The 144,179-nt window shown below is 35.2% G+C and overlaps 3 protein-coding genes and 1 long non-coding RNA gene across 50 annotated transcripts in view; all 4 read right to left on the reverse strand.

Moving 5' to 3' along the window:
- Positions 1-16,347: 16,347 nt before the first annotated feature.
- LOC141376652 (uncharacterized) lies at positions 16,348-103,305 on the reverse strand. 2 transcript variants are annotated; one of them, XR_012387280.1, is made up of 6 exons: positions 103,089-103,305; positions 102,911-103,000; positions 40,771-40,928; positions 19,211-19,415; positions 17,210-17,365; positions 16,348-16,811 (listed from the first exon to the last, which is right to left on the reverse strand). It is a non-coding gene; the product is annotated as an uncharacterized lncRNA (long non-coding RNA). The 2 variants fall into 2 exon arrangements; XR_012387279.1 differs by lacking the exons at positions 16,348-16,811; positions 17,210-17,365; positions 19,211-19,415 and having other exon boundaries at positions 39,547-40,928.
- Positions 103,306-106,728: 3,423 nt separating this feature from the next.
- Positions 106,729-118,575, reverse strand: arl8bb (ADP-ribosylation factor-like 8Bb). The gene is given in 7 exon segments (NM_001326478.1): positions 106,729-107,250; positions 110,300-110,370; positions 112,321-112,388; positions 113,464-113,557; positions 114,907-114,980; positions 115,077-115,157; positions 118,337-118,575. Coding segments are annotated over 7 exon segments (561 nt in total). The 5' UTR covers positions 118,460-118,575; the 3' UTR covers positions 106,729-107,200.
- A 3,113-nt stretch (positions 118,576-121,688) lies between these two features.
- Positions 121,689-125,284, reverse strand: bhlhe40 (basic helix-loop-helix family, member e40). The gene is given in 5 exon segments (NM_212679.2): positions 121,689-123,807; positions 124,032-124,155; positions 124,526-124,633; positions 124,805-124,868; positions 124,967-125,284. Coding segments are annotated over 5 exon segments (1,212 nt in total). The 5' UTR covers positions 125,044-125,284; the 3' UTR covers positions 121,689-122,968.
- Positions 125,285-139,915: 14,631 nt separating this feature from the next.
- itpr1b (inositol 1,4,5-trisphosphate receptor, type 1b) overlaps positions 139,916-144,179 on the reverse strand; it is a 246,804-nt gene continuing 242,540 nt past the window's right edge. For all 46 annotated transcript variants that reach the window (XR_012387289.1, XR_012387286.1, XR_012387284.1 and 43 more), the window contains one exon: positions 139,916-140,477. Coding sequence is in view for 39 of the 46 variants with exons in the window: in XM_068224410.2 (XP_068080511.2) it covers positions 140,391-140,477 (87 nt within the window). In the remaining 7 variants the exon portion in view is untranslated. The remainder of the gene's footprint in view (positions 140,478-144,179) is intronic.

Raw genomic sequence — 144,179 nt, forward strand, 5'->3', positions numbered from 1 at the left:
CTGCAACCCATCTCTGGGAAACATCCACACACACATTCACACACACACTCACTACGGACAATTTAGCCTTCCCAATTAACCTGTACCGCATGTCTTTGGACTGTGGGGGGAAACCGGAGCACCCAGAGGAAACCCACGCGAAGGCAGGGAGAACATGCAAACTCCACACAGAAACGCCAACTGAGCCGAGGTTCAAACCAGCGACCTTCTTGCTGTGAGGCGACAGCACTACCTCAGTCAGTGTGAAATATATTTTTCTCAAATATATAACACTTTACCAACATTCTTTTCCACCTTTTGAGTTTATGGAGAATCTTCAGTTTTAGAATATTTGTTTGTGTGTGTGTGTGTGTTTTTTGTGGCAAAGGCATTGTAAATCTCCAGTAGTCTTAACAAGCCGGTTATGATATGCAGATTAAGGGCTGGTAATATACTATACAATAAGATCCCCTTTATAAATCAGCAGTAACTACTGGGTTGCTCTTTTTTAGGTTGGTACTGATTATTTTCATTCATTCATTTATTTCTTTCGGCTTAGTCCCTTATTTATCAGGGCTCACCTCAGTGGAATAAACCTCCAACTATTCTGGCATATGTTTTACGCAGTGGATACACTTCGAGTCGCAACCCAGTACTAGCAGTATTTTCATGATATGCCGCCTTTAAGTGGTTTACACGTAAAATGACCCCAGAAAGAGAAGAGGGTGTTGACAGGCTGCAAGTAATGACACTGAGGGGTCACGTGTGTGAAAGCAGAGGTTTTGGACATTATGCTTTCTGAAAGCGATTTATAACAGAGAGGGCAAATATTTTAGAGACACTTCCACTACCCCCTGCAGCCTCTTTCACAGCAGCTCCCTGTAATTACACAACATCCAGTGAATGACAGTGCGGACCCTCACACTTTAAAGCATTCACACACACAATCAGCAACTGGAAAACGCAAACATGGAAATCTTGTAAAATTGGAGACTCATTTGTGATTTTTTTTCATCTGAAAATTTTTAAATATGGTCAACTTTCACCTAAAGCTCCTGTCAACAATTTTAAAAACTATTTGAGCACATTTGCATACAGAAGTAAGTTGTAAAGCTTTAATTTCATATAGAAATACATTTTAACCCTTATAATGCATCTGTATTCCAATCAGTATATCATTTTCTCATTATGGGTTCAACTGAAAAGTGTGCTACTGTAAATCAGTCAACTTCTTCTAAAACCATATTGTATCTGAATTGGATACACCCCAAAGTGAAAATTTACTGACCATTAACTAAAAAAGGAAACACTGGAACAACTGGAGACTGAGTAACTGATGACAGAATTTTCATCCATTTAATGAAATGTTCAACATATTACTTTATCAATAAAAAAATTAAACATTTGTTACACAAACTTATATACAGTTGAAATCAGAATTATCCCCCCCCCCCGAATTATTAGCCCTCCTGTTAATTTTTTCCCCCAATTTGTTTAACAAAGAGATATTTTCAACACATTTACATACATAATAGTTTTAATAACTCATTTCTAATAATTGATTTATTTTATCTTTGCCATGATGACAGTACATAATATTTTACTGCATGTTTTTCAAGACACTTCTATTCAGCTTAAAGTGACATTTAAAGGTGTAACTAGGTTAATACGGTTAACAAGGCAAGTTAGTGTAATTAGGCAAGTTATTGTATAACAATGGTTTGTACTGTAGACAATCGAGAAAAATATATAGCTTAAAGAGACTAATAATTTTGTCGAAACAAAACAAATAGGGAAGAAAAAAATATTATCAGACATACTTAGAAAATGTCCTTGCTCTGTTAAACATCATTTAGGAAATATAACTAAAAATAAAAAAATAATAATTAAAGGGGGGCTAATAATTCTGACTTCCATATGTCAAATTACACAAACCAACAATTATATATACAGTGGAGGAAATAATTATTGAACACGTCACCTTTTTTCCTGGGAATAACATTTATAAAGGTGCTGTTGACATGGAAATGAACCAGCTTTTGGTAAAAACCTAATTAATACAAATATTGATAAAAATAAAAAATAAATAAAAAACTGAAATATTTATTATGTGTATTAACAATGACATGGCACAAGGAGAAGGTACTTTTTTAATGATGACAGCTTAAAGACTTAACCTCTCACATGGAGAATGACGTCACATGCATTGCTCAGGTGTGAGTTCTTCACAGACTTTAACAGTCTAAATATCTTGATGGTTCTGTGGGTCTTGTGTGTCAAATATGATCTTTATTTGTATTTCATATTCGATTCAAGTCAGGTGATTGGGTGGGCCATTCTACATCCTTATTCTCTTTCTCTGAAACCATTTGAGAGTTTCCTTGACTGTGTTTTTTATCATAGTCTTTCTAAAATGTCCACTCTGGTTTCATCTTCTCCCTCCTGATAACGTAGATGTTGGACTGAAGCAGTTAATATTCATTTACACTAAGGAAAGGCAAAGGGTTTCTCAACTACCAAGAGACTTCAGTTGCTGTCTGGGCTTTCACTGCCGTTCTACACCTTCATGATTTCAATACTTTTTCCTGCGTCATTTGTGTGCACGCTGTAATTAAAGTCCATGTAATCAGTTCATAACAATCCTCTGGCTGTGTAAAAGTGTAATTAACGAAATGAGGAACCGGTGTGTGTGAGTGGTGCATGACTGGATATGTTGTCCATGTAACGGTGGATTTGTAGTTCTTTAGCAATCTCTGTTTTTACCAGTGATCTGCAAGGATTAGATCACTGGTGATAGTAAAACTTGTAAATTAATTAGATTTATTTTCTTAGCCTATATGGATTTCTTTGGTTGTTACCAACATTCAGGGAAAAGTAAACGCCACCTTTAGAAATATGTTTTCTGAGAAAAATGGTGACGTGTTCAATAATTACTGTCCCCGCTGTAATTCATTATTTTTAATAGAGGTGTCAAAATTAATTGTTTTTTTGGTGCAACGCGATGCAGACGTGGACAATTCGGTATCGGTTAAGTAATTATCACAACTGGTTATTATGTACTAACGTCATTTATCTCCTATGTGCTCTGTCGCGAGGGAGGTGAGCGCGGGTATTTACAACACTCAGGAGCCAACTCGGGGCCGGCCCGTGGCATAGGCAGTATAGGCAAATGCTAAGGGCGCTGTGCATCCAGGGGGCGCCAGAAATTAGCGCGGTTAAGTTGGTTTTGTTTTCGATATTCCTCACGCATTCAGTTATAGCGGTAATAACTCAAAAACCTCTTACCCTAAAAAGATCTAAAGTGTGTTTCCTACAAAAAGACAAAGCTGGTTATGTTTCACAGCTGTCTTTCTTTTTTTTTTCTCGCTCGACATTACGAGCACTGCTCCGTTTCAGCGCTCGCAATATGCGTTTAGCCGGGAGAGCTCGTGTGGAGAGGAGCTCTCAGTAAGGGACCGTCGGAAAAGTGCGTCTATTTTTCTTCGGTTTTTTTTTTTATTATTATTGCTCCGCTCAGCGCAAGATCTCCCGGCTAAACGCATATTGCGAGGGCTTAAGTGTGTGTTTGTGTGTGTGTGTTTGTTTGGTGCTGTCTATGTTTGTGTATGTGAGTGAATGAGAGACAGTGTGGTGCTGTGTGTCTGTGTGTATATACAGACAGCTTGTTATAGCCTCCCCCTTAAAATATAACACTGTGTATGGAAAGCATCGTCAATGCACCGTGATATCGAATTGAACCGAATCGATGGCATGATAATCGTAACCGAACAGTGAGACCACACCCACTTGTTTTTGTGAAAAATGGGGACATTACATAGGTTTCCATTCATTTTTTACTGTCAAAACCGTATATTGTATTGCCCTCACCGCACCCTTCCCCTAAACCCAACCATCACAGGAGACTGTGTGCAGTCTGATTCTGATACTCTCTGATTACACTCATTCTGTAGGATTTATAAGCATTTTGAGAAATGAGGACGCCACCAATGTCCTCAATTTCACCTCCTTTTTGTAATACCTGTGTCATACCCATGTCATTATACAGATTTGTGTCCTGATATGTCACAAAAACACGTACACTATAGGTTCACACCTCTAATTTTTAATGTACATTTTTCAATACTGATGAGAATTTTTAGATTGGTGTATATTCATAATTACCAATGAAATTCAGTACCAAAAGTCTGAGTTATGATGAATTATAAAACATGATCATTTTGTTAATGGATGAATTTATAAATATCCTCTACTTTGCTTTAAGTATAATGTCAAAATATTGTCATTTTGCTGTTTGCTTCGTGCCTTTAACTGTTAAATTTACAACATTTGAGGATTCCTTATTGGAAAAAGTCCTAAAGAACTCTGGAAGAAAATGGGCAGCGACTGTTGGCATGATACACACAAAGTAAGCAAATTCACATACACAGATATCCATACTATTTTCCTTAAGCTCTGTATAGAACAATTGAAGGAAAAACAAACAATTAAAGAATATTTTTGAATTAAAAAGTATCCTGTGGAAACCCAATAAAAGCTTTGTGAAATACTGCATACCTATATAGAGCGTGTGAGTAGTGATGCAGTGGCGTCTCAGCTCTGGTGGAGGGATTTAACAGGTAACAGATGTGCTCTGGCTCTGTTTCCTCCAGTGCCGTGTGTTTATTTGACTGTGTGTGGAGTGTGTCAGGACCCCTGGGTCTCCAGCAAACTCCCAGCCCTAATAAATTTTCATTTATTAAAGTTACACTGACATTACCCCAAATAGTCTGACTGGCTTGTACTTCCGCCAGTATATATGTGGAAATGCACGCCATACACATTTACACACATACTAGACTAATACACACACATACACATGCTAAAATACTGTGAAGCACACCATATTGGCCACTATAAAACCTGACTTGCAATAACAAGGTAAAAATAAATTAGGAACGCTTGAGGGGTCACACCCTATAATGACTGCCAAAGGAAAAATAACCATGTATTCTTTTAAAAATATCAACTATTAGTTGAAAATCAAGACCTAGTGAGGCTTGAAGCAAAAAGAATGCAAAATTATAGACGTAATATTTCCATACACATTCTTTTCAGAGGCTTTGTCCAAAATGTACTGTAAATATGCTTATCTCATGATTGCTGTATTGTTATAAAAATGACTGATAATCTTCACTGCACTTGAAAAGCCAGTTAAAGGTAGTGTTGTCGAACATGTTACTTTAAAAAGGAAATAGTTATGTACTAGTTACTTCTCACAAACCGTAACTGAGTTAGTTACTGAGTTACATATTTATAAAAGTAACTCATTACCAGGGAAAGTAACTATTGCGTTACTTAAAATCTAATTTGTCAAATGACTATAAAATAGATTTAAACATTGTACACTAATCTACACTATTTTAATGTTGTTGTGGGACAATGTGAGAGACAACGGTCATTAGATTAGATTTATTAGAAATAGATGTCTTTTTATTAGATTTAGAAAGGCAATTATTGAGGTCAAATTTAGATAATAAGAACCGCAACAGTTACTTTCCCTGGTAATAGATGTCTATTAGATTGACCTAGACGCAGAAAGACTCCTTTTTCACTACTTGTTTGATTTGCCATCGTTCTGACTTCTGGTCATTGGTGTGTGCTTCGCAGAACACCCGCCCTACACTACCTCTGATTGGCAAATGATGGAAATGTACTCTTAGCCAATCATCACGTTCTCAGTTACACCATGTTCACAGATACACCAATCATCACATGAACAAATGATTCAATTAATCATTCATAAGCAAAGTGACTAGCCACCAACATTGGAAAAATAAAAACTCAAAAAAATTTGTTAACATTGTATATAACCTTTGCAAGACCCACAAAGATCCTTTTAATGATGTAACAATACACTCACCGGCCACTTTATTAGGTACACCTAACTATTACCGGTTTGGACCCTTTTTGCCTTCAGAACTGCCTTAATCCTTTGTGGCATATAAGGTACTGGAAAATTCCTCAGAGATTTTGCACCACATTGACATGACAGAATCACGCAGTTGCTGCAGATTTGACGGCTGCACATCCATGATGTGAATCTTCTGTCCCACCAAATGCCAAAGCTGCTCTATTGCTTTGAGCTTTGGTGACTGTGGAGGCCATTTGAGTACAGTAAACTTATTGTCATGTTCAAGTAACCAGTCTTAGATGATTCACGCTTTATGACATGGCGCGTTTTCCTGCTAGAAGTAGCCATCAGAAGAGGAGTGCACTGTGGTCATAAGGGGATGGGCATGGTCAGCAACAATACTCAGGTAGGCTGTGGCATTGACACGATGCTTAATTGGCACTAAAGGACTTAAAGTCTGTCAAGAAAATATCCCCCACACCATTACACCACCACCATCAGCCTGAGCCATTGATACAAGGCACGATAGATCCATGCTTTCATGGTGTTGACACCAAATTCTGACCCTACCATACGAATATCACAGCAGAATTTAGTTTTTTTCAATCTTCCATTGTCCAGTTTTGGTAAGTCTGTGTGAATGAGAAGCTTGTCTGCGTGCCTCGGTTGTAACAAGTGGTTATTTAAGTTACTGTTGGTGTTATGATTTATGTTTTCTTTCTGCCTTTTTTTTACCCTCCTATCCGTTTGCTCAACCCTTAGATTTCTTATTGGTTTATTATTCTGTCCATCATCATTATAACGTTCTCCGGTTCCACCAATCCCTGGACGAGCCGCAAGGATTTAAAGCTCTGACAGACCAGTGTGTGGGGTGCGCTCTGCCTCGGCGTACCCTTTGTACTCCACGCAATTTGTTTGTGCAAATGCTTCGTCTATTTAGTTATTTTTCTCAGTTACTGTGATAATTCGAGCTTGCTTGGTGAACTTCGTTGGCTTTAAGTAACATAATATGATGGTTGTTGTGTGATTCTAAACTAAGCTTTGATGGACTTATCCGGTTTGTTTTAGTTTCGATTGGTGTTTTGTTACATTAGTTTGAGTGTTTAGTTTGAGCCACCTGTGTATTTTGAGTTTTGTAGTTTAATTAGTTTAGTTCGGGTGTCGTATAGACTGAAGATCTCGGTTTTTATTTTGTTTCTTTTTGATGCCTAGTTTAGACTTTATATTTAAGGATTGTTTTGTTTTGTTAATTTCTTTGATTTGGCTTACACTCGTTGTTTTTGTTTAAAGATAATAATTATAAATGTTTATTTCTTTTTTTTCCCCATTTATTATTGTTACATGTTTTAATTATTGAGGAAAAAGCTTAAATAGGAGTAACTGATCCTTGCCTCATTCTTGATCTGTCACACTCATTACACTTGTCTCACTTAAATGTTACAGCATCCCACTTTAACATCATAAACACATAACAGTTGGCTTTCTATCAGCTGGAACCAGCCTGGCCATTCTCCTCTGACATCAACAAGGCATTTGCGCCCACAGAACTGCCGCTCATTAAATATTTTCTTTTTTTTGGACCATTCTCTGTAAACCCAAAACATGGGCGTGTGTGTGAAAATCTTCCCACACAGTTTGCTGGCACCAACTACCATGCCCCGGACAAATGCTCAGTTTGAACTGCTGCAGATCTTCTTAACCATGTCTACATGCTTAAATACATTGAGTTGCTGCCATGTGATTGGCTGATTAGAAGTTTGTGTTAACAAGCAGTTGGACAAGTGTACCTAATGAAGTGGCTGGTGAATGTATATATTAACCCTTTTGCATTATAAAATGCAATCAATGCTGTCCTTGGAAAGATTCTTTAGGAACTTATAAATGACAATAAAGAACTTTAAAGTCTACAAGTTGAATATGTTTACATGGAACCTGCTTTGAAAGCTTAAATTGTGGTTTAAACTGGAGTTGACTGGTTTATGTTTGAAAAACAATGAGAAATGAGAGAAGACAGCTTTGACAGTGATCACAGAATCTGCCCTTTCTGTCTTGACCCCCAGCCTTTTTTCTTAATGGTTAAAGTGTGGATCATAATCAGATCTTACATGCTTGTAAAACACCTTAGTATGAGCAACAAAAACAGCAAAGCCCACATGCAACAATCCCACTTGAGCTTAAGATGTGTAGTGCAGTTCATAAAAAAAGGGCAAAATAAGCGTGAAGGGAGAAGTGTTATTGCCAAAGCTCAGAGTGGATATTAGAGAAAATGAATCAAAGAGAGAGAATGCGCTTTTGACCATTGAAGAATCGAAGAAACTCCTCTGAGGCTTTAAAAAACCTAAATCCTGCGCAGAGACTCTGTTTACTTTAGAGTATTGCAACAGTATATTGCTTTATATCACCATTCAGAGAATTGAAAAAACATTAGAGTTTGCCCCAGAAAATGGTTTATCACGGTAATAAATTTAGAGAGAGAGACAAAAAGGGGAAAGCACTATTTACGAAACCTTTCCTTGTGGAAACAGCACTGGGAAAAGCTTCCTATATCTAAAAGCACACACATTAAGGCAGAGAAAATGTGATAATACCTTTAAAGGGTTTATTCACCCATAAAATGGAAACTACTTCTGAATGTGAACTCTCTTGATGTGTTATGATTGCGATTACCACTGATTTCTAACCTGATATTAATGGTTTGATTATAGACACAAGTGTTTTTTTCTTATCTTCCAGCATAAATCCTTAAAAAAATCTTAAAGGGAGTGTTCAACCAAAATTGGGTTGTTCATCTATTCACCGTGATATGTTTTTCTGTGATACATAAAATGCAAGTCAATGGCTGCCAGCACTTTGAGAGACAAAAATACATGTACAGGCAACACAAAATGAATATCAGTGGCTCCTGATGATGCTTCAGGGTAGGGCTAAGTGATAAAATCGGTATCAATATTTATTGACTGAACACCTCTGTCAATATCAATAAAAACAATTGTGTTTGTAGTTTTGGTATGAAAGCTATAGTTTTATTAAAATATGGCTGCTGAGCGCACACTTTGAAAGCAGTGCCAATGGAGTGTCAGTTTGTCTCTCCAATAGAGGCGTGCGACCTGCACAACACGCACATTGGATCGACGTACACGTTCTGCAAGTGGCGCACACATAAACATGTGACGCATGCACATTTTCCAGTCGCACCTAGTTGAAAACATACAAACTTTTCTGAATGCCAGAGTGCACCGCAATCCATCTAAGTAGAATCTGCTTCACACTTTGTATGGAATATACACATTTCAGTAATAACAGCAAACTAATTACCTCAGACAAAACACAGCGCACCCAAACACTACTGCGCTTTTTATTTTTCTCCATTAACTTGCATTTAAGCTGCAGCAATGGTTTGTCTATTTGTCATCCTCTGAGAAAACGGTTGATGGTCACCTAGTCACGATAGACGCCAAGGCTGAGCGAGCGCAAAGCTCATGGTCAAGGAAAGCAAGCCCTCGCGCTTGTAAATTCAGGTCAGAAAAACAACACACGCTAACATGAGTGCTGCATAGCAGCAGTGAGGAGGCTGTAAATAAAAAAAAGGATGCAAGGATGTCGCCAGAATGGCTTTTTGGTTTCTTTTCTTGTGCATCTCAGCCACTAGCACCCCATCTGGAAGATTTTTAGCATAGGGAGTGATGCAGTCATTCAACTTTACAATTTGTAATGTTGCAGTATGTATTTAAATAATAATAGTTGATTCCAATGGTTGATGTTTGATACCAAAAGCTCAGATTTGATTATCAGAATTTGTTTTGTTTACAGAGTTATGGGGTTTACTGTATCATTATTATTGACACCTTACAGATTATGATCTACCTTTACCATTGCACACACTCTGTAACATTGCATTTATCAAGTTTAAGAGTCTCTTCAACACTTCTGTTTATTTTATTATAGAAAGATGAGATATTTAGTTTAAATATTTTTGAATGGCCAAACTGGTTTAAGCTAATAGAAAGGCAACAGTAACTCAAGTAACCACTGTTACAATTGAGGTGGATGAGCTACAGCAGCAGAAGACCACACTGGGTGCCACTCCTGTCAGCTAAGAACAGGAAACTGAGGCTACAATTTGCACATGCTCGCCAAAATTGGACAATAGAAGTTTGGAAAAACGTTGTCTAGTCTGATGAGTCTTGGTTTCTGCTCCGACATTTGGATGGTAGGGTCAGAATTTGGCATCAATAACTTGAAAGAATAGATCCATCCTGCCTTGTATCAACAGTTCAAGCTGTTGGTGGTGGTATAATGGTGTGGGCATATTTTCTTTGCACACTTTGGGTCCATTAGTGCCAATTGAGCATCATGTCAATGCCACAGCCTACCTGAGTATTGTTGCTGACCATGCCCCATCCCTTTATGACCACAGTGTACCCACCTTCTGATGACTACTTCCGGCAGGCCAACGGGCCATGTCATAAAGCGCAAATCATCTCACACTGGATTCTTGAACATGACAATGAGTTCACTGTACTCAAATGGTCTCCACAGTCACCAGATCTCAATCAAATAGAGCACTTTTGGGATGTGGTGGAACGAGAGATTCACATCATGGATGTACAGCTAACAAATCTGCATCTGCATGATGCTATCATGTCAATATGGAGTAAAATCTCTGAGGAATATTTCAAGTACCTTGTTGAATCTACGCCACAAAGTATTAAGGCAGTTCTGAAGGCAACCTGGGTCAAACCCTTTACTAGTAAGGTGTACCTAATGAAATAGCTGGTTAGTGTAAATAACACACTTATGAATTCTAAAACATATTTATGGCATATACTGTATGTAGCCCCTGTATACTTAATCTAAATTCAGACATACTCGTTCTATAGAAGACATACACTCAAAAAAAGTAAATGATCACAGGATCATCATAGTCTTTAACTCCATGTGGATTGTGACGTGTCCCCCAAATGTTGCTAAACAAAACACTGTTCAAGAGTTAGTTTCAGTTTGTTGAAAGTTTGGGGCGTCTCTGGGTGTGTGTGTTATTCAGAAGACAGGAACACCATCCCAGCTTCTCGGTTCATTGCTGCTGCTATGAATATATTTTGATTCGCCAAAAATATCTCCCTCCCCTCGCTATTTGAAAACAGAGAGGCTTCCAAAACTCTCAGAAACATTTAAAAGGGAGCTTTGAAAGCATCTTCCCTCCACCTGCACATGGGTTTCACCAAAACAAAGCATCGTGTAAAGATATTTATGCATTAAAAAAAGAAACCCTCCCATATAAGAATTAATCTGCCACACAATTGATTTGTGTTGGGACAACAAGAAGGAATTAAGTTAAATTATTATTCTTTACAAATTTAAGTGGATTGAACATAAAACAATTGTATGGAACAAAATCAATGCCAAATGTATTGAATTAAAAGGCTTGTTGAATAGCACCAACTGAAAAACAATATTACACCGTATAAACAAGTTTCTTTTCGGCTTAGTCCCTTTATTAATCCGGGGTCGCCACAGCGGAATGAACCGCCAACTTATCCAGCACGTTTTTATGCAGCGGATGCCCTTCCAGCCACAATAAATCTCTGAAAAACATCCACACACACTCATTCACACACAAACTCATACACTACGGACAATTTAGCCAACCCAATTCACCTTTGGACTGTGGGGGAAACCAGAGCACCCGATGGAAACCCACGCAAATGCAGGGAGAACATGCAAACTCCACACAAAATGCCAACTGATCCAGCCAAGGCTTGAACCAGCGACCCAGCTACCTTCTCGCTGTGAGGCAACAGCACTACCTACTGCGCCGCCCAGTTTTTGCTTTTTAATGACTTGAATTGCAGGGTTTGTATTTTACGGTCCCGAAATTTAACATTTGTTTATTAAAGCTGTAAATATTTCAACTAAAAATATTTCAAACATATTTTCGTACTTGTAAATTCAATAATTCATATTCAATTTCCAGGTTTCACTTAAAAAATGTTCAATACCCTTTAAAAATACGATGTATAATATTCAAAAGGCAAGTTTCAGTTCATTTTATTTCAGTTCAAATATTCGCTTCCATAAATTCAGTGGCTCAAATTCAACTGTTAAAATTTGACATTACATCTGGGAACTGCAGGAAAAGCAATATATTGCAGCTTAAAGTTCGCCAGCTGCTTTTTCACCAGCAGGTGGAGATGGAATAATTTAAGATTTTTAAAAAAGCTAATAAAGGCACAAAAGTAGCATTTAATATTAATATCAATGTCTTGGACATTATGAGCTATGAGAATATATTATAAATATTGCAGAACGACGTCTGTCGCTGGATCTGAGAAGTGAGGTTTACGCGATCACCAGCTGGCTTCCGTTACATAAGGGCAAATATAAATGACCAAAAAATCGTTTACTTATTTTACTCACTCATTTTATTACTTATGATGTTTTATGACTACTTTTTTGCCTTTATTGGCTTTTTTCTCGCCTATTTACTGGGTTAAAAATCGGAATTTATTCCATCTCCACCTGCTGGTGAAAAAGCAGCTGGAGATCTTTAAGCTGCAATCTATTGCTTTTCCTGCAGTTCCCGGATGTAATGTCAAATTTTAACAGTTGAAATTGACCCACTGAATTCATGAAAGTGAATATTTGAACTGAAATAAACTAAACTGAAAATTGCCTTTTGAATATTATACATCATATCTTTTAAAGGGTATTGAACATTTTGTAAGTGAAACCTGGAAATTGAATATGAATTATTGAATATAGAAGTACGAAAATCTGTTTGAAATATTTAGAGTTGAAATATTTACAGCTTAAATAAAAAGATATGTTAAATTTCAGGAACTACGAATACAAACCCTGGAAGTCATTAAAATGCAAGAACTTGTTAATACTTGTTAATACGGAGTATTATTTTTTTCAGTTTGTGCTTTACAACAAGCTTTTTAATTCTATACTTTTCCCATTGATTTTGTTCCATACCAATAGAGTTGTCCTTAAAAAACCCTCAAGAATTGTGTTGATTCAGCTCATTTTAAATAAGTAGTTTGAACAAATAGCAAATGTCATTTTTTGAGTCCAGTGTACTGATGGAAAAGTGGAACAATCTGGAAAGAGAGATAAGGAGCGATAAAGCCTAAAATTAACACTTGACAAGGGCACAATGCAAGCAAAAATCAAAATGGAGAAGAGAATAAATTAGCTTCTTTCATTAAAGCCGGGCGCATCTTCCCATTTCAAGTTTAACTAATTGTTTTTTACAAAAGTAATTTGATATGGCTGGTAAAAAAAAGTGGATCACAATTAACCTTACCCTTTAAATCTGTCCAATAGAGGAACACTGGTGCTTCTACAGCCAAAGCGAATGAAAACCAGCTGGAAGGAAACAGGCTCACAGTCCAACAACAAAGCTTGAATCTGATTAGGATACAAGGACGAATGACAGAATTAAGCCTGAGGCATATGAATGAACGCTCAGCTCTTTTTGGAGGAGAGAGGAGGAAGGCACATTGTTTGATTTAGTGGAGCTCCTGTCCGAATCAGCGGGCCAGCACTCAAGACTCAGCTCAACTCCTCTAAAAGTCATTCTGAATGGGAGCCAGGTCAGGATTCAGGATGAGGGTTTTGTGGAGAAACAAATGTTAAACAAGGGTGGCATGAACATTTTGAAGGGGGTGAAAGATCTGAGTTTCATTATGAGGCTGAGCTGCAAAAGATGAAGGATCCTGATGAGGATATTCTGATCCGTATGGATGAGCAAATGCATAAAGATCAAGAGTAGAGAATAACAGTGCTGGACAGTAACTCATCACTTTTACAACTTGAGTACATATATTATGTATCTGGACTCTATCAGAGTATATATTTTAGGAAATTTACTATTACTTCACTACATCCCGAAGCAAAATATTGTACTTTTTACTCCAATGGACCCTTTTTTTAACAAGGCAGTGATCCTGCATGTAATGGTCATCATTATCTTAATTCCTTCAAAGTTTTTAATACTTTGACTTTTTAAAATCTATGTACATTTATAAAGCTATATATTGTCTTTGCTTCAAATTACTAAAAAATGGTTCCCGCTAATGCACTCTCAGAAATAATAACAGTATAAAAGGCGTCACTAGGTACACAAGGTACACATTTGTACTTTTTAAGTATTAATATTTACCTTTATCATACAAATATAAGCCTTAATAAGTACAAAAGTGTACCTTAAGAAAAAACTTTAGAAGTTTTGTACCTTTGTTTTTGTGAGTGTGTGACGTGTTTCTATTTCAGTGTCTATGGGTGAGACAGTAAATTTGAGATTGGTCTCTCTTCTGGCTGATGCTATTAGTCTTGCTTTGCATTCACAACGAAAGCGACGAGAGCGTCAAAGTAGCCGGAAGTCATTCATTTTCAATGGGAGCCGGTAGAGATAAGCAGCAAGAAGCGGCAAAGCGGTTCTTCGCTGGTGTAAGAGTCGAGGAGAGTTGAAATCAGGCTAACTTTATGGTAATGAGCTATGATGCGGTTCAGCCATAGATATTTACATTAGATGTCACCTACCTTGTTGTTGTCTATTGGAAGGAATGCGTCAATAAAGCAACCATTTTAATACAGGGTAACTCTTCTTTGAAATGAACGCGAGACCAAGGTGCAGTGGAGGACTGGCCATCTAGAGACAACACATATGCACATATATCTATGATCAGGAGTTTTCCCAGAAGTCAGTATGCAGAGATTTTTTTAAATTAAGAAAATTATAGGGCGAAGCAGTGGCGCAGTAGGCAGTGCTGTTGCCTCAAAGCAAGAAGGTCGCTGGGTCGCTGGTTCGAGCCTCGGCTCAGTTGGCGTTTCTGTGTAGAGTTTGCATGTTCTCCCTGCGTTCGCGTGGGTTTCCTCCGGGTGCTTCGGTTTCCCCCACAGTCTAAAGACATGCGGTACAGGTGAATTGGGTAGGCTAAATTGTCCATAGTGTATGATTTTGTATGTGAATGTGTGTGTGAATGTTTCCCAGAGATCGGTTGCGGCTGGAAGGGCATCTGCTGCATAAAAACTTGCTGGATAGGTTGATGGTTCATTACACTGTGGCAACCCCAGATTAATAAAGGGACTAAGCCGACAAGAAAATGAATGAATGAATGAAGAAAATTATAATTTTACATGATCACTTTTCTACTTATAAGTGACCGCACGGCCATTGCTGACAAAGAGCATGTGTTTATGTGCACAGAATTTTTTTATCCTCCCTCCCTGTTAAATTTGATCTAATCTATGTCCTGAAACAAACCTCCTACACTTTCACTTTTCATTCTATTGAGGGAGATATTTGTTTGTGAATGAATCTCCGTTATGAATGACTTGTTTACTTAGCTGACAAAAATACAAGTTTCTAGCATCTATCAAAAGATCCATTCAGAGTGAGTCTACAGTAAGTGATTCTGATTCAAATGTTCCATTCAGAGTGAGTCTACAGTATGATTCAATGATTCAAATTATCCTACAAATGCACTGCAAAAAATGCTTTCTTACTTAGATTTTTTGTCTTGTCTCTAGTCCAAATATCTAAAAATTCTTAAATAAAAATGCATTTTCTAAACAAGCAAAATGTATTGTCTTGTTTTAAAAAATAATGTCAAATTTTAGTGAGTTTTTCCTTAAAACAAGCAAAATAATCTGCCAATAGAAAACAATCTTGTTGTTTGTTTTGACCATTGGCAGATTATTCTGCTTGTTTCAAGGAAAAACTCACTAAAATTTGACATTATTTTTTAAAACAAGACAATATATTTTGCTTGTCGACAAAATGCTTCTTGATTTAAGAATTGTTGAATATTTTTGAATATTTGGACAAGACAAAGAAAATCCAAGTATGGAAAGCATTTTTTGCTGCTCCATGTTCACAGATACTTATATACTAAAGCACATTCTATTCTTACACTATTAGAGATACCAAATTCTTAAAAGAACCAATTCCCACACTGAGAAAACAGCTTATACTGCAATGAATATTATGACTTATATATATTAATATATAATAATATATATTATTATTATATTATAAGTGTTTTCTGACCTGGAAGAATGCAAACCCATTGTTGGAGACCTCACAACAATATTAGGGTCCTTAAAATATGGGCTTTTTAACAACTGCTATGTTGATAGTTAACTGTCACTCCATCCTCATGGATCTCCCATGAGTCCCTGGAAGATCTTATGATCAGATGCTCATTCCTTGTGTGTCTCCTGCCACACTCCTGATCACCAACCAAAACAAAGGCCCTCTGCGGTGGACCTACGCACGAATATTTTGGAACGCTCTGCATGCGATGTACAGAGTCCCAGATGGCCTGTGGTTGTGCAACTTTTTGTTGGTGTGTGTATGTTTGTGTTTTCATATGCATGTACGTGTGTTTGGATTGCAAATACAATAGTGGGAAAATAAATTCCCATTTAAGGAAACAGCGTCATTTCATCAGCATGACTCCCTCCGGAATAGCAAATACGATAAGCTTAAATTAATGACCAGTAAGTGACCCTTCTGATTACGTTGTCGTTTACTATAGGCTTATCTTATTTTAGCTGTATTGTAGATAATGATGAGATTATTCAGTCAGAAGTCGTTAAAATATGTCTTTAGTTGCGGCCATGTGAAGGGTCTCTGATCTGGTGCCATTGCATGTCAGTCACTCCTCGAAACAAATTCATTTCTATTGGGCTACAATTTAAGACCGAGCGGTCTGTTGCATCATCTTGTGTGGCCGAAACCAAAGCCAAGACATCCAACCATCAAGCCAAGACATCTGGCAAGAGGTCGTTTTCACTTTTAATATTAGACTCGTAACAATGGGAACAGATGTACGTCAGAAGTCTCAGTGGAATTCTGCCTTTTCTTCTATTCTCGTACGCATTTATAAATGGCTGATAGTTTAATTAGGCAGACTTTTGATTATTTGACACCCTGAAAAGAAAATAAACATTATCATATATAAAGAAAAGTAGTGGAACTACAAAAATATTGTCATTATTTGCTATATTCTGTGGCAAAATCTATTTTTCTCATGATTCAGTTTGAGAGGACAAAATATGAGTATGTTTACTTGGACACTAATAATTCTAAATTAATACAAATAAGACAATACTCTGATTAAGAGTCTACCATATAAACAGTGATTTCTGATTCATTTAATCTGATTAAGGTTATAATCGAATTAAACAGAAATCAGATTAAGACGTATGCTGATTTAGGTTGGATAATTGTGTTGTACAGACATGTAAACACTGTCGTGTAGGATTTTTGCCAGATTTTCAGGATAGTCTATACACATACAGCTGTTTGAAACTATTCTCTGCACCTACCGATTCAGTGTAGGACCACATACACCTACATAGTGAAACACAGTTTTTTTTTCCCATTCAGCATGCGGTATCAGATTCCATTAAAACAAAACTTTGCCAGCTGTTCATACTCGCATCCAATGTCCCATTTGTCACGGGAGCATGCATGAAATGTTCCTAAATGAAAGTAAAAGTGGCAAACTGCAGCTAATGACTTAAAAACTAAACACCCGAAATTACATAAAAATTCCGGAGGAAATGTGGACAATGGGGTGACACATTGATGTTAATCGACTTATGTGCTATAACATGTAAAATAGGATCATCAAAGGAACATTCAAAAAGCAACTCATGTAAACACCTCAATCATAATATTGTCTTATTCAGATTAAGGCAAATAATTTGATTACTGATGTCCAGATAAACATAGTCAATGTCAGCTTTTAATAACCTTATAAATGATAAAAAAAAAATGATTAAAGAATCTTTTAGTATAGAGGGCTGAAATTAATTTTAACACAAGGACCAGGCATATACCACAACTTACCAAATATATTGACTATATGTGAAAAATCTGAAAGCTTTATGACTACTCAGAGGTGGCATGGTGGTTCAGTGGTTAGCATAGGTTTCCTATGGGTGCTCCAGTCATAACCACATTCCAAAGACATGTGCTATAGATGAATTGGGTAACCTTCTTTTCTCAATTCTTGTGTCTTTAGAGAATGTCTGGAACCAAGCATCTCTTCACAGTGTTGTAAGATCTGGTTGCTTTTACATATACAGTAATTAGCTGAAAGTAATCAAAATACACATTTCCCTTTTGACCTAATACGTAAACAGAGTTTAGATGAAAGAAACCATTTGTTTTCTATGACCTAAAACATCTACAGTAACAGATGAATTAATTAAGCTAAAATATTTTTTTTCTTTACAATGCAAACTATGAGAAAGTTTTGCAGATGTCCTCTGAATTGGAACACCTGCAAATCACATCCACGAGGCGGTAATAAAGTGTGTAGTCATTTAATTTCTCTTTCAAACTAATTTCAAGCAATAAATCCCTGTGTGTGTTTTTTACTTCAAGCAATCATGACTATCAGGCATTTTTTTAATTACAGACCTCAGTTTAGTCATTTATTGGCGACACAGTGGATTAGTGGTCAGCACTGTCGGCCTTTACAGCAAGAAGGTTGCTGGTTCGAGTCCTGGCTGAGCCAGCTGGTATTTCTGTGTGGAGTTTACATGTTCTCCCTGTATTGGCATGGGTTTCCTCCGGATTCTCCGGTTTCCCCCACAGTCTAAAGATGTGCGCTATAGGTGAATTTAATAAGTGTATGTGTAGTGTATGAGAGTGTGTGGGTGTTTCCCAGTACTGGGTTGCAGCTGGAAGGGTATCCGCTGTGTAAAAAATATGCTGGATAAGCTGGTGGTTCTTTCCGCTGTGGAGACCCCAGATTAATAAAAGGAATAAGCGGAAGGAAAATGAATGAATGAATTAGTTCAGTCATATTTAGTTTTGGAATGGATTCAGGCCCTTAAACTCTTGAGACGTTTCTAAAATTGAAAACCCACACTGAATCCACTGTGAGCAATTCAAGTTTGGAACAAAACGCGCACAAACACTTAGCAAACATATGTTGAGTGTGTGTTTATGTGTGTGTGTGTGTGTGTTTCAGCATATCTATAGGGGCCCTGTGAGATCACTTAACCTTAACCCGAGGTGTAGGCTCCTGTGTCGCGTGTGTGTGTTGATTTGCGTGTGTATGTTGTTTTCTCCAGGGTCACGCGTGTTTATATTTCGGCAGTTCTTCTAATTACCACCATGACTCTGATCATCTTCACTTCTCCCTTGAGATAAATCACATTAGTCATGATATCCCTTTCTACTAATTTATCTTAATCTCACCCTTAATTTCTACCCGCTTTTTCCTCTGTGCACCTTATCTCGTCGTCTTCAAAACCAAAAAAAAAGTCTGAGAAGAAACAATGTGTTGGGGAAAGGAGGGCAGGTTACTGTACCATTTGTCTTTCCTTCGCTTTCTCTTTGGCACGACACTCCACCGTCTCTTGTTTTTCTTGCACGAGAAAGCAAAAGCCTTCTGGGAAGAGGCTTTGTAGTGGTTGCGAGGTGAATAGGGGTATTTGAGTAAGATAGGACGATTGCTCTTCGGCTGTGTCTACAGATGTCATGCAACTATGCTCCACCTGCTTCAGTGGTTATATTCTGAAATCAATAAGAAGGGATCATTATTATCAGTGCAGAGTATCAAATTTATGATGGTCAATCTTCACACAATACATAAAATAAAATCACAACTCACAAACAAATTATTTTAACATGCAAGCTGAATTTAGTCAAAGACTATAGAAAACACAAGACATGTTACTCCTATAGTTTTGAATGGGAAAACTGTAATGATTAATATGGCGAATGAAGCCTTGCCTTTTACTACAGGAGCCAATCATCCATCACTATACACTGAGGATTCTTTGGGGGAGCGGCTTGGACCAGACGGGAGTTTCTGCAGATTTTGGGTGATTAAAAAGTTTGCAAATGAAACTAAAGAGACAGTTGTTTCATTTTATTTGGATTCCAAATATGAAATTGAACTAGAGTTTCAGATTCACAATAAAATCATTCTTGAGCTATTTTTGTGCGTGTGTGAATCTAAAATATACAAAGCAACTGGCCTTTTTTATTTACAGTCAAATGATTTATATGGGCTCCTACTTTGGTGAATCTAATGACCCATTTACACGTGGCATCAGCGTCAACGCTTCCCACTTTGAATAGGTGGCGTCAAGGGTTGCCGAACTGAATTTTGGATCCATCTGTGCCGCTTCAGAAGCATTGCAAACTGCAGAAGTTGGGAATTTCTCAACTTTTCAAGTGTCAATGGAAGCTTCAGCCAATCAGATTGCTTTATGCAAATATACCGCTGCTCAGACAGTAGCCAATTGCTGACTAATTTCATTGGCTGACGATGCTATAACGATTGCGTCAGCTCTAACTTGTTGTGCCCTCCATCAAGTATCAATGGTTGACGCTGAAGAAGCCCTGTGTGAATCGGGCATAAAACACATTTTGATTCACAATAAATAGTTCTTAACTATCAGGTTTTATTTGTGAATCTGAGAGATAAACTGCAACTAGTGAATTTTAATTTTCAGTGAAATAGTTTTTAAGAGCTGGTTCTCATAGCGAATCAAAAACATCTAATGTTAATCAAATGATACTATTGAAGTTCTTTTAATGAATCAAATGAAACTGCATAGTCCTGTATAGCCCATTATATAGGTAAAAACACTAAATTCAAGATTCTAATGATTCAACTTACACACACTGTAAAAAAACAAAAAAAAACTGTCAATTAACAGGTACCTATTTTGTGTTTTCCATTTATTCGGGGTTGTGAATTGCATTATGAGATGTTGATTTCTGCTTTGTCAACTTTTAATGTTGAAAATTCAACTCTACAGTTAAACAAAGTGACTTTTATTGACATTTTAGTTGTTTGAAATAATATAAGGTCTAAGAAATAATACATAAAGAAATTAATCTACTGTCTAAGATAAGAGAATATGTACTGGCAGCTTATTACAAGGTTGTTGTACCATAGTATACCGCACCAAACCTAGACAATATATCACTTTAAACTATTAAAAAAGTAACTTTATCTAACTTTGTAAGGTTAAAATTTGTCAAAAAAATTATCAAGGTCTCACAAATGCATAAATAAATAGGGAAAAATAAAAACATGATCACAAAATATCAAAAAATGCTACTTTATGGATATTTTTAAAATGTGCATTGAATCAAAATACACAACAAAAGTGAAACATCCCCAAAATTAACCACAATCCAATCAAACAACCAATAATTGAATTAGTGTTGAATTAATAGCTTCTGAAACCGAATCAAATCAGAAAATCTGCCGTTTTAACTAAACACTATAGCTGCCGTACATCACCAAGCTGAAAACCATTTAGAAAAAAAAAGTTCAGCGAGAATCAGTGGATTGAGTAAACAACCCAGTAAAAAGCCCATATTTCTGCACAACATAAAATCTGGCTGATTTATATTGTGGAGGTGATTCACTTCTAGGTCAGATGAGCAGCTTCTTTTTTATTCTGTGTAAATGTCACAGTCTACACGACACGTCCTGTATGTGTGTTTAAAATGTAAATGATGGTCATTGGTAGATGTGGATTCGTTTCAGAGGGTCTGGAGAGTGTCAAACCATGATTAGTGTGGATTACAGTCCACCTGATTCAGGTACAGCACTAGATTAATGGTCATCGAACTGAAGACCTTAAGCTTATCTCTGTAGTGTGGGAAAGTGAAGAGAGACAGACAGGATCCTCCCACAGACTTCGTCAGGTTTCGTGTATTATGGTCTAGGCTTTTATCTGAATGAAAGCAGACACACAAAAATAAACGTACTGCCATTTATGGAACATAAGAAATATGGAGTATAACAACAGAAAATGTGTGACATATTATTATGATTCAAAATACACATTTTGTGCATTAATATTTAAAAAGTTTATTAGAGTAAAATAGGCCAATTTTTAAAATGACTTTTCCAAATGAAAGATGTATCACTATGTTATTACTTGCTGCTGTTGATTAACTGTATGTTGTGTTTCTTTTAAATACTATGAGGTATATTTTAGGAACCAAGCACCAATGGTGCGAAATCCCTATTTGAATTGCTCAGTTTCTTCTTCTTCTTGTCTAGAATGAATCGCATTTTTGAGGGTCTAAAAATGATCGAAAAGTCATAAAACTTTGCACACGCCCCAGAAGTGGAAAAAAAATACATTTGTTATAGGTTTTAGAAGTGAGTGAGGTATAATGGCTTGAAATTGCCACCTATACACATTTGATGGAGTGGCCCCCGAGCTACAATTCACGCACATGTACTAAAATTGGCACACACATCAAACGTGCCAAAACCTACAAAAAAGTCTCTTGGATCGAAATCTCAAACCCAACAGGAAGTCAGATATTTTTACTGTTTGCATTTCTTTCTCTTTATAAAGATCTGTACTGTCATCCTTGCTTTGTTATGCAAATATTTTGAAATAAATAAAAAAGAAAATCACAAAAAAAGTATATTTCTATGATGCAATCAGATTTTATTACTCCCGTCTTCAGTGTCATAGTATTTGGGAAATCTTTCTAAAATGGTGGTCATTTAAAAGAGGATTTCAAAACAGTTAACAGGTCTTAATAATTACAAACCTTTTATTTAAGGTCACCAACTTTTATTGTAAGAACAACAAAACAGCAAAAAAAACAGTTGCAAAGAAACACAGAAATGCATACAGGTTAGGAAAAACAAATGCGAGAAACTTGTTATTAAATACAAAAACTTTTACAACAGCTTTAAACTTTAACCTTATAAAATATGTCTCAAACTTTAAACTATTAAAACGTCAAGCTTTTAATACTGCTTCAAACTTTCAGGCGAGCAATTCTGAAGCCAACAATAAAGTTTGTCTTGAACTTTGTCTAGTTTTATGTATCTTTATACTTGGCCAGTATCATTTAAACTATCAATCTGTCAGTTTTTAATCACTTAAAATGCAATAACATTTACAATGCAGTATGCCAAAACGCATCTGAAAGACTCTTAGACCATAAGAAGCAAAATTCTCTGGTTTGATGAGACTAGAATTAAATCCTTGGGGTGAATGTCAGACGTTACGTTTGGAGAAAACCAGACACCGCTCATCACCAGGCTAATACCATCCCTATAGTGAAGCATTGTGGTGGCAGCATCATGCTGTGGGGATGTTTTTAGCAACAGGAACTAGAAGACTAGTCAGGATAGCGGAAAATACAAATGCAGCAATGTAAAGAGACATCCTGAATGAAAACCTGCACCAGAGTGCTCTTGAACTCAGACCAGAGGGATGGTTCATCTTCCAGCAGGACATTGACCCAAAGCAATGGAGTGGCTTCACAACAATGGAGTGGCTTTACAACAACTTAGTGAATGTCACTGAGTGGCCCAGCCAGAGTCCAGACCTAAATCCTATTGAACATCCCTAGAGATATAAAAATGGCTGTACACTGTCGCTTCACATCCAACCTGATAGAGATTAGGAGGTACTGCAAAGAGGAATGGACAAAAATTCCCAAAGACAGGTGTGCCAAGCTTGTGGCGTCATATTCAAAAAGACTTGAGGCTGTAATTTCCGGATGCACTGTGTATAAAGTAGCTTGTTTGTGCTCAGAGAATTTAGAAGAAAATTAAATAAGCATTAAATTAAATATGCACTCAGTGTAGATAAACTCATTTTAGTAAATACAATTCGATGCAGACACCAAAACTGACTATTTACGCATTTTTTAACACAACCTATAGAGATGCCACACATGCCGAACTAACACGAAGGCTCGAATGGCTCATTTTTTAACATAAACAGGATTGCCCTCCGCTTACAGCCCATCATTACTGCTCACATGAGGTCATCAGTGTTTACATTCACTGCATGTATGAGCCAATCCCACTGAAGCAACACAAAGAAATCATATCACACGCTCAGCCCTGTCGAACCTCACCCTATCTAATCACTTGGCCCTCAGCTTGAAGCAACAGCGCTTATAGGACGCGGCTCTATTTAGGGGGAAAAAGCACTCAAGGTCCCACCATTGCTCTTTTGTCCACTGGCAGACGGAGAAGATAAACTCTGACCTGATAAATCCAGCTATGATTGAATCCAGGGAAGGAATATGCAGTCATTTATTTGAGGCTGTCCAGAAAACAGCTTCATTAAGCATTTGTTCTGTGGTTAATTTACTCTTTAAATGGCATGCGGATAATCTTTTACCAATCTTTCACGGAGACACCACTCTTAAATCGAAACAATCCTCTGGATGGAAACCTCAATGGAAATATCTGGCAGTTTTATGAGGTAATGCTCTCGCAATAGTAAAAATCCCTTTCATACCGATTGGAGCTGTCATGCTGGTAAATGTAATGTAGTCATGTTCTCAGACCCTTATTCAGTGTCAGAGCGTCATGATGAATGAAGTCGGAGAAGAGCCCTGAGTTTCGTTTCCAGCTTCAAATACGTTATAAAGAAGCGATCCGGTGCACCAGAAAAAACACTGATCAGACATTAGATTAGGATACTTATGTCAGAATCAGATTTTAATCATACAGTGATGCAATGCCATCTGTCTCTGAGAGCAGGATGTGATGCGGAAAGAGCAGAGGTCAACCCTGCATCTCTGTGATCATCCAAATCAGAAGAAAACAAAGAATCATCAGTCTCATCGTCATAATCAAACCATCCTGTTTTATTATGGAGTGTGTGGGGGTTTCTTTAGCTGTGCAATTTGTGGACAAAATTTACTCCAGAAATCAGCAAGATCTGCTTTCAAGGTCTGTTTTCATTTATAAAAATTACGAAAAGTGAAGAGTTTTTATTTTTCAGTACCATTGTGCACGGTATTGATATTAAAAATAAAATCTAATTTATTTTGATAGTCTATACACTGTAAAAATGTTGTTGTTTCAACTTAAAGTGTTCCTGTTGCCTTAAAATTTAAATTTTTTTTTTTTACTCTTTGGGCCCTATCATACACTCGGCGCAATAAGGCACAAGACGTGGTTGCCCCCATTTGTTGCTATTTTCAGACCAGCGCAACCCTAATTTTCCAGTTTTCCGCCATGTTATTTTAATAGCAAATTGCGCCATTTTGTGGACTCATGGGTGTTCTGGTCTAGAAAACGGGTGTGTTAAGGTGTAATGTTGCCGCGTTGCTATTTTGAGGAACTAGACTGTGCAATAAACCAGCAGGTCTAAAGTCCAGCGCAGAGCACGTCACTTGTGCGCCTCGCTTACAAATTGCTTAAACCACACTGGCTGTACAGTTATACACAAATATCTTTACAAATGAAAATGAAATAAAGGAATAAAATATTACAAACATTATTACTTTCTACATAAATATAAAAACCACTGCCTGCATGCCTTTTCATCTCGGACAGCTTTTTTTAGTTTATTCATGACAATTTGCTTTTGTATAATATTATTATTATTAGAATTATTTATTATATGCTTACTTATATTTGTTTGATTAAAAACAAGCTTAGATTTGTCCACCTGTCAGGTTTTAGCATGTGTTTTGGATATAAGTGTTTTTTTGACCACACTTCGTTATTATTATTCATTTATTGGTTTGCTGGGAATTTGAAACAAATCTTTGCATTTAACAAACAAAATTAATTATGTAGGCTAATTGATGTATTCAGTGGAGTGAGTTTCCATTGTTTTCTTACTCCTCAAAAGAGAGAAAGTGAAAGAGAAAGTAAAAGCAGAGTGGAGGAGACTTATTCTTCATCCTTGAGCTGCAGATGGTCTGTTTAACTGTTTTTTCGCTAGTGAAGCCTTCAGTTTTTCTACCTACAAAGTCCGCCATGTAAATAGCATATGCACCTGGTGTGACGCAACTGACTCTTAAAGGGAATGAGAGATGAGACTCTGATTGGTTTATTTTCAAAACACACCTATAACTAAAAGAATAAGCAAAACCCTGTTAGACCATCCGCCATGGCGCAAAGCATGTTTTTCCATCTTTAAAATAGCAAAAGTGGATTCGGACGCGCCCTTAATGCTTTTGTGCCCTACACTTTAGACTTAGCACCTGGATCGTTAAAATAGAGCCCTTAATTTTTATTTTCATTGAAAAAAAAATCATACTTACAGTACCGCCTATATCCTTACAAGAAAGAGATGGACCATATATCAAAGTTCTCTTGGAAGTACACACAGTGAATTTAGCTTACTACACAAGGAACTTAAAACTAGGGTTTCTCCTCTCTTTCTCTGATAATAACAGGTTGCTTTAGACTCATTCAGCTCTCTACACTAGGTGAACGTGTGTAGTAGGACCAGTGCTTCTGAATGGGTGTCTCTGGGGTATAAGGTTCCTGCAGTGATGGGATGCCCACAAGGACATAGATAAGGGTGGATCCCCGTCGGCCTGCTTTTAGTCCAGGCATTCCCAAAATGCCACTCTTGGAACGCGGTGTAGGATCTCCTTTCTGCTTCGTGCATCTGCCTCACCCTAGAATCACGAGCTGCAGAATTTTGACTCCGCAAAAGAGGAATCAAGAGGACACCCAAAAAACACAGACGGAACGCAAAAGAAGACAGAAATAGAGCGAGCGTCAACGGAATTCAACTGGGCTCATGTCTCTAGGTTGTACCATGTCGGACGAGCGGCTTCTGTCTGTAACAGGATTGAGTTGCACTACAACTTGTTGCGTGATGCTAAATAAATGCTGGCATGTGTGGCCAGAAACATGACTCTTTGGCTGAAAAGGGTCGCTCACCTCATGTCCACAGGGCACAAGTCTGTACATTAATGACAATGTGCACCCTTTATATTGCTCTGCTGTCCTATCAACACCAAGCTTTGCTAACAAGGATATAAGTGAGATAATAAAAGGCCTTTCTCACTTCTTTACAGCTTTGCTCTTACATGCTCTTAATGTGCTATTAATAACTAAATGAGGATAAACAGTGTACGCAGTTACTGTATTGGGTTATTTAACCTTTATCTTTTGATTGCATGTAGTTTTTTTTCTATTAATAAAAAAAATCCAAAAATAAAACTATAGAAATTAATAAATAAAAATATAATAAAATAAATAGCTCATATATGCTCATTATCACTTTAAAGTCACAGGATCTATTAGAGACTATTTTCAAATGATAATTTAGAAACATTTATATTTAAATAACAAACTGTTGAAAATTGTTGTTCAGCTCAAACTTGAAAAAAGTTTGAAAAAAGTCCAAAATAATATCCACATTTCAATCTGTGAAAATAAAGTCTTTCAGTTGCTTTTCAATCAATTTAATATGTCCTTGTTTAAAAAGTAGGGAAAAAACTTAGTATTAGTAAACTTATACATTTACTATTACTAAGACTCTCATATTTTGTTGTTTTTTCTTGCTTTTTTCTTGCCATCTATCCCGAAAGTGTCTTAGTGAAGCTTATAATTGAAATCAAAATTATTAACCCTCATGTAAATTTTGTTTTCTTTTTCCAATATTTCACAAATGATGGTTAACAGAGCAAGAATTTTTCACAGTATTTCCTATAATATTTTTTTCTTCTGGAAAAAGTCTTATTTGTTTTATTTTGGCTAGAATAAAAGCAGTTTTTTAATTTTTTTTATTGCCTACAGAAAAAAAAAACAATTTGCCTAATTACAGTACACTAACTTGCCTAATTAATCTAGTTAAGCCTTTAAATGTCACTTTAAGCTAAATAGTATCTTGAAAAAATACCTAGTAAATACTTTGTACTGTCATCATGGCAAAGATAAAAAAATCAGTTAATATAAATTAGTAATTAAAATTATTATGTTTAGAAATGTGTTTTTCTTTAGACAAGAAATTGGAAAAATATATACAGGGGGGCTATTAATTCAGACTTTAATTGTATGTGTATATTATTACTCCAGGGTCACATGATCTACCAGGAAAACATATTTTAATATAATTTGGAATTATTTATAATTAAATAACCAATTGTTGAAAATTGTTGTATGTAAAGGCATGCATTTTTCCAAAAGTCCTAAACAATCTACAGAATTTTGCTTCTGAAAATAAAATCTTTGTCAATTTTGATTTTATTTGATTGTCAAATTTAAGATTTTCAAATTTAATTTCCCTATTATTTTGACTATACTGTCATATTCTAGCGGTGGCGCAGTGAGTAGTGCTGTCGCCTCACAGCAAGAAGGTTGCTGGTTTAAGCCTCGGCAAAATCAGTTGGCGTTTCTGTGTGGAGTTTGCATGTTCCCCCTGCGTTCGCATGGATTTCCTCTAGGTCAGGGGTGTCAAACTCAATTCCTGGAGGGCTGAAGCCCTGCACAGTTTAGTTCCAACCCTGCTCCAACACCCTTTCCTTTAGGTTTCAAACAAGCCTGAAGGACTAAATTAGTTTGATCAGGTGTGTTTAATTAGGGATGGAACTAAACTGTGCAGAGCTGCAGCCCATTTGGAACTGAGTTTGAAACCTGTGCTCTAGGTGCTCCGGTTTCCCCCACAGTCCAAAGACATGCAGTACAGGTGAATTGGGTAGGCTAAATTGTCCATAGAGTATGAGTGTAAATGAGTGTGTATGAATGTTTCCCAGTGATGGGTTGCAGCTGAAAGGGCATCCGCTGCGTAAAACATATGCTAGATAAATTGGCGGTTCATTCCGCGGTGGTGAACCCAGATTAATAAAGGGACTAAACCGAAAAGAAAATGAATGAATGAATGAATGAATGAATGAATGAATGAATGAATGAATGAATGAATGAATGTCATATTTTATGTCATTGTTTTCTTGTTTGTTCCAAGTTAAACAATTCCAAAAAAATTGACCAAAGATACAAGCTACATAAACAAAACATCATACCATTTATCATTGTATTTCATCTCATAAGCAGCATAAAAAGTCCTTAAAACAGGTCAGTGCCAATAGCCTAGAGGTGACATCTTTGACATATACAGTAGCACCCAGGTGCTTGTGGCGATCCAAGTTAAATTCCCGGCTTGAGATCCTTTGCTGATCCTTCCCCTCTCTCTGCTCCCCACACTGTCCTGTCTGTAACTCTCCACTGTCCTATCATTAAAGGTGAAAACCCCCAAAATGAATGATAAAAAAGTCAAAATATTATAAAAAAAAAAAAACAGTTCCTTAAAGACTCAAACATGAAAACAGACATGAGAATTTGACATAAAAGCATCCCTTTGGAAAATGTCTGTGAAGCCTATAATACATACAGTACACAGTGGGGTAAACATTGAACAAGTCACCATTTTTCTCGAAGAAAAAAAAACTATTTCTAAAGGTGCTGTTGACTTGAATTTTTCAACAGATGTTGGTGAAAACACAATAAATCCATATATGCAAAGAAAACAAAACTAATAAGTTTACAATTTAGGTTATGTGTAACAAAATCAATTGGCAAAGTATCTACATTAGCAGGATGATGAAAATGAAACCAGGGTGGACATTATAGCAAGTCAATGATACAAAACACAGCCAAGGTAACTCTCAAATGCTTCCAAAGAAAGAAAATCAAGCTGTAGAATGGCCCAGCCAAGCCCCTGATCTGAATCCGATATAAATCCCAAATTAAAGATCAGATTTGAAAGACGAGACCCACAGAACCATCAGGATTTTTACACTCTGTTGAAGTCTGTGAAAAACTCACACCTGAGCAAGTCATGTGACTTCATTCTCCATATGAGAGGCGTCTTTAAGCTGCCATCACCAAAATAGCCTTTAATATAAATGATCAAATATGTTTTTTCAGTACTTTCTATCTCTGTCATTCCATTGTTATTACACGCAACTCTTTTTTTCTTTTTCTTTTTTTTATTTTTGTGTTTATTGTTTGTGTTTTTACCAAATCCGGTTCAATTCCATGTCAACAGCTCCTTTATTAATATTATTACCAGGAAAAAACATAGCGAGTTCAATACTTATTTTCCCCACTGTAATTTTTAACATGTAGTGTACTAATATTGTGCCAGATAGTGTTCAGATCCATATGCAATCCTCTCTTGCCTCATTCAGCAGCTCTGTTATTCCATATGGATATATTGACCCGCCATCAGCCCATTAGCCCAGTAACACAAGGTCACAGGGATGCACAATCACCCGTGTGTTTTCTGCTCCAGCTCCGCCAGATCTCCCTCGTGTCATTAGGCCAAGTTCATTAACTCTCGTGTTGGCTGTGATCAATAGCGCCTCTGTAGCGAATCCCCCGCCACTCCGCAGGCGCTGTTATTGACTAGAACAAAGTGAATATATTATACAAACACAACTATGATCAATGACTCAGGATAAGCTAATGGAGGATACTAGCGCTTTTAGAGCGGGATCAAACCCTCTGCTAGACTTCATTAAGCAGAAATTTCGATTAGCTGTGAGAAAGGCATCCAGCAGTGAACGGAAACGTGGCTGAAGATCTGTGATAATGATGGACGTTCATTATCATTCAGTACACAAGAGCTCATCTCCAGTACTGATAGATGAGGGGAAATCAAAGACACATCAAATACTGTGACTGGACTGACTGTGGCCAATTAAAGATGCACCATGGACAAGTAGTGAAATTTAAAAAATGGAAGTGATGGATGAACTAAAGTGCTTTAATACAGTTTAATATAATACCAAGTCAGAAATGCATTTTAATTTAGAATAGCTGTTCATATCGATTATAGTAAAAGTGTATTTACAAATGAAAGCAATACAACTGTTAGAAAACTTGAATATTTATGGAAAATGTTTTTTGAGCAGCAAATCATAACTGAATTAAATTAAGTTAAATTAAATTAAATTAAATTAAATTAAAAAATAATAATAAATGCAAACTTGGAACTTTTTAAAAATAAAATAAAATAAATGCAATATTAGGGAAAAATATAAAATGCAATAAAATAAAAAAATCTTGGGTAAAAGAGCTAAAATAAAAAAAATCTATTTAATAATTTTTTTTAAAATAATGAATGCAATTTCGGGAATAAAATAAAATAAAAATGCATTATTTTATATTACTAAACTAAATTAAACTAAATGAAAAATAAGAATAAAATTAAATTGAAATTTTAATTAAATTAAAATTTTAAAATAATAAATGCAATCTTGGAATTAAAATAAATTATTTAATTAAATTATATTAAAAATCTAATTTAATTAAAATGTATTTAAATTAAAGAAAATTACAATCTTGAGAAAAAAATCTTTAAAAATTCAAATAAAATAAATTTTTAAATTAAATAAAAATAATAATAAATGCAATCATGGGAGGAAAATAAAAATAATAAAATTAAATAAAAAATGTATTAAATTAAAATTTAAAATTAATAAATCCAATCTTGGGATTAAAATAAAATTAAAAATAAAAATAAAAAAGTAACAAATGCAATCTTGGGGAAACAAATTCGAATAAAAATAAAACTAATAAAAACAATTTTTTAAAATTAAATTAAGTTTTGAAAATAATACATGCAATTATGGGGAAAAAATAAGATAAAATGCAATAATGGGGAAAAACTATAGAATGAAATAAAAAAATGCAACCTTGGGGAAAAATTTAATAAAATTTAATTAATTAAATAAAATAATAATAAATGCAAACTTGGGGGAAATAATACTAATAATAACAAAAGAAACTCAATTTAATTAAATTAAAAAATTTGAATAATAAAAGCAATACTGGGAATAAAAAAATAAATAAATAAATAAAATAAAATACAATAAATGCAATATATTGTGGAAAAAACTATAAAATGAAAAATAAATATGCAACCTTGGGGGAAGCAAACTAAAATAAACAAAAATTTAATAAATGCAAAAAAAAAAAAAAATACAAAAAATACATTGGGAAAAATACATAAAAATATAAATTAATTACCAACCCCAAACCCTACATTATAATCCATTTATAGAACATTACTGTCTAGAGGCATTTAAATGAACAGACTTATATGAATTAAAACCAACAATTCATGAAGTTTAATTTCATCAGCCACTAAAAGTTACAACATCAAGTCTCGTAAATCAGGACAGTTTTCTTGAGCTGCAGCTGCTGATTTTATGATCATCACTGAACTTCTATAATGCCTCTCAGTGCTTCTTATTGCAGATAAAGCATAATTCTGCAGTCGGTTCCAACATCACAGTGGTGATATTGTCTTAACAGATTTCGTGGTTGTAATTATGCCTGGTGGATTGATGAGAAATGTGTACTCTGGCTTGAACAACAAAAAAAAAATGGCTGCTACCATAGTGTGAAGTTTGGCCTCGTCCTCTCTCTATCACTCCATAAACACACATTAGACACAGAGCAGCGCAGAAAAGAGGTAGTCTCTCAGGCAATGCTGTCATTGGCATGCAAACAGGTGTGTGTGTGTGCGCTCCAGGGCCACACACCAAACACAGCTGATGATCCTGAGACTGCAACTGTTCCTGCATCTGTCTGCACCTCTGCTTCTAGTGTGTGTGTGTGTGTGTGTGTCTGTTTATGTGCATGGGCAAATCTCAAAAGTCCACATGGAAACAGCTAGCTTGCGTATATCACTCCACAGACAGCAGGAGACGTGTAAATCCAGACTGTGTTGGCTATAACTTGCCTGGTAGTCCTACTTTAATCTTGACACAATTGTGTCTTTCACTCTGAGCTCAGATTTTCCATGTCTCCGACAGTTTAAAGGTGAAAAACGATAGGTAGATGATCCCAGCAATTCAACATTCATAGGTAGGATGATGGAACTATTATATGACACAGAGACAAATGGATAGAGTTATTGAAGGATGGATAAAACAAATGAAAACACAATGAATAGGACCGTCGAAAGATAAATGGATAGATCTTTCAAGTGATAAAAATATAAAGGACATATAAAATTAATGTGGAATGATGGAATAAGTCAATGATTAAAGAGATGGATAGAACAAACAAACAGTGTAAGATGTGACAAATGAATGGATGGAAGATGAAAAACGACAGATTGAAAAAAATAAAATAAAATAAATGCAACGCAAGCTTATTCTGAAAACGTAGCACTATATGCATTTCTGGAGTGCGCCAAATACATCCCGGGCCGTACGTTTTTTTTTGCAGAATTTGTTTTTGTGAATCCACCAGAGACCGCTGTGTATGCTTGAGATCTCTAATTTCTCAAGTACCATTTGTGCCTGCTGTTCTTGCGTAAATCCACCAAAGGCCACTGTCAACTGACTGACTGACTGACTGACTGACTGACTGAATGAGTGATCAACTGACCTACCCTCCTCCTTCCCTAAACCCAACCAATAGTGTTCTCAAAAGCACAGATTGACCCGATGGATGGATTGAAGGATGGAAAATGAGGAAAGGATGGATGGATAGAAGGATAAATGGATGGATGGATGGATGGATGGATGGATGGATGGAAAAAATGAGCAAAGGTTGGATGGATGTATGGACGGATGGATGGATGGATAGAAGGATAAATGGATGAATGGATGGATGGATGGATGGATGGATGGATGGATGGATTGTAAAAACGAGGAAAGGTTGGATGGATGAATGAATGGATGGATGGGAAAAATTATGAAAGGTTGGATAAATGGATGGATGGATGGATGGATGGATGGATGGATGGAAAAAAATAGGAAAGGTTGGATGAATGGAAGGATGAATAAAAAATTAGGAAAGGTTGCATGAATGGAAGGATGAATAAAAATGAGCAAAGGTTGGATGGATGGATAGATGGATGGATGGATAGATGGATGGAAAAAAGGATGGAAAAAATAAGGAAAGGTTGTATGAATGGAAGGATGAATAAAAAATGAGGAAAGGTAGGATGGATGGATGGATGGAAAAAATTAAGAAAGGTTGGATGGATGGATGGATGGATGGATGGATGGATGGATGGATGGAAAAAATGAGCAAAGGTTGGATGGATGGATGGATGGATGGATGGATGGATGGATGGATGGATGGATGGATGGACGGATGGATGGATGAATGGATAGAAGGATAAATGGATGGATGGATGGATGGATGGATGGATGGAAAAAAATAGGAAAGGTTGGATGAATGGAAGGATGAATAAAAAATTAGGAAAGGTTGCATGAATGGAAGGATGAATAAAAATGAGGAAAGGTTGGATGGATGGATGGATGGATGGATGGATGGATGGATGGATGGATAGATGGATGGAAAAAAGGATGGAAAAAATAAGGAAAGGTTGGATGAATGGAAGGATGAATAAAAAATTAGGAAAGGTAGGATGGATGGATGGATGGATGGATGGATGGAAAAAATTAAGAAAGGTTGGATGGATGGATGGATGGATGGAAAAAATAAGAAAATGTCAGACGAATGGAAGAATGAATAAAAAATGAGAAAAGGTTGGATGGATGGATGGATGGATAGATGGATGGATGGATGGATGGATGGATGGATGGATGGATGGAAAAAAAATGAGGAAAGGTTGGATGAAAGGATGGATGAAAAACGAGAAAAAATTAGATGGATGGATGGATAAAGGATTTGATGGAGGAATGGATGAATGGAGGGAGGAATGGAGAAAAGGAGGGTTGGTTGGCTGGATAGATAGATGGGACGATGGACAGATGGATAAATGGCTAAATGGATACTATAGCACTAAGTACAAATAGGCAAACTGGGATTTAGCCACAGACTGAAAAATTTTGCATGTGCAAACTCTAAGACAACATGGCTTACAAAAGCATACGCAACAATGGAAAGTTGAGTAAAGACTTTGACAAAATATGCACATGTTGCTGTTGGGAATGTTTTGAAAGTCTTAAAAAATCCACTCCAAAAAGCTTTGAGAACTTTTTCAATTTAGCGTAACAGTGCTAAATGATAACATGCTACAAAAAACACTTCATACAAGCGCAGAATGACATGCTGAAATATATTAGGAAGAACCGTGTGGAAACAAATCATTTGTCCAATCATGTGCTGCTTCACAAGCTGTCTAAACTAGCCAAACCAAACCATTTAATACTGTAGGAGAACTGTGTGGTTTCAAATTAGCCTCTTTTGACTGGAGAAAAGAGAGATTTTCAGTAGCATCCACCAAAAATGTTCAGTCAAAGGATACATAATCCTTCTCTCCCCACCATTGACAAATCACAGAAGCCACATGATTGCTAACACAATATTTGGTTAAATCGAGGAGAAGAGCTTTGCCGTGGAATGGAGAGATGGACTCTTGTTTTCAATCATCCGCATAATCAAGGCTTTGTTTCTGCCTGGACAGTTGTAATTATTGATGGTTGCCATAGAAATCAACTTGCAAGATAATGTAAGGCAACTTTTATCATGTTCAGGCTGTCGTGCTAATTGTTCGTTTTTTGTGTAGACTTAAACCTACGGTAGTTGGCATTAGTAGAAATAAATATTGCACAAGAGCAATTCCAGCGTTATGGTTGTGAGATTTGCAGTAAAAACTCCAAAGATAAATTTACAGATAAAGTATATGTTAACCTTATATTGAAACATCTGTTTATATTTTCCAAAACAACTAACCACAGAGTTAAAACTATCTTTTCATGTAAACATTTTTTAGATTTCAAATGAGGGAAATAAACATGGATGTGACCAAAAAAGTCAGTGAGTTTGCAGTATACAACATACTTTGTGAAGTTTATCTATAAACTAATTTCGAGAGGATCACATGCTTATGATTGTCCACAGCCGGTCCCGCTTTAGCTTAAGATCGATTCACCAATTAGATGATTCCCAACTTACTATAAACAACCAGTTTCTTATCTCAGTATCTTCATCTTGAAGAATCTCTTCCACTCACCCCTACTCCCCCTCCTTTCTAGAGAGGCGATATGGTGGCCCAGTGATTAGCACTGTTGCTTCACAGCAAAAGTGACTCTAATCGTTTAAAGTCCCCAATAAACCAGTCAACATTTCTCTGTGGAGTTTGCTCATTCTCCCTGTGCTCGCGTGGGTTTTCCCCCGGGTTCTCCAGTTTCCTCCCACAGTCCAAAAACATGCAACCTAAGTAAATTGAACATACCAAATTGGCATCATAGTCAAGCTCTTAGCAAGCAGTGTATCTTTTCTTAGACATCCCTATATCTGCCATTAGCCAGTAGTAAGTCGGGGAAGTTCATCAAGACCTACCTGAGCTTAAACACACCTCCCACCCTGCTAATGAGAGGGAGCCCTGGGCTCAAGGATCTTATGAGCTCAGGGCTCTCTCCCAGGACAGCATGCCAAACAAGTGTATTACCAATCATCAGCTAAGTGTGAACACTTGAAAGTAGAAATTCTGTGAATTAAACTGCACAACCCAAAAGAAATGATCAAAAGGATAAGAGTTGCTCACTATAAAGCAAAAATGGCTGATTTTATTTTATTTTACATTTTTGCAGTTATGAGGGAAAAGCTTGGTTATGGATGTAAAGTATGTGAAATTGGCACTTGTGTAACTTTGGTAAATCAAACATAATTGTTTAAAAAAACAGACAGACACAATTCTGAGTATTTTTTAAGTACTGTTCAATACCTGCTTACATAAAAAAAAAACTTAGAAACGGTTTTGCTATTTTGGTGAAAACTTTTTTTGTCAAAAAAATTTTTGTCATGGCAAATTTGACATTTGCATGAAATGGCTTATAACCCTAGTTTTGTTCTGTTCCCTGGCCAGCACAATAATTGTTTTCATTTAAATTTCTGTTTTTTTGTTTGTTTAATGTTTGTTTTTTAATCAATGCATTTCATTAATGTTAAGGTTGCTTGGGTTGGTTAATGGGCCCTACTAACCTCTCAAAACCAGGTCTTTATTGTTGGTTATAGGTTCAACAACATTTGAGCTGGTTTCCATTTTTTGTTTTTTTTATTTTCATTTTATGTAAATTTTATATTTTTTACTTGTCTGTTAATTAAATCCTGTTTTGTTATTTAACTTATTATTTTTATTCAACAGTGAAGCTGCATGTCAATTTGATATGTAAATAAAAGGAAATCAATTATGTATTTATGTGAAACCATGAATATGTCTACAGTTGAAGTCAGAATTATTAGCCCCGCTGTTTATTTTTTTTGCCAATTTCTGTTTAATGGAGAGATTTTTTTCAGCACATTTCTAAACATTATAGGTTTAATAACTCATTTCTAATAACTGATTTGTTTAATCTTTGTCATGATGAGAGTAAAAATGTTTTATTACATATTTTTAAGACACTTCTATACAGCTTAAAATGACATTTAAAGGCTTAACAAGGTTACTTAGGTTAACTAGGCAGGTTAGGATAATTAGGCAAGTTATTGTATAATGATGGTTTATTCATTAGACTATCGAAAAAGTATATAGCTTAAAGGGGCTAATAATTTTGACCTTAAATTGGTTTAAAAACAAATTTAAATTGCTTTTATTCTAGCCAAAATAAAACAAAAGACTTTCTTCAGAAGAAAAAAATATCAGACATACTGTGAAAACTTCCTTGCTCTGTTAAACATCATTTGGGAAATATTTAAGAAAGAAAAAAATTTAAGGGGGCTAATGATTCTGACTTCAACTGTATATAATCACCTAGCAATTTAGAAATTATTGCTTTTTTTCAAATTGAGGAAGAGGCTATTCAGTTCATCAGATCAGTTCAAATGTTTATGAAGTTTTTAAAATAAAATCAGTTGTTTAATGTATACAAATTTAACATTTTGAAATATTTATATTTATCAGCTATAGTATATCGGCTATCGGCATGCAAATCTATCAGTTATCGGTTATCAATATCGCCAAAAAAATCCATATCGGTGCATCCCTAATTAAAGATTAAAAGTTTGCATACTTAATCAAAAATAAGATACATATCTATCTTCTTTTGCTCACAATTACACATGACATACATTTGCATGCCAAGTTCACAATGAAATATTCACATATGCAAATGTATGACAAAGGAACTACGAGCTTGCGTATAAATAGAGGTCAATAGAATAAAAAGTGTGGTGTGTCTGCCCATTTCTTCTAACAAAATGCAGAACAATAAGCATTGAGGCAATTAAACTGCTCCAAAATAAGCTCTTATCTTTTTAAACCATAATTATAATCCTGATGTATCTGAGATCACACCAGGTCCCTACACTACACTTATACCTACCTGTATAATGTTTGAGAACCAGATCGAGAGATACTCTAACCAAGCCAGGTTTGAACGAGGTCCACTTTAATGACCAAATCAACTCAGGTTACAAATGAGAAGGGGCCTCCTGGGGCCCAGTGCTCGCCACCTCATGCTCCCCTCAACAATGCATTGTTAAAAACCCCACCGCGGCCTGACGACTGCTCCTCTTTCCCACGGTGAAGAGTGCCTGGCCTCGTGCCCCCCTCTACGGCATATAAAACAGCCAAACTTGAGAGGAGGCCAGCTCCGGAGAAAGATGGGGCGCCATGCCGAAACGTACATCATAAATTATGGGCTCCCAAACACACACACACACACACACACACACACATACAGAAGAGCCATGCCCTCTTATAGCTAACGAAGGGCTTCCCATCATTATACTCAGGTAAGGGTGGGAACACTTTGTCTTAATTACGTAGGTGAAGGGAGGCGTTAAGTTGCAGGTCTGTTAAACTTATTAATGGTGATGTATAGCTTTGTCCAGGCTCAGATGGATTTTTGGGCCGTCTAGAGTTTATGCTGCATCAGAGAGCATGGTGAAAATATTGATTTCAATGGAGATGGTGGAATGCAAAGATATGAAGGGAAAACAAGAGTTTGCAAATGCGATGCTCTATTAGGCAAGAAAAATCAAAACTTTATCTGCAATGCATATCAGCTGACAAATGAGAATTTTAGAGAGGTGTGAATTCCAATCAAAATGTAACATCCCATGATGTTGGGGTACAACATCAAACGCCATGTTGACGTCCTATGCTTGCTGGGTTCAAACTTTAAATGGAATATACATATTTCAGTAATAAGGGTAGACAAATTACCTCAGAGCACCCAAACACTGCAGTGCTCTTTCCTTTTCTCCATAAATAAAACTTGTATCAAACCTGTAGAAATAGTTTGTCAGTTTGTCATGCTCTGAGAAAATGGTTAATGAAAATCTAGCAACGACAGTCGTGACATGGGCGTTGAAAATGGGGAACGAAGCAAGGCACCTTGCACTTTTCACATGCTTTTTTAGACGCAATATATAAACAGCCCCTTACTCTTCCACAGCTGAAGCTGCAATCTATTCAATTGACTTTTATTCATTTGCATGTTTATCTGGAATGCAAAACTGTATTGTGTGACCGTTAGAAGACTAATACATCCAAAGTGTAATCATTTGACCTAAAATTTTTAAATAAAAAAAATGATCGTAGAATTGTAAGACTGCAATTAAGGAGTAGATGGCATATTTTCACATTTTTATGCGTTAAATGTTGAAATATATTTTTTAAAAGATTTAGCAAAATGCAATCTCATATTGAGACAGAATAAATACATATTATGAAAAAAAATTATCTAAATAGAATAAAAGCATTCTTTATCACAACGCATGCTTTAGAGTGCATTTACAATGGAAAAGACATATTTAAGATGCATTTTAAAGTTTGACGTAATCTCAACCGAAACATGAAGAGGGTGGGACAGAGTAGCTCCTCCCCTTTAAAAAAAAACAGCCAATAATATTTAGTTTTTATTACAGCTCTGCCAGTGAAAGTGGTTGAGCTCAAGCACATCAAATGTAAATCAAATGAGGAGCGTCTTGAAGAGGGCGAGGCATGTCGGAGACTTAAAAGCATTTGATTGGTCAAGATTTGATGAGAAACAGAAGTTTAAGGTGGTGTGAATAAAACCCTTGATTTATTTAGGTGGAAGTGACAAACTACAAGCTTAACATGTTTATATTGGTATTACATCTTATAAACACAAATATTGTCACTGTTTTGGTGAGCACTAACTTATATTGATAATAACATCTAAAAAACTTCATGCAACCCTAATCTAGAAACAAAGATAAACAGCCACTCTTGTAAAGTCACATGGATGTAATCTATCACACTATCAAATTGAACTGACAACAAATAATAAATAAATAAATAAATAAATTTATTAGCCGTGCAGTGTATAAAAGTCATTGTTAGCATGCCCTGGTGTGTTTCGTACATGCAATTTAGTACATCAATTTGTGAGGGTACTGAGGAAATGCATACACCCAGCTGTTAGCCAACACAAACTTTAACTCTATAGCTGTATGGGACTCAAATCGTCCTTTGCTTCTATAAAAACCACACAAGCATGGCAAACGTTCTCAAAAGACTGAATCAGGTTACATGCCTACAATTGAAAGTCGTCTTTCTCTGCTTTAACCCATTACACATGTTTCAACTGAACAGTTTCACACACAAACCCCCCAATAACACAATTTTTTCCTCCGTAATTGAAGACCATTAGCGATACTACAACAACAAATGACTTCAGATAATGCTGACTCGGGTCAAACGGGTTCAATTCAATAAACTACTAATTACTCCACTTACTGTTTGAGCGAATTTATACCTGGCTGCTTTGCTTCATGAAAATGTGGCTTTTTAAAAATACCACTCAAGAATCTCAGAGCATTTCTGAACGTCCAGATGTTGTAGATTCGAAGCGACGTTTGTTTAACCTGCCTCAACAAACTCTCCAATACAGTAACCGCAGGTTGTTTACTTCTACCCAAAGGTTCATTTGCTTGATTGCGTATGTATATTTCTCATTCCTGCAGCCTGTATATCCCACAGAAGTCTTGGTTTTGTCAATGTTGCCTCTGTGAATGTGGGAAATCAGTCAATAGTGTGGTGCACTGGGATTTTTCAGTGTCACGAAAGCTTCTCGATGACAGATGCCAGCCTTTTCACGATAAACCACATCACTCGGCATCAATGCAAATGATCGTTGCTTTATTAACATCCATAGGCAGACCCTTTTCTGGCAGGTTAAGTGATCTCTAGGCCAAACCTGCTTGGTGAATGTCAGAGGTAACAGTCTTGGCGGTTTTAGAAAAGGTTGTGCCCCTTACCTTCGATTATTTCCTGCCTCCTGATCTCTCCTGGACTTTCATGCCTCTCAAGTGACTCTTTATGCAGGCTGACAGGGAACAGGGTATAGAGCGTTGACACAGAACGGCATTGATCCGTCACCAGCCTGGCTCTCTTCAGATGTGGATAACTTGGAAACCTGCAGATGAATGGAGATGATGTTTCAGCCATCCGAATCACAGCTTTGTGTTGATGGACTGTGAAATGCGGAAGATGTCCAGTGCGGACTGATAAAAATATCAATGAGATGCTCAGAAAGCATTCAGAAACAAAAATCTAAAACGTTCCTTTGAATGGATTAAATTAACAGGCCATATGAATATGAAAATATGATTTATGCAAGTATGTTAAAGAGATAGTTTACTCAGAAATTAAAATTGATGCTATTCACCCCCCCCCCCGCCCCCTCCACCCCCCATGTGGTTCCTAACATTTAAAAGTTTTTCTTTTGTTGAACAAAAATATATATTTTGAAGAAAGCTGAAAACATGTAACCATTTACTTCTATAGATGGAAAAACTAATACAGACGACAATGCTTACAGTGCTTTACAATGCTTGCAATGCTTAAAATGCTAACAATTTTCTAAATATCTTCTCAAAAAAAGTAAAAAAAAAAAAAAAAAAAAACTCAAAGATTTAAAACAAGGGTGAGTAAATGATCACAAAAATTTTATATTTGAGTCAGGTCAAAAATAAATGCATCCATTTTAAATCTTAAAATATTTGTTGTAAAGTTTTGTTTGATTAAAGAAATAGTACACTGTAAAATATTATATGATCAATTAATCCTGACAGCATATGTTTTTAGGTCACTGTAACTTATTAAACTAAGTTAATCATGTTCTAACTTAATTTTATAAGTTACTCAAGCCAGTTTAACATAATAAAAGTTCAATGGACTTATAAGGTTAATTTGATTCAACTTAAAAATTTAAGGGAACCAGGATCTTTTACAGTGTAGAAATCAAATCATAGGTAGAAAAAGTAGAAGTACAGATGAAAAAGAAAAGTATGCTTTTTAAGCTTGATATCATGGTAATATCTGTTATGAAGCGAAAATTATATTAGAAATCATTTAGTTTGCGAATTTCAACTTTAGTTTTGCTCAACTTTTTTTACATACATTTTAAAAAGTTTAATATCACAAAAACTAAAACTCATATCTGACATAATCTGATATAATATAATATAATAAAATACAATATATTATAATATAATATAATATATTATAATATAATATAATGTAATATAATATAATATAATATAATATAATATAATATAATATAACATAATCTGATAATATAATATAATATAATATAATATAAGATAATATAATATAATCTGATAATATAATATAATCTGATAATATAATATAATATAATATAATATAATATAATATAATATAATATAATATAATATAATATAATATAATATAATATAATATAATATAATATAATATAATATAATCATCAGGGGTCACCACAGTGGAATGAACCACCAACTTATCCAACAAATGTTTTACTCAGCGGATGCCCTTCCAGCCACAACCCAACACTGGAAACACCCATAAGCTCTTGCATTCAGACAAATACACTACACCCAATTTAGCTTACCCAATTCACCTATAGCGCATGTATTTGGATGGGGAGAAAACCTGAGCACCTGGAGGAAATCCACACCAACAAAGGGAAAACATGCAAAATCCACACAGAAATGCCAACTGACCTCACATTTCTGCGATGGAAGTATTCTCATTATTTTGAACGCATCTATAACATTAGGATGCTGGACAATGGAGTTGAGGATCCACGTGCAGTACTTTAATAAACAGGGTATAGGTCATGGAGGAAATGGTCAACACCGAACCATACAGGAAATCCAAAGTCGTAGTCTAAACAGGCAAATAGTCAGGCTAGGCAGCTAGGAATAAAGACATGTAAAACAGGGTAAGGATTGATACAGCGAAAGACTAGACTGGATAAATGCTTAAAAATTATACCGGAGATAAACACCAACAAGACTGTGTTGTGTGTGTGTGTGAGCTGTATAACTAGTCCTAGAATGCGTCCGTGATGAGCTTCCATCTGTGTGTGTGCAATCAGTGGGTGCAGTCAGCTGAGGCCCTTAATAATGCAAACTTAATATAACCTAATATAACATAAAGGAAACAAGAGTTATAAAAAATTCACCCCCTCACAGTTGTCATTAAGAGTAATATTAGCTATATGAACCAAAATCATTTGTTGTACCAAGCTGTAAATACCTTTTTCTGTTGTAAAGTTGGCAATTCTAACAGTGGGCTCAATTGAAATTTGCTCCAAATGGAACCAGGACTAGCTGAATTTCGATGAATTGCAGTTACAGTTATTTCCGTATGGGCTTCCTGAGGGAGAGCAGGGAGTTGTCGCTTTGTGTGAACAGATAATATGGGATTTGCAGTTCTTTTGGAGGCAGATTTGTGGTTCTCCAGTAATCTGTATGGACTAGATTGCAGTTGATTGTGACACCATCGAAGAAAAGGTAGCAAACAAATTGCTTTAAACTTTCATTAATCTGTAAATAAGGCATGGGGAGCTCTGAGGTCAGGATGTTCTACAAAGATTATATTGTCCAACATTATTATTTTTTATATGTGTGTTTTAAGTAAATAAAGGTTATACAGTGTGACATCCCAGAGGTATCCTGTTAAAAATAGAAGAACTACCCCCACTGCAAGTTCTGAAAGAGATCAAGCCTCAGCCAGGTCAGAAAAATTAAAGCAAAAGTAACTCAAAAGTAGGCGAGGCAGTGGCGCAGTAGGTAGTGCTGTTGCCTCACAGCAAGATGGTAGCTGGGACGCTGGTTCAACCTCGGCTCAGTTGGCGTTTCTGTGTGGAGTTTGCATGTTCTCCCTGCCTTCGCGTGGGTTTCCTCCGGGTGGTCCGGTTTCCCCCACAGTCCAAAGACATGTGGTACAGGTGAATTGGGGTAAGCTAAATTGTCCGTAGTGTATGAGTGTGTGTGTGTGTGTAAATGTTTCCCAGAGATAGGTTGCGGCAAGAAGGGCATCCGCTGCGCAAACACTTGCTGGATAAGTTGGCGGTTCATTCCGCTGTGGCAAACCCGGATTAATAAAGGAACTAAGCCGACTAGAAAATGAAAGAATAACTCAAAAGTACAGTAAAAAAATTACTTATCATTAAAAGTAGCACAACTAGTTACATTTTTGGGAAGTAACTCATTATTGTAATGCATTACTTTCTAAAGTAACTTTTCCCAACACTGTATATAGATAGATTCCATATTTTTAAGAAGAAAAAACATATCAAACACAAGAGCCTCAAGTTCTTCTTTTCTCACGTCTCAGATTACCATGTTCAGTAACTCTTCAGCTGGATTCTACTTCCTGTAACAAGAGCTAGATTTGGTCGATTTTTATCATGCAAGACGATGGATATTCTGTCTACTTTTACACAAAGGCACCTTCTTTCACTCTCTCTCTCCTCCCGTTTCTCCCTCTTTAGCAGCTCTCATTCTCCATCTCCTGTTCTCTGATTTGACGTCAGAGCAAAGGGGCGATAAAAAAGGTGAACCAAGTATTTGTTTGGGGGTCAAGGGGATGGGTTAACTGGCTGCGGAGACAGGTGGGTCTGGTGAAGTGAATCATTTGACCTATAGGAAATCAGTCAACCTGCTGAAATCTAGTATCTAAAATTCCCTTTTCTAGAAGTCTCAGCTGGATCAACTGTAAAAAACAACGAGTTCACATTTTTGATGGATGTGCCTCAGAAAGCAGTTGACAAATGAAGATGTCATATTATACGGTAGCTAGAGCTGCACAGTATATCATTTCAGTATCAATATGCTGCAATGTGATCATTCAAATTCAAGGATGTGCAATGTTGAGTCTGGATTATAACTTATCATTTGCAGATGCACCTCCCTACAAAATCATCACAATCAATCTACAATTATGAATTATTTCCAAACAGAGATATTCAAGTCATCTGGTGAAATGTATCACAATATAAATCGCAGATTAACAAAACATCGAATTGTTACATTTTTCCAATACCATTCAGCCCTACACTGAAATAAAATATTAAGATGATGAGATATGAAGATGATTCCTTATACATCTACTCATTTTTTTAAAAAAGGTTCAGGACACCCTGGAGTACTACAAATTTTAATAGATTTGTGTGTGTTGAGCATCAGTTAAGACAAAGTTAGCACCTGTCGGCTTTAAATGTGGAAAAAAATGGGTAATTTTGAGCTTTTGTAAGCTAATTTCATCTTCCATTTTTAAAATAATTTTTAAAATCTTTGACGTAGTGTGAATCTGCTAGTGGAGTGATGATGCGTCGGTTTCTCATTATTATTCATAGCAGAGTGATCTTTTCCTATGAGAAGACCCTGCTTCTAGATTATTCATACACGTACTTTCTGAAAGCAAGGCAGACCTGCCAAGCTGTGAGACTCGATGAATGGGTGAGACCATGCACAGCATGTGTCGTATGTGTTTGTTTCCATGATCCACGGGGTTTGTTCCAGCCGCAGCCGTATGTGATCTTTAGCTGAATAACCATGTGGATGGATGATAACAGCCTTCTAAACCTACTAGTAGGCGCAGAAGTCCCCTACTGGCCCATATCTATCAGCTGATAACCACTGATAACACCCATTCAATCGAGTGATAACATTCGAACTGACTGGTTAAAGTGTTAATGAATGTTAACAAGCATGCATTTAGATTACAATAATGCATTAGTAAATGTTGAGCCGTGATCACAAAAAAAAGACTTTTGCTAATGTTTAAACTAAATATTTTGTTAAAACTTAAATGAGGGAATGAGTTAAATCAACAAGTTTGATTCTTTTTGGGGCAACAACTTAAATATTTTTGTATAAGTCACTAAAAGTTGTAAAAAAAAAAGAAAAGATTTAGTTACCTTAATTGATTTGTGTTGGGACAACAGAGGGATTGTTTGGAGGCCAGCCTTTTTTACAGTGATTATTAAATGCTGTACTGGTATTGTTCTTTTTAGTTCATGTTAGTAACAAATATTAACTAATGAAACCTTATTGTAAAGTGATCATTCATTTTTTTATATTATTTTGTACACTTTTTTTTAACTTTTAGGAACTTTAGCATTACAATCTTTTGCATCTTCACCATTTAGAATCATCATTCTGCTAAAACAATCATAAGTATTAATAAAAATTTGGCATTGCAATCTTAACATTCTGAATCTTCAGCATTCATATCTTTTGAGTCTTTACATTTTAGATTAATCAGAATTCATGATCTTAATGATCTTGTAATGTAATTTTTAAAAAACATTTAGAATCATTAGCATTCAATTATTTAGATTTTTATCCATTAAAATATTTAACATTAGAGTTCTTTGAATTTTATATTTTGAACGTTCACCATTTTTCAAATAATCACAACATTCAAGCTTTAGTATTTAAAATCTTTAACTTTAATCTTTAACCAATAACTTTAACAGAAAACATGCGCCTGCACTCACTATAAAAAAAATACTGGGTTCCACACAACCCCTTCATGTCCTCCCAACGCAAATCAATAAAGTTAACTTAATTGTTTTACAAATTTAAGTTGATTGAACATAAAACTATTAATATTTCCCAAAAGCAAACTCAAGAATTCTGTTGTTTAAGCTCATTTTTAATAGGTAGTTAGAACAAGTAGAAAAAATATTATTTTGAGTGTGTGATATGTTCATCTCATCTACACATTACTTGACTCCAGTTCTTCCGAGTACTGTCTAGACCAAAAGGAACTCTACTGTTTGAATCCCACCAGCATCCCAATCTCGTCCGATTCCTATAGTTCCCCAAACCTCCAGTGGCCAAACAGCACAATCTCAGCAAGACACAAAACAACAACCCCTGCTTTCTTCACATGCTTCCTTGAGCCCATGATGAAAGACTGCAGCATCTACAGATCTCCTCTCCCTCTGTAGTCTGGATATGATTTTTTTCCCTTTATTTTACTTCTTTCTAAAAAGGCGAGCATCTCTGAAGGCTGTGGAAGAGATCAGAGGTGCGTTCTTAAGAGTGGAAAACCCCGAAGTGCGTTCTTGCTGCTAGAGACATCCGACTTCTCCACTGAACAAGCATCTTGGGAAATAAGATGAAAACACCTGGCCCAGCGTGATGTGCCGAGCTTGAGAGGTTAGATGTCTAAAGTAGGGCTCAGATGCACTTTCTATCAACGAATCATCTTCATCAAGTGAACTACCAGATCTCCCCACTCATACAAAGATCCGCATAAATGAGTACACGGCCTTTTGAAAACAAACATTTTGTGAATTAAACAGACATATCTATTTAAAAAATAAGAGTTTAACAATGAACATTTTGGAAATAGAAAGATAATACATTTAAATTCAAACTATAGCAATAAAAATACAGATTTCATGTTTTTTAATGTTTTTTTCGGATTTTTAATGCTTTTAAAATTTAATTTAATATTTTTCCACAACATAAAAAGTTTGGTGTATTCATTTTTGGACTCTTATCTTAAGTTTTTTCTTTGTTACACTAAAAAAAATGATTCACTGGATTTACCATTGTTTTAAAAGGAAAGTGGTAGGAAACATGATGTGAGCCGAATTTAATTTCAATAATGTACAACTTTAAACAAACAAATATGTTTGTTTAAATTCAACCCATATAAATTGTTTGCAACCAGTTACCTTTAGTAAATCCAATGAATATCTTTTTTCCGAGTAGATTAGTTCCAGTTTTGGCTTCGGTATTATATAATGTAGAGTATATGTACAAATATATTCATGTAAAGCATTGTATAGACAACATTCTTTTAAAAAAGTGATCGGCTTCTAGTAGTAGTAGTCGTCATCATTGGTGTATAGTATCAGTAGTAGTAGTAGATGTTGTAGTAGTAGTAGATGTTGTGGTAGGAGTATCAGTTGTAGTAGACCTTGTTTTAGCAGTAGTAGTAGTCGTTGTAGTTGAATAGGAGACATTCTAGTAATAGTCATTGTTATGGCTGTAGTAGTAGCAGTAGCAGCAGAAGTAGTATTAGTAGCATTAGTAATTTCTGTAGTAGTATATAGTAGTAGTAGCTTTAATATTTGTTGTAATTATTATTATTGCTGTTGTCAGTGTTATTACTGTTGTCCTTTTTTCTTTTTACTGTCATTATTACTATCAATACATTGCTTTCATTGTTGTCACTCCTCACCACTGATTGGTCTCTCTCTATCAATGTTTTATTTATATCTGATTTGCTTTATTTTTTGACTGTTATATATATTATATATCTTTTTTTCTCTTTTTCTCTTATGTATGTACTCTGACAAGTCCACTTATGCCGAGTTCAGACTGCATGATTTTCAAAGTTGTCATGTCACAGATGCTTTCACACTGCATGACTATCTGGGCTAGCATTTCGTCGCTGATTTGTTTACACTGCAAGATGGATCGGCGAAAGGGGCTTTTACTTTGCATGACATTACAATAGGATGAATCGCCGACAACTTTGTCCAAACTACATCCAAAAACACAGATCCAGAAACACGTAGTATATCTTTTGTTAATAACTGCAAAACAAGAAAGAAGCCTTTAATGGGGTAGAAAATGTACATATTTGCTCACCTGGGTTTAAAGGGAATTAGCGATTTCTCCTCAACTTTCTTTTTTTTTTTTTACTTTCTGTATGAAACGTCAAACAGACATGGGTGCTCCTGTCAAACCTCCACTATTTTTCCTTAATTTCTCATTTAAACTGAAAATAACGCTTTTAACTTCTCCCTCAACCTCCCGCTGGCCTGCAAGTACACACACACACACACACACACAAGCGAATGCCTCTCTCATTGGCTGTAGATGATCGCCAATGTTATTTTCAGTCAAAACTCATTTCACACGACAGTTCCAGATATTTAGCATGCCAAATATCTCACAGGCATCGAAGACTCATCGGCGATTGTCTCAGATTCATACTATGTGATTGTCACTCACGTTCACGAGCACCGATTTGCCTGTTATTTCAGGCATTTGTCAGCCATTTCTCAAAACTGTCGCTGAGTCAAATTCGGAGCAAAAATCATGCAGTCTGAACTCTGCATTAGTTACCTTTATATACACACACACACACAAACATGTCTGTACCTGACTGTATTTTTATGGTGGTTTTGTTTTTTCATCAGTTTTTAGTTGTTTTGTTCTCTTTGTATGTGATCCCAATTTGTGCATATTTGATGCCCTCTTGCATATTCTAATAAAAAAAGAGAGATCTGTGAAGGGTGTACTCATTTATGCTGAGTGAGCACTGTATCGGATTGAGAATCCTTAATCTTTATAGCAATTCAAAACACTTTGCAATATGGTTGTATAAATTAATCTTAGCTATTGCATCCACTAGCATGGACAAAAAAATGAACAACACATTACAATGTTTGTTCATTTTAGTTAACATTATTAATAAAAATAAAGCTGTTTATTGTTAGTTCATGCTAACTCACAGTAGATTAAAGTTAACAAGCATGACTTTGGATGTTAATAATGCATTAGTTAATGTTGAACTATGATTAATAACTGCTGTACAACAATTGTTCATAATTAGTTAATGTTAGCAAATACATTAACTGACATTAACTAAAGAAAGTTTACTGTAAAGTGTGACCAAAATTGTTTTAACCACCTGAAATATTTATAATCGCCACATACAATCTTTAGCATTCAGAACTCCCTGAATTTCAACAAAATTTATCAAAGAATATTTAGTGTCTGAACACAGAATCTTCAGCATTCAGATTTTTTTAAATAATGAACAGAATATTTACCAGAATTTTTTACATTTAAAAACTTGAGAATAAAAAACTTTCATTGTTAAAACCATTAGCACTTAAAAATAAATGAACCCGGGCTCATTGTGGAAACGTAGCCCCGCGGACGTTTCTGCGGACCGCGAGATACGTCCCGGGAGGTACGTATTAGAGCGGTTTTTGTTTTTGCAGATCCGCGAGAGGCCGCTGTGTGCGCTTTTTTGCGTCTCGGACGCCTCTCGGGAGCGCGCGCCGATTGCGCCCGCGCCGTTCTCGCGCGCAAAGCCGCTGGATCGGCCTACCCGGCCCCCCTTCTCTTCCTCCTCCTCCTTCCCTAAACCCGAGCGACGGTTTGCAAAAGCCGCCTAGAAAAAAAAAAAAAAAAGCAAAAGCCCTTGTCTGTGATTTTGACCGCGTTTTCGGATCCCGCCGTGTTCTCGCCCTTATTTTTCAGATTCTGTTTTTCATCTTACCTGATTTCTGCAACCGCTGTTCCCCGGACTCGATCCCGGTCGTCGTCCCCGCGGCCGGCTCCTCCTCCGGGGCCTCCGCTCCGCCGATGCAACGCTGTGAGCTAAGCGGACAAACTGGTTGCATCGGGAAAGCCCTCCACTCGGAGGTGAGCCGTCGGCCGGCGAGTGCGAAGAGGAGGAGCGGAGCGGCGCCACACCGCCCCGCAGCGTTCGCTCAAAAATAAATAAACGCGGCCATACGTACCTCCGGCCACGTAAATCGCGGTCTCCAGAAACGTCCGCGCGGCTACGTTTCCAGAATGAGCTTGGGTTGAAATAAATTAATAAAAATACAATTTTTACATAAACTTTTTTGCTCCGGTTTCCGCCACAGTCCAATGACATGCACTATTGGTGAATTGGATGAACTAAATTGGCCATAGTGTATGAGTGCGTGTGTGAATGTGAAAGTGTATGGGAGTTTCCCAGTACTGGGTTGCGCTGTAAGGCCATCCGCTGCGTTAAACATGTCGTAATAGTTGGCGGTTCATTCCACTTTGGAGACCCCTGATAAATATGGGACTAAGCTGAAGGAAAATGAATGAATGATTAAAATGGTTTTCATTTTATACAACCATGTTAGACCGCATACACATTATGTATCTGATGCCATCTTTAACAATGCACAAACTAAATCTAAATAAACAAATCCTAAATGGCAACTCACTGTGGTTTGGAGCAGTGCCTGTGCATTTCCATCTGTGCTGAAGAGTGAGTGAACTTCCCTACAGCTGCCCTTCAGAGATACTTACAACATGACCACAAGAAAACCACAGCCATCCTAATCCTACAAGACACTACTGGAAACCAAGCGGAACAAGCGGACATAAAAAACAGTGATGTGAGGAATCTGGCATTAACCACAACTCTCAACCCAGAAGATGATAGTGCTTCATTTGGCTTAAAGAAGGATAGGAATAAAAGACAAAAATAAGATTACTTTAGATTATGGTCAAAAGTAGACTCTCAAATACTTGGAAAGATTGTGCATTGCAGTCTAATTTTGTGCAGAGTGTGGTCATCAAAAGACTATCTGCTGACCTCAGTCCGAAACCAAACCAAAGCTGATTCTTTACGTAATGAAACATTGTTTGTTGCTCAAAAATGAACAACGGGGGTCTATACTTAGATTAGCTGGCTAAACAGTTACACTTTAAAGATTTCACCAATTCTGGGTTTTAAGGAATCATAAAGGAAGCTTCACATTAATCACATTATATCATTACACTACACGGCCAACCAAGATTACACTCTGCTTTAAAAAAAACAAAATTCAAACCAATTAATTTTGAGTAAAGTGGCACATCTCTAATGAAATAAAGACAATCTCCCAGGATCTTTTGTTACTATAGTGAAACACGTATCATAGCTATCACCTTTCCTTCTTCATGTTTGAAAATTGTGAAAAGAAGAACTTCCCAAAATATTTATTTTACAAATTAAACATGGGCATTTTTGGGCATTTTAATGTATCCCAAATGCTGCATGAGTTGTCATCCACTATACTGTACAAAAAAAAAAGTTCATCACACATGCACAAGTACAAAGCAACAAAATGCAGTTTATGTCTAACCAGGAGTGCAATAGCAGCAAGTATATAGGTATACGTTATAAAGTGCAGTTACAGAAAAATGATGGTGATATTTACAGATGGAGATACTATGAAAATTAGATTCAGGTTGTAATAGCTATGAGCAGATTTATAATAGATGAATATATGTACAGGTTGCTATTACTAATCAGAAGTATGCATATTTATGAACAATTACAAATGTACAGTGGGTGTGTACATATCAAGATGAATTTAACGTAGTGCTATGAATATGAGCAATTTTTAAATGTGCAAATATAAAATAGTGCAATGATTATGGGAAGTATAGGTTATGAGGGTGTGAGTGTGGGAGTGTAGGAGGCAAAGAGTTTTATAAAAAGACCAAAATGTTTAGTCTTTGCCGTCTATTCAGGTTTTAGGAACAACAAATAATAACTTGACTTGTAGTTGATCATTTGGTCTCAGAAGTGGCTTATAAAAGGCAAAGACCTCTAGATTATGCTTATTTTACCAAAATAAAATATGATCATACCTTGATTTTAATTCTTTAATTAGTACGGTAAGGTCTGACTTTGCTTAGATGAAAGTCTTGTCACCTAACAGAAATAATGTCCAGTATAGAATATAAAGTCATGGTGCAGTGGAAAATGAATAATATTATGTATGACTCCCATGAGCTTGGAGGACTGCATCCATACATCTCTGCAATGACTCAAATAACTTATTAATAAAGTCATCTGGAATGGTAAAGAAAATGTTCTTGCAGGACTCCCATGAGTTCATCAAGATTCTTTGGATTCATCTTCAATGCATTGTCATTCATCTTCCCACAGACATGCTCAATAATGTTTACACCTGGTGACTGGGCTGGCCAATACTGGAGCACCTTGACCTTCTTTGCTTTCAGGAACTTTGCTGTGGAGGCGAAAGTATGAGAAGGAGTGCTATCCTGCTGAAGAATTTGCCCTCTCCTTTGGTTTGTGATGTAAAGGGCTTCACAATTGTCTTGATACCTCAGGCTGTTGATGTTGCCATCCACTCTGTTCTCTCTCAGATCTCTCGCATGCCCCCTATACTGAATCTAACCCATAACTTTACTTTCACCAAACTTGACTGATTTCTATGAGAATCTTGAATCCGTGCGAGTACAAATAGACCTTCTGCTGTATTTGTTATGATTGGGATGAAGTTTAACATGATTCATCAGAGAAATCCACATTCAGCCATTTTTCCAAATGATCAACTAGAAGTTGATCAATAATAACTTGATCAAATGGTCAAGTTATTATTTGTTGCTACAACTGGGATAGATGACAAGACTTTTGTCAGGTAGTGTATATTTAGAGACTCAAGGAAAGCTGTCATTATATGGGTTTTTGAGGCATGTATGCTTGTCAGGCCACACCAGGCCTCACCGGTGCATCTGGAAGCCACATGTAAAGTAGGGCGTATCAGACAAAACCACAGCAACCCGGTACAGACCCCTCTGGGAAAGTTTAGCTTGAGCATGTCTGTGCCGCTTGACACAACACATGCCTTCTGGAGTTATGATTATCGGGGAGGTGTCATCTTTATGATTAACTACACTCTGAATTATAGACCTGCACAATAAATGTGTTATAATCTTCCAAAGCACTGCATATTAACTTTTACAACATTTACAATTGAGGAGGGATTTTTTTAATTCAACAAGAAGAGGCAATACACACAAGAAGTGCTAGTTATTTAAAGGAACTGGTTTTTGCTCAGAGAATAGAGTTCTAGAGTAAGAGTGCTAATTTTTTTTTTGAGAGAGAGAGAGAGAGAGAGAGAGACTGACAGTTTCTACAGGTGGTTTGTCAAGCCCACTCACCTGTATGAAGCACACTTCATAAATGTTTTTATGTACTAAACAAATCTATTTAGCCAAAAAAGGAAAGAAGAAGAAGATAGAAGTATTTTTTTTCCATTTGGGAATTAATGGGTTTGTAAAATGTCTGAGCAGACTTCTAGACTGGAATTTGGGATGTAGGCCTGTCACAATATTTATTTTTGTATGATAAATTGCACCAAAATATATTGCGATAGACAATATTATTGTCATTTTAAGACCATTTTCTGACACTCATCATTGTTTATTGCAAAAATGACAGTAAAATATCATAATGCAAGTACACTCTTCCAAAGAACACATCATATTGAAAATTTTTATTCAATTATAGTCATTTTAACAATTTAATAATCAGGCATTTGAATCAGAATGTAAAATGCTTAAATAAATAATAATAAAAGTTAAAATAAAAAGTGGAAGATAAAAAGTACCAGAGGCTGCGGTATTTGTACCAGATCTATTTCAGTTGTCAGACAACCACATGAAAACATACCATAGTAATAAAGTGTTTTTTGACACCTCCAATAGAGATAGATATGTTGCGTAATCAGCTACAATGTTGCTAGAATTGGTTTTTATGTATGGGCAATATACGTATATTGCATCACCAAAAATTATTGAGATCATGTCCACGCGTTGTGTAATAAATCGATTTATTGATTATTGTGACAGGCCTATTGGGATATGAAATGCAATTATAAATCTTAACTTACAAAGGTAATTTTATATACACAGAAGTTTATTAAATACAAGTAAAGAATCTTCACATGGACTGTGGCAAAATTGAGATGACAGTGAGTAATCTACTGAGCATAAAACATATGTATAGTACCATCTTATTCTGCTTTTTAATGGATCAAAAAAAAAGAATAAAAAAAGAAACAAATAATAATTTGGGAATTGAACAGCTTGTAAAAAGTGACTGTTTCATATCAAAATAAATACTGTACAAAAATGCTGGGTTCCACACAATTCATTCATGATAACAATTTTAAGTGGATTGAACAAAAAACAATTAAGTTGTCCCAAAATAATCGTAAGAATTGTGTTGTTTGAGCTCATTTTAAAGAAGTACTTTGAACAAGCAGCTATTTTTTTTTTTTAAATAAAGCATTAAGTCAAATTTGCTTTTGGTAAGCATCAACACAAAACAATACAAAGGTGGCAAACTTGACAGACCTTATTGTGACCTCTTACGAAAAAAATATTTCCTGCAAAGCTCAAACACTAAACATCATTCATATACACCTGGCTCAACAAAATGACCTCTGACAGGAAGCTCACGGTGATAGATGACCTGTGTGAATTGTGCAAGGCGGCGCAAAAAAAAAACTGATAATGGTCTTACTTCTCCAACAAGTTGTAAAGACTTAAACGCCTCGCTACAGTATTTTACTATGACATAAGTCCCTTTGTGTGCGAGCCACGGTGAGGTAACCAGATCATTTCACGGCACCTTCGGGATGCAGCTGCTCCTGCCAACCCAGGAATTGCAAATCTGTCTTTTTTCTCCTTCATTCGCTCCTCTGTCTCAGGATGTCCCACAACGACAGACGCTTCCCAGAGAGCAGGGTTCCTGGAATATTTTGCATCCACCTATTTTTATGAGCATTTTGGATTATTCTCATAAAAAAATGCTAGATGGAAAGGGTAGGATAAACGTTTTATTCGATAAGAAAAAATGTGGATGAACTATGGTGGAAACACATTTACTGAATGCATTCCAGTATGGAAAAGCATTAAAATGACGAACCAGCAGTCCGACCACATTGTAAAACATCTGAAAAATTGTTTTGGTCATTTTATAATGCATCAGCCAAAGTCGTCATCACAGTGGGTCAGTATTATCAATATATTATTATACCTAGAACTGTCCCAAAAAGTGTCTCGCATTTCCGATAGCCATTGCACATTGCAATTTATAAAATAAGAAATAGACTCAGCATCTCTAATGTAGCAAATCCCGCCTGTCTTTTTGATATTTGGCACCAGTTCATCAGGAACGATTTTAGTTCTCTTTGACTCATTGAATTCAAACGCTGTGTTTTTTGTAAGCCTTTTATGCAATATTCCAGGTTTGCGCATAAATTTAATTGCCACCTTTGCTACATAGCTACAGTCTGAAAACAATTCATTATTAATAAATTCAATTTATTAATTTAATTAATAAAATCAATTTAATCAATTTATTTATACATTTAATTCTTTTTTTTTTCTCCTGACAAAATTGTGATTCGAGACACTGCCTAAATCTAGAATTGATTCACTTAATCTCCATTTATTCCTACTGATTTCTTAGATGCTGCTGAAAAAAAATATCACAAGACATTAAATTATATTAAAACGTAATTAAAAGGGAAAAAAGGTCTTAAAATGTAATATAATTGCAATTAAAAAATGCTTGTTTTAAACTGCAATAAAAATGAAATCATTGACACCATTTTGCGCAATATATGTTCTTATTTACGCTTCTTTCAAATTACTTCACCATAACAATCTGCAATTATTTTATTTAATTTTTGGTCCAAAGGATTGACAAATGCACAGAAATCTGGATCAGAAAAAGAGACCTTATAAGGGACACATGTAAGAATTTACCAGAAACCACAGCAGCCAAAACCTGTGAGCACACACACAGACAACACAGACCTATTTGGAAATTACATCTATAACAAATCTCCAAAACAGAGCAATTTGTTTTTCTATGACATTTCCAGACTTCTATGATGTTATGAGTTATACTGTCATAGAGAGGACAGTATATTTACAGTAGCGCTTGAATTTACTGCCGCTCTCACATTTTTCAGAGCATGTGTCAGCACATGGGATTTCTTTACAAGCTCACTTGTAAAGCTCAAAGTACAAATAATGAAAATAAAATTAAAAAATTAAAAAAAAGAAACAAAAAAGGCTCATTTATCGATGTTTGCTTTCTAAAGTTGTTTAAAAATTAATAAATGATACATCTAAGTTTCCTTCAAATTAAACTAAATTTAATTTAATTAAAAATGTTAAAAAATAAAATGGTTGATACACCAATTTCCTTTCTAAAGTTGTTCAAAAAGTAATAAATGCTACATACAAATTTCGTTAAAAGAAAAGGGTTGATATATTGATTACCTTTCTATTTCTTAAACAAATGCTAAGGAAAGAAAATGGTTAATATATTGTTTTTTAATAAATGCTACTTCTAATTTTCAACCCAGGCTCATTCTAAAAACGTACCACTATATACATTTCTGGAGAGCGCCAAATATGTCCCAGGAGGCACTTTTTTTTTTTTGCAGTTTTTGTTTTTGCGAATCCACCAGAGGCCACTGTATACGCTTTTAAGATCTCAAATTTCTCTCGCAAGTGCCATTCGGTGCCTACTGTTCTCGCGTAAATCCACCAGAGGCTGCTGGCGACTGACTGACTGACTGACCGATGGACTGACCCACCCTCCGCCTTTCCTAAACCCAACAAACAGTGTTTTTAAAAGCACTAATTCTTCCACCCACCCACTTCCCTGAACCCAACCGATAGTGTTTCCAAAAGCACCGTTTAACCCGTCAAACTGCCTTCCTAAACCCAACCGATAGTGTTTTTAAAAGCACCGACTGACCTGCCCACTGCCTTCCCTAAACCTAACTGTTCTTCACCGGATGTTTTTCTGTGACACTTCCAGAGATCTGTGAGGTTACTTTATGGGATCTGTTCTATCATAGAGGACAGTATATTACAGTAGCGCTCCCACACATTTTTCTCTGTATGTGTCAGCAGCACAACCACAGAATTTCTTTACAAGCTCACTTGACTCAAAAGTGCTCAGAAAAGGAGATGATATCTGATACTTTTGCTTTTCTTAAGTCTTAATGAAGGAAAATTGCAGCACTCTTGAAGAAAAAAGGTCTTTTAAAGTCTTTACTCTTAAAAACATCAATTTAAAGCTTGTCAGGTCGTATCAATTATTACACAGATGTAGGTTTGTGGTTTTAGAGTAAGACAGGAAGAGGAATCCTTGTAAAAATGCAGGTCAGTTGTACACAAGTCATGAAACTTGAACTCTTGAGGTCGGTCACGACTGGCCAAAGTTCTACCGCATTTGACCCTCCAAAGACTGTAATACACACCGAGTAAACAGAGGGAAGACACAGGGGTGTATTATTTACACTCTCTTACATACACACACTCTCACAGTCTGATGAAATGCATGTGAAATTACTGCACAATATTTAAAATAAAATAAAATAAAATACTAAATTTTCATTTATACTGCAATTTTCTAAGCATGGTACAAAATACTATTCAATAAAATAAAACATCAATTATTAAATAAGAACAATAAATAAAATTTAAAAAACTTTCCTAAAACAGTAGCAGTAAAAGGAAGTGCTTTCCACGTTTTTTTTACAGAGACAGCTCATTTTTTCATAGTTAATCAATTGTTTTAATATTGTTTAAAAAAAATTTGTTTAAATCCATTTTTTAATAAAATAACAAAAAGACAAACAGAAAGAGGGTGTATTTGTTACCACTTTCTTCTAAACAAAAAACAAGACAAAAATTAAAAACACAACCCAAAACAAAACACAACACAAAAGAAGACAAAAAAACAATACAAAAAACAGCACAAAAACAAAACAAACCAAAAAAACAACCCAAAACAAATCACAATACACAAAAAGACAAAAAAATACAAAAAAACAACACAAAAACAAAACACAAAAAAAACAAGACCAAACAAAAACAAGCCAAAAAACAAAACAAAAAAACAAACAAAGCAAAAACAGGACAAAAAACAAAAACAAACCAAAAATAGGACAAAAAAAACTAAATAACAAAAACAAAAAAACAACAACAAAAAACAAGACAAAAACAAAACAAAAAAATCCAGACAAAACTAAACAAAACTAGGGCAGAGTGATATGGGCAAAAAAATATCTCTGTATTTTTTGAGGGAATGACTTGCGATATATATCCGGTATTTTCCCATAAATAGTTACTTCAGATTCAAAGCCTTTTTACTTTTTTTTTTTAAATAATCGTTTAAACCACCAACCGTTTGTATAGGCACACACACACAAATCAAATCTTCCAGTTAAGAGGTTAAAATAAATAAATCAATTAAACAGAATAAATAGATAAATAAATATAATGATTAAAATATAATCAGAATTTTGGTCAATATGCAATAACAGGCCAGATCGCAGAACTAAATGTGCTATAAATCCCAAAACCATGTAAACATGACTATGACATGATTGTGTGAACATGAATTTGTGCCCAAAATGCATAAGCAGACAGAATGAAAGAGTTTGTCTCTGACCCGGTCAGGATTTGAACATCACTGAGTAAAAACTGATCATATTACAGAGTGTGATTTATGAACAGGCAGCTGCAGAGCGCAAAACAAAGAGTAACTCACACACACTAATGCTAAACTGTAATACTACTCACAGCAAACTAATTACTGATACGCTTTCTGTATCTTTACACTGTAAATCAAGGTGAGGAAGCCAGTATGAGACTCAAAACACAGGTTGGAAATAGATTTGTCTTTGGTAATAAAGGGATCTGATGTGCGGATACACACTGTCTGGAGTTGTTTTTCTGAATCGGTGAAGATGATCAAAATTAGTAGCTTTTATATGATTTTTTCAACTCATTATTAACATAATTTCTTTAATTTTTGCCATAGTGACAGTAAATCATATTTTACTAGTTTACTTGCAGGGGCAGCACGGCAGCTTAGTAGTTAGAACTGTCGCCTCACAGCAAGAAAGTCGCTGGTTCGAGCCCGAGCTTGGTAAGGTTACATTTCTGTGTGGAGTTTGCATGCTCTCGCCGTGTTGGCCGTGTAGGTGTTCCGGTTTCCCCCACAGTCCAAAGTCCGAATTAAATAAGCTAAATTGGCCATAGTATATGGATGTTTCCCAGTTCTGGGTTGCAGCTGGAGGGGCATCTACTGCGTAAAACATATTCTTGATAAGTTGCTGATTCATTCCGCTGTGGTGATCCCTGATTAATTAAGGGACTAAGACAAAGGAAAAAGAATGAATGAATGAATAAATGAATAGTTACTGTATTTTGCAAGATATGGATATAGTATTCAGCTTTAAGTGTGATTTAAAGACGTAACTATGATGTTATGTTAAGTATGCAAGTTAAAATAATTAGGCATACTATTGGGTAACAGTGATTTGTTCTATAGCCTATTGAAAAAAAAAAGTTTCTTAAAGGATCTGATAATATTTATCTTAATTTATTTTTAATTAAAAACGGATTTTATTCCAGTCAACCTAAAAAAAAAGACTTTTTACAGAAGTAAAAATGTTAGAAGAAACACTTTTCTTAAACATGTCATGTTAGCAACCAAGAAACTCAAAACAACTTATAAATTATATTTCAGTGTATATAAAATTACACTTAAACTATAGTTTAAGACTGTAAAACATTTTTAAAAATTAAATATTGGCTAAAATTTCCCCTTTATACTATATTTTTGTTTAAAATAGATTCAAATGAAAAGAAAAATACAGAAAAGTTAAATAAATAAATGTATAAAATATTTGTAACAATTAATATTTATAATAAAATGACACCAACATTTAAAAATAGTTTTTAAAAAAATGTAATGAATATGCACTCTAATAATATATAAACAAGTGAATTGCATAATGCTTTTTTAAACCAGTTTATGCATGCCCTGGGAATCAAAACCACAAGGGAACACACTCCTACTTTTTTCACTTTACAAAATTTATATAATGTGCATAATTATAAATGTAATAATCCTCATGATTATATATTAATTATCCACAATGAGCAGCAAAAAAAAAAATGTTCTAATAGTGAATGAAATTAATTAATAGTGTCAAATAGATTTGGAATAAAAAGAGAGTGGATAAACAACTGATGTTCAATGGAGCGAGCTTTCCTTTGACTAAACTAAACAGATGCATTTTCATTTATACTGCAGTTTTCTGAGCTTAGTATAAAATACATCTATTAAATATATAAAACATCAATTATAAAGGAACAATAAATAAATAAACAAATAATTTAACAAATGTTTAAAAAAAGTTAACTGTAAAAAAAGTAAATTCAACTAAATTAAGGCAACAAAACTCAGGACATTTTTAAGTTTACTCAACTTAAATAGAGTCAAATGAAGTTACTGGGTTGAAAGTTGAGTAAACTCAAAACTCTTTCCACACTTTATAATTTTATTTACAGAGACAGCTCATTTTAGCTACAAAAACAAAAAATCATCACAATTGTTTCAACATTGTTTAAAAATTGTTTAAATGTATTTTTAAATAAAATAAAATAAATGAAGACAAAACAGGAAAAAAGGGTAATTTGTGAACACTTTTTGCTTAAAAAAAAAAAACTAAACTAAACAAAAAAAACAATACAAATTATGTAATAAAAAACTTTTTATAAAATAAAATAAATATTCAAACTAAGATAATAATAATAATAATAATAATAATAATAATAATAATGCAGTTTATTTATACTGCAGGTTTATAAGCACTAAGCAGTGCAAAATGCATCTAATAAATAAAATAAAACAGTAATTATTTAACAGTATTAAAAAAATCATTGTAAAAAAATCAAAACAATAAATAAATAAAAGTTAAGATGAAAACACTTTCCTAAAACAGTAATAGTACTTTCATCATTTTTGTATTTTATTTACAGAGACAGCTCTTTTTTCTAGTTGCAAGGGGAAAAAAAATCATCACAATTGTTTCAACACTGTTTCAAAAATGCATTTTTAAATAAAATAAAATTAATGAATTTGTCTCTTATTTTATTTATACTGCAATTTTAAAAGCACTAAACATAGTACAAAATACATCTAATAAATAAAACATCAATTATAAAACTGTATCAATTGTAAAATAAATAAATTCAAATAAAAATAAACAAATAAATAAATAAATAAAAAGTTTTATGTTATGGAGGGTTGGGTGACACTAAAGAGATTTTTTTCATAGCTTTTAATCTCCAATAGTAAAAACAACGGTTTCAATATTGTTTTAATTTATTTCTGATTAAAATAAAAAAATTAAAAAAAATAAATAAAAAAATAGAAGAACTAGTTAATGTTGAAGAGCAACTATTTTACCCACATATATCCACGTAGAGGTTTACAGAAATAAAGTCAACAAGTAGTTTTCACCTACTCTTGTTATGATCCTCATGCATTTCATGTGTTTTACAATCAGATCAAAGCCTCTGAAAGCCTACAGTGACAAAAACAAATCTCTCATCCATCATGTGTGTCTATCTCAGTCCAATGGCTCTTTTCCAGCTAGACTGAAAACAGCTTCAACAAGCCTGGCAACATCTCTTTTGTCTGAAACTACTTAACTAGATTTACTAACCTGCTCATTGGGAGCTGTTTTACAAGCGGTAAATAAAGTCATAGAAGCCCGCCGATGTGTTACAGCGACCCATCATGTCACTACGAAGGCCAAAAAGGTGCAAAAATGTTAACATGTGCTAAAGACTGTGATTAATCTACACATAAACTCCAGTCCCATGTTCACGAGATCCTCTTAATGACACACCACACATTCCCTGTCCCAAACAAACGGCAAAGGGCGAGCAACTGCACTACTTAACATTATAAATACACCCTTCGGCCCCCAAGGGGACACTTACTCTCACTTCAGCCTGGCTCTGGTTTCACACAAACCCCGCTGAGAGATCCACAACTCTGCCTCTATTGTTGCTTGAGGCTTCATTTACACTGGTGCTTTTTCCTTACACTTACGCCAGGTATCCAATATTCTCATCCAAGGCTGATTAGAAAAATGTGCCTGTGTGATATGGAAGGCTGAAAATGACTTGTTTGGAGAAGTTTCTGGGACAATTAGATCCTTAAGATGTGTACCCAGCTTGGTGAGTTTCACAAACTCCTCCAGGAGCTGCACCTAGATCCTTATTGGTTAATGTGATGAAAACTTTCACCAAAGATCACGTGTTACACGCATCAAACACCCAAAACACACAATTTGCATCATGTCATTCCCGTGAATCATGTCATTCATGCTGCCTCATTCACACAAACCACACTGCAGGATGTCTATCACGTCTTGCATAGACTTAACATGTAAATGCGCTCGATTAATATTGGCATTGATTTGCCGTCATATAAATCCCTCATGCTTAAAGGGTTATGAACCCCCAACCCCCCACTTTCGGTTGAAGTCTACCTCAGAATAAAAAAAAAAAACTGCATCATAATGGGCGTGGAGCTCTGCGATCGGAGGCAGGAGCGGGCGTGGCCAGCAGAGCAGGGGAGAAGGAGGAAAGCGAACAACTGTTGCCAGTCAGCTCACAAAATGAGACAAACCGTGAGGAGACCCCTGATTTTATAGTTTACAAAATTAAAATTCGAAGAAATAAACAGTACTTTAAAGCCCTGCTACATTTGTTATTTGTAATTTCATATACACACAACCACAATTTCTACCACTAGACGGCACTGTGTACATTTTTGCTAATCTGAAATATGTACCTTAAAGGGATTGACGACTCAAAATTTAACATTTCCTCTTATTTTAATTAATGTTAAATTGCACAAAATCACGCACATCACTTTAAATGGGTGCACAACTAAAAAGCAAAACATATTCAGAAAGGCGGCAACAACAAAGCTAAAAAAAAATGCCAATTTAGCCCTTGTATCAGCCTTTTTACTTTAATAAATTGCCATTTTTGGAGCTTTGGTGTTGCCGCTTTTCTGAATATACAGTTAAGGTCAGAATTTTTTGCCCCACTGAATTATTTGCCCCCTGTTTATTTTTTCCAAATAATATTTTATTTAATATTTTTCAAGACACTTCTATCCAGGCTAAAGTGACATTTAAAGGCTCAACTAGGTTAATTAGGTTAACTAGGCAGGTTAGGGTAGTTAGGCAAGTTATTTTATAATGGTGAATTGTTCTATAGAATATTGAAAAAATATATAGCTAAAAGGGGCTAATAATTTTGACCTTAAAATGGTGTTTAAAAAATTTAAAACTGCTTTTATTCTAGCTGAAATAAAACAAAGAAGACTTTCTCCAGAAGAAAAAATATTATCAAACATAATGTGAAAATGTCCTTGCTGTGATAAACCTCATTTGGGAAATATTAAAAAAGAAAAGAAATTCAAAATAGGGCTAATAATTCCGATTCAACTGTATATTTTTACACTGTTAACTCCCCCACAGGTCATCCAAAATGTGTGAATTTCTTTCTTCAGTAGAACATTAAAAAATATTTTTAGCTGAATTTGCGGTTCTTGGTGTTTTTTTTTTACAATGGCTATGGACTGTCTTTTGACATTAAAAATAAACCCATACAAACGAGTTCAAATCAACCGCCATGACTCCTGATGACACACTGAGGTCTGGTGAAGTGAAACGATTAGTAAGAAATTAAACATTATTTAATTTGTTGATTAATCGTAAAGTCTTCAACACCGCGTTTCTGCATGCAACAAAACTGCAGCAGATAAACAAAGTTATGCCAACTGTGCGCTAGTTTGTACACAGACAAATAACCACGCACACAGGATTAACTATGAGGCTAATAAATAAGGTGAATTTGTGCACGTTTGTTATTTCCAATGGAGGGATGCACACACAACCCAAAATGCTCTCGTTTTCCACGTGCACTTGAGATGACAGGGAGCTTTTGTGACCGTGGGAAATGCAAATGGATGAAGTTTGAGGAAGACACAATGAAAAGTACACGTTTGCAAACCCACCTAAAGTTACAAATAATGGAGCTGATGAGACCGACCATGTGGCATTGCATTCACTGCATGTTCAGCGTAAATGGCCGCTAAATGTAAAATCTAAAACTGTATCGCCAAAGAAGCTCGCCTTTCCTACATTTAATCTGATACTGCAGCGCATGACAAAGAACAATGTTGTGCTGCTGGTCATCATAAAAATCCTCCTCTGCCCCACTCATATTGGCTGACTCAACTGCTTTTTTCCACAAACACAGAAAATCCAAATTGATGCATAATGAGACTAAAATTATTACTTATTTTTTATTGTCAAAAATGTCACTTATTTTAAAGCACAAAAAAAGAGTAATGGGCTATTGTTTGTTTTGTGCTGTATTAACTGGTTATTAATGATTTAAATTTATTTGGTATTTATTTGGTGTTGAACAAAGAACTGCACAAAAGTATGAAAGTTATTTGTCAATGAAATGTATCATACTACCCTGTAGTGTTCATTTTAGCTAGAAACCATAGTTAAATGTATGTTAAAGCACACATTCAAAAAAAATTGTACACTGCATATCAGCAGGGACAGACCACAATGTTGAATTTTAGAAAATACTGAAGAGATTTAGTTTGAAAACTCACGTTTGTGTTTTAATTGTAGAAGGATAAAAACACAAACTAGCAAATTAAGAAGAGCCTTTTTTAGTTTACAATCTATGGATTGTGTTTCAGCATATACGAATGGAAACACACTTTTGAAAACACTGATTAGCCCATTTTAGAGTGGATAGACCAAAAACTCAGACTTATGAAATGCCTGCAGACCCCTTTTTGGTTTGAAAACTTTTTGGGCCCTATCATACACCCGGCGCAGTGTGGCGCAATAGTTTTATGGTAGTTTCAGCTAGCGCAAGAGTCGTTTTGAGGCGTTGCTCTACGCTCTTTAAATAGCAAATGCATTAGCGCTCATTTGTGCGCCCATAGGCGTTCTGGTCTAAAAAGGAAGGCGTTCTGAGGCGGACCGCTGGCGCGTTGCTATTTTGAGAATCTATAATAGATTTTTCATTAGACCAAAACTAACCCAGTCTAAACTCCGGCGCAAAGTTGCGCCTCGCTTACGCACTGCTTAATACGCACAAGAGAGCAATAGGCAAATATCTTTACATATGAAAAAATGTAAATATTAAGGATATATATAGGATATAATAAGAATAGATATAGAATATAAATATAAAGGATTAAAATATTACAAAACATTACTTTCTAGCCTACATAAATATGAAAAACCACTGCTTTTATGTCTTCTTCATCTCGGGAGGCTTTTTCAGTTCATTCATAACAATTTGCTTTTGTATAATGTTATTATTATTAGCAGCATTATTTATTATATCCATATTTATATTTGTTTTATTAAAAACAAGCTTAGATTTGCCCACCTGTCAGGTTTTAGACCATATGGGGCACAGCATGTGTTTTAGGATATAACTCAGGTTTTAGAGCACATTTTGCTATTATTATTCATTTATTCGTTTGCTGGAAATTAGAACTGAATTTAAAAATAGTTTTGAAATGAATATTTGCGCTTAACAAACAAAAGTATTTATTTATAGACTAATTGATGTCTGTGCGTAAAGGTTTCCCTATCCAAGAGCGAAAGTGAAAGTGATCCATTATCTCTCATTCTCACACAGTAGATGCTATGTTTAATAGTTTTCTGTTAAAAAACTGTTAACTGTTAACTCAACCCTTTTAGAACATGCGCCGCGGCGCAAGGCAGATTTCCCATCCTTAAATTAGCAAAAACGCATCCTGACACGCCCTGAAAGCGTTTGCGCCCTGCGTTTTGCACTCTGCGCATGGACCGTCAAAATAGAGCCCTTTATCTTTTTCTGAGAAGTATAGAAAACATAAGTATGGACAAGGATACAATTTCATATTCAAAAACTGTGTTAAAACTAAAGCTCACTAATGTAAACATAGCCTGAGCTTCTCAATGCCTGCTGCTTAAACAGGCCTCAGCGGACGTCTTGATCCAGATGTCCAGCTGTATACTGTACATCTACGAGGGTCTCCACTAAAATCAGGCTGTTGTTGACCTCTGGGTAATTTACTGCTAGCACAGATTGGAGAACGTGTGGCCATTTGCTGGAAACCGCAGACAAGGGCAGAAGGCTTTAATGGGAATATAAAGCATGCAGGACAGAACACTGACAAAACAGTTCATAAAACGTCACCATCTATGTAAGTGATACAAGAGAAGGCAGCGGGTGACGGCGCTCTGTATTGTTAGGATTGCTAATGAAATCGTGCAGAAGATGTTGAAGGCCTCACTAGTCATGTTTTTATAGACAGAGCTGAAAAACTGTAAATGTTGAGTAAAACCTGGTGAACCACTTAAGTTTTGAATGTCTCAATAACATTAGACTGATAAAAATGGATGCTACACTACAATTATGTTAGTTAAGAGCTGTCTGTAGGCCATGATTTACAATGCAGAACTGCATTATGGTGGCACAGTGGGTAGTTGTCACCTCAGAGCAAGTAGGTCACTGATTCGAGCCTCGGTTGGGTCAGTTGGCATTTCTGTGTGGAGTTTGCATGTTTCTTCCTGTGTTCATGTGAGTTTCCTCCGGGTTCCCCCACAAGTCCAAAGACATGCACTAGAGGTGAATTGGGTAAGCTTAATAGTCTGTAGTGTATGTGTATGAATGAGAGTGTATGGGTGTTTCCCAGTGATAGGTTGCAGCTGGAAGGACATCCTCTGCATAAAACCTGCTGAATAAGTTGGCTGCTCATTCCATGTGGCGACCCCTGATTAATAAAAGGACTAAGCTGAAAAGAAAAAGAATGAATGAATATATATTTATATTTTATTTTTAATTAAATGTTTTTAGTGCAAAAACATTAGAATTTACATAGAGTAATAAGATAATATCCATCATTTATAGAATTCGAATCCTGACCCAACATGACAAATTATATGATAAAAAGTTAAAGTAAAATTTGAGAGTCAATAACAAAGTCTCCAAGCAGCTCAAAAAGGCAACTTCTACACGAATGCTTGATTTAGCTCCTCTGTCCAGCCATATGGGCAGGCATAAACAGACCTGATATTTTCATAACCCGGCGTGCGTGAGGTAAGGAGCTATAAGCGACAGACACATAGAGATACAAGTTCTCGACAGCTGCCTCCGATATGACATCTTTCCTGGACCTTGATCTTGTAACAGCAGGACGGTTCCCAAAATAGAGCCAGCAGCCTCTCCAACAGCGCCGTTCAGAAAGGTGAAGAGCGCCAACTTGTGAATGTTCAAGTGCTTCTGTTTATTCTGCGAAAACACTGAGGTGGACCTGCAGTTCTGCATCATCTGCTTTTACAGCCAGATGGCCAGTGGATGTATGAGACTGTCTACACTCTCCATCTGACGTCTGACCAAAGTTTAGTGTAGAAATTGATTGACTGGGGGGCCAAACTGGGGCCACTTGCACTTTTAGGGCCCACGCTAAAAAACATTGTTTTATTCAACATTCATTTCTGTGCTATTTTATTTATGCCCCTGTATTGCTCAGAAGTACACTGCTCTCTACGTTTACCCAACTATGACAACTTGCACTGCTGAGAAACATGGAAATGTAAAACAGGTCCTACTTTTATAAAAAAGAATTTGACTTTAATACAATTTAGTATGAACTTGTTCTTTGCTTGCTGTTTTTTATTTTACACAAAGATCTGGCAACACGAATGAGTCAAGTACAGAGGATATGCGAGAACGCCAGACTTCTTTCAGCAAAGCAACATGCATTCTTTGCTGATTAAATATCAGCCTTGGCCATCAGATCAATTAGTCATTAAGACAGCAAATTACGAGAAATCGCTGTTGTACAAAGTCAAGGGCGACTTAATGAAAGCACTTATCATTAGAGGTTGTTCTGAACCTTATTAAAAAGTATTAAACTTAGGTGAGGAACTCGTCTTGCTCTGTTTGTACTTTTGACATGAATGATAGCTCAAGTCATACGGCAAATTTACCTTTGCTTTTTTAGGCAAAGTAAATGTTTTTTTGTCATGGACAATAAAACAATAAAGGAGGAACAGAAAAGCATTTTTTTACTTAAACTAAAAAAGTACCATCCAGAAAGCATACACTCAAGCATTTAAAAAAAAAAAATATTAATAATGAATTACTGTAATAAATGTATGTGGTTATTACTATTACAAATAATTAAAAAATATATAATATAAAATGTTAAAGAATTTTTAACTTAAATAAATTTACATAAACATAATATAATACAATATAATGACAAACAATAACTAAAAAGCCAAACAAAATAATATAAAATGTATATCAATAGTAGTAGCAGTAATAATAATAATAATAAAAATAAATGAAACATTAACAAACTAAATTAACAAATGAAACAAAATAAAATTAAGTAGCCAAATAATCAACTGCACATGTATACATTAATAGTAGTAATACATTTAACAATAATCAATATTTAAATAAATAAACAAAAAATGAATAAAATAATAACCAAAATATTTAAACCTAAAAATAACATTTAAAAGCATTACTATAATATGTTAAATTAATAATATCACTTGTTATCACATTAACACATAAGCATTATATAATACATTATAATGACAAAGTAACAAAACGGCAAAACAAAATAATATCAAATGTCTATCAATAAAGTAGTGGTTGTAATAAATATTTAATAAATTAAAATAAAGTTAAACAGCCAAATAATCTACTGCACAAATAATAATAATAATAATAATAATAATAATAATAATAATAATGCATTTAATAATAATACATTTAATAATAACAAAATTTAAATGAATAAACAACAAATGAATAAAACAAACTGAAATATAAAAACCTAAATAAAAAAATGTATTAATTCATAAAAACATTCAATTAATAATATTGCTTAAATGTATTATAGTTCATTCATTTTCTTTTCGGCTTAGTCCCTTTATAAATCAGGGGTCGCCACAGTGGAATGAACCGCCAACTTATCCAGCACGTTTTACGCAGCGGATACCCTTCCAGCTGTAACACATCACTGGGAAACACCCATAAACTCATTCACACACTATACGGACAATTTAACTTACCCAATTCACCTATATCGTATTTCTTTGGACTATGGGGGAAACTGGAGCACCCAAAGGAAACCCACGCCAACACAGGAAGAACATGCAAACTCCACACAGAAATAGCAACTGAGGCTCGAACCAGCGACCTTCTTCCTGTGAGGCGACAGCGCTACCCACTGTGCCGCCCCATGTATTATCATATAAACATAATATAATACAAATACATTACAATGACAAAAAAATAACTAAAAAGTAAATAAAAATTATATCAAATGTAAATCAATAGTAGTAGCAGTAATAAAATTAATATTAATAATTAATAAATTTATATAAATAAAACTAATTCAAACAGCCAAAAACAAAGAGCCAAATAATCAATTGCACCTAAAATAATAACAACAACAACAATAATATTGAAATAATATTGAAACTCAAATAAACCAATGACTATACAGCAAGTCTAAATGAATAACAAGTCTGTTTTACATAGATATTATGGCTAGATGTGCATAGTCAAAAACAGCAAACAAACAAACAAAAAACCAAACAAATAAAATAAAATAATTGAACAATATGCTTTGTCAGACTCATGTGCAACAGTAATATTCTGTCTGTAGCTGACAAATCAAATGCAGGGCTAATGCAGAAACAGGTGCTCATGCCAGTACTTCTGCTGGATCTCTGTGGCTCTGCCAGTCTGCCAGCGGGCAAAGTGCAAACACATTTAACACTCTCCTGGGCAACATTACACTGCTAGAGAAGCCTTGTCAAAGCCTGTGGTGACAGTTAACCTTGGCAGAGATGGGCATTGAGCCGAACTGAGACACAAGAGGACTAAATGAGCTCTGTCTGTGAGCCAGCAGGAGAACAAAGTCAGGTGTCTGACCTCTAAACATATACAGCATACTGGACATCCAGAAATGCCAGAGACCTGCAGTCATGCACGCCAGAATATTATGAATATAATTGGTATTGAATAATAAATTTGCAAAAATGTTTAAAAGTGTAAAGTGTTTCACAAATTATTTTGAAATATCTAAACTAGACAGATATTTAATAATATTAATACAACCAATGGAAAGCAACAGTGACCTTTAACTTGGTTACAACACTCAAAAAATAACTCATTGGATGAACTCAAATTAATTGAGTGCAGAATTTCCATCCAATAATTTTGTTTAGCACCAACATGAAAAAAAAACTATTTACACAATTAATTCAATTGAGTTGGTCCAACATGATTTTATCAAGTAAAAGTTTAACTGAATTTGTATTTTTACTTACTCAAAGGTCTGATAATATCAAGTATGTCCATTATGTGTCATACATTTTGAAGTCTCTACACTGTAAAAAATGGCTGTGATTTCAACAGTAAAAAACTGTAAAAATGCTACAGTACAAATCCGTAACCTGGTTAACTGTATGTTTCCTTAATATATACGGCGAATAACCATAAATTTACTTTCCCAGAATTCCCTGCATGGCACATCACTTTTTATGCATTTTTTTTACATTAATATGGATCTTTTTAGTTGTTTCCCCATCAGTTATGTACATTAGAGATTTATGTTACATCTAATGTTGATATACAATGTTTATTTCATGACTTTAATTTTATGCGTGTTACCACACTGGTGTTTAGTAGCTGTGTGAATGACACTGAGCACCTTCTCTAAGCTGATACTCTTTTCTGCTTGTGGGAGAAGTTGATTGTGATAATCATTGGCTCATTATGTAACTTTCTCATCACCACCTGCATGTGGGTGTGCTAACGTGTCTAACTGTGCAACAAAAGATGTGTAGATGTTGGTCATTCAAAATACAGACATATTGCCTCTATAAATTAATAAAATATGGTAGTTTACCGTAAAATGAAAAATTACTTATGGTTTGTACCGTGTTTTTAACTGTAAAGTACTGGCAACTACAGCTGCTATTTTTTTACCGTAAATTTTACGTTATCCTAAATGAACTAAAGAGCTATTTAAGCATATTTCATGAGTTATATACAGTATACAGCTGATTAAGACTGATCTCAGAACTCATTAGGACAGTTTTTACTCACTAAGCAAAGCAACAAACTACATTTTTGTTAATTAGGCTGCCAACACCCAAAACATCGGTGCTTCTCCAAGGTGGTAATCGCATAACAAAGCAATACATGAAACTCTAAGAATTAAACACTAACAAGTCTTTCTATTCACTTTAGATACCTAACATTTCTTTTCTTGTCAACATTTCCCTCAATTCAATCCCACACAAAGCATGATGGGAATTACAGATCCCTTAACCGGGCAGTTGGACCAACTTAATTCCATCATGTTATCTTCATATATATATATATATATATATATATATATATATATATATATATATATATATATATATATATATATATATATATATATATATATATACACACACACACACAAATACATATTTACCAGTATTTTTTTGTAAATGGATAGATATATAAATTAGATATTAGATATAGATTATATATATATATATAAACCAAAAAAATAAAAAATATTTGTACAATTATTTTACTTTAAATAAGCAGTAACTGAAATAAACATTTAAATATTACAAAACATTAAAATTAAATTAAGAGACAAAGAAAAAATTAAAATAAAAAAATTATACAAACACTATATCTTATATTAAGCTCAAAAAGCAGTCAAACAAAAATAAACACATAAATTAAAAAATAAATAGATATTATGCTTTGTCAATTGCATTTGCTAATAAGAATGATAATAAATGATAATAAGAGAAATTAAAAAATTAAAATTTAAAAAAATTCAAAGAGCATTTGTTATATTATATTATATTATATTATATTATATTATATTATATTATATTATATTATATTATATTATATTATATTATATTATATTATATTATATTATAAATCACAATGATTAACTAATCACACACCATTAATTGCCAACCTCCCAATCAACACATCAGAAATTTAGCATTCAAAGTTAATCCATTTAACCACATCAATCTACACACATCTGTCTACTTTTATCCTTGAATTACTTCCTACTGAGTGAAAGCTGGACTCTCTCGAACCCATCACAATCCACACTCCGTCCACAGCACGCTTTAGCAGAAAAGCCGATGAGAGACATTATATATCAGCAGCGTGTATTAGCTATTAATAAGGCTCATACGCGAGCGTGGCTGCCAGGTTTCATTTAGCGCAGTGTTTCGTTCCACTTAATCCGTATGGTAATGATATCAGGTTCACATCAGCACAATGGCCCTATTGAGTGTCCAAACAAGTGCTGACGCTGAGCCAAAATGACCACATCTGTTCTCTGTTTTCACCTGCGGACACACATCTGAGCCCAGACAGCATTGTAAAATACTACAGTAAGTTCACCTCATACTTAATTTGTTACTGTAACATAATAATATTACTATCGGGGATTTCTACTTGAATTTACAATTTAAACTGACTCACACTTTTAGTTGGGATTATTTTTTAAGAAAAAAAAAAATTTACTAGGGCTGGGCGATATTACAAAAAACAAAATTTAAAATCACGGCATCATGTTTCATATCATTCGATATTGATAATTCTTGAATATTTTTTAACAATCTATGTAGGAACATTAGGCTTTTTAACCACTTTATTTTAATTTACCAACATTACAAAGGCAAATAGTTTTAATAGTCGAAAATTTAGCGAAAACCTCAGACACAGTTGTTCGGTTTCTGTTAGTTGTGCACATTTTCTACCAACCAAGTTTGTCGACGCCATTATAAAAACACTGATCACTCCATTCATGCCAGAGTCCCACGGAAACAAAAGTGATTGTCATGTGATAATTCGTGACTTATCTTTATTTATTTATGATTTTGTTATGGGTAAAACAAAAACCATGCGGGTGAGGTAGTTGAAACGGTAGGCTACAAATAATGAATTTGTTATGAAATAATTATTCATTAATTATCAATTCACCACCGCCTATGACAACGATGCCATTGTCCATCGGGATGTTAGACATTAGACAACGTATGATGCCAAATTGGCCGACATTGTCCAACCCTAATACGAATGGCCCCTAAAAGGCTTCCGTCATTTCCAGCAGTTGATCTTCTTTCACAGACATCCTGGATTCACCTCATTTGTTGACAGATAGGTTGCGGATCTATTCCTTGGCAGTTTGCGGGTCCCTCACTAGGCCTTTTCCCCTTGGCAAAGAAACTTTCCAAAGATGTCTGTTTCTTTATCATTTTGCTAGCATATCAGTTAAATTTGGGCGCTGAAGTGACTGAGATGTAACCAAGAGAATACGGTCATTTTTCAAAATAAAAGTTTTTTTAAATAATAAATCGTTCAGATAATAAAACGGAAATAATTAATGCTTTCTAGTGCTGCCCGGTGGCTGAGGACCACTGATTTAAAAGCTAGATTTGTGAGGGGTGAGCTCATTTACACTGAGCACTGTATGCCATAGTTTATATGTTGTGTGCACTTGTTTTTCCCTTTAACCAAACATTTGTCAGTCTGACAAATTATCTTATGATTTTTTTGTCTGCATAAGAGGATGATTCAATAAATACAACAAGAAATTTCTCTCTCATTTACATTTTTGCTAGACTAAGTCTATTTTTTATACTTATTGTATTATTAATTTATTTAAAAAATAATAATAATAAAATAAAGGCTGTATATTGAATATAGGGTCCATTGGGACTGTTTAACAGTAGGAAACGAGATCAAAAAGTCAAGAAGACAAATCAAAAACAACAGGGTTTGAGGTGAGAAAGGAGCAGCAAGAGTACAGAAACACCGAACCACGTCCTGTGTGCATACATTTAACTAACCCTTCAATGAAACCAGCCTCAGTCGCCTCAAATTAATTTGGGACTTTGGGAATAAGCCACTATGGGTCTACAAAAGGAAAACGAACAACCCTGTTTTTCTTTAGTCACACAATATTAGTTTTATACTAATATAGAGAGCTGTTGAAAAAGACTCTTGTGAATGCTGAGTAAGTCTATTAAAAATTCCTCCATTGTAATAGAGTATGTTTTGGCAGAGGTTTCCATTGACCAGAGCCAATACAGAGAAACCGGCCGACACAAAATCCCAAAGAGAATACAGAAGTCAACAGAGCAAAGCCATAAACATTTACTGCTGGAGCTCATCCTGATGACCCGATGCTTTTAAGCCAGAACTAGAACATTTCTGACAAAAAAGGGCACCTATTATGCAGAACTCACTTTCACATGTCTATACATGCAGTTGAAGTCAAAAATATTAGCCCTCTTGTGATTTTTGTGATTTTTTTTAAATATTTCCCAAATGATGTTTAAAAGAGCAAGGAATTTTTCAAAGTATTTCCTTTTTTCTGGGGAAAGTCTGATTTGTTTTATTTTGGCTAGAAGCAAGTTTTAATTTTTTAAAGCCATTTTAAAGTCAATGTTATTTTTTTGGATTGTCTACAGAACAAACCATCAATATACAATGACTTGCCTAACTAACCTAGTTAAGCCTTTAAATGTCACTTTAAGCTGAATATTAGTATCTTGAAAAATATCTAGCAAAATATTATGTACTGTCATCATGGCAAAGATAAAAGAAATCAGTCATTAGCAATTATTTATATAAATATATATATATATATATATATATATATATATATATATATATATATATATATATATATATATAAATATATGAGTTTTTTTATGGGTATTTTGTTTTTTCTAAAAGCTACAAGTAGCTAAAACTCACTCACTCAGAGAAAGGAACTGGCGGACACGCAACAATATTAAATTAAAAGGTAAACAAAAAACAAAAATGTTTCCATCACAGGACATGACACTTGTAGACAACAGCCCCATCGGGCTCACAGCTCTCAGCACTGCCCACCCTCGTCACCGGCACCAAGTATACTGCTTAACTCATTTTATCATGGTAAAATAACACAGAAATCGAATAACTTCCATCCTCCCCACCCCCCACCCCCCTAATGGTCGGTAATATATTTTAAAATTATTATTAACAAAAGAAAAATAAATATATACATTAGCAGAAAATACATTAGCAAACAGTTCAGCTTATTAAAATTAATAGCTATTATAATGAAATGGAATCAAGCTATCAATCTCATTAGCCGTTTACCACAGTATAAATTACACAATCTGATTAAAGAGCAACGAATGAATCTCTCATTAATTTTTTATTTATTACATTAAATAAGAGGTGTCACTTTGAAAATGCACACATCTAACGTTATAATGAAAGCATTCGACTGCTTCCTTACTTTTTATGCTCATTAAAGACAAAATTAGTTGTGTTTGGAGACTGGTCGTGCCGAACTAAGTCTGGTTCTCTCAAGGTTTTTTTTCTTCACTCCTATCAGGTGAAGTTTTTTTTTCCCTCTCCGCTGTCGCCACTGGCTCGCATGGTTCAGGATTGGTAGAGCTACGCATCGATGAATTCGCTCTTCAGTCTTTGAACTCTCAGTAATGATTTTAAATCACACTGAACTGAGCTAAACTGAACTGAACTGAACTTAAACACTAAAAACTGAACCACACTGTTCCAGTTACTATGACCATTTATGTGAAGCTGCTTTGACACGATCTACATTGTAAAAGCGCTATACAAATAAAGCTGAATTGAATTGAATTGGAAAAAAAAACTACCAAGATTGACATCCTTATTTGTTAATATTATTAATTATGTTTGTAAGTCTGTTTAAACACGCACTCAAAAGCCAGACTTTCTCTCCGCTTCAAATCGCGTGTACACAATCCGTTTGGGAAACAGCGTCTGTTTATCACTATGGAGCGCGTCAGCTGACAGTCATGCACCATTATATGACTGTTTTGAGGATTGTATAGGCAACTGTAATCAAAAAGAAATAAAATTGCACCGTTTTTAATATTTATTTATAAGTGTTTTCATTCCTAAACAAAGCGAAAGCACAGAAGACTCACGTTTTAATGCAAGGGGCGACCCCTGGTGGTTCGGCGGTATGGGTTGCGTATAGGGAGGCTTGGCTGTTCAGAGAAAGACTGAAAATACGGGAGAAATACCTTTACGGGATGATAGCGGGATAAAACAGTAAAATATGGGAGAATCCCGGGAAAAACAGGAGGGTTGACAGGTATGCATGAGGGGTGATCTAACGGCCGAGAGCTTCACTCAAAAGCAGGCGTGCAGCACACTTGACCTACAGTCTTGTCTAAACAGCTTACAAAAGATGATTTTCATCATAGGTGCCATTTAATAATAAAACCAATAAGAAAAAACCCTGCGGTCATTTGAAGTGTCACGCGAATTGCATCATCAGATTCGTCGCTCATATTGGTTCTTGGAATGATGCTCATTGCAGCTGTTGTTACATTGCAGGAAAGCGTCTAAAATCTTCTGACACTGCCAGAACTTCAGATAAAAAAATCTGATCGCAACAGACATTAAGAGGCTGTCTGTGAGCATTTTTCCTAAATTTGTCTCAGATGACAAAATTGAGGCTGAAATCTCACAATGTGAGCAGGGCTTTAGTGGCCTGTGAATTAAAAGCAATTAAATGATCAGTATACCTTCCACATAACAGCATCTCTTATGAAACCAGTGTTAACATCTATTAAAAGCACTACAGACGCTGAACTGAAAAGCTGAGAACAACAACTGGTTCAGCGCTGAACTCACGGGGTCAGAAAGCAGGGTGTTCCCAAATGTTTGGCAAACACTACAAAAGGAAACTGCATTCCTCTTTCAGCATTTATTCATATGAGGACAAAGCACAAAGCACATTCCATGACAACTGCAAAAAAAACGCACGCAATTATGTTGTGTTTGATCCGGATGCTACCCTCCATAAAGTATGTTTTGGAAAATGGAAACACTATTTTGCTCTCACCTTAAAGGAAGTTCACTGTCACTTGAGGTGTGGCTGAGAGTAATTATATCAGGAAAATATATTAGCAATGTTTCTGAAGAAATAAATAGAAAGGAATGTTTATAACAAAGGAATAAGAGCTTTCCCGCAGGCAACTTCCTATTTAAAGCTTGGCTCAAAAGCATCGGATGCGAAAGAGCGTTTATTAATCCATGCTATTATACAAATGTCAAACCACCAAAACAAAAGACACAAACACTTAAGTGAGGTTTCCATGGCATTATACAAATATTACACTGATCACATTTGCAGTTTGATTGGGCTGACTGCAGAATTTATTTGCATTGGATCTACAAATGACATACTTTCTGACAGATGTAATTCTGCGTGTAAACTAGATGGACATTGTTTACAATTCAACAGCGCTGTCAAACTCAATTAGTTCGACAGTGCTCAAGTTAAATGTAATGTCAAAATACAGAGTTACTGATGATCTATTACGGGTCAGAAGTTAATAACATGCAATACAAGAAATCCAGCAAAGAATAAATAGATAATTAAACTTGGAGTATCTACAGACAAAGTTTCCTGATTTAGAAGTTTTCATAAACACAATCTCACAACGCTTATCAGTACAAATTTGCACAAAATCATACTAATTAGCCACTAATTTGGCAAAACACAAAATGGGGTTCTTCTGAAATTGGGTTGGTTTTCCTCTACAGTTAATGAATAATAAATGAATAATGAATAGTCATTTGGGAGTAGCACATTGTTTCCAAACCACAAAAACAAAATTGTTAGTTTCTGGGAAACACTTTCTCGAGTGCTAATTACTATTTATTTAATAATAAATAAAAAGGAACCTGCTAAAAATAGAGAAACCACAATATAGTCATTTTTCCCTACATAACAAATATAATATGTTAGCTTGCTTGATTAGGAACAATTGTGTGAGTCAATGACAAAAGATCATTCATTCAGTTTCCTTTGCCTTAGTCCCTTATTTATCTGGGGTCGCCACAGCAGAATGAACCACCTCACACAATACGGCCAATTTAGTTTATAGTTTATTCAATTCACTTATAGCACATGTCTTTGGACTGTGGGGAAAAGCGGAGCATGCAGAGGAAGCCCACACCAACACATGCAAACTCTACACAGAAATGCCAACTGGTCCAGCCTAGACTCGAACACGGCTTTCTTGTTGTATACTAAATATATAAATATTTTGACATGTATTTCAGTGGTTAAAACCTTCCTGACATTGACTAAAGCCTAGTTGTTTAAGTATAAAGATTTAAAATGGAAGATTGGGAAGTGTTCTTTGAATAGTTAGTTAAGTCTTAAAGCGATAGCATTGATTGCATCAATGTTGCATAATATTTGTGATACTGTACAACTAAATTTAGATTTTTACATTACTATGAGGGTTAGGTTTAGGGGTGGGGGTAGATGTTAATAAAACCAGGGACCTTTTTACTGTGAGTCAACAGTGCCAACCACTGAGCCAATTGTCGTATTTCTTACTGTATGTAAGTGTTTGCCTCATTTGACGACCATCCATACCACAGGTGTCAAACTCAGTTCCAAAAGGGCTGCAGCTCTGCAGTTTAGTTCCAACCCTAATTAAACACACCTGATCAAACTAATTGAGTCCTTCAGGCTTGTTTGAAACCTACAGGTAGGTGTGTTGGAGCAGGGTTGGAACTAAACTGTGCAGGGCTGCGGCCCTCCAGGAATTGAGTTTGACACCCCTGATCTACACCATGGGGTTTCTATTAGAGATGCACCAAAATTTCAGCCACCAAAAATTTTCAACCAACAGAAAAAAATAGGCAAAATATGAACCAAAAAAAAAGAAGAGTTATGATGCACTGTTTTCACTATCTATCTAGCAGTAGACACTGCGTACCGGATGCAGAAAGGATGCTATATTTTCCAATAAGTTCAATACAGTATGCAAATGTCAGGTTTTTTTGCTGACACCTCTCAACTTGTTCACTGTTAATAAAATGTGACCCAAGACCACCAGTCATTCATTCATTCATTTTCCTTTGGCTCAGTCTCTGATACATCAGAGGTCAACACAGAGGAATGAACCACCACTTACTCCAGCACATGTTCCACACAACGAATGCCCTTCCAGCTGCAACCCAGCACTAGGAAAACCAAAAGTAATAAGTGTCAATTTTTGAAAATTGAGATTTATACATCGCAATAAATCTGAATAAATAATATGGTGAATTAACTGATGTATGGTTTGTTAGGGTATGGCAAATTTTGACAAGAGATAAAACTATGAGCAAACACACTGTAAAAAGCAATTAGTCGACAAAAAAAAAAGAGGGTAAACTTGTTGCCCTTTAAGTATTAGGTAAACAATTTAAGTGCATAATTATTTAAAGTTAACGGGTTTACTTTTTTAAAGTAACTAATTGCAATATAAGGGTTAAAATAAATCTACATTTTGAGAAACATTTGCCTGAAAAATTGTTTAGCAATGCATTTTACTGATCAAAATGTTTTGATACATTTACCTGATTAATAAAGGGGGTAAGTCGAAAGGAAAATGAATGAATAAATGAATGAATGAATGAATGAATGAATATTTACAGTAGAACATTTACTAAATATATTCATGGAACAAGATCTTCTTCATATAACATTCTAATGATTTTTGGCATAAAATTTTTTTTAATTTTGTCCCATCCCTATTGACTGGTTTTGTGGTCCAGGGTCACAAATGTGGTTATTTTAACGGCTTGTGTTAAATCAGTAGTTAAATTGGAGTAAAATTTTAAAAGTTTTACAATGTAACATTATTTAGTACTCATTCATTCATTTTCTTTTGGCTTAGTCACTTATTTATCAGGGGTTGCCACAGCGGAACGAACCACCAACTATTATAAGTAACATCGATCAGTTTACAGTAACACAGTCCAAATAGTTAATCTCCAGAAAGACACACCATTTTCAGTCTAAAGTTTAAGTAGGGGAGAGTTGCAACAAGACTTATTCCTCCATTCAGTGATGCTAGTGATGATATTCATACTACATATACTCAGTTAGATCCTCCTTTAATTTGAGTAAGCTCAGCCATATGTGATCATTCCTTCAGTATAAAACTCAATTTTTGGAATAAAAGTAATTTTTTTAATGTTCAGAAAATTTCTCATGCTGTGTAATCTGTTTTTGTGAAACATTACTCATTCATATGATTTAAATCCCAGTTTTCTTCACAGTTTATAAGGCCTTCCAACTCTAACCCAGTACTAGTAATCATTATTAAATAATATAATCATTATATAATATTATGAAAATCCAATAACAATACTACTAATAATAATAATAACAATAATAATATTAATAACAATAATAATAACAATATTTTTTTTCAGCCAAGTCCATCCAGAAATTTTTGGTTTTGTTGCATGCCTAGTTGCAGTCCAGCATTTATAAACTGCATTAAAAAAAATAATAAATCGCATAACTAAGTAAATGGAGACATTGCTATTGTCATGAAGAGCAACTCAAACGAAAAGGCCAAGGTCTCTGTGTTGGGAATTGACAAATGACAGCTCAATATGTCGTGACGTGATGAAACCAGAGCAGTGGACGTTGCGTGAAAAACCAGAATAGACTCTAACCTGTCCAAATTAATACAACAGGCCATCCATCAGAGCAGAGAGAGTGGTTTGAATAGACAGACACTCCAAGAATGCAGCAACTGAAGAGCCGGTTAGTATGGAGCAGGGTGAGGGGTCGACAGGGGGCATGAGAGGGTGAAGAGGGGGACAGGACACCAACAATGAGGGGAAGAAGGAGGTCTTAAGAGTGAAGGACAAGGATGAGAAAACACAATGAAGCAGAGGAGGGACAGTCCGACCACCGAGGACGTGGCTATCATAAGGACATTCCTCAGCGACACCCACAGGGGTGAGCGGAGGCCGAACGCAGCACTTTTTTCAGTTTGCACAACCTGATGCAGGAATTTTCATTTGCATCTCTGTCAATGTCCTTGTAAGCATTCCTGAAATGGTGATTTTAAGTGCTTCCTTTATCCTCATTTGTAATTCACTTAGGAAAAAAGCGTTGCTAAATGAAAAAATGTAAATGTTTTGCACAAACGTGACAAGCTTTTTCTATTTCGCAAGAGCAGTCTGATTTATGCACTTAAATCTATACTACGTATTTTCATGCAAATGAAACAAAGCATTTCTAAAAAGCAACTTAAAGTACAATGAAATTATTTGATTTAAACGATTAATCAATTTAATAAAAAATTTTACTGCATTTTGACAAGAACAAGCATTTTACTGCTTTACATGGAGAAAATCTATTAACATATTATGTAGAAACAGAAAATAGAAGAAAATAAAGAGTAAAGGAGAAAAAGAGTAAAACTAATACCATGAAAACACCTAGAAAATCTAGAAAATGAAAAACGAATTTCGGTAAAATATGGACATACAGCCAACTTTGGTTACATTTAAAAAAAATTATTAACAAGCGAGTTTATCCATATTTTACTTAAATTTGATATTAAACAATACAACTTTTTTTAGCGTAGCAAAACGTGTGAGATCAAAATTCAAAACAGTTCAAAATAGATAAGACAAATAGAATAGAATTAAATAGACATATTCTGACCTGTAATTATTAAAATCTTTGAAAGAGATTAAGAGGTTTATGGAATAATAAAAAGTATAAAGATTGAAAATGACAATTAATTACTATAATATGAGTTCTCTGTATTCCTTAAACTTTTGCTCAGAAAAAAAACTAGACAAGAGCACATTTTAATACACAAATAAATTATCAATTTATAAATGTGAATAGTATAGAATAGAACAGTTGTGAGAATGTGTTTGTGTCTATGAATGTGTCTATGAAGAGACATGCATACCACAAACACATTTTTACCTCTTTTACACACCCTTTATTATTTCAGGATGCCTACAGTAAAACCACATTTCTGTGGATGTGTCAATCAACACAATCTCATATCATTAATAACAAAGCTGTATCTTATGGAAAGCTTCAGGGAAAGATTAAAACAACTCCTGTGCTATTTTTAAAACAAGACACTTTCTGCTGTGGTAATTGACAATTCCTTGGGATAGTTCTTAAATGAGTTTTATTTTCCATTCATGGTGAAATATTTTGCTAATTATAAAGCCAACATGGTGATCTTTCCTCCAGCGCTCTGACAGAAATTATGGCATAACAGAAAAAGGCTCAACTCCTGTCAGAGCGAACTGGCTGGGTGGAAACTTGCACTATAAAAAGCGATTAATCGATTTACATAAAATAAAAAAAGTGAGTAAACTTAATGCCTTAAACGGACAAGTAGAACAAACTAGGGCTGCTTGACATTGAAAAAAAAATCTGAGATTACGATATTTTGTTTTTCTGCAATAAATATTGTGATATATATACAATTTCACCAGATGATGCTACATATATATATATATATATATATATATATATATATATATATATATATATATATATATATATATATATATATATATATATATATATATATATATATATATATATATATGTATGTATATATATATATATATATATATATATATATATATATATGTGTGTATATATATATATATATATAGTATTCAAAATTATTTACACTATTGTGAATTTTTATTTTTTCAAATATTTCCCAAAAGACGTTTAGCAAAGTAAGGAATTTTTCACAGTAATTCTGATAATATTTTTTCTTATTTGTTTTATTTCGGCTAGAATGAAAGTAGTTTTAATTTTATTAAAAAACATTTTAAGGTCAATATTATTAGCCCCCTTAAGTAATATTTTTTGATTGTCTACAGAACAAAGCTTCATAATACAATGACTTGCCTAATTACCCTAACTTGCCTAATTAACCAAATTATGCAGTACAGACATGTAAACACTAATCAAACTATTAACATCAGGTAGGACTTTTCACTGCATTTTTGCGAGAGGATGTTCCACACACACACACACACTGTTTGACACTATTCTTTGGACATACCGTGTCAGTGAAGGACCAGACACATACACAGAAAAATGCTTAGTTTTATTTTTTTTTGTCATCCAGCGTGTGGTATGAACATCTTCCAATAGTTCATACTCGCATCCAATATCTCGTTTGTGACGTGGGACATGCATGAAAAGTTCCCAAATTAAAGTGCAAGTGAAAAATTAAAAATGAAACACCCGAAATTCCATGAAACTCTGGAGGAAACGTGAATAGCGTAGTGACGCAATGACATTAATCAAATTATGTGCTATAACATGTATACGGGATCATGAAAAGAACATTCAAAAAGCAACTCATGAAAACACCTTAATCATATTATTGTCTTATTCAGATTAAGGTAAATGATTCTATTACTGATGTTCATGTAAATGTAAAAAATAAAACAAATTACAAACTACAAAGATAAAAGTGAAATAAGCTGTGTTTTATGGTTCAAATAGTCAAATAGTATTCAGGTACAGAATTAATGAAATGTAATATCACATTGCAAAGTCTTTACAATATATATAATCAAATACAATTCTTTTTTTATTAAAGTTACATATGGTAAAATTGCTTGTGACTGAGTACTAATATGTGTAAATAAAACAATGCTCTTCATTTGGGTTAAAATCCGCAATAACAGCACAATTCTCATGTGTTCTGAACTGTTTCTGCTGGTCAACTTTAATCATAACACAATATTGCACATCATGCGATATGGCTATTGCAGATATGCACATTGCAATATCGATGCTGAAACACTATATCGTTGCAACTGGGATTTCTCAAAAATTTACCTTGAAAAATCCAAAGCAAAGCAAACACTGCATCAACACAAAATACAAAAGAGAGAGATTGAAATGTCCCTTACCTGTTCTATAATTTGTTAAACTGTAGTTTCAAATTCAGGCTAAGAAAAACTTTTTTCTCCTCCAGCTTATTATACGGCCATCCTCTTGTCGCAACATCAACCATCAATTTGCTCAATATAACAGGCTGATGGTCGCCGACGCACTGGAAGTCTCATCTCTAAAATGATGCAAACATATTTTCAAATAGACACTATCCTTATAATTAAACCGCATAGGTGCAATCTAAACTATATTCTGCATTACAGCTGCAATATTTGTCAAGATGTAGTGAATTTAGTACTTTGGCACTCATGTACACTGTAAAAAAAATCTTGGTTGCCTTAAATTTTTAAGCTAAATCAAATTAACTTCATGAGTTAATTGAACTTATAATATGTTAAACTGACTTAAAACAGCTTGAGTAACTTACGCAAATAAGTTAGAACATGATTAATTTAGTTTAATAAGTTCCATGATGCAAAAACATATGCTGTCAGGACTAATTGATCATATCACTTTTTACAGTGTGAGCAGAGTAATACCTTGTGTGAAGATATAAAAGTGATGATATTAGTAGAATATTGCACGGTTATCAGCCAATCCCGATTCGAGAACCAGACAGAGCTATTGTATAAAACAATATATTGTGCAGCCCTAAAATATACCTATTGTAACTTAGAATTGTTAAATCAACTTCACTTAATTTTTATAATTATGCACAGTTAATTTACTTAAGTAAACCTTTTGCCTTAAAGTTAAGTCAACTAATCACTTTAAAAGCAATGGGTTTGCTAACATTTTTAAAGTAAAGTCTAGAAATCTCTTTTTATAGTGTGCTGAAACTTACAAATGGTCAATTAAAAAATCTCTGAAATTGACATGAAAGAATATTAACAGAGGAAAAAAGGTACATTGTGCATTATTAACTCTGAAAACGATGAACAGCCATATGCATTCAATCCACATACGTTCCCCTCATTCTCAAAACAGCGTGTCATGTTGAACAGTGAATGTTGAACAGCAGTCAGGTGGCTGCAATGCAAGGCAAATGTATATTTTCTTTCTTCACTGTGGTCTCCGGCAGCAGGGACGTTGCGGTGACTGCTGCATCTGTTACCAATCCAGATAATTAACCATTATTTCAATTTGCAAAAAGCGCTTTTATGCCACACGGCTGCTGAAGTGAAGCAGCGTAGAGGTATTTACTGAAAAAGCAGAGAGCTGTCCTGGGTAATGTTTGATCAGCAGAGAACAGCACTTTGAGGGAAAGTTTGCCAACTGTAACAACAGTCCAACAAGCGCTCGACCTAGATTTAATTGTTTAACAGGAATTAAACAAACAACTTGTGTTTCAGTGTTGATGATTAAAGCAGAATGTCTGGAAAATGTCATACAGAGAATTCCTTAATATGGATAATGTGTTGAAATATTTATTAATTACAAGATTTTGTTGATTATTTTTTTAAATATGTGCTTGGTTAGTTCAGTTTTGTTTCATAAGTTATACATACACACAAATATACAAAGCAATTTAAAATGCAAGTGCGTACTTTAAAGGTAAAACTAACTTTTCTGAAAACTAAATGTCAATGCATTGATAATATAAAATTACACCATCATCAAGTTATATTATGACCTGTAAATGTACACTACCTGACAATAGTCTTGTCGCTTATCCAAGTTTTAGAAACAACAAATAATAATTTTAGTTTTGGTATCAAAAGTGGCTTTTATAAAGGGCCTCCTCCATCTTACTCCAGACATGCTCAATAATGTTCATGCCCAGTGACTGGGCTGGCCAATCCTGGAGCACATTGACCATCTTTGCTTTCAGGAACTTTGATGTGGAGGCTGAAGTATGAGGAGCGCCATCATGCTGAAGAGTTTCCTCTCTCCTGTGGTTTGTAATGTAATGGGCAGCACAAATGTCTTGACCTCAGGCTGTTGATGTTACATCCACTCTGCAGATCTCTCACACGCCCCCATACTAAATGTAACCCCAAACCATGATTTTTTCTTCACCTAGTTGTTTGATCGATATAGGCAAAGTATAAAGATTTGAAATGGAATATTTGGGGGAGGTGCTCTGTGAATATTCAGTAAAGTCTTGAAGGGATACAGCGGTGAATATTCGCATCATTCATTCATTCATTCATTCATTCATTCATTCTTTTATTTCTTTTCAGCTTAGCCCCTTTATTAATCTGGGGTAGCCACAGCAGAATGAACCACCAACTTATCCAGTATATGTTTTACACAGCAGATGCCCTTCCAGATGCAATTCATCACTGGGAAACATCCATACACACTTATACGCTACGGACAATTTAGCTTACCCAATTCACCTATTCCACATGCTTTTGGAGTTGTCAGGGAAACCAAAGCACCCGGAGGAAACCCACGCGAACACGTGGAGAGATATTTACATCAATGTAGCATAATTTTTGTGATATTGAACAAAACATAAATTTATATTTTCACATTACTGTGAGGGTTGGGTTTAGGGTTGGGGTAGAGATAGACATTAATAAACTACAATTAATGGGTAATTTAATAAATAATATAAATAATTATTGTTAACTTCCAGCCACAGCTGTATCACTTCTAGCAACAACCAACAACATTTTGCTTAGAAAAACTTATAAAATTGGAAAAAGGACACATTTTAAATGGACAAAACGTAATTAAAAATTACAAATTTAAATAAGAAATATTGTAAAATAAATATTTTCTTTTAAAAAAAAAGATTAATTAATTATAATCATATTTATAAAATTATTATTATATTTTACTTTCATTGTTTGGGCGCCTAAAAACTCTCATCTTTGACCCCTCATATTTATGTATACATATTTTGCAAAATGTCAGAGCTACCTTCATCCGGTCGTAGTTCTTCCTGCTTCACCTTTACAAACTACAGAACCAAAAAATGCAGCTATTGTCATTTTGTAGCTATAGCAAGACAACATAAAGAAGTCTGGACTTTTTTCAAATTCCTCAGATGCCTCAAACACCTGATAAATCACCAAAACAAAGACTGAAGAATTCCAGAACAGAACCACAGATGGTTTTCTTTGTCCTTACTTTCTAAAACTCTACAAACATAGGGGTCATTTATGCACAAATAAAGTCTCTAAAAACAACTCCCCATGACCCAGTACTGGTATAGAGAGAGCAGGTTGAAAACACTTGATCAATGCAGTCTGCTGATGGCACAGCGAGTTTAAATGAAAGATAAAACAGAATAAAGTGAACAAATGGGAGAACCATAAATGATAATGAGCCCTGTTAATGGATTTGGTGATAAACGTATAACAAACCACAAATAGTCAAAAACTAAGTGTATAGTAGAAGTCCAAACCTTCACAAACCTTTGTAACACGTTCATATAATGTAGACATCCAGTTCAAATAATTACAACTGCACACTCAACATCTTCAATCCATTAAAAAAAAACATAAATCCAACAAAGCCTCAGAAAATGAACTACAAGAGAATCTGCCCTCACTGCAGCTTTGCCGATAAATACTCAATCTATATGTAAATATAAGGTACTTCTGAAATATCTGCAAGGAATGAAAATGTATTTCCTTTTCCCATTTGATCAGTGCCCCAAAGCCAAACCTATGACTTTTAATATAAAGTGTTGGGCAGATAGAAAGAGTGAAGCAGGAGTGATAGTAAGGCATGAACGCACACTCTACAGAACGAACGGAAATGGCTACAGGTCGTGAAATGACCTTGAAAAGAAAAAAAGTTATCAATTCCAATCCCAAATGGGTTTGTTGAATATATATGGATTAGCAGCTTTCCTACAAAACTTGGAACAAAAAAAATGAACTGTTTGGTAAACACTGTCAGCGTTCAAAGCCAAGACACGTTTAAGAAAAGCAAGCTTAGAAAGGTTTTCTGACTTCACATCAGTAGCAACCCATCTAAAGTCCTTCAGGAAATGCACGACTTAAAAACAAGCCTTAAATCCTCAAGAAAAGCTGCACAATCTGAATAAAAATATGAAAAGTGTAGCCAATAATTCATGCATATATTCATGCTTTTGTTAGTTCTCACGTTCACATCATTTAAGTCATGACTCGGTTGGAAGGAAACTTTTCCCATTGTCTCTGCTCCAGGCCAGATGTTTCTTGATGACTTTCGCAGTGGCAAGATGAACAGACACGCTATTGAGTCCCAAATCAAATCCCTGCAACAGACCTGATGAGTTATTTACTGCTGTCTGTTGAGGATAAAAATCAAAGCCTGTAATCCTGAAACTACGTATATTGTCACAATGCAACAATTTGGGTTCCCTCTGTGAAGACGCATTTGGAAAATGTTTACAATTAGGGATGCTTAATGATACATTCAATAATCTCAGAGGAGTGTCCTAGAACGAGACAGAAAATGTGGGTTAAAATTGGCAAATAGCAGGAAATAAGCTTACCAGTTTTATTAATTAGGCATATTTCCAAGTGAAACAGCATATCATATTCTTAAACAAAAATTAAAACTAAACATTAGTACTGTATGATCAATTGAAAAAAATCTAATCACAATCACTAAGTTACACATCACATCCACCACTGAACAAGACTACACATCCCAGAATCATCAGCACCTCACACCTGATGTTATTTAATTACACACACAGCTGCAGATTGTTTACACTGATTACACACACTATATAAGCACCACTTTTACAAATATCTTTGCTCAGTCTTGTTTCATTGTAGTAAGCATTACAACACGGTTTCTAGTCTAGTCTAGTCGTTTTGACCCTTGTTTGTTTTATTGTTTATGTTTGTACCACCTGCCTTGACTATTTGCCTGTTACACAACTACTCTTTAAGATTAGCTGTATGCTACCGTCTCCACCTGTTTTGAATCTTGTCTGCCCGATTACTTTTAATAAAAGCTGTGCTTGGATCCAACCCTTGTTGTCATAGCCTGAATCATTACAAAATCAAACTTTCGATTTAGCAAAATCTGTGTTGGCTGTGCACATTATGTTAGGCCAGAGGGCACTTTTGCGAGTCACACAGAACTTTTTTTTTTTGAAATTTTTTTTGCACCGCTTGTCTATATATTGTTATTAAAAAAATATGGTTTTATATATATTTTTCCCCTTTAATTGACAGGAGAGTAGGAGCATAGGCATAGGACATAATGTAGGACCTCGGAATCAAATCGAACTCAGGTCACCGTAGACATCGAAGAGCCCTGTGTCGATGCACTAACTACTAGGTTTCTACATTTAAAAAAAAAAAAAAAAAAAAACATATTAAATATTTTTTTGCAAACATTTTTGCAGTTTCACAGAAAAATATAAGCTGAAGCATGTATTTTTATTCATATATGTACACGTATATAAATTTACTACTGATTACATGAACTGAACAAAAAAAGTAGCTCAAAACCAGCAGTATTAAACAGTGTCCTTGTACAATCTGATGATAAGATGCCCTTCATTCCCTTATGAACCCCGAACTCCTTCCTTGTGTAATTTCCCTATAAAATGAGCCTCTTTGGTTTGTAATTTACTTGGGAAGAGTATACAATGTCACTGCCGTAATGCTCTTAAGACAAAGTTTGGAGTTCATTGCAAAACAACAGCCCAAAATCCCACACTAATGCTTTCATGCTATTCCAATTAGTGTATTTGACTAGTTTAAACAGTTTATTCTTTACTCATGGAAGGGTCTGAGAAATAAAACAAAGTCTGACAAACAAACCAAACTAAGAACACACAGAAGGCATTGCTATTTTTACAAGAACTACAGTATAATCATGCAGTCTGTGGTGCATTGCTGTCATTTTCACTTTATAAGTACACATTGACTATTAGCTAGGTTTATATATTACAAAAACATTTTGTGTACAATACTAAAAACACTTTTTAAATTAAGTTATCAAAGATCTATCAATTAATCTATTCAACTAATCAAATCGGATAAAAAAAATTTTACAATTGTGATTGTTTCAGTCTCCTATACTTCACCAACAACACTAGCTTTTCATGGCTGACGACACACTAACTGGTTCACACAATAACAGAAGATTCAAGTGCTTACAGTTTTCAATCATCCGTCTTTGTTTTTTGGAGTGTAAAAGATGATTGGTGACTCACCGCAACCTGGTCTGACAGGAGAAAATAGTAAGACAGGACTGGTTGCTTTGTCAATAGATAATCCCATGTCACTAGGCAGCCCTCTTGAAAACACCCATATTTATAGATATGATGCCACATATGTTCAAATAAGCAAAAAAAGTACTGTTAGTTAATCAGCAATACAATAATATCACAAATGGTGATGCATTCACTTTAAACACGGTAAAAACAGTTTAGGTTAAAGGCAATTTAGTAAAAAAAAAAAAGTGCTTGAGAAAATGTCACTTTACACAATAAAATGTTTAACTTTGTGCATTTTGGCCCAGTTGGGAGCCTGAAAACAGGTTACTAAGTGCATGTTGTTGTGAAATACCAAAATATTTGCTGCATTTGAAATTGTATACTTCACTGTTGTATAGTAGGAAAGTATGCAAGCCAAGACAGTATGCAAGCCAAGTTGTACGTATAAATTGGTGTTTCCCATTACTAGGTTGCAGCTAAAAGGGCATTCTAATCAGTTGCCGGAACAGTTAGCGGTTCATTCCGCTGTGGCGACCCCTGATAAATCAGAGCCCAAGCTGAAGGAAAATGAATAAATAAATGAATGAAAAACAGTAGGCGAGAACAGGGGCGATTTTAGAATTTTCATTTTAGGGGGCTCAGCTCCTTATAAGGTAAAATATATATATATATATATATATATATATATATATATATATATATATATATATATATATATATATATATATGGATACAGCTGTGACTAAAAGTAAAAAAAAATTACTTAGATTATCTATTAAGTTACCCATTAATAGTATTTTATTAACATCTACCCCTACCCCAAATCCTAAACCCAACTACCACAGTAATGTAAAAAAATATTCATATTCATATTAATCATTAAATTACCCATTAAATAGTATTTTTATTAACGCCCACCCCCAGCGCAACCCTAAACCTACCTCTCATAGTAATGTAAAAATAATAATTGTTGTTGTGTCACAAGAATTAAGCTAAATTGATGTGAGTATCCACACTGTATCCCTTCTAGACTTTACGAAGTGACACAACTGATGTGGGTAGGTCATGTGATAACAACAAATGGTGAAAGTACTATCTATGAATACCCTGTATACTACTCAAATTTATGACATACTTTTCTAATGATCTAATAGTGAATTTAAATTCATTTTGAATGCAGCCATTGTCCATGAATACATAAGCAAATATTTGACAAATAAAACAACAATGCAGGACCACATTGCTGGACTACTACTAGACTGGCATGAATAACAGAGTGTTATCAACTGTTTTTGCAGATTTGTGTGAATTGCGATTATTTTGGCATCTTTATTTTATGTACTTTAACAATTGCGGCATTTTGGTGACTGTCGCTTTAAATTCAAATGAGATTGTGCTTTTTTCTAAAGAGGGCGGAGTTACAAATGCCTATGTGTCAGCATGGCATATTCAAAAACAAGACTAAAGCTGCGGTCACACTAGATTTTGTGTCGTACGGCGCTGTGAAAAGGGACGGGATCAAACAAGATGATTGTCCAGAGAGGTCCTGTTTTGCTATTCGATTGGTCTCACTCAATTATGTGATGTGATTTCGCAGGTCAGAGTTCACCAAGCTTCAATTTTCCAACGCAGCGACCTGAGAAACTTGACACATGAGCTTGCCTTTCCAGTCTGACGCATTCGCGCACGTAAGAATAGAAGTCTATGGGGAGAATAGACCAGTGTGACCACAGCTTAATGTCCTATGCTAATGAGTCACTAATAGGCGGGGCTTTCCCCCTCTGATGACACAACAGGAGAATGTCAATCAGTGTTTCTGCAGACTGTTTTTATCAAGTGTGATTATAAAAAAATAATAGAAAAAACACATTTTTACCATTAAATGCTGGCTATATTAAGGAGGAAAGGGGGAAGATTGGGTGGATTCTTCAAAAACAAAGATAGGGAAGTAAGGTGAAGATGGGATATTCATTGTAGGCTTGGATTGATGTGATTGGTTTATCGATGATTGCGGATAAGAGACCTGCCTATCAATCATATCATGTGCTCCTCTCAAAATTAGTTTATAAACCTTCTTAAATTATTTAAAATGTCCTCAAAAAAAGTTCACTAAATATTCATTCAATTAAATGATCCTCAAGAACTGTGTTGCATAAGCATAACTAACTAGATCAAACAACGATAGCAAAAATTTACTTAGCAAGAAATAAAGCTAAATTATACAATAAAAATAGTTGCATAACATGTCAAAACAAGCTCAAAATCTTCAGAGAATAGAAACAGCTCCTGACGGATGGATAAGAATGTATCACAGCTCCATTTGGAGGGCTCTGAAGAGGAACATCATGTCCGTGTTAACAGGCGACATGAGAGATACGGAGGGCTTTTCTCCCTGAGCAGATAAACGAGAGGATGAGAGACAATTTGCAGGGACTCTGAGCACTTCAAGATCTGGCAGCAGAGGTGAGAGCTTTCAGCTTCGCCGCGCTGCTCAGGCAAAGAGTGAGAAATCACAGCGCCGAATAAAAAGGTGTGATTCATTTGCTCATTACGTTGTCTGGAAGTTAAGATGAAATCATTTTTTTTTTCCTAGAGAGATGTGGAGGGGGATGAGCATAAAAGGTGCAAAAATTATAACACTTATTTTGAGGATACACCATCATAAACTGCAGCCCACAAGATTTAAACAAGTCACAATGAGATGCATTTGAATCTAATAAGCTATACTTGGAAAAAAATTTAAGTTGTCACAACATAAAATTAGAGAAAATATGGACAAACACAATCATTGACGTAATTTTTAAGAATTATTTAAAGTAACAACCAACCTATGGCACGATGGCTCAATGGTTAGCACTGTCGCCTCACAGCAAGATGGTCGCTGCTTTGAGTCCTAGCTGGGCCAGTTGCCATTTTGGAATGGAGTTTACATGTTCTCCCCATGTTGACATGGGTTTCCTCTGGGTGTTCCGGTTTCCCCCACAGTCAAAAGATATGCGGTATAAGTGAATTGGATAAACTAAATTGGCCAAAGTGTTTATGTGTGTGTGCATGTGAGTGTATGGGTGTTTCCCAGTACTGGGTTGTAAATGGAAGGTCAACTGCATAAAACATATGCTGAATAAGTTGGCAGTTTATTCTGTTGTAGCGACTCCTGATAAATAAGGGACTAAGCTGAAGCAAAATGAATGACAATAGTGTTTGTAGCAATGCGCCACAAAGGGGCAATGTGCATTAACAAACATGGTTGTTAAATTAAGTTGAATTTTACTAAATTAAATTTGTTTAAATTCAACCCATATAAACAGTTTGAAACCACTAACCACACTAAATCCAATGAATCATTTTATTCAGTGTACTTGGGCTTTAAACTTCAGCAAACTCTTTAAAACAGACCTGCAGCACTGATGCTTCTAATTGGTCAGGCCACGCATGCACTCACCGCTTCCAGGGGAAACGCTCTATAATCTGTCACCCCAAGCGGTCAGCACTGTCTTATTATGACAGGCTGCAGGCATGGTGACAAGCCTGGGGCGTGAGAGCACCTCTCCCATTTACTCCTATCACCATCAGCTTCCTGTCAGAGAGCTGTCAGTCTTCCTGCAGAGTCCTGTTGCAGCACTGATAAACTACACTTTAACGTGCACTTAAAGTGTGGGAGATTAAGAAGGGTAGCTAGTTGGAAATGAGTCTGAAGTTTCTACAAACATGTGTTCTGATATTTTAAGTTTGTGAGGAATAAAGTGCACAGCCAATCAAAGATTAGTATCAGCGAATCTGTTTTTGGAATGGGGATATTTGGCAGCAGATATTAATTGTTCAGAACAGAATTGTCACATATGGACTGCACACAGTTAAAGCCTTCCTGAATTATGCAACCTATATTTTTCCCCCAACACATTTCTAAACATATTAGTTTTAATAACTAATTTCTGATTTCTTTTATATTTGCCATGATGACAGTACATCATATTTTACTAGGTATTTTTCAAGACACTAATATTCAGCTTAAAACTAGGTTAATTAGGCAAGTTAATGTAATTAAGCAAATCATTGTATAATGAGGGTTTGTTCTGACAATTAAAAAAAATAGTGCTTAAGGGGGCAAATAATATTGAACTTAAAATAAATAAGTAAAAAATGTTCAATTGCTTTTATTCTAGCTGAAATAAAACAAATAAGACTTTTTCCAGAAGAAAAAATATTATAGGAAATACTGTGGAAAATGTCCGACTCTGTTAAACATAATTTAGGAAATATTTAAAAAAGAAAAATTCACAGGAGGGTGAATAATATTGACTTCAACTGTATATCGTAGTGTTTTCATGTGATGTTACAGTGTATTTCTAATTCAGCAAGTGTTGTGAAGTTGTGATAAAAGTTTTTTTTTATATATATTTGTAACACATTTTGTATTTCTGTTTTGAAAAAAAAAAAACACTTGTGAATGTGTATGCCTAATTAAACAGACATTGCAATCTCACAATTCGTAATTTTTTGATTCAGTGGCTAATTTGTATAAATTTGTACGATATAACCCATACAATTTAGCACGATTTGCTTGGATGAATGACACTTGGGATTGAATTAGCCACTAAACTTTCAAAACCTACAATACTTACATGTTCTCTTGAGTTCAGGCTGAAACAGAAAAAGACTAAAACAAGAATAATGGAATAAAATAATAGTGTTAAAACAAAACACTACGATAAAACAAAACAAATGAAACTAGAATATTAGAATAACAATAGTATTTAACCTAAAATACAAGCATTCAAAAAGTAAAAGTAAAATATAGAATAAATATAGGAAACTATTATAAATATTGTAATCAAATAAAAAGATAAAACTATAATAGATAAATAAATAAATAAAATAGAACACTAGAATGTGTAAGTATTTGACAGCAGATATAATGTATTGTTCAGAACAGAATTGTCACATATGGAGTGTATGGTATAAAGTTGAGGTCAGAATTATTAGCTCTCCTGTTAAATTAGAATTTTTATAATATAATTAACAAATTTCTGTTTAACGGAAATATTTTTTTCAACATATTTCTAAACATATTAGTTTTAATAACTCATTTCTAATAGCTGATTTATTTTATCTTTGCCATGATGACAGTACATAATATTTTATTAGATTTTTTTCAAGATACTAATATTCAGCATAAAGTGCAATTTAAAGACTTAACTAGGTTAATTAAGTTAATTAGGCAAATCATTGCATAACAATGATTTGTTCTGTAGAGAATATTGTTTAAGGGGGCTAATAATATTAACCTTAAAATGTTTATATTTTAATTTTATTTGGGTTTTTTTATTAAAAACTGCTTTGATTCTAGTGGAAATAAAACAAAGTATTTTTCCAGAAGAAAAAAAATATAGGAAATACTGTGGAAAATGGCTTACTCTGTTAAACATCATTTAGGAAATATTTAAAAAAGAAAAATTTACAGGAGGGTGAATAATATTGACTTCAACTGTATATCATAGTGTTTTCACGTGATATTACAGTGTATTTCTAATTCAGCAAGTGTTGTGAAGTTGTGACAAGTTTTTTATATTTTTAATACATTTTGTAGTTTGATTTTGTAAAAAAAACTCTTGTAAATGTGAATCTCACAGCAATTCGTAACTTTTTGATTTACTGGCTAATTTGTATGAATTTGTACGATATAACTCATACAATTTAGTACGATTTGCTTGGATGAATGATGGTTGGGTTTAGGGGTGGGGTTGGGTGCCACGCCTTCTTTTTAAAATTGTACATTTTCATACAACTGAATTAGCCACTAAACTTACAAAACGTAAAATACTTACATTTTCTTGTTCAGGCTGAAACAGAAAAAGATTTTAAAAAGTATAAATATAATAAAATGATAGTGTTAAAACAAAACACCAGGATAAAACAAAACAAATGAAACTAGAATATTAGAATAACAATAGTATTAAACCTAAAATACAAGCATTCAAAAAGTTAAATTAAAATCTAGTTTAAATATAGGAAACTATTATAAATATTATAATCAAATAAAAAGATAAAACTATGATAGATAATAAATAAATAAATAAATAAAAAATAAATAAATAGAACACTAAAATAAAATTTAAAAAAATAAAAAGGACAAAAAACTAAAACACTAGTGTAAAATAAAACCATAATTTAGAACACAAACAGAAACAATAATAGGATAAAACTAGACTGAAGCTACATCCCAAATGGCACACTATACACAATCAGCAGCATAGTATATAAATTTAGTGTCGTCCCAAATGTTTTTTTTTTACTAAGCAGAAGTTCAAATCATTTCCCTGATGCATTTGATGGTTGTCAAATTAGCAAAATGATTGACTAAACTACCAAATAATACCTGCCATGAGTATAACCACATTTACCATCGGAAGGTGGCATGATCACTCTTGTAGGAGAATTTTGCTTTCACAATCCAAAATAAAGAAAATAATAAAACATCGGTGCCTGCAAGCTCAGCCCCTTCCACTACGTGAGCAATGCAGCAGATGTTGGGTGTGCAAAATGTCCAACATAACACACTTAATTTATTTATTTATTAAAGTATTTAATGTGAATGCATTATTTACACTATCTATACTACAAAATGGCATAGAAAAGTGCGCAAGTATGCGATTTGGAACGCACCTTAAGACTAAGATTTTAAAAAATGCAACTAGAATACTGCAATAAAATAAAAAATAAAAACAAAATACCAAAATTAAAGTTAAAATATAGAAATTAAATATCTAGAATAAAATGTAAGCGATATTAAACAAAATGCTTAGATAAAAACAGATTTAAAAAATAAATACTGCAATTAAGTGAACTGCATTATAAGAAACAGTACACATAGGGCACTGTGTATGGTTATATATTGCATATTACAATAAATACAGCATGTGTTTTAGCTCTTATAATAAACACATTGTCCATGCTATTGCAGAAATAAGAATAGTCGCAGTCCTTTAGTAAGGCAAACAAACACCAACTGACTTACTGAAGATCACCAAGAAGTGCCAGAAAAAACAAATGTCTACCTCAGCAACCCTGGCATGAATTTAGTATCCCAAATCATCCAAATTCAAGCCTTAATTCCGCAAATAGATGGCTGTCATTGATAACAATTTGAGCTGATTGTTAATAACAACCTCTGTGCATCTGTTTCTGACTAAAGGCCAAATGTATGACCCCATATAAACTCATACAGGACTAAACGTGTAATCATTCCTCTTACTAAACACACACGCGCACACATACACACACGCACACCTCATCAGCAAACACCTGGACCCATCCACAGCTTTACTACCGCACCGCCACAACAGAAATCCCACCAGCTGGTCATTAGTACTCAACTAAATGGGATTAATTAGAGTGGGATTTATTTTAATGTTCCTTGTTGCTCTCCAAGGGCTGATAAAAGTCCAGCTGTGCAAAAAAAAAAAAAAAAAATGCTTCTCTTCAGTGCATGTTTGCTTTACCTGATTTAGGTAAAGACCAGTTTTGACGGTTTATCTAACAATATAACTATCAAAGATACCACCTCCACCTCATTTTGAGCCAGGAAAAAAATCCCTGTATGTCTGATTCTGTGCTTTACAGTTCAATTATTATTATTTTAATTCAAGTCATGAAGGATTCTGAAAATATGACAGCAGACAGTGTTGAGTCGGGCTGAAACTTATAATCGAATTATTCAATTTAATCAATTACAAAAAAAAAATTATGAGCCATTAAATTTGTAGTAATCGACACTTTGCTTAGATTAATTTACCACATCACTTCCTGACAGTATAACATTTATTTGATTTGCTCATTATAATTATTTTAACAGGCAATATGCAGCTTGTTTTTATTTCATCCTGTGATTATTCATTTTCCTTTGGCTTGGTTCCTTTATTCATTAGGAGTCGCTACGGCAAAATGAACCACTAACTTATTCAGCTTATGTTTTACACAGCCTATGCTCTTCCAGCAGCATCACAGTACAGGGAAACATCCATAAACGCTCACTCACATACACTATAGACAATTTAGCTTATCCAATTCACCTATAGCGCATGTCTTTGGACTGTGGGGGAAACCGAAGCACCCAGAGGAACCCCCGCAAACACGAGGAGAAATTGGTCGTAGTGTATGTGTGTGAATGAGTGTGTATAAAGTGTGTTCATTCCGCTGTGGAAACCCCTGGTGAATAAAGGGACCAAGTTGAAGGAAAATAAATATTTACAGGATGATATAAAAGCAAGCTGCATATTACTTTATTAAAATAAACATAACGAGCAAATCAAATAAATGTTATGCTGTTTGGAAGTGATGTGGTAAATGATTTTTTTTTAAATGAAGTGTTGATTGCTACAAATTAAATGGATTATCATTATTTTGTAATTGATTAAATTGAATAATTCAATTATAAGTTTCAGCCCGACTCAACACTGCCTGCTGTCATATTTTCAGAATCCTTCATGACTTGAATTAAAATAATAATAATTGTAAAGCACAGAATCAGACACCAAGAGATTTATCCTGGCTCAAAATGAGGTGGAGGTGGTATCCTCATATTTATCTTTTGTGTGTGAATGAGAGTGTATGGGTGTTTCTCAGTGATGGGTTGCAGCTGTGAAGGGATTCGCTGCATAAAACATATGCTGGATAAGTTGGTGGTTCATTTCACTGTGGCAATCCCGGATTAATAAAGGGACTAACCCGAAAAGAAAATGAATGAATGAATGAATGAAAAGAAAAAGATAAAGATAACTAGAAAACTGCAATAAAATAAAAAGTAAAAACAACATATTAAACTAAAAAAAGATACAAATGAAATTTCTAGAATAAAACGTAAAAATGTTTTAAAAATGTTATCAATTTTTTACTGCTCTGTTGTATTTCAGACATAAGTTCTTAAAAAATAATGAAAAAAGCTTAACCCATTAATTGACCAATTACAGTGGCAGATCAATCTGCAGCCCTAGAGTTGAGTATTAAAGAATTTTTTTAATGAATAACATATGAAATCATAGTTTGCTTTGAATTTTAAAAACTACCCAAAAAGCAATATAATGTATTAATTCATTCTCCTTCGCCTTAGTCCCTTTATTTATTAGGGGTCGCCACAGCAGAATGAACCGCCAATTTATCCAGCATATATTTAACAGAGTATCCCCTTTCTGCTGCAACCCAGTCCTGTGAAACATCCGCTCAGATAAAATGGTATGGGGTAAAAGTGTCCCAACATTTAACCCAACTATTATAGCACCTTCTCAACTATAGGTTATTTTAACCCAATGCATTGGGTTATTTTGATTTAATGTTATTTTGTCTCTTCTGGTAACTTTATAATTGTGGCTGTGTAAATAAATACCATACAGGTTACAAAAATATTGAAAATGCTTTACTTCTGTTACATTTTGACAGCCGAATATCTCAAATATGTGTATCATTTCCGCAAAAAAAAAAAAAAAAAATTGTGGAGATGAACACAGGAGGTAGAGAAAGCTTTTTTTATTTTGTTTAATATAACGTTAGATCGGCTATGAAGCACTCGTTTTCATCATCAATAATTAAAAATGCTTGTGAAACAGATATAAAAAGCATGACATCCAGAGGTAAAAAAAAATAACAAAAATATTATTGCGTTAGAGCTTAAATAAACTTTATAGTACAAAACAACATTTCGTACGCATAATACAGCGGTTCTGTGTCAGTTAAATCAGTTGACTTGAACTTTACAATTTTTAACCCAATTTTTTGGGGTTAAAAAATAACCCAACAAAGCACCAAATATTTAACCCATCTGGTTGAGTTATTAATAAATAACCCAATTAGGGTTAAAAAATAATCCAACAAAGCACCAAATACTTTTAACTCAATCCTTGGGTTAAATAAATAACTCAACGTTTTTTAGAGTGCATACACACTCATCCACACACATTCACTACGGTCAATTCAGTGTATTCAATTCACCCACTGTATAGCACATGTCTTTGGACTGTGTGGGAAACCGAAGCACCCAGAGGAAACCCACACAAACACAAAGAGAATATGCAAACTCCACACAGAAACGCCAACTGGCCAGCGACCTTCTTGCAATGAATTGGCAGTGCTAACCAATGAGCCACCATGTCATCTGAAATATAATAAGTTGAATTAATACATCGAAATAATTACACAATAGTAACACTTTAAATAGGGCAACTTGTAGTCTGTAACCTATTATAATTTCCGAAGTAACCTTCCCAAGACTGCATGTTACATCTCCAGAGATGCTTCTCCAACAAAACATCACCTATTTTACAAATCCGACACTTTGTTTTAAAAACCCTCAGGGGTTTGTGATGTTGACCGTGGTCAGGAGGCCGGTGTCTGTATTTGACTTTCATTAGATTTGACATAATAAATGGACGAAATATTTTGTTTGGTGTCAAGAGACCACAGCAATACAGCCAGGTATTAATGCCTCCGGACCCAAAACAACCTTTTTGGTTTATAAAAACTGATGCATGAAATTCATGTTCTTTCAAATGATATATTGTGTTGAATGAAAGGCAGAATTTGATTTGGCAGAGGTCATGTGAAAGCCTGTTGTTTTATATTCCTACACTAAAGTCTGGCATGACACACTGAGGCGGATTTAAATAAGACCAGCTGTAGATCTGATTTAAGATACAAATGTTAATATGACACATGAACATTATGCAGCTCATTGCTAACACTCATGGCCAGTACAGAGTATTTGTGGTTGGGCCAGAGCAAGGGGTCAAGTGTTAGCTGGACGGTCCGTACTGGTAGATGTAGTTGTATGAGAAAAATAATAATGTAAACAATGCAGCTTTTTTACCAAAAAGTGATACAAAGCAGTGGATGGGGGAAAAAAAGATTGAGTCATTTGCATCCCCGGTCATTACTTCATAACTGGAGACCGTTTAAGAGTCTCTATTATGTTTTTTTTTTTTTTTCATAATCTTCCATGCAGTGTGTAACAGCTCAAAGTATATAAAAACATTCAGCTGAGGTTTATAAAGCTACGGTTTCTCTCTCAAAAAAAAAAGAAAAAAATGATGACTCCGAGTCATTTTTATGAGTCTCCATTCATTCAAATCTTAAGCTGTTTCATCATGATGTCTGAACAGAACAATTGGCCTGCCCACTTCTTGCGTGCACAGATCCTGGAAAACTTGTACTTGATACTTGTACCTTATCTTTTCCATTAACTGGATATGGGACCATTCACATAATGCATAGCAAACCCTGCAGATGATATATATAAGCAATGTGTGCCACATCCTTTACCAAAATCAATGTGCTCCTGACCTTACGCTCTCATTGCATCTGTCATGGCTAGGACACCATCACCTGACCTTCACACCAGACACGGAAAGCACTGCCACATGAACCCATTCGCTTTCATTTCAATGGTTTGGGCCATACTGACCAGAACACATTTCCGACAAACTTCAGACTAGTTAATATTAGTTAAACCTTTGCCGCTGTGTTGATTAATAATGACTCTATGGCACTGTTTTCACTTGGAGTTAAAGAATCGAGCAACAAGCTGGTGTAACTGCATTGGTTTATCAATGCATTCATGGATTGGGCTCACACATCTGTATTATGGCTGCTTGTGGAGGCCATTTCGTTTCTGAATCTACTGCACACAGTACACCAAACTTAACGGACTGACACTACTCATAGAAAGCAGGGGTTTAAAGAAAAAAAAATCACAAATCATATTTTAGTTAAGGGCATAATTAGGTGAAAAATAAATGCATTTTGATTTTTAATGAAATTGTTTTTAACCTTGTATGGATATCAGCCGGTTGTTGGGGACCACAAAAACAAACCATGACCCTTATATAATGCATAATAGTGGCACTTTAAGAGCAGAAATTACAGTTCATAAATACTGTGAATGTTTCAGTCGATTCTCAAATAAAAATGACAAAACATGACAAAAAAGTTGTGTAGAGTGCATCACTTGATATCACAGGTGAAATGAATATTTAGTTACTTGGTTACTTAGACAAAATTCTTACCTCACATTTTAAACTGAAGCGCCATGAATTATATGAGACATGAGTTTCTGGCTATTTTCAAATTAATAAAAAAAAATTATATCAGGGTTTCTGCAGGTTTCATCAAGTCAAATTTAAGACTTTTAAGGCCCTTTTAAGACCATTAAAATTACATTTTAGACTTATATATGGGGTTAAAACACAGGATTTTTTAATCCAGGTATTATCATGATGAATCATATAATTGTCTTTAGTTATCTTTCCCTGGCTAGGGAATTTGATGGGAAATTTGCTGTGAAAAATGTCTAACTGCTGTCGTGAATTGTATCTCTTTGCAATAAAAACTTAAATATTAAAAAATATTTAAAAATTAGGGTTTTATTGAGATGTATTGTTAGTGATTAGATGAATGTTGGCCCGACTGAGTCGGTTTTAGTTGTACAAAAGCAAAATTAAGACATGTTTAAAATTATTTAAAACAATTTTTCAGTGAATTAAGTTTGTAAGGCCTAAAATTTAGTTTTTGAAACTTAAGACATTTTAAGACCCCGTGGACACCCTGTATTTTGAGAGAGAAAAAAACTTGGGTTTGCCACAACTAATGTTCTTCGAAGGGTAATCATTTCTTTAACCAACCTCACTCCTTTTTCTCAGCTTTCATTTCGGCCACCTTTGTCGTTAGCACCATGCAGTCGTTAGTACTGCATTTCGGCTCACTGCGTTTACCTAAATACAAAACGTACACGGACCCAGATTAATAGCTTCGGATGTGTTTTTATGTTCTGTGTAATTTTAGTGGGTGTAGACTACTTACCTGAACGACTAGGCAGTTGGGCCTTACAGCTCGATAGAGTGACTTTACACAAAAGAACCACCCAACACATATACTTTGATTAATTACTAGAGTTATTATAATAAATGCGCTCAAATATTAAATATGACACGGTTTTTAGGCTTAAATCATTTTCAAAACCTGACACACACACTTACACCTGGTTTCAAACAAACTCAAAGCTTCACTTTCACTCTACGGCGCTTTGTTGCCACCATGTGTCCTTTTGACATACTGCACTTCATGATTTTTATTTGTTTTAGTTACTTTATCCATATTTATTCGTTTTTGTAGGGTTTTCTTTTTAGCCAACAATAAATCTTTATAGTTTGCATCTATTTTGCAGCTAAAATGTTGGTCAAAATTTTGGAAACGCTTCACAAAACTTACATTAAACAGCAGATTTATGGGTCAAGGTCGACTGCATCAAACAATAAATAGTTCATTAAACTACATCATTTGCATTTCTGTGCATTATAATGTGTCATTGAACCTAAAAAAAATGACCATAATCATACATTTTTTTACCCTAAACACCCCATAAAATTGTATTCACTTCATATGAATGTAACACTGTCAAATGTAACAGTCAAGACAAAACAAACTGACAGTCATCCTAAAAAAATTTATTGAGCGATCACGAAACAAAATAATGCAAGAGAGACAAATAAGAGCACTCTTTCACGTTTTTTTTTCAAACGCTTCACATTTGCTTATTTACAAAGTCTGCCACAGATCCACTGACTTTTTCATGTGTGGAGAGTCACATGAAGGAGAGAAAACCATTTTGTATGTATAGAGTTTAAAGGCTGCACAGAGAGAATCACATGAGGACACAAGCGTTGCCCAAAGACCTGCAGCTTTTAGAAGAGAGCAGAACCAACAGCACACATTATGTCTGAGGGAATGAACAATGAACAATGTAAAAAAAAAAAAAAAAAAAAAAAAAGGGCTTAGTCTTGTGTTTAAAGGTTGCAGGAATGATGATTACATAAAATATCAAGGCCATTGATGTGCTCCGTAGGAATTAAAAAGTAATTAAATACAATCTGTGATACCAAGATTATTTGAAATGGAAAAAGAAAATGCATGTGTCATATTATATAGCCCTTTATAAACTTTCAATCATGAACAATCAAGTACAGTTTCATAAAACAATAATTCATTTCAAGATTTATTTCTGCATATTCTATAAAACTTAACAAAGCTACAAAATACACAACTGAAAAAAACAACACAATATTTTAATTAACAATAGCATGATTGTGTTAGCACCCAACACTTGAATCATAATAAAAACAACAACAATAACCATAATAATAATTAAAAAGCACAAACCGTACAGCTTAATTGGGCAAAAACATGTTAACGGGACTCATTTAGACTATTTAACTATTTAATTATTTTTAGGAAAATTAATAATCAAAGCTTGGGTTGAAATAACAATTACTGTATACTTATTCTGACCTGTACTTATAAAAATATATGAGCAAATTAGTGACCTCCTCAATTGAGTTACATTTTAACTGCGAGTCTTTAAAAACGTCATCTAATGATTCTTGTTTAACATATTCAATACATTATTTTAGGGTGTGCATCCTACTGACATTACAAACATTAAAGCTGTATTACATTTTAAATATTATCACAATTTTTCATCTTTGACCCATAAACACTTATTTTTGGAATATTTTCCCTTAGTGGTTCACATTCAGGGAAATGCAGTTTTAGCGCGTCACCTACTGTGACAGATATTCTTCAACTAATATTTGCATTTAATGCTAAACACTTTGTACTCAATGCATCTGCCAGACCTTTTTGGCAGCACAACTAACGCTTCTCAGTAATTGCAATTACGTTTTAGAAATATTTTTATTAGATGCTTTTCATATCACCTCAGAGGTAGATTAGAAGTCTTTTTTGAAGCAGAAGGTCTGTGCATCTTCAAGCAAACAAAAAAAAATTAATCATAAACTTAGTCCGTTGTTTACTGAAGCTCATTTTAAAGTAAATTTATAGAAGCGAGTGAGAAAAACTTTGCAGCATTTAGGGGCTTGATAAGGATAAGGAAAAGTAAAGAAAAAAAGGAAGGGAAGAGAAGGGAAAATAGGAAGGGGGAAGAAAAAGGAAAGGGAAAAGGAAATAAAAGGGAAAGGGAAAGAAAGGAAAGGAAAATGAAAAGGCAAAGGAATGGAAATGTAAAAGTAAAAGGAAAGAAAAGAGGAGGAGGAAAAGGAAAGGGAACGGAAAGGGAAAGGTGAAAGGAAAAGGAAGGGGAAGAGAAAAGGAAACAGGAAAAGTGAAGGGAACGGAAAGGGAAGGAAAGAGAAAGGGAAAAGGAAAGGGAACGTAAATGGAAGGAAAGAGAAAGGGAAAAGGGAAGGGAAAGGGAAAAAGTAAAAGGGAAGAGGAAAGGGAAAAGAAAACAGAACGGAAAGGGAAAGGTAAAAGGAAGGGAAGGGGAAGAGGAAAGGGAATAGGGAAGGGTAAAGGGAAAGAAAAGGCTAAAGGAAATGAAAGGGAAAAGAAAGCAAAACGAAAATGAAAAGGAAAGTAAAAGGAAATGTAATTAAAGGGAAAAGAAAAGGAAACAAAATTGAAAAGGCAAGGAAAAGGAAATGAAAGGAAAAGCTCTTAATAAACTAACTACACATTCATTTTTGTTTTTTGTTTTTTTGTTTTTTACCTAAATTGGATCACAAAACAGTCTTTGTTTTCAATTATGTAATAATAGGGGTCATAACACTTATTATGCAAAAGCATAATCAAAGGATGGGTGTAAATGAATCCTAAATACAATAATAATAACACAACAAGCAGTGCTAAAGGTAATAATGGCACCTACAATAATTTTAGACTATAGCTGATATACAACCATATTCATTTTGGGTTTCCAAACTGCAGAAGGCACTTAACATAATGCTCTGTAATTATTGTAAATGCCACAATGTCCATCAAACCGCACTAGATCATATTTAAGAATAGATTACAGAATTTAGATGCTTTATGTTGAAGGCTACTGTCTATGACGCCCGTCCATGAGCTTGAGGTCATGAATATTAATGAGCTGGGCTTTGTTATTGTAATGACACCCAAATGGGGACAGATATAAACAGTGTCATAATAGAGATTATTCCAAATTCTATATTACTTAAAGAAAACCTTATTAACTTATTTTTTAAAGAAAAAGGAAAAACACCTTTTTGTGCTCAAAGCATCTGCTCACTGCCTGGAGCTCAGACGTGCGCATATGCTGCAGCGCATGCCAGAGTGTGTGTGTGTGTGTGTGTGTGTGTGTGTGTGTGTGTGTGTGTGTGTGTGTGGTCACGTCATGTACATTCAGCGGTATAGTGAGGATGGAGATTTTTACAGAAATGCTAGATGAAACATGAGTGTGGACGTGGATAATTTTCATTCTAAAATGGAATTTTACAACTAAGACGTATCAGTGTAAACAGAGCAGTATTTTTTGCAGGCAGGCTTCTGCTGTGACGGGGGAGGGCGGAGGATCAAAATGCTGGCTCAGCATTGTGATGTCTATTGGCAATCAGCAATGGATGATGGCATCGTCTATCAACCCAACCCTAATTTACACCTGCCTATAAATTGACCCAAAACAGAATTTGCATAATGTTGCAAAAATGGCATTTTCGTAGTTTACAGGGAGACATAATGATACCATTTTTTTTAAAGAACTTGCATTTTAAAATCAGTATTCAGAGCTTGTTTTTGTGTAAAAGAATAGGCAAATAACATACAAGGTTTTTAGTGGCAAACTGTGTCATATGTCAACACCCCCTGACACTCAAAGCTTTGTCAATGGTCAAAAGAGGTTCAGCTTAAACTTGAAAAAATAAAATACTACAACAACAACAAAGAAGTTGAATGATAATACATCATGAGTTGATTCTGAGGCCCACCAGTGAAGGTGTTTTACTGAAAGTCTGTGTGTGATAGAGAATGAATAGGACAGACAGATGCGGCTGGGAGGAACTGCGTCACAGGAAGGGTTGGCTGGTCTGAGGAGCACGGAACAGAGTCGGGATCTGGAACTGGAGCAGGATTGGACTGAACAGGTGGGACGAGATCTGTTCTCAACTTCTCCGAGATTTTGAATGTTGGATCAACCACTGCAATGTGATATCTGCAGGAAGAAAATGGACAGAGGAACAGATAAAAAATTATATTCTCATAGATAGGAATGCACCAAAATGAAAATTCTCGATGCACTTGCCCGAAAAACCAAAATCGAAAACCAAAATTCTTGTAACTATTCTTTATTATTTTACTGAATATTATGAAGAAATTTTGTAACACCTTTTACATTTATCTAAATTAAATAATTTTATATGACAGTGAATGTGAGAAGAGGCTTCATTTTACCAGTGTTGCCATGACAGCAGAGTAGTGCTATCTCAGGCAACAGGAACAACTACAGTATACTATATAGAATTGTCCTGTGGGCTGTTATGGTTTGTGCAGACACAAACCACCTTTACATGATACAAGCCGTTGAAATAAATGGGTTTCATAGCGCATTGCTTTCCATGTCTGATGTGAAAGAATACAGCTGAACTGAGAGTGAAACCAGTGCACTGAATACTGCTGTTCAGTGTGGTGCAGCATAGACTTTTTCTCTTTCTGCCAAACACTACTAAATTTTGTTGACTAAAAATTCTATGCATCTTTAATATTTTTTTTTATTGACTTCAGTAACAAACATACAAAATTCGAACCTACATTAAAAAAGACAATGATAGTAACAATGATAATAGCTTAACAAATCAGGTTAAATAATATTACAAACACCCATAAAACAGTAAAAAAAAGAAAAAAGGAAAAATAAAGACATACATAACACAAATACAGCAAGAGAAAAGAAAGACTGCTGTATCTGTGATATTTCCAAAAAATTGATCATAATAATCTAAGTATCTATTAATTTTCTTGTTTTAAGCAGCCTAAGAGATTTAATAAAAACACATATTTCCGAATTTGAGAAATTTTTTTTGTGAATAAAATATATCTCATACAAAATAAAAAAAGTTAACAATGTAGTTCTCTGGTATATCGGTTTTACTTTTGAAGTAACAAATAAAATCCTGTCATTGAAAGGGGATGGAAGAAGCAATTGAATTACCTATATGAAGATATAAGCTATTCCAAAAGCTTTTTGTGCTTTCACACTGAAAAAAATATGTAAATCAGGGTTTCGTCTTCAGTTTTACAAAATGAGCATGAACTAACTATCAACCTGCATATACTTTGCCACAGTACTATTCACTGGATATATTTTATGAGGAATTTTAATACTATTGTCAATAGTAATTGTAATTGTAATCTAATTACTATTGGGAATGCAATACTTATGAGATAATAGCCAGGCTTTTTTTCCAGTCTATAAAGTCAATGAAGGATGCCCAGTAAAGTTTGCCCTTAGTAACATTATAACTTTTATTTTGGAGTATTAAATTGTTTTAGCTATTTAAATTCTATGCTGCTTTACTCATAATATCTTCTGAATGCATGTCATCACAAACTCCAGCTTTACAATATTATAAGAACAATTCATGTAGGTTTCCTTTAGCTTATGACCTAATTTCAGGAATTCAGACAAAAGAAACAAACAAACAATGACTAGAAGTAAAAAAAACTAATTCTTGGAGCTATAGCTTGAATAAAACAGTCAATGTATCATTATGCAAGCATGCAAATTAACTTGATGCAGCTATCTGACATCAGAAGAACTGTGAAATAACTGATAAACTATCTATGATGACTGTAACTTAAAAATGATGTCATTGTTATTGTGTGCCATTACAATTTTTTTTTTTCTGCAAAAGTGGTTTGTGTATGTGACATAGCTAGGGAGCTGATGCTTTACATTAATACCCATGATTAATACAAATAGTCTTTTCTTTATAGTGTAATAAATGCAAACTGATGGCTTCTCGGATCAATAGAAATTAAAAAAAAAAAACACAAACAAAAAGTAGCATAACAAATCAGTGGCTGCAGCGCGATTGAGCCACAGCGTGGTGATCAAGGAGTCATTTAATTGTCAGCCACTGAAGTGAATATCCTTGACCTCCAGTAGGACTCCACCAGTCATTTGTGAACACAAAAAATGTTCACTGCACCAGATTCACTCTCATTTTTTCCCAAGTGTTTTCAGCAGATTTCTACAATTTCCTAAAAACTTGACTGCTGTTGTCTACTACAATGTATATGTATGTATTGTACTCGACTGCCAGCAGGGAGCTGCTATTCTGTTTCAATGGTATTTTTTTTTTAATTCATCAAACATCAGTTTAAAAATAAAAGCTGATATAGCTGCAAGAAGCAATTAATTGGCCAAGCAGTTCAGACTAATAATGAGCAAAGCCGTTCAGACCTATAACGAGCAAAGCAGTCAGAAGGCAGAATGAGAAAAGCTGTCCAGAGGCAGAATGATCAAAGCAGTCCAAAAACAACAAAGTTAGTAGCAACAGACCAATGAAACAATGAGTTTTAAAATATATTTGAAGTATGTTTCACTTAAAATATAAAAAAAAACATGAAAAGATTTAACATATGATTTATTGGTCTGGAACAGGTATGTCCAAACTCGGTTATGGAGGGCCGGTGTCCTGCAAAAGTTTAGTTCCATCCCTAATCAGACACAACTGTGCTAGCTAATCAAACTCTTGCTAGGCTTTCTAGAAACATCCTTGCAGGCATGTTGAGACAAGTTGAAGTTAAAGTTTGCAGGACACCGGCCCTCCAGGACCGAGTTTGGACACCCCTGGTCTAGAACTTTTGACCAATAGGTGACAGAGTTGCAATTTTGATGTGTTGTGGTAAGTGTTAGGTGACAATAAAGAACCTAAAGTTTGGCGTCAATATATCTAAAGCATTGCAAAGAGACAAACTTGATTTAGTTTTGTATTATACCAGCACATTTGACGGTGCCTTAATTAAAAAACACTTAGCTTTTGACACGGATTTCACAACACTTGGTCATCATGGTCTGACGAGGACCCAAGTCAAATTTGTTGATTTCTTTTTTAACAAAATCAATATGGCGGACAGGAAGTTTAGCCAAATATGGCATATTTAGTATTAATGTTCTTGGCATGACCAAAGGAATAAGTTGAGATCAATTTTAACACAATAAACATGTGCAAAGCTATTATAATAAAATAAAAACTCACCTATATTGTCTTGCTCTTTGCATGAAATAGAGTAGCAGCAGATTTCTCTGTCTTGAATGGCAGACAAGTTTCTGCAGGGAAAAAATACGTTAGCTATTTTTGAGAGTAGCCTCCCAAAACAGTTCTAAAGATACAGGAATGGTCAAGGGTTTCCACTCTTAGCCAAATGTCAAATCCCTTGACTTTTACTGATTAAAAGGCTGAATTTCCCTAGCCTATAAGGGACGGAAAAACAAGGCGCTGTTGTGTTTTTTACATAATATTAAAATTGTTGGATCTTGAATATCATTTTTGTATTAATTTAATAACAATTATGAGAGCAACAATCAATAATGTATCTCGGATTTTGAAAATAAATGAATGGAAACAACTGCATCCAGTCTTTAAAGTTGCCATTTTGTAGCCAAAGCTCTTGAAATGTACATATTTGTCTTAGTTAAAGGTGCTGTATGTAAGTTTTTGACTCTTGTAAAGCATAAAAATACCATATTGTTTGCAGATATTTAAGAAGCATGCTGTGTGAACGTTTTTGTTTATCTGAAAAACAATGCTGAAGTCAGATATTCTGCTTTGAAAATGAATGTTGCGTGCCAGAACGGCTGTCTTTGTTTTGGTCCCTTTTACCCACCCAGTGCCACTTTAGCCAATTATATTTCAGCACTTTGAGTTGCCTTGTTGGAAAACCATGCGTTTCATCCATTCATTCAGAAAGGCTCTCAAAGAATGCGTCTTTTACCGAAATGCGACCTGCGATGGACAGTAGCACACTCAGAAATGAGATTCAAAGCTCCATATGAGGTTATTAATTAGCAAATATTATAAATATTAAGCGCGTAAACATTGGGTGAGCAGGTTACATTGTAACCTTATGTCCTAACAACAAGACAGTGACAAGCAATTTGGCTGTTTGCACCAGATGAAACACAACAGAAATTTTAAATACAGCCATTCAGAAGCACAGAAGTGCAGTCACTCATGAAATAGTAAGGTTTATAATCTAATTAATACATATTAAACCTCTTTAATATTATTAAATGCACATGCTGAATCACTGATATGTGTTGGTGTTGAGTCTAAAGTTCAATTTTAAACGGTTTATTTCATTTTCAAAATCTGAGATCTGCTGCTGCTGGTTGGTCTTTAGTCTGGCAAACTGCGCTTGTGTTTGTTTTGATCCAGGAATGCAATACCTAGTTCAACCACGGGGTATCAAACTTACATACCGCACCTTTATGCTGTGTTCAAACCAGACATGGCAAGCCTGGATAAATCGCGATATTCGCACATTAATAGACACGCTAACATTTTAAGTTTACTCGCTTCATTAGCGCATCAAATCCGCTTCATTCACTCGTCAAATTTACTTAACAACAGACGTGGATTTTCGTGATGGGCAGGGCTTCTGTCTGCCCAGTGACTGTAGCTTCGTTGCCAACATGGATTTTATTAAGAAAATCTTTATGTGCTTTATGAAGGCTGAAAAACAGTGTAGATTCATTTGGAGCTATGTCTGAGTCCACTAGATTCTTTCAGAGGTGCACCCAGCTCGGTGAGCTCAGAAACTCCTGCAGAAACCTAACCTGGATGAGTGTGCTTTCAGGGGCTGATGAACTGTTGTCCAGTTTCAGCAGGAGGATTTTCCCCTGCCCCACAAAAGCAAGCTACAGATTGGTTAACGCAGCGTGAACATCCTCTAAAATTCAGATTTTCGAACTTGAGCAATTTGCGCGAAACACACAATATGTGCATTAAGTGCGTCAATCGTGCTAAAAACTCTACACGTGATGCTTCATTCGTGCAAATCACCTCATTCGCAGGTAACGCGCTGCAGGATGTCTGTTCGCATCTATGCATTGATTAACATGCAAATCACTCGCGTTTGATGCTATAAAATTTTATAATATCAAAAACATGCAGAAATTATTTATATGACTACAATATGAAACAGAAAATGTTATAAAAGTCTCTCTCACGGCCCCATACATATTCAAAGCTCAAATAATGGCAAACAAAAATCTTACAGCTTTTCAATGAGTTGTTTCTCATCTAGTGCGCTGGCGAGGTCTCTCTTGTTGCCAAGGACAAGTACCTGTGGAGGATAAGTTGACAATAAATCACCCACAATGCACCTCTTAAATCTCTTTAGCTTTAAACTGCATGTTTCACACTGGCACGTTTGCTTCCAATCCTGAAAGATTTATGTATCTGGGTGTTGGTTTTACATCAGAGTGTGCTAAAGCTGTCTTTTTATATTGGTGGATTTAGCAAACATTGAACGCCGCTGGCAGAATTCCCATCACTCTTTACAGACAGATAATCAATGAGTGATCTGTTTCCTCTGCGTTGATTTCTCTGCTGAAGATAAGACCTTTAATGACCCCCCAGTGAGGACATCTCGGACCTCAGGAGCTGACGCTACAGATGCTTAGTCATGCTCCTTAAAATACGACACAGCAGCTCTGGAAAGATCTGGGAAAGGTGTGGTACGATAGCTGGGCTTGTTGATTATCAGTGGGTTTTGTCAATTCAGTGCAAATAAAACAACACAAACTATTATTAAGAGATTAAGGGTGCAGATCCTCTATTAACATCAATTATTAGGAAATTATTCTCTACATTAAAGGGTGTAAAAGATATGAAATAAGTCTCTGATGTCTCTAGAGCATGTGTGTGTGTGACATTTCAACTCAAAATAGTGCAAAGATAATCTTTTAGAATTCTCTGAATCTCCCCATTTTAGGCTTTGATCCTAATTGCGGCGTTTTGCTGACTGTCGCTTTAAATTCCCATTAGATTGTGCTCCAAGCCTTTTCAAAAAGGGGGTGGAGCCATAAACACCTATGTGTCAGCATAGTGACAGATTCAAAACTTTAATAGCAGAGGGCTGCTTCTCACTTAGAGCTGTTTATGCTAATGAGGGAGGCATCATCACTAATGGGCAGCGCTTTCCCACTTTGATGACACGTATAAAATGAGAATATTAATCAAATTATTTATGCAGCCTTTTTTTATGAAGTGTGATTATACAAAATATAATTCATTTATTTTTTACCATAAGAGGCTGGCTATATTCCTAAAGTGTTGCCACACAACGGGGTTTAAACCCCTTATAAAAGTGATTTTTGCATAAAAGGTCCCCTTTATTATGGCAGAAATCCTCTTACAGGAATGCCTTGCAGCTGTGGTTTGTCTAACAAGTTGTGTAGTTCATTTCTTGAGGCTTCCACCTTTTCACGATCTGCGGCATCCACCATATACCTGAAAATAACCACAGAGGTTTTAATTCATTAATAAACATTAATAAATTAAATAAATGTGATGCTAAAACTAATACTGTATGTAAGAATAAATACAAAATAAGCCAGATCTTATTGTACTAATAAATGCTCATATGGTGATCCTCAACACACTTCAAAAGGTTTATTTTGTAATGATGTTCAGACGACAGAACTTGAGCCCACTAATTACTCAAGTAAGTAAGTAAATAGGAATAAAATATTGATTTGAGGGAAATTATTCTGTTCTCTAATATAAGTTCATGAAATAATCGTCCATTACAGAACAAAAAAAAGCAATAAGATGAAACTTTAATTATTTATTTGGGATAAGTGACAAAATTAAACTTCTATTTGTAATATTGAATTAACTTCAAAAGTGACCATAAATACATTTATAGTGTTATAAAATATAATGATTGCTATTTACAATGAAAATGATCTATTCTGAAAAATTCTGAAAATCATAATCAAGCATAACAACTGTTTCTGAATTCAGCTTTTCCATCACACAATATTACAAAACAAAATTACATCACATCACATTGAAATAGAAATCTGATTTTATAATAATGTTGTCATTTCTCACAATTTTTTCACATTTATTTATTACTGAACCCAATGTTTTGAAGCAGTGCATATTTAATTATTATTATTATTATTATTATTAATCTGCTTTTTTCTATTGACTTGCTAGAAAAAAAAAAAAAAAAATATATATATATATATATATATATATATATATATATATATATATATATATATATATATATATGCAGGCCTGTAGCCAGGGGGTGTTCGGAAGACCCACCCCTCACTGACAAAGGTCCAGAATTTGCCCCATACATAAGCTCATTTGTCCTATTTTGACTGCTGTTTCATCATAAATAGTAAAAACAATCCATTGAAAAAGGCTTTAAGACCAAGTGGAATCCTCTGGTCGCTGTCATGACTGTAAAGCTAATCAATTTTAGCTAATGCTAACAAATAATTTTCATGAGTTCAATCTGACGTAAGAGAAGTCATCTTTCGCTACTGTTTTTTTTTTTTTTTTTCTAAATCTTGGACCTTAATCTTAAAACAAAAAATGACCAATAACAAGGTGTGAAGCACCATACTAAAAAAAAAGTAAAAAGAACCACCCATTTCATGATGCTGGCTCAGGCCTGATATGGCTCCAGTGTAATATGCCTACTTTACTTTTAAGTTCTTACAGTATACTACTGTCATTATATATTAAGACATATATTAAACCACCACTGACCAATCACAGAGGGCAAAAGAATAAACCATTTTTAAAGTCTCCAAAATGATGAACAGCAGATCACTCACACAATGGCGTTGACGCCACGACAATATCGTTCCCACATGCTCCTAAACCGCGGCTGCCCACCTATATCCCAAATCTATATTAAAAACAAGATGACATGATATCAGGTATTGATGATTTATTCATAATCCATTCATGATGCAGCAGAATAATCAGTGCAGATAACACTTACTTTTATTGTTACATTCCCTTTGGTGACTTTCCTCATGTTGAAGCCGACTGTAGGGATCATGTCTTCATTGAACTGACCAGACTAGTGGAAAAGAAAGACATGTAGACTGTGGTTGTGCAATATGATGATACATATACGGTTGAAGTCAGAATTCTTAGCCCCCCTTTGGATTTTGTTTTCTTTTTTAAATATTTCCCAAATGATGTTTAGCAGAGCAAGGACATTTTCACAGTATGTCTGATAATGTTTTTTCTTCTGGAGAAAGTCTTATTTGTTTTATTTCGGCTAAAATAAAAAGCAGTTTTTAATTTTTTAAACACCATTTTAAGGAAAAAATTAGCCCCTTTAAGCTATATTTTTTTTCGATAGTCAACAGAACAAACCACCATTATACAATAACTTGCCTAATTACCCTAACCTGCCTAGTTAAACTAATTAACCTAGTTAAGCCTTTAAATGTCACTTTAAGCTGTATAGAAGTGTCTTGAAAAATGTCTTGTAAAATATTATTCACTGTCATCATGGCAAAGATAAAATAAATCAGTTATTAGAAATGATTTATTAAAACTATTATGTTTAGACGTGTTGAAAAAATCTTCTCTCCGTTAAACAGAAATTGGGCAAAAATTAAACAGGGGGGCTAATAAATTAGGGGGGCTAATAATTCTGACTTCAACTGTATATAGCGCATGGATGAAAATAATAAGTCTATCAGTTCACATTATGCTCCATCGTTTATTTTGTGGTGTCACAAAATACATTATTTATAGTAGGGCTGCATAACATATTGTTTCAGCATCACAATGTGCACATGCGCACTAGTCACATCACAGGATCTGCAATGTTGAATATAGATTCCAGTTGAGTACGAGTTAAAAACACACAGGACTGTGGAGTAACTGCAAAGTTTAACCCTAACGTGACCAAAACAATGACTAGGCAAGGCATGTCTAGCTCAATGTGCTAACCAGTGCTAAGAACTAATATGTTGTCAATTTTACAAGTTATATTGTTATTTTTACATGTTATCAAAGCTTTTAGACTCTCATGGCGAATTTTTATACTTTACAATGTCATATCAGCTCTCACCGTATCACATTGTAAAATCATCCAGTCACATGGTTGCAAAGGTTTAAAAATAACGGCACGCATAAGAGGAAGTCAACAATAATGTGCAGTCAAAGCTTTCAACTTTCGCCTAAAACACTCGCACAAGCAAGTCTTGGAGATTTCTAGCTGCAGTAATGCGAATTTTTGTTCAAACAGGCCAGAAAGTCTCATGACCGACTACAATAGTAAAACTGTGCAAGAGTAAAATATTAAAACAAGCAGATCACTTTTGAGTGGAAAATGTAAAACAAGAAGTTCCCTTAATAATTATACTCCAAACGCCTCATGACTGAAAAGAGTTTAGGCACATACTGTATACGCTCATAATGCAAAACACCTGAGTGGTGAAAGCTTGTATTTTTATCATTTCCTCTTGTGGTGCTTCTCCATTTCTTGCTGTGTGCAATACCACCGGATCATCGTCATCATATTACAGTGTATCTGCTTTTAATTAATCTTAAATCTTATAGGATCACATTTATCAGTGGTCATACGAAGCGGGAATTGTTTTTATTAGTGACACCCGAAGGAGCAGTTTCTTTTCCTCATAAAAATAAAACCAACATGTTTTGATGAGCAAAAGGGTGTTTTTGGTTTATAAACCCACTGTGCTGCATTGCAGAAGCAAATTTGGGAAGCAAAAGGACAAGTTTTCAAAATCCCCTAAGTGGGATAGTCACTGGTACTCAGTCAAGCATGTTGCCCAGTGATAAAATCAGGTTTGAGTAAATGAGATGGAGCGTATTACAGAAAAAATATTGTTCATGACAATGCCTTTTTTTATGTCATTACTGATAGATCAGTCAAAATCATGATTTTTGTGCTGACAATTAATTGGCATTAATTGTAACTATAGTTTAAAATTTTATTTAAATAATTTAGTTCTGTTTTGTTTCCCAGTGATGGGTTGCGGCTGAAAAGGCATCCACTGCGTAAAAATGTGCAGGATAAGTTGGCAGTTCATTCCGCTGTAGCAACCCCGGATTAATGAAGGGATTCAGCCAACAAGAAAATGAATAAATAAATGATAATATCTTAGAAGGAGATAATAATCACAATTTTTTTTTTTTAAAAATCACAATAATCCTAAAGCTTAAATGTTTAACTTTGCAGTGAATTTATCTAGTTACATAGATTCTGTATATTAAACTATTTTATATTACATTTATTGTATTTATATTATATTAACCCTTTGATGCACAAGCTATAAAATAGATATAGAAAAAATAAACAGACGGGTCAATTTAGACCCATGAAGTGCATTAAAGGGTTAAACTTATATAAACTACAAAACGCCAGTGGCCACATAATATAATATAATATAATATAATATAATATAATATAATATAATATAATATAATATAATATAATATTTTTCCCAGTGATGGGTTGCGGCTGGAAGGCCATTCAGCATAAAAACGTGCTGGATAAGTTGGCGGTTCATTCCGCTGTAGCGACCTTGGATTAACAAAGGGATTAAGCCGAAAAGAAAATGAATGAATAAATGAATGAATGAATGAATATAATATAATGTAATGTAATGTAATATAATATTATATAATTCGAACTATATAATTTATTAAAAATATTTATACATATTTTAAACGCTTTATATAAAAGAAAACAGCCCCATTCCTTATTTTAATGCTTTGAAACGAATAATATAATACAATAAATATAATATAATATAATATAATATAATACAATATAAGATAAGATAAGATAATAAAATATAATATAACATCTTAGAAGGAAATAATAATCTAGAATTTAGAAGTTAGAATTTAACTAGTCATATAGATTCTGTATATTAAATTATGATATTTTACATTATATGCATATTACATTAAGCTCTTAGAAACTATAAAACGCTAGTGACCATCTCATAAACCCTAAAAGTCATATTATTGACAAAATACAATCATTAAACTCTACATGGTTTGTAAATAAATAACATATCATATGCAAACTTGACCCTATGTGAAACATCCCAACCAAACTCTTCACAGCACATGACTAATATAAACAGGTTTTAAAGCTGTCCTCCGCCTCTGTCTGGCCTTGAGTCATCAGCATGACAGCATGACATCATTTACACATGACAGCAGTACATTATCAACAACTCAGACAAGCACTGAATGCAGACTTACAGCAATCACGTTGACGAAAGTGGTTTTCCCGGAGTACTGAAGGCCCACCAGCGTGAGCTCCATCTCCTCCTTCCAGAAGAGCGACCTGATCCAGTCGAGGAGCCGGTGGAAGAGGGACAACATCTCTGCGCTGCTGCGGGACAAATCCGACGGTCAGGATGATGAGTCTGTGTTCCTGCTGGAGATAGGAAAAAAAGTCTGAAAGAGGAAGCGGCTCGAGTCATGTGACATCAGCTGACGCGCATCAAACGTGCCGCTCAACCTTGACGCTAACTTTCAGAATAAAAGTCCGATAGAACAAAAGTCCTATAGTATTTGTTTATTTATTTTTATTTTTGTATTTATTTTTTATGATTATGCTTTAAACAACAGATACATGAAACAACAATGCCCGCGTGATAGAAGGTAAATAATAATAAAAAAATATTTAAAAATAAGGAAACAAAACAAACACAAAAAACAAGAGTATAAATAATCAAACCCAATACTTACAATTACAAACAAGCAGGACCTTTACATTAATCAAAAATTATGAAAATAGAGCACAAATGGCAGTTTTAATGTTGAATAATACAAAAGTAATTTTTCAGTTCCTTATAAAACGTAAATCAGGGTTTTTGTTGAAAATTGTACACTTATGAATATGAAACTTAATCAACAAAATAAATAGATTATTAACAAAACTTCATTATTCAGATTATTATAATTAACATATCTTGATAGTGTTATGTTTATTGTAATGTCTCCCCCCCCCCCCCCCCCCCAAAAAAAAATTAATTATGTCATCATTTACTCTCCCTGTGGTTGTAATCCTATTTGAGTTTCTTTCTTCTGCTGAACATAAAGAAGATATTTAGAAAAATGCTGGTTGTTGGGATCGATTGACTTCCATAGTATTTTTTGGAAGTAGATGTGTAACAATCTTAAAATTAAAATATATAATTTTGTGTTTAACAGAAAAAGAAACTCAAATATTGTGAATAAGTGAATGGTGAGTAAATGATGACAAAACTTTTCTTTTTGGGTGTACTTGAACTTCAATGGACATACATTTCATAATACTGAGGATATATATAAGAATATATAATTTCTACACTCTAAGAAACAAAAAGTACATGCGCTGTCACTGGGGTGGTACCTTTTCAAAAGGTACAAATTTGTACCTAAAATGTCCACATTAATACCTCAAGGGTTCATATTAGTACCTAAAAAGTACAAAAGTGTTCCACTTAAAATGTTTAGGTACTAATGTATACTTTAAGGTACCAGTGTGTACCCTTTAGGTACAAACGTGTACCTTTTGAGAAGGTACCACCCCAGTGACAGCTCGTGTATTTATTTCTGAGAGAGTATATACAGTATATTTTTTACTTTTATTAAAACGCCATTTTCAGAAAGGAAGCAGGTTAAACTGACTTCTGAAATAAATATGTGCTATATTTGCTGTGAAATGTCTTTGTATGTTTTAATTTTCATAGTTAAAAGAAGGAAAGAAACATAAAAACGTAGCCAAATAAATAACGTTCTAGAAAAAAACAACGCTTTTTTAATGAAATAAAAATAAAATGAACAAGCAAGAAATCAAAAGAAGATTTGGAAATCTGTGTATCCTTGCAAAAACAATATTTGCATAAGGTAAGTTAACAAGGTAACTCAAACCATTTGAGAAAACCGATTGCATCGTGTAAAATATGTATATTAATTTATTTTTACATTTTTATGTAACATATCTGTATTTTAAAATTGATTAAATAAGTAGATTACTGTTAATATTTATAAAACATGCATGACTAGTCGCACTATTTTATCCTAAACAATGCAAGCATTTTATATACATTTTATTTGTTTGAATAATACATTTTCATTGCTTGCTTTTTAATTAAAATTATTTTGTCAATAAACAAACTTTTTTTTTTGTTATGCAAACAAAGCGATACACAGATTTTCCAAATCTATTTATCAAATGAAATGATTTCTTTACGTTTTTGTTTCTTTCCTTCTTTCAACTGTGAACTTAAACGATACAAAGACATTTTACAATAATTAGCCACATATTTTTTCAGAAGTCAGTTTAACCTAAATATTTTCAAATGGCATTTTGTAAAATAAAACAAAACATAGGAATGCTCAACCAACATTCTTAGCATTATGAAAATTATATATTGCCATGATAATAAATACATTATACAATAAACGTGTAAATGCAAAGTGTCATTGATGTTATACTTTAAATGATCAAAAACTTCTTGCTGACAAACGGGTAAAAGCATATGGTTTAAACGATATTGGTAATGGTTAAGTTTAATTACTTAAAAAATACACAATTGAGTATTTGGGGATTTGCTGCAGTTGATTAAAACGACACACGATGGCGCTACAAGCTTTAAGATGACAGATGGATGAGCTATTCATGTCGCAGCAGGAGGATCTGACACTTGTTGCTGCAAGCAGTTTTAAATTGTGCTGAATACAAATGCACATCTTAACTTTTGCACTTCTATACTGCCTTATTTTTTATGTCAGGCTATTTGATATATCTGATTGCTTTGTTGTTGCTGTTTTACCCTGGAATGTACGTCTATTCTTTATTTCTTTATTTGTTAATTTACGTATTTATATATTTATTTATTTATCTATTATTATTATTTTTTTTTGTATCAACCTGTTTTGTTTCTGTGCATATTTAATACTTTTTTATTTGTAAAAAAAAACACGATACCTAAGGATCACTTTAACTTAATATAATTTGCTTTATTATATAATTGACCTTTCAAATCTATTAATAACAAATGACACTGTTAATATAGCGCTTATTAATCATCATGGACTGCTGTCGTGTGTTTATTCTGGAGCTGGCCGGACTGCGCTGGATATGTGCATGTGTCTGGCGGTCTGCCGTGTGCCTCTACATGTGCGTGATTATTACACCGCTGCCTGCTCACTTCCCAGCGGGCGGAGGAGTGAAGCTGCGCTGAATCCAGCACACAGCCAAACACGCGGGGAGAGATAGACTTAACCTAATTCAGGAGCTAACTGCATTAGAAAGGGACGTGATGCATTTCGGACATGTAAAGCAGTTTTGAAGACTAATAATACGAATAGTGGCTTGACCTGCGTCACAAAACCTGACACTTTTTATTACGGCCAAGTAGACTTTAGTTAGGAGGCTGGTTGGAATATTTGTAACCTGACTCTTATCATATTGTGTGTCTAAAGGATTTGCATGGTCGGAGCAAGTTTTATGGGTTATGTAAGTGTTACATAAGGACGAACTGTGATGGGAAAAACACAGCGATGTTTTTGCTGCTAAACATGGTTTGGAGCTTTCCAAGGCACATACACAGACAATATCCACAGGGAAAAAAGACTTTATTAATACTTTTACTTTAATGTATGTCAACAATACCTTTAGACAAAATATATACATCAAGCAACCTTCTCTTAGGTCCCAAAATAAAAAGTAAGTACCTCTTCCTATACAAAACTAATTGTTTTTTTGAACATTACATTCACTTTCTTTTGCTTCTATGAAGAATCCAGGATCAAAAATGTAGATATCCGCCATCATGTTTACTGCTTTAAACAGGTAAAGGCAACAGCATGAACAAAGATCTGTCCTAATTTGACCAGAAATGAACACAGAACATGATGCTATGTACACAATCTCATGGCATACAGCGCTCGGCTGTCTAGAAACTTAAAGGTGTGGGTCACGTATCAAAAATACAGATGTACAAGAAGTATAAACAAAATAATTACACAACGCGGATACCTCACAACAGCTTCAGCTACGTGCACGAATGGATGACAAACTCAAGAAGCTACAGCATGATTACATCACTCCCGTATTTACACGAGCGTCACGTCTCAAGAGTCCGTGGCGTCCTCGTTTATGCAAGAAAACTCAGATGAGCGCGAGATGGGAAACGTGCACGCAGTCGACCAATGCAAAGACGTTTATTTGGTAGCCTTCTAGTCTAAAAGGACGACTCTTATTGGTTAAAGCAGTCACAGAAGCAGAAGAGAGTGGAGCTTCCTGATCAAGCGTCCACGGCACAGAGAAATGTCCAAAAAGCAGCATCTACAGGGGTGATGTTTTATTATAAAAGGACTTTTCGTTTACATTCAACAAATGAAAAGGTGCTTGTGCAAAGGGCAAAGTCCTTATCAATGGGGGACCATCTGCACGTCACATTCTGGGTTTAGTTTTGTTTACGACTTAAACATTCGGCATAAGTGCAGAGAGCAGCCGTTCACCCTCCCCAGATACTTTTACTCAGAGAACAGCTCTCACTGTCCTCTTTTTGACCTTCTTCACAGTGTCTCACAGTGCTTTGCACGGGGCCTCCTTTACCCGTCTGGGACAGTTCTGTCTCTGGATGCGTGTCTGCTGGTTGCGGAGGGAGCTGATAAGAGAGAGTGTGTTTGTGTGTGTTGGAGGGAGGCCGGCGTACTTCTGAGAGGAATCAGAACAGCTGTTCGCTGTGCTTGAGGGCGCTGCTTCGCTGCTTTGAACTTTGCCTTTGCGCCCTCTTCAACCGAACCCTCTTCGGGAGCTTATTCAGCAGGGAAGTCCACTCTCGAGACCAAAACATTCAGAGAGCGGCTGGTGGTGGACCCCAGATGGAGTCCTCAGTCTTTGGTTTCCAGGTTTAATGGAGGAACTTGTTTGAGGGCCTGCAGGAGTGCAGGAGAGTCCATGGAGGTGGGAGTGGAGACAGGAGAGCCCACTCGTGAGGACATGACCATGGATGAGGGGAGTTTCTCAGGAGAGAGGCTTGCAGGGGAGCTACCGAGACCTGGGTACAATACGGGCATAGCCCCTGGGTACCAACACTTCTCCAGCATAGGCAAGTATGCGGCAGCCGCGCCAGGCGGAAAGAGGTAGAAGGGCATGCACAGGGGCTGTGGTGGCGAAAAGCTCACGTAGGGGCTGTGCCCGCCCACTACATCATGCCCTGACAGAGACTCATCTTCTGAGGAGTCTGACCTCGGCCGTTTGCTTGGTGGCTCATCCTGCTCCTCTTTAATGCTGCTGCTGTACTTGAGAGCCCCGCTTTCTTTTACGTAGCAGTCCGGCCGCTGAGCTTTCTGGTCACGCTTCTCGTACTCACCCCCATAGCCACTGTCGGTGTCCGTATCACTCCCGCTTTGCTCACTGCTGTGGGGATAAGTCCTTTGAATGACAGGCACACAGTTTTTAGCATGACCTTCTGCAGCCTTTGGCTGTAGGCCTGATGGTTTCTCCCGACTCTCTTGAGCTTTGGGAGCGGGCTCGTCCAGACGAGGACTCGGTGGGCTCTGAATGAGCTCAGATGCCACTTTTTGAAGGTGCTCGATTATGTGAGCAGTGGTCAGGTCACGCATGGTCTCTTGATTGGCCAGGAACTGAAGAACCTCCTTGGCGCACAAGTGGAACCCGGAACGAAACATCTCTTCACTGTTTTCTGAGGGCCCATTTCCCTGTTCGCCTGCAAACAACAAAACAATTAGAACAAGTCCAAGTTTTCCTTCACAACACTCCCTGAGGCCAGATCATTCTTTGTGTTGCGCAAGCATGTCTCAATTTCTTTATTTTGTAATGCACTCGAAAACAACTGAAAGGGGAGGGGAGGTGAAAAGTTCAGCGGGGCCACTTCCTGCAACATGGTCACACATTTGATGTGCCGACCTTTTGGTATTATCAAAAACTCACCGATTTGCAATCCATTCTGCAAGGAAATGATCTTCTGTTGTTGCTGTTCCAGCAGGTTGTTAAGAGCCTTCACATGCTTGAGTGTGAGTTCCAAGACAACAGCCTTCTCCAAGTGTCCCAGAGTCTAAAACAGGAAGAACCCAGATAAGCATGTTGATCTTTCTTATGTAACGCTCTCCGCAGCAGCTCAGAGAGGACAAACCTGCACTGAGCAGGAATGAAGACACTCCTCTCTGCTCACCAGTGCATGCACATGTGCGTGTTAGAAATATTCAAATTCTCCGAATGACAATCTAACACGCCTTGTTTAACATGCCAGATACAGAATGCCAAAGGTGAAGGTTTTATATAATAAAATATAAATCAAGCACATTGTAGGAGCGTGACTAATCCAAAAGCAGGACAAACATGATTTATTCATGATCAACAAGCAGGTGGCGCTTTACACTACAACATAGTGAGGAGGTGAGCCCATCCACTCCCATATTACTTACAGTGAGTTTAAGGTGTTCGGGCAGCAAATCCTTCAACTGCGCGATGCACTCGTTTATTCGGTCTCTTCTTTTCTTCTCGATCAATCGATGAGGCAGTTTGTACGTATCCTGGGGGTCAGCAGATAAAACTATATATTAACTTCGATGCATAAAAACAAGCAAAAAATAATAAAAGGCAAATTGCGCACTTGTTTAGAACATCAAAATACATTTAAATAAGAGAAAGGTCATAAGTAAAAGCGTGCGCATTCATATTTGTGCGTAATTACGCATTCGTACCTTACTGTCCTCACTGCGCTTCATTCCTCGTCTGGGTTTATACACATACATGGGAAAGTCCATTCTATAAAATAAAGTAAAATAGAGCCAATAAGAGAACTGCGTCGCGTTCACAGACACACACAAACACACACACTAAACAGCTTGAGGAGACTGACTTACCCTTGCATGTCAGAGATATCCAGCGAGGGGTGTTTGGACATACACGGAGGAGGCTGAGCACTGGTAATCCTCTCCATTTCACCCTAGTGTCTTACTGGTGTAAGAATAGGGTAAATCAAAAATAATAATAACAAAAAGTAGATACAAAAATAAAAAACAATCCGTTATTCTCTTATCAAAGTCCACATGTGTTTTCCTCGAATGAAGTAGTTCTTTCCAGATTCAAGCCTCAGCAGTAGGACGCAGAAGTGATGTTGTTGTGAGGTGGAGATGCAGGAGGCGTTTGTCGGCTCCGGTGCTGGTTAAATGAGTGTATGTGGGTGGATTTGAAGTACGTGTTAAATAAACCCTGTGACTGCAGACACGTCTCGAGCTCCAGTCACATGAGCCTCACGTGTGTGACGGCGCTTTCAGAGCTCAACCCATTTACAGCAGACCGCCGCCCTCCCGTGTCCCGTGTACCACCATGCTGCTCGCTCGCTCTATCTCTCTCTCTTTCCCCCCGCCTCTCTCTCGCTCTCTCTGCGCGCAGAACAACAGCTCTTCTCTCGGAGGCTTGTTAGTCCACTGTGTAATGAGCGCCTTATCCTGGATTGACTTTAAAACGATGATATATATACAAATGTTGACATGGCTCCGAGTATTGTATGAAGAATAATTATACTTAAAAACATTTATTGCAAATGATTTTCATAATTATTCTTGACTGAATTACAAACATAATCAGATCATTAAAATGTGTTTGGATTTTTATCTGTTCTGTACTGTCTGTGGATATATTTCTTTGCAAAATTAGCAGTACATATTATAAATTATTATAGTCTTAATATAAGAATGCGCATAGACTCGTTTTGAGTTATATAACACATGAAACTCATTTTACAAACACACACATTGTTCATGTGATCAATTTTACTTATTTAATTCCAATATATTTTTGAAATATATTAAACTACGTGCCTATATTAATAATAGTGTTAATGTAAAGTAATATTTATCAGCTATATTATGCTAATAAACAACTACATTAAACAATACAAATATATTAAATAATTTGTGTTTAACAACTAAATATAATACAAATATTTTAAATAATAAATATAATCATGCAGTGCTCATACATATTATTAATATGATCAGCTGTAATTATTGAATTTTATATATTGCTTAAATATAAAGTATAAGTATAAATTATATTTATTATTTTATTTATTAATTTTTGTTTAAATAATCTGCATAAAAATGCATTAATCTTGGATATTTATTTTTAAAAAAGCATTAAACATATTTCAAATTTTAGTTTATTTACCAAATCGCTCGGTGTGTTTGCATTAAGGATTATTTTGTTATTCTTTCACAAACACACAACACACGGCTCCAAATGTGTGCGTGCAGCCTGCCGAAGCTTCTAGACAGAAGCGGATGTGAAATGAATAATGTCCAGAACACCTGTTGCGCTCCATCAATATAATGCAAGTATTCATTAACAAATTCCCCTGACATGATGCTGGCACATGAACGTGCACGGCACCGTTGTCATGGTTACACAATAGTAGCAGATGCGCGCGGGAGCTAACGCGCCGTTATTTCACACCGGGAGCATTTGGCGCGCAACGTGCAGGCGCTCGTGTCTCTCTCGTGCTGCGGCTCAGTTTGTTGTTGCCGGTTGTACTCAGCGGCGGTCACGTTGAACTCCTCATGGCGGCGCAGGGAAAGGGCGGAGGCGGAGGACCGACTGAATCCCCGAGACTGACGTCACAGGTTTATTTTAGTGCCGAGCTGCTCGAGCTCGACCAGACGAGCGCGCGCTGGTGATAAAGGTGCCAATGGCGGCAACACTGTTTGACTGTAAACAACGCGCGGAGCATGACTGACAGAAGTCAAAACTATGAAGTGCTGTTTAAATAACTGAGGTGTCAACCTATAGTCATTTATTGTTGGATACATGTCCAATAATGTAAAAATAATTAATCCAGTGTGTGTGTGTGTGTGTGTGTGTGTGTGTGTGTGTGTGTGTGTGAGAGATATGTATAAAATTAACTTATAGACCACATGGACAGCCTATTCAGTTTCTCTGGATTTATTGCTTATGTATTTTCGTTTTATAGCCTATTTTATTCCTAAAAAAGTTTATTGAAATATATTTTACATTTTAATACCCTGTATATTTTAGACTATTATATAAATACATCCTCTGGTTTAATATATTTTAAACAGGCTGCAAAATATAATTTTTATTTTTAACGCTTGCTTTTTATTTATTTATTTTCTTTATTGTGTTGTCTGAAAACATGTCACGTCTTTGTTATTTTGACCAAATCAATATTTCAGATTTAATAATAATTTTAGTTTTGTCCTGCAATCCACTGATGAAATCCACATTTTAAATGATAATGTTATCATTTAACAAGACAATTGTTTTCACACAACAGTTTGTAGACAACAAATCTGTTTTATTTATTAAAATGTAGCTATAAAACAAGTTTCTTCATTTTGGTGGATGCTTCAAACACTGCAGGTTATAAAAAATAATCACCATGTCAAAAAGTAACACGGTGATGCATGCAATATATTATCATTAGCACTAAATTAGTAAACTGTTAGACCTCACCAGCCTATTTAACAGCAGAATACTGGCAACACTACTGCCAGTTATCTAACAATGTAGACAACAAACTACACAGTTCAAGATGACAACAGTATAACTTAATACACAGCCTTTTTAAGAAACCCTCAAAAACATTTAAACATATTTTACTTACACATTGTACATTCTTATTTAAGGCCTAAAACATCAGACTCTGCATCTGAATTAATAGACAAAGAATGGAGCACACTCAGAAGTAAACAAATCAAGCACTTGGCTTCCTTTAAAGGGCCAACATTTTCTGAAAACATTTTGGAACAATTTTGGATTTACAATTAGACAGACATCCTGTGCATGTGTGCGCTAAAGCCTAAATCATTGTTTTCTGCCTTAATATAAATGCACTTCTCTGTAAAAAGCAACATAAAGCATCAGAGGAGATGGGGCAGTTATGGTTTAACAGTATTTTACTATTTATTGTCACAGTTACTACCTGTAATGAGTACATAAAGTAAATTACTGTAATTTATTCTTCGCACTACACAATTTCATACAAATCCCAATACTTTTACAGTAAAATACACTTTCCTTTTATTACAGCAAAACACTGGCTATTTTACAGTTATTCACCTCATAATCTACAGTAAGGGTTAACAGTTTAATAAACATCTGTTTATGCTTTTAAAAATATTATAACTTTATTAAACTTTAATAAACATCTGTTTATGCTTTTAAAAATATTATAACTTTATTAAACTTTAATAAACATCTGTTTATGCTTTTAAAAATATTATAACTTTATTAAACTTTAATAAACATCTGTTTATGCTTTTAAAAATATTATAACTTTAATAAATAAGTAGCCTGAATGAATATATCAATAAATATTTATTCATTTGAATCCACGTGTTTTGCACTAGACCAGTGGTTCCTAATCTGGGGGTTGCAGGACAATGAATGGAGGTCGCTTGGTGATTTCCAAAAATCAAATTAACTTTATTATATGCAGCACATTGATTTTATGGCACCAGGCTAAACTTTCTGGCACATTTACAGCACTTACATACATTCAAAGAAAATAAACAAAGAATAGACTTGGGCCTATTGGTGCGAAGTTACATCCAAGGTTGTTTATAACCACCTCAGAGGCTGTTTGGGGGTTGCGAGTTACTGGCATTGTTATTTTGGGGGTCGCGGGCTGAAGCCCTGCTCCAGACTACACCTCAGTTCATTCAAATAAATATAAAAAGCATAATTGAGGTTTTGAGGTCTGCTCATGAAATCCAATTCATAAATCCTAATAGAGCGAGTGGAAGTAGGCTATAGGGGGGAGTTTGGTTCTTTTTTAATGTGGTTAATTGCAGCACCAGGATGACACAGCAGCTGCATCTTTCAACACAAGACTAAAGTAGTGCATGATGAGACATTTCCTTCTGACAATTTACAGCCTACACGAGTTGCCTACTTTGGTTGCGTACGGAATGAATCTGATTTGCGATCTGTCCTTTGTGTGTCTCTTTTATCGTGGTCACCCACTGTAATGTATTTACTAGAACTTCTATGTTAATCTGCTTTGACACAATCTACATTGTAGAAGCACTATTGAAATAAAGGTGAACTAAATTGAATAATGTCAAAAATATTAAGTAGTAGAAGGCAGTTCAGTACGATGGTCGGATATTGACAGTGGTTTGTGGCAAAATGCTGTTAAAATAAACAAAAACGCATCTGAAATTGAGATAGAGATGCATCCATGTTAGTAAAACTAAAATATGAAACAGTCTCGCTGGTCATTCTAACCAATTACATTTGTTTTTGTTAAGTTTCTGAACACATCGGAGACTTTTAAAGAGTTTAAAATTAGCTGATTATTGATTATAAAGCGTTTTTGGCATGCTATCCTTAGAGAGAGCCCTGAGCTCAGAAGATCCTACAGTCCCGGGCACCCTACCATTTGCAGGGGGCGAGAGGGGAGTTTGAGCTCAGTTACATGTAAGTCTCGAGAACCCCCCGTTATTTAGGGCTAATGACAAATTAGGGACTGCTATGAAGAGATATACTGTTGATTAAGAGCTCATCCATGGCGCTAATTTGATTTGTTCAATTCATCTATATGTCAAGTTTTTGGACTGTTGACCGAAGAACATGAGGGAAACCCATGCAAGCGTCGGGAGAACATGTAAACTCCGCACAGAAACATTGACTGGCCTATTAGTGATTTGGACCAGTGACATTCTTGCTGTGAGGGAACTGGGCCACCATGCCGTCCTATCAAGAAAAAGAAAGGAGGAATAGGGGTGGAAGGGGGGATTCTACAAGACGAAGATGACTGAGGTAAGGAACTCTGGTTATTTATATTGAGTTAGGAATCATTCGATTAGTGAATAATGCTTTAGCTAATGCAGGACCAGCTGTGGTTAATCATAAGCACGAGATCCTCTCAAAATTAGTTTATAAATAAATTCACTTAAATTAGTTGCCATGGAAGTTTTGTTGACAATTAACACTCTCACTTATCTTTCAACATCTACATCAAGTTCTCCGAAACTGTTTGCCAAGCTTACGATTACATTACATATTTGGAATCGCCAATAAAATTAAATAACAAGTGTAAGCTTTGTTTCTTAACATTCAAATCAAACTAAATCCGCATTTTTACTGGTTGCCTGAGCTAATGCGCATGTGCGCTCGAAAGGATTGAAATCACGACACCAACCTTTATTTCTGGCTGTTCTACACATGATCATCCTCTGAATAATGATCGTCTGGTCGCGTTTGTCTTTTAAAGTATTTCACAACCTGGTCTTGATGGCGACTCTTTGTTTACAGGTTTGTGGGCATTTGACTAGTCGCTGTCATGTGATATGCATTTGACTGGAAGGACAGTACTTCATATTTGTTTCATACAGATTACAACACCAGAACACTTTTGTTTTCAAGTGTACTTGGTTCATGTAAAAGTACAAATTTTCAAACTTTATGTGGATATATTTCTTATGTCTGTGAAGCAAGCAGTCGCTGAGATTCCAGTGCATTTGTTGACCACAAAAACTGTCGTAAAGGCACACATCTGGTCCAAACCCCCCTGGAAAAACATCAGTCTATATCGATCGATGATTGGCTCCTGTACTTATAGGCGGGGCTTCATTTTCCATATTGACAGTTACACTTTCCCCCATTCAAAACTATACGAGTGACATGCCTTAAATTTTGCGCGCTTGAGATTCCTCTCATTAAACAGAATGAATTCCTGACGACCAACAGGCCATTTTTTCAGACACAATTTTGTGTATGTAATCTTTTAGCTTATTGACAATAATGTTTATTATTGTAACATGAGGTACAACAAAAAGAGTAATGACAATATTACAACCCTATACCCTTCAGCAAGTTCATATAATTTACACATTTCTAAAGCTACTGGTGAAAGTATAGGCTATAAAAAGACATGGCAGATTGTTAATCGTCCCAATCATAAAATTGCCTTCTTGGAAACCAGTTTCAGGTGCTAAATAATGCCTCAGGAAAAGTGCATTTCCCTAGAAAACAAGACAGCCTACCATGAACCTAAAAATATTCTTGTCGGCCTACCTTTAATGGAGACATAATTCAATAAAGTACTAATGGGATATGTTTTAAGTTTAAATTGGTTAATTTCACAGTTAGGCCTTATATTTGTCACTTTTATTGCAAAACAAGTGCAAATAGAATTTGAAAGGATCATGTGATGAACTGCTTGGTTAGTTTAGTCTTAAACAGCCTACTGTGTCGTTGCTGGTTTAGTTTCATGCCTTGTTATGTGTCTTTACTGACTTGTTTTCCTTGTATAAGAAACGCCCTTAATTGACCGCAAATATGCTGACCTAATGTTACATTTCAGGCTGCTGTTAGTGCTTTAAATGAAAGAATGCTGTAAATACATCATTAGGATAGTACATTTAGTTTATTTTATAGACATTTAAAAAGTAAAAGTATCAATAAATATCAACTCCATCTCAAACAGCCTAGTTAGGGAATTTAATTGCTTCGTTCCATTAACAGTAATATTCCAGTATGTTCTGAACCAAAGCACTTCTAACTTATCAAAATACACATTATGATTAAAAAAAAATATTTTGATGTTTCAGTTTCTCAAGGACTGTTCAAGGACTTTTACACTGATACATTTGGCACTAAATATAAGGTGTACATTTGTCAATCATGATCATTTGGCTGTGAAGTGTGAATATAACTTGAGTGAGTTGAAAATACGATGCATGATAAATGCAGTGTTGGGCACATTCCTTTAAAAAGTTACTACTAAGTTATTAGTTAGTTATAACTAATTAACCACTAATTATTAATTAGTTTTAGTTACTACCAAGCAGGCACACAACATCATAAGACGTTAATATTAGGTTAGATTGATGTCGTGACATCAGGTAACCAAAATTCGATGTCTAGCGTCTTTGACATTGATATTTGGTTGTTGTTGGAAAGTGACCAAAATCCAACAGAGCTAACATCTTGAATCAACAAATCATATTGATGTCAAACACTGACATTTAGTCATCAGATATGGCAACCAAAACCCAACGTCTGATATACGTCAAACGTCCACACAACGTCAAGCTGTAACATCATTAGACATTGATATTTGGTTGATTTTAGGAAGGACGTTAGACATTGACGTCAACCCGTTTCCAAATAAAATGCAACGTCCCCACAACGATAGGCTATAATGTCAATGTGACGTTATGTTGATGTCCTGTGCCTGCTGGGTAGATAGATCTCATAAATAGTAACTGAGTTAGTAACTGAGATAAGCAATTACAAAAGTAACTCGTTCCCTATTATAATAGTAACTCATAACTATTGCGTTACTTTAAAAGAAATCGAATGTCAAATGCCTATAAAATAAAGATAAAACATTGTACACTAATCTGCATTATTTTCATGTTGTTGTTCAACTATATATCAAGATATTATTTTGTTTAATTCTGTCTAAGTAATCAGTGTTTGCAGTGGAGAAAAATGAAGTTTTATTTGCTTTGACGTCGCAGCTTTGTCTCCTCTTTTGGTAGCAGAGCTCACGTTATCACCTGCGTAGCCTCTAACTTTGTGGCAGCATGAGACGATGTGGGGTGCTTCATTAGATAAGAATTACTTGTCACCAACAGAGAGAGATTCTTTTATTTTCCTGGGTATAAGTTGCACGATACAGAAACATTCTTACCTTTCAACAAGGAAAAAGTAGTGCTTATATTTTCAACTTGTTAGATTTGCCATCATTCTGACTCCTGGTCATTGATGTGTGCCACTGACTGTGCCTGTGAACACCCGCCCTACTCTGCCTCTGATTGGCAAACAATGGAAATGTACTAACTAAGCCAGTTATCACGTTCTCAGTTACACCACGTTTACAGACACACCAATCATCATCACTGGTTGTTTATGTGTCCCGCCCCAGCCCTGAACACACACACACAACCCAGAGAAAGAGAGGTCCAATGGCTGAGAGACGCTGCTCGCATGAAAACTGATTTAGTGTTCTCAATTATAGTAATGTGTATTTCATTGTCAGTAACAATGTTGTAATGGGGGAAACAGTAATTCATTTAATTAATTGTTAATGGAAAAAGTATCGCCGTTAGTATTGCCGCTTATTTATAGCACCTTTATTCACATTACTGGATAATAGACACAGGCTTCTCCCAAAAGATAAAAAGTCGATGTGCAAGAGGCGTCATTTGTCAGCTTTTATTTTCATTTGCACAAAAACTTTAAGTCAGAATTTGCCATGGGTATGAATAATGTTGGCTCTGACTGTATATGTAACATAATAAAATGCTTATGATTGGCTTGCGGCTGGTCCCACATTCACCAATCAGACGATTCCTAAGCCACTATAAATACCCTAAGTTCCATATAAGAGCCATCTTCTTTTTGAAGAATCCCCCCTTCCACCCCTACTCCTCCTCTTTTCCTAGATGGGTGGCACAGTGGTTAACACTTTTGCCTCACAGCAAGAACGTCACTGGTTCTAGTCCTTACCAAGCCAGCTGACATTTTTGTGTGGAGTTTACACATTCTCCCCGTGCTCACCCAAGTCCCCCTGTTTCCTCCCACCATCCAAAAAACATGCAATTTAAGTAAATTGACTAATCCAAATCTGCACCATAGACATGCTCTTAGTAAGTATCTCTTAAGAGTAATCACTCTGTTCATTAGCTACTACAGCAGTTCTCGAGATCTACCTGAGCTCAAACTCCCCTCTCGCCTCGCAAACTGGAGGGAGCCCTGAGCTCGAGGATCTTATGAGTTCAAGGCTCTCATCCGGGACAGCATGCCAAACAAGCTTTATAATCAATCATCATCAAGTGTGAACTCTTAAAAGTAATTGTTAAACACCATTTAAATTAATCATTTGTTCTCATGTTTACCTTGTTGTATTTCATGAGACATATTAATAATTAAGTTATTTTTATTTATTATTTTTTTCATGATGTTAATTCAGGTGTATTGTATTAAATCCAGCCGGGGTCAGTCTGACACAAAACCTAACTCATACCAGCAGTTTAACATAATACCAGGGTTAACAGTGTAAGGTACAAAGTGACCTATTTTTCTGTAAATGTTCCATTAATTGTTTCCCATAAATGAGAGCAGTTTGGACACTAGAACAAAACATTACGTACTTACTGTATAGTCTCTCTTCTGATGCATTTACATCTAAAAAAAAAAAGACTAATAGATGATCGTGCTCACCGTGTCCTAAGGCTCATTGCTGAAATCACTCTCTTATTAACTTTAGAAAAAGGTTAATACAAGGAAGCTAAAAAAAAAAAAAAGTAGCGTTCACAGACCCCAATTCAAGAGTTTCCTACATGTCTTATTAAACTGAGGGTTCAGTCATATTTTCCTCTCTCTGCTTTTTTTTTTCAGCCCTTTATTTTATTTCACAAATGTCACTGAACTTGTGGAAGGTTTCAGTCTGATGTTGCACTTCACATCAGGGGATTTCAGAGAAAAGCCTCTGACACTCTGCACATAATCAAGCTTTAAAGTTGTCTGTCTGACACTTCGCTCACACTTTTGCTCTTTTTTACAGACAGCAGCAGATTCAGACCTCAGTGTTTTACTATAAAATGAATCTGGGACTCTCCAATCTGACCTCTGTCACAATGTACAAAGACGCTCTGTCCGCCCCTCACAAGACGCACAGAGCATAGCTTAGAGTTTGAGCCGAGTGTGTGCGGAAAACAGATCCTTTTTTTTTTTTGTACTTCTTTTGAGAGGTCACACAAAGTGCATTTCCTTAGAAAAGATCGAGCTCCTAGAAATGCTCGAAAACTTTATAAGCGCAGCTTCCTTTGTATTATTTGCACGAAGACTGTTATGAGTTGAGAAACCATCAGCATTCTGCACTTGTAATGCTAAAGGTCCTTTTGGCATCTTTTCGGTTCTATAAAGAGCATTTAGGATTCTGTGGAAACCATGTGCTATTCTGATTGTAGAACACTCAATTCTTTATCGATTATTCAAATGTAGTTTACATCAGGCTCCTGCCAGTATCACATATTCTTGATTGTTTGAAGCTTTTATCATGACACAGTATTTTCACGATATTGGCCCAAGCTGCAGAAAAGATAACTTTAAAAGTTATGATAACCAAAACACTTAGTGTATTGTTTCCTTGTATATACTGTACATTTTCAGGAGTAAACAAATATTTTCAACCAATTTGATCATAAAAGGATGATTAAAATACTAGCTAAACAACACTAAATACTAAAATAATACCAACACACTAACAATTAATAATAATTCCTTACATTTATATAGAGCTTTTCTGGACACTCAAACCACCAGTGTGCAGCATTCACCTGGATGATCCGACGGCAGCCATATCGCGCCACACCACACACCAGCTGATTAGTGGAGAGGAGACAGGGTGATGAAGCCAATTAAGATATGATATGATAGTTAAGAGGCCATGGGGCAAATTTGGTCAGGATGCCTAGGTTAAACCCCTACTCTTTTTTTGAAGGACATCCTGGGATTTTTAACGACCACAGAGAGTCATTATAGCAGTATAGAGCAGTGTAGAGGAATTACCAACCTACGTCACACATAACGTCACACGGGTTCCCGGTTGCAAAAAGAGACCGGTCGCAATAGCAAACATGTCGTGTTGTGCGGTAGGATGCCAAATTCGAATGAACTTTTACCGTACACCACACTGCTTTTAATGCCAATCGCAGACGTCTTAAAAAAAAAAAAGGGAGCTGAATGAAGTGAGGACCTAATCAAAAATGCTGGACTCTGCAGTTCTCAGTGTATATCAGGTAAGTTCACTTTTTGCTGAATCATACACATTACTCGGTTTTTAATGCAGCATTGATTTGTTATGTCAATTAAACTGCAGACACTGAATGCTTACATGAAAGTTCACATCCCCTGCCATACAGGTGCAGTTCACTGTCAGAATGCAGTTGTTTTGCTTGTTGATGATTACCCAGGACTTGTACAGTTCCATCTTCATTCCTTGCCTTTGGCTAGACTGAACCTCGGTTTTTAGCATTGTGTTTAATCTGGTAATCATGGAGCATTATTTCTTGCACATGACCACACAGAACAATATTGTTGGCATCCAAAGACTTGTAGGCCTTTAACTTCTCTCTTGTATAATCACTTGGAGTTTTAATGAGATTGCAATGAGTTGTATGTTTGGGGCTGGATGCTTGGCCCTTTCATCTTACCCAATATCCATTAGGAGGGTGCTATCGCAAATGGACCTGGCAGACGAACGCTGCTCACTTTAACGTTAATTTTTCCAAATCATTGTGCTTATCATTGGGTGACAAGCTGTTATAATATGCTGAAAGCATTATGTAAATAATAATATATAATGTGTAATCAATATATCTTGTTTCTAAGACAACAACAGACTCTAACCGGATTGGATGTCATTCCCTCGCTGTAAATGCTAGTGCTCCCATTTTTTTCAGCAACCTTGCTGCGAGCGCATCCTGAATGTTTATAAACATGGTAATTCATCTACAGTTTCCCCTTCACTATACTGGGGCATTAGGACCCACACAGATCGCAGGTTGAGCACCTCTTGCTGGCCTCACTAACACCACTTCCGGCAGCAACCTAGCTTTCCCATGTAGTCTCCCATCCACTGCTATGATAGTCTCATTAGTAAACATTAAAATCAACATTAAGAAATAGCCATATTATTGTTATATGTTAAAGTTCATAAAACTCAATTCTATTAGTTATTAACTTTGTTTAATAAAACAACTTTTGAATGTGTTATTAGGCATTAACTAAGAAATGAACATCACCTAAGATTAATAAATGCTTTTGTAGTTTTCATTATCGTGACTTTAGTTTAAGTAAATGATCTTAACAAATAGAGCGTTTTTCTGCACAGTTAACAAAGGTTTATAGTCGTAGGCCAGACTAACATGGCAAAACAAAGTTTAAAATTAAATTGCTTAATTCTTCAAACAACCACTGCCAACATATTATTAATAGACACGCCAAACATTTTAATAATAATTATTCACTGTATTTTGAAGTGCCCACAATATCAATATTGTGCATGTTCATTATCATGATATATTGAGTTATTGAATATGTCTATTTAACACTCAAAATGGTTCTTTTAAGATCTTTTCACTGTTTAATGGTTCGATGAAGAACCTTCAACACTGGTGAAACATCTCTACTGGATAAAAAAAAAGTATTGTTTGCTGTGATCAATTATTCCATTTACCTCAATTATTAAAATAAAGATTCTTTGTTGGCATTGAGCTTTTAACATTCAAAGCACATTTACATCCATAAAAGACATGTTAGAGTACTAAATAATATTCATACCATCAAAAAAGATTCTGTTAAGAACTGGTTACTGAAAGGAATCCAGTTCTTCAGCATCACTGTGAAAGGCAGATTCATTTGTAAAAGTTCACTCAAAATAGTAAAGGCTTGAAAAAAAGGTGGGATTCCTCACAAAACTTCTTTTTTGTTAATGTAAAAAACATTTGAATAATCTAAAACACCAAGAACAGTCTTCTGTAGCAGCTGCTGTTGTGGTCATGGAGGAGTAGAGAGCCTGAGACTGATTCCTGTGAGACCCCATGGACCGCCGTGTCTTCGATGACTTCCTGTGTCTCCAGCCTCCGGCGCCTAGACTGCAGCTCTCCACAAGACATTTTGCCATATTTTGCCAACTGGCTTGAATGGTTTTAGATCTGTAGAGCTGCGTATCGATGGATTTGCTCTACAGTGTTTGGACTCCAAGCAGTGAATATTAAAACACACTGAACTGAGCTAATCTAAACTGAACTGAAACTCTAAAAACTGAACTTCACTATTTCAATTCACGATAATCTTCTATGTGAAGCTGCTTTGACACAACCTACATTGTACAAGCGTTATACAAATGAAGGTGAATGAATATTAACAGCATAAAAAATGTACATTTACTCAGTTTAAGTCTGAGGGCGGCCTGGTGGCGCAGTGGGTAGCGATGTTGCCTCACAGCAAGAAGGTTACTGGTTCGAGCCTCGGCTAAGTCAGTTGTTATTTCTGTGTGGAGTTTGCATGTTTTCCCCATGTTGGCGATGGTTTCCTCCTGTTTACCCTACAGTCCAACGACTAAAGATTGTGACTAAAGCCTGGTTTATACTTCTAAGTCGAGTGATCGGCGTGACCCACGGCGCATGCAACATAGCTGTGCATTTATACTTCTGCAGGTTGTTTGTGTAGCTCTGCAATAACACTTCAGAAACGCTAGCTGGCAGTGAGATGTTTATGTCCCTCTATGTCGAGTTGCTTCGCTGGTGTTTTGTTTTTTCTGAGTGCTACCTTAATGTACAAGTGGCTCAAACTCGCTCATTTTAAGGCGGCCAAACGTGCAACAACTTTAATCATAAGGTAAACACAAAACAACAGACTCCATCTGGAGCTCCTTCACAGGACTCAACACTTGTAAACACGAGCTCCATCGGGCTCACGCAGCTGTCACCTCCGCCCACACTCGTCAGCGCTACCAAGCCGACCAATCACAGAACTTGTGCTACGCGTCGTTGCGACATGTGGTTACATTTATTGAGAGGTGCGTGTCAGCGTCACCAACGGCCATGGTGAGGGCTATGTGACCACGCGCAGGCTGCGATTGAACATACGCGTGCGCTTGAAGCAGAAGTATAAATCAGCCTTAATTTCAACACTTGTGATTGGCTACTGCATTTCACAGATATGTCTGGGATTGGCTGCAATGCTCAATGTTGCATTGATTCATTGAAAATCGATTGCATTGATTCATGAAACTGATTCATTCATTTTCTTTTCGGCTTAGTCCCTTTATTAATCTGGAGTCGTCACAGTGGAATGAACCGCTAACTTATCCAGCATAAGTTTTACGCAGCGGATGCCCTTCCAGCTGCAACCCATCACTGGGAAACCACTCTAAACTGAAACATAAATCTTATTACAGCTTCAATTAAAGTTGATTTTTTTTTTTTGAGGGTTTAGATTCTCTGTAGAACCAGGTCTGTCCTTAAAGCGACAGTACACCAGAACTAGTCCCAGCTGATATTGGATTTTGTTTTCTGAAACACCAAAGTTTTTGCTTAAAACCTTCTGCAGTTTTCTTCTGAAGAAACAAACGTCCTCTAGATCTCTCCTGAAAGCAAGTACATGACCAGCAAATCTATCCCTTTAAGCATATGCAGCGTGTACGTCTAAGTAATTAAAATAACTCTGTATTAAAAAATAATGTGCATCCCTCCCAAAAAAAGAGAAATAAATACAAAAAACTGTTTTTTTAGTCCTGGTTCTTTAAACAAGAAGAACATATTTTATTAAATATCACTAAATTAATTTACAATCTCACTCGATTTTGTATATATTCATCCATTAAATCAGTATGATCAGGCTTATTTTTCAGTAACAGTGCAGTTAGCTATTAAGATGCTATGAAACAGTACATAATTCTATATAAAAGCTAAGATTTGCAAACATATATACATGTATTACAAGAAAAGAAAGGAAGGAAAAAACAAAGAACCTTGCTAGCATTGAGAAAGTGACCTGCTTTGCTCAGCTAAAAGATGAAACTCTCTAGAAAAATGACAACGGCCGGACAAAGATTGCTTTTGTCAGCGAATATTCCTCCTGCAGGAACATACAACAGGCACGATCAATCAACATGGCTCTATCATAACAGGAATGATATTTTAGTGCATTAATTTGAAGACAAAAACCTTACCGTCTCTAAACAGCTCATCTATTATTACTCAGTATATGACTCCTAAGGTCATAATTCAGACAGCGGAAAAATCGAAAGCCATAATAAAGCTCCTAAGTACCAAACAGAACCTGATTTTATTCATGACCATTAAAGAACTCTAAAGTTGGCAGCGTACGCATAATCTCTTCCAAGCATTTCATTTTTAGATATACGTCAATATAAATAAATGTGCTTAAATAAGAAAAAGGCCTAATTTTCCCCAATATACATATACACAGACTGTATATTCCTGACCTCTAATGTGTTTACCGTGAAGCGAAAGAAACAAACTTCCCTTTAAGACATAATGTACAGATGTAGTTGCATATTAAAGTATTAATATTGCACAAAATACAAAAATAAGACATCAAATACTGACTGCTATGGGTCAATACAAAACCATGAGTGTCTGAGCGGTGTTTAGTGAGACTCAGTCATTCGTGCAGATTCACTTGCCCTCGTTTGGCACTGTGATGGATGTGTAGGGGGCGAGAGAGTCTTGTTTTGGCACATACTGAGAGAGGGTTGTGGTGGTGGTGATGGGATGGAGTTCAGGCGGGCTGCTGGGGGTTCACGTTCATGTGTTGTGGGTGTCCCAATAAGCCGATCCTCTGCTTCTGTTTCCTCTGCTCCGTCATCTGTCACAACAAACACAACAAGACTTTTTGTGACCATTTATATTTTAATAGGAATATCTCAAACTACCTGTGTGTGTGTGTGTGTGTGTGCACTGCACAACCCGGAAGTGTGAAAAGGGTCTATTTTAAACAGGTTAGAAATGCAGATTGTTTCCTGTGAGGGTTACGTTTAGGGGTAAAGGGATAGAATATACATGGTAAAAAATAAATCCGTAAAATTTATGGTAAAAAAACGACAGCGGTGGTTGCCAGTATTTTACTGTTAAAAAATACGGTACAGTCGGCGCCAATGGTGTAGTGGTTAGTGCGTCGACACATGCACTCCGGTGATCGCGGCGACCCGGGTTCGATTCCGCCTTGCGGTCCTATGCCGATCCTTCCCCTCTCACTGCTCCCCATGCTTTCCTGTCCTATCTGTCTACTGTCCTATCAAAAATAAAGGGGAAAACCCCTAAAAAATAATTATATATAAAAAAATAATAATAATATGGCACAAACCAAAAGTCATTTCTTATTTTTACAGTAAACTATCATATTTCATTTATAGAGGTAAAATGTCTGTATTTTGAATTACCAACATCTACACATCTTTTGTTACACAGATAGACATGTTAACACAGCCATGTGCAGGTGGTGATGAGAAAGTTACATAATGAGCCAATCCTCATCACAAACTTTTCCCGAAAGCAGAAAAGTGTATCAGTGAATAGAAGGTGCTCAGTGTCATTCACACAGCTACTAAACACCAGTATGGTAACACGCATAAAATAAAAAAAATTAATGAAATCAACATTGTTTATCAACATCAAATGTAAAATAAATCTCTAATGTACATTACTGATGAAAAACAAACAAAAAAAAAACATTGTATTGTCAACAAAAAGCATAAAAAGTGATGTGCCATGCAGGGAATTTTGGGAAAGTCAATTTATAGTTATTCGCTGTATATATTAGGGAAAACATACAGTTAACCAGGTTATGGATTTTTACTGTAGGATTTTTAAAGTTTTTTACAGTTCAAATTGCGGCCATTTTTTACAGTGTACAGTCTGTACAGTATGAAAATCATTACATCTATAGGAAGTCACCATAGAGATAGTTACAGTGTGTGTGTGTGTGTGTGTGTGTGTGTGTGTGTGTGTGTGTGTGTGTGTGTGTGTGTGTGTGTAAAAATAATAGTTCTTTATTGGCATTGAGGGTTCCATGAACAGCCTTTAAATTTCCTGGAAACTTTCCACTCCACAAAATGTTCTTGATGGTGTAAAAAGGCTCATTAGTTTAGGGTTTTAAAAATGTTCCTTGTACTTAAACCCTTTATTTTTCCTGAAATACTGAAACTATAGTTCTTTAAAAAACTTTATAATGTGCGCGTGTGGCTGTCCAAATAATTGTAAAACCATTTCAAATCCCCTTTTTGCCACTTCCTAACAGCAGAAAAGCAATAATCCGTTTGTTTTTTCGGCCATTCATTTATTCATATAAACAAATTAAATCAGAATATATTTGTAAAACCTGTAAAAGTGCATGTACTGATATCCAGTCATTGATTGCATAATTATCAAAATGTATTTGTAAAATTGGTCCTTTTTCTTTCATTTATTTTCCAAATAAATATAGTAATTCCATGGCGTACATCCAGGATCCTAAAATGAAACATTTTTATCCAATACACTATTGAAAATCAGAATATACAGTAAACATTCAAAGTATATCAAAAAAACCTTCTTCAGGATTGTTCTAGATCAAGAATAGGTGTTGTTCAATTGTTTTAAAAGGACTTTGATAAAGGGAGATGAGCCACTTCAAATGCTGACTACTGTATATTGATTCAAATATGAAAATAAATGGAAAAGAAAAATCTATTTGTAAAGTAGGTGAGGATAAGATACCTATACTTACATAAACTTGAGTATTTACAAATACAGTTGGTCACACTTTATTTTGATGGTTCATTTGTTGAATTTAAGATGCATTGCATCGACATGCTAACTAATTCTCATTAGATTATAAGTAGACTGTTAGGTTGGGGTTAGTGTAAGTTGACATGTACTGTAGTTTCTTATAGTTAGTTAAATCTGTCTGTTAAATAAGTCTGTTGAAGAAGCAGTATCATCAGATATCTTAAGCAGACAGTCTACTAATACTCTAATGGACCATCAAAACAAAGTGTTACCATACAGTTTAATGCACAGTTTGAGTATACAGCTAATACTTTTGGTATTGAAGTCAATGCAATACTCAAAATGTATAGTTAAATCTAAATATGACACACACACTCACGCATTCTTTTCCTGCACTGATGTGTCCTGTGTAACCATTGATGTCGCCTTAGTTATGACCTCATAACACAGCATTGTTAGTGTTTGTGTGTGTCGTCTCATAAAAAAGCTTCTGGGAATATAAAATGGAGCAACTGGAGCAATGTTGTGTAACCAATCCACACACACACACAAACACTCATGCTCACGTACACAGTCAGTTCCAGTGAATTGAGTGTGTCTGAAGTGAAATCCCCTACTGTGACTCAACAGCTGTAGACGAGAGTCAGAAACACTCACACTCACACTCACAGTGTGTATTAACACTACCGTGCGTCCACGGCAAACAAACACACAGCTATAGAAAGATAACACTGTTCACTCCTCCTACATACTGTATGCGGACACGTCAGCTGGAGGAAATAATAATAATATCATAATAATAATAAAAATAACATCACAATCGGTGATGCTCTGAGCTAAAGCATCCCATGAGATCTGGTTCACGTCGAGGCAAAAACATTTTAAAAATAAATCCTGAGATATTTGGGAAAGAGACCCGAGGCGGGTCACATGTGAAGAGGGTCACATGGCCGCACTTGTGCTTTGGCTCAAATTGATCACAGGATCAAAACAAAACAATCTTGAGAATTGACAAAATACTTAGATATTAGATACGCATTTATTTTGTGTTCAATCAATTTTTATTCTAAATAATAATCAAATGTTTTTACTTTTTTAAAGGTAATTCAGTGTAACAATAATAGTTAATATTTCAAAATGATACACCTACAGCCCCCAAATATGCATTAGTTGTAATTTTTAAAATCTTTTTTAAAAACACCCATTTGTAGAATTATTAATTATATAAAATTATAATTATATAAAATGTAATTGGTATAAACACTTCCTTTTTTAAATTAACATGTCAAAATAAGTGTTATTTTATTTTTGCATAAACATGTGTTGTGCAGAAAAATAATATAATTTTATTTCACCCATATTTTGGCATTTTTTCAACAAATTAACAATTACAAAGGGGACACATTTAATATGCTTTCTATTAGTGTTGGGGGTAGCACATTAAAAGTAAGGCAAGTTACTTGTAATAATATAACTTGTTAAGCAACAACTAATGCATTACTTTCAAAATCAAGTAATCATATCTGAGTTACTTTTTTTAAAAATGCAACATGAGTTACTTTTTTTAGTTTACTTCTATACAGATTAATGTGACATTTAAAGGCTTAACTAGGTTAATTAGGTTAACTACGCCGGTTAGGGTAATAAGGCAAGTTATTGTATAATGATGGTTTGTTCTGTAGACAATCGAAAAAAAAAATTAGCTTAAAGAGCTAATAATTTTGCCCCTAAAATGATTTTTTAAAAATTAAAAACTGCTTTTATTCTAGCCGAAATAAAACAAATAAAGCTTTCTCCAGAA

Source organism: Danio rerio, chromosome 11 (assembly GCF_049306965.1).
Source record: "Danio rerio strain Tuebingen ecotype United States chromosome 11, GRCz12tu, whole genome shotgun sequence".
NCBI classification, from domain to species: Eukaryota; Metazoa; Chordata; class Actinopteri; order Cypriniformes; family Danionidae; genus Danio; species Danio rerio.